The 140,023-nt window shown below is 52.3% G+C and overlaps 2 protein-coding genes across 7 annotated transcripts; one reads left to right on the top strand and one right to left on the bottom strand.

Annotated features, from left to right (window-relative positions):
* Window positions 1-20,834: 20,834 nt before the first annotated feature.
* On the top strand, window positions 20,835-95,831 carry PALD1 (phosphatase domain containing paladin 1). Of its 6 annotated transcripts, none has more exons than XM_032841206.1 (20): window positions 20,835-21,115; window positions 63,362-63,575; window positions 66,149-66,251; window positions 67,459-67,638; window positions 68,727-68,891; window positions 69,739-69,899; window positions 70,128-70,203; window positions 70,937-71,088; window positions 71,441-71,540; window positions 71,726-71,830; window positions 73,928-74,023; window positions 74,467-74,595; window positions 75,092-75,208; window positions 75,303-75,458; window positions 75,774-75,956; window positions 77,060-77,200; window positions 77,443-77,514; window positions 79,708-79,848; window positions 93,513-93,668; window positions 95,655-95,831. In XM_032841206.1, the coding sequence occupies exons 2-20, from the start codon at window positions 63,391-63,393 to the stop codon at window positions 95,805-95,807; spliced, it is 2,571 nt and encodes an 856-aa protein (XP_032697097.1). In that variant the 5' UTR covers window positions 20,835-21,115; window positions 63,362-63,390; the 3' UTR covers window positions 95,808-95,831. The 6 variants fall into 6 exon arrangements, with proteins under 6 accessions (XP_032697097.1, XP_032697090.1, XP_032697107.1 ...); XM_032841199.1 differs by lacking the exon at window positions 20,835-21,115 and adding an exon at window positions 26,843-26,861; XM_032841191.1 differs by lacking the exon at window positions 20,835-21,115 and adding an exon at window positions 26,990-27,258.
* A 19,238-nt stretch (window positions 95,832-115,069) lies between these two features.
* PRF1 (perforin 1) lies at window positions 115,070-119,646 on the bottom strand. The gene is made up of 3 exons (XM_032841179.1): window positions 119,517-119,646; window positions 117,478-118,054; window positions 115,070-116,327 (listed from the first exon to the last, which is right to left on the bottom strand). The coding sequence occupies exons 1-3, from the start codon at window positions 119,617-119,619 to the stop codon at window positions 115,199-115,201; spliced, it is 1,809 nt and encodes a 602-aa protein (XP_032697070.1). The 5' UTR covers window positions 119,620-119,646; the 3' UTR covers window positions 115,070-115,198.
* Window positions 119,647-140,023: the final 20,377 nt, after the last annotated feature.

The raw sequence follows: 140,023 nt of genomic DNA, 5'->3' as shown, positions 1-140,023 counted from the left end.
CCGCTCAGCCGGCAGACTGTTAGTTCCTTAAAGGGGGGACTGCCTTGTTCATCGTGCTTTCCCCACAGTACGCATTTGAGTTTGAACCCCCCAAATCTTAGCTGAGTCCATAAGTCAGTGAGTGGCACTGTGTCCGGACTGGCCTGGAGATAACTATCACCTTGAGTGTCTGTCAGACTATTGAGTCCTGAGTCCCAATCCAGACCTCTAGACTTAGAATTTGGAGAGAGGGCTTGGTTATCTCCATGTTTAACAAGCACCCCGTGGTCCCGACCAGACAACTTCGAGAACCTGGGCGGGGCTGGGGTTCTAGCTGTAGTTCAGACCTCCCCCCGCTCCCAGCATTCAGTTTTCTCATCTGTAAAACGTTATCGGAGATATTCCCTCCTTTCGTAGAGAATAAATGGAGCGAAGGGTAAAGTGTTTCACAAGTTCTGAAATCTGGTGTGTATGTAAAGCTTTCTGCATGTGGACATTATGGGTGGCCCATGGTTGTCGCTCAGCCTCCCCAGCCTGGGGGCTTGCTGGTTCAGGATGGTCAACCCCAGCCCTCAGACGATTATATAAATAAAAAACTGACAGGTCACTGAGAGTGCAGCGGGAGCCCTGACAAGGATGTGGGCACCGAGAATGGCAACACAGGGGCGGGGTGTAGAGCTTGACAGAGGTACAGGAGTCAGTCTCCCCCAAATTCGGATCTCCCCAAGTCCCACGTGCGCCAGAATCCTGGTGGTCTCTGTGGAAACAGGGACATTCAGCACAGAGCAGTCTGACCCCCCAAGATGGGGAAAGGAACAGCAAAGATAAATCTACTTCTAGTGGACCAGAAGCTTCTTGAAACGGAGGATAAAGTTTTATTCCTCCCATGTCCCTTGCACTGTGTGACGCCTGGAAGGTACGTAATCAATGTTTTAGCTAAGCTGAATGGTTGGGACGATAGCTAACCTTTCCTGAGTCCTTCATGCAACTGGCACTTTGCTCATCCTTGCAGCTGATTTTATCATCACACCCACTTCAGAGATGGGAAAACAGAGGCTCGGAAGAAACAAGGTGATTTGCTCAAGGCCGTAGGTTTACAGATGGGAGCGGCCAGCATGTGAAGGGGGCAGGTGTGCTTGGGACCCAAAGCTGTGCTTTGAGCTCTGTCGCTTCCCCATGGATGAGAAGGTGAATGTGTGGCTTGTACTAAGACTTAGAAACTCTCCATGCCTTGCCTCTCCCAGGGTCTGGGAGCTGCAGACAGAGCTCATTTCTGATGTGTATTGGCCCAGAACTACGCAGGGGCCTGGAAGTGCTCTCCGGCCAGCAAGAGCGACTGTCAAATCCCATCCATCACCGACCTTTCTGCAGCTCCCACACCTAGAAGAAATAGAATCTGTCGCCTCTGCGGGACAAAGGCTCATTGTCCTCCCGCTCATTTTTTAAGGGTGTTTGTTCACCCAGGATCTGTTTCCTGTAAGAAGGACTACAAGTTCCCTCTTCCCGGGTGGGGAATGACACCTTCTCGCCTCCCCTGCCCCAGACGGACTGACCAACAGATTACCTGACCTGGGAGATAACCTTTCAGGGCCCTCCCAGCTCGCTGGAGGGTCGGGGAGCAAAGTCCCCCGAAGTTCTTGAATGCTTTCCATCAGACAGTCGCAGACCCTCCCTTGATACAGGCAGAGGCGTGTAGCATGGTTAAATGGTTATATGCTGGAACCGTGAGCCCAGGCTGCCAGGAGGCAGGGTCAGGATCCTTCTATGTCCCTACCTGGGCGCGGCAGACCAGCCACTAACCATCTCGAAGCTTCTGCTCCTCAGTGGTAAAATGGGGGTAAAGGATAGGACCCCTGCGACAGGGATGTTGTAAGTAGGAAATGTGTGTAAAGCGCACAGTGCGCGTAGCATCGGGCCGGCTGTGTATTCACTCATGGAACAGACCCGCTTTTCTAGTGCCTACAGCCGGTTAACGGCAAGAGCTAGACTCCCGGGGGCAAGGCAGGAAGGCAGCTCCGGTCTGCACGTATTTAGGGAGCATCTCCTATATGCCAGTGTGACCTGGGCTGTCCCCACTTCCCCAGCGCCCCTCTGTTCTCCTTCTTCTATGGGCGTGTTTCCGTTGTATCCCGAGTGAACACCTACTCAGCTATCGAGACACAGCTTAAAGGACTCGTCACCAGCTCCCCCACAACTGGGCATGGCCTCTTCTAAGCACAGCATGACAGAGCCATCGTCCACACTGTCTTCTGTGAGCTCCCAAGAAGGAGAGATGGCTCCTGATCCATTTCTCCTGAAGCCCCAGCTCCTGGCTCATAACTGACTATCGCTTGCTGTGATCTTCAGCCTAGAGGAATCAGTCCAGTCCTAGAAATGGTAGAGGGGCGCCTGGGTGGCTCAGCTGGTGAAGAGTCTGCCTTCGCCTAGGGTCATGATCCCGGGGTCCTGGGATCGAATCATGCATCGGGCTCCCTGCTCAGCCGGGAGTCTGCTTCTCCCTTTCCCTCTGCTGCTCCCCCAGCTTGTGCTCTCTCATACTCTATCTCAAATGAATAAATAAAATCTTAAAAAGAAAGGAAGAAATGGGAGAGGTGGCTCTCAGCACAGGCTTCTGGCTTCTGTCTTCAGTATTTGCCCATCCTTTCTGTTGCCCACTCTGCTGATCTTGGAGGCCGACACCTGGAGCTGGGAGGTACCATCTAGATGCTTCTGCCGAGCACACCTGGCTCCCTGTGACCTGGAGAGAGAGACCCAGCCCTCCCCACTACGGTGCCTTTGTACTCCAAACATACTCAGCCCCATGGAAACACCTGCCCTTCCCCCAAAGTTCAAAGTTGCTCTTCCTCTGTCCAGGGTAATTCTGTCCCCTCTGCATTCACACAAAACACTCCTTTTTATTCCCATGTCCAACTCTAGGGTCTCCTCTTCCATAAAGCCTTCCTACATGGTCCCTCTCCCCCTGCATGCTCTGAACCAAGCCACTCTTTGTTGAGGGCTGAGGTCCTGCTGCCTGCCTTTGCCTTCGTCAGAGTGCTCAGTGGAGGGCTTGGCACTCTGTAAGGGGAGGGAGTAAACCATGCCTGCAGCCAGCCTTGGGTTGCAGCAGTGTTTTATGTTCCCCCAACAATGTTTTGGAAGGTTTTCATTTAAATCATCAACAGTAAAAATGTCTTAGATTTTGAATAAAATACCTCTGCATTTTAAGTAATCTCTACCCCCAACGTGGGGCTCGAACTCATGACCCTGAGATCAAGAATTGTGTGCTCTACCCACTGAGCTGGCCAGGTGCCCCTGAATAAAATGGTTTTATTTCGTCGTCTGAGAAATGGAAAGGTCTTGGTCCTCGTTTCAACATGGCAAATGTTCCCTTATGCGGAACGGTAGCTGTTTTCTTTGTGGCAGGCTCTGTTGTCCACAGCGTGCCTCGGTTCTCACCACTCCTTACCTGACTGCACCCATTTGCCCAGCCGCCTGAGACAAGTGAGTTTGAGATGCGTGCTGTGTGTTGGATGAGAGAGAGACACTCTGGAATCAGTGAGGAAACAGAGACTCAGGAGTGTCCTACTCCACGGGGACTAACCCACAGATTGTGGGGACCTGTTCCAGGTTGGATGAGCTATAAATAATCTATTATTAAATAAGTGCTTACCACAATGTGTTTGCATTATCTAATTTACCCTCCTACCCCTAGGAAGCAGACTGGGTATTTACTCCCATTTTACAGGTGATGAAACTGACTCAGAGCTTCCTCAAGGCAGAACCGCTAGCAAGTGGTCAAGCTGGGATGGACCCTCAGTTATTCTGACTTTGGAAGTGAGACCGACTACCACCGTGTCCCTACACAGTCACTTATTACCGCCTGAGCACAGAGAAGCCTTTCTCCACTTACCCCATCTCAGCGCGCCTTCTGGGCTCTATCACGTCACCATGTTCGTTTCTTCCCTGGTCAGAAATTCACCTGTTGTGCTTGGTCCTGTTCAGTTTTTGTCTCTCCGCCCCCCAGCCCCGGGCTTTAAGCCAGCTTCCCTGTCTGTTCAGTTCACCATGGAATCCCCGAGGTTTAGCACAGATCTGGACACATGCAAGTGTTCAGTACCTATTTATTGAGTGAATTGGTTTGACCCAGTCCCTGGACTGGGGGACACAGAGGTGAGAAGACAAGGAGAGGGAGATCCAGGGGCCGCCAAAAGGATGTAAGCACCACAGGTCACCAGTTTCCTCTGGTTTCAAGTTCTTCTACTTCCCTGTCCTGAGCACATGGCTGGCAGGTACACAGTAGATGCTCAGTAAATGGTTAGTACACCTGTCTTAGCATGCTGATGTCTTAACACCAGCAAGAGAATGCCTCCTGAGTGCTTCTGGCTCTGTGTGACCATGATTCATGTAAGGGAGCCATGTCTGCCACATTCTAGGAGCTCTGTGCCCTGAGCAGGGCTGCCGTCAGCCTTGGAGAGGGGGATTAACCTCAGATGGTACAGCCGGTAGGGGCCAGGCCTGTCTCACTTGGAGTCCGGTGCTCCCTCCGGTCAGGGCTCTCCTTCGCAACCCCTCCTGGTTAGAGCCCAGGCTCCACTTGTGCTTCCCACAGGGTCAGGAGGTGAAGGCTCAGCCTGCCCTGGGAAACAAACAAAGAGACCACCGGGAGAATCCCTCTCCTCCCACTGGGAACCTTCTCAGAGATTCTCACAGCCCCGCCAGCCACCTCCTGCTTCCCACCTCCCCATCTCCTTCCAGGGAGACTCTCTGGTGCTGAAGGTGGGCTGGGGCTTGATGATACAAGAGAGCCGGGGGTCGGAGAGCCTCCGTGTATGCGTGTGCGTGCGCGTGCGTGTGTGTGTGTGTGTGCATGTGTGCGTGCGTGGGGGGCAGGGAAAAGAATGAGAACTATGGGCAAACATTCGAAGGACAATAAGGAGAGCTTAGGGAGTGTCACCCCTGTGCCAGGTCCTGGCTATGCCGAAAGATTTACATGCACTGTGACTTGGTGTCTCCCAAAACTGTGTGACCACGGTAATCCCCAGGAGGCACTTCTTAAAGATAAAGGGAGCCCCCAAAGTCTGGGTGCACTTTTAGCGCCCTTTGAAATGTTAATAATATGGCAAGTACCAAGGATAGAAACTTACAAAAACCACCCTTTGACAGTACAATTATAGAAATTCCTTTTGTACTAGTTTGTGAATTTTTAATGGCATTTTTAATTAAAATTTTTTGTTCCAGTCGACCTTTGCTGTCTTCCAGAAATTATTAAATGAAAATTTCATTGTTTGAAATTCGAAACAACCCGAGCACCCACTAGTGGTTGATTGGACACACAGACTATAGTGTACCTGTACATGGGAACGCTGCTTGGCAATTAACTGTTGATAACACACAGCGAGGATGGACCTCAAGAAAATGATGCTGAGTTCAGGAAACCAGACAAAAGATAGGATATACCATATGATTCTATTCCTATCAAATATTAGAAAATGCAAACTAATGATTGCGGATAAACAGGGCAGGATGTAGCTCAGTGGTTGTGATGGAGGAGAGGGAAATGTTATAGTGGGGCACAAGGCGAGTTTTGGGGGTGATGAATACATTTATTGTCTTGGTTGTAGCAATGGCTGTATAGTATGTCAAAGCTTACCGAAACACACGCTTCAGGTATTCTGAATTATTATACCTAACTAAAGCTGTAACAATCGGGGCACCTGGCTGGCTCAGTTGGTAGAGTGTGGGACCCTTGATCTCAGGGTTGTAAATTCAAGTCCCACGTTAGGTAGTGAGACTACTTAAAAAAAATAAGATCTTAAAAAAAAAAAAAGAAAAGAAATTTGTCACAATGAATGTAACCATAATAAACCTTCAAAATATAAAAATCATCATTCGAAATCCACAAAACTAAATAAGCATAAAAGAAAATTAGAGGGGCGCCTGGGTGGCTCAGCTGGTTAAGAGTCCGAGTCTTGATTGCAGCTCAGGTCATGATCTTTGGGTTGTGGAATGGAGCCCTACATCGGGCTCCGAGCTCAGGGGTGAGTCTGCTTGAGATTCTCTCCATCTCCCTCTGCCCCTCCCTGCTCTCTCTAAAATAAATAAGTAATTCTTAAAAAAAAAAAAAAAAGACATTTAGATAATTAAGCTTCAGTGTTCTTTGTAAATTTGTAGCATTCTAGAAGAAGCATTTAAAAGCATTTAGCAAATAGAAGCCCATTTAATGGACTATACTTCAGCTAAAGCTTCAAAATGCACTAAAACTTGGAATACCAAAGCCTTCTAGGTCTGTTGGACTTACTGGAGGAGTCTTATTAAGTATGATGGAAAAGGGCATCATCTCTTTTTTTTCCTCTCTCTTCTGTCTTTCCATAAACCCACGACATAGCTGCTTTTCTCAGCTTTGTTCTACAGCTGAGGGGTTCGAGGCTCAGAGGGGCTGGGTGAATTGTCCCAGCTCACGCAGGCAGTTAAAAGCAGTGCTGGAGGGGCACCTGGGTGGCTCAGTCCTTAAGCTTCTGCCTTCGGCTCAGGTCATGATCCCAGGGTTCTGGGATCGAGCTTGGCATCAGGCTCTGTGCTCCACGGGAAGCCCACTTTCCCTCTCCCTCTCCCCCTGCTTGGGTTCCTGCTCTCTCTGTGTCAACTAAATCAATAAAATCTTAAAAAAAAAAAAAAAAAAGCAGTGCTGGAATAGGGGCCCCAGGCAGTCTGACTCCAAAGCCTGCACTTGGGGTAACTCAGGCAGGGTGAGGGGACCTGAATTTCCAAACTCTACCAAGCTCTGTGCTCTGTTAGCTCCTGACCACAAGGCTGGCAGGATCCCAGGCTGGTGCATTCCCCACCCACATCAAAGGGCCCCAGGCTTCAAAGGCAGGTTAAAGGGAGATGCACATAGCTGGCTGGATATGCAGGAAAGGCCCAGGAGAGCTAATACGATTACCAGAGACCCGATGGGGCAGGAAGAGTCTTGGATAATTCAGTGGAAGGACCTTGAATACGTTCTTGCCCACCCCCCACCCTCAGCATCTTTTATTCTGTGGCTGCGAACAGACACCATAGACCCCTGGGAGTTAGGCGGGGAGGTGAGAGCTGTTTGAAAAACATGTTGAAAACCAGTTGTTACCAGTTTTGTGCCAGGCATAGTGCTGAGTGCTTTGGACACAGGCCTCACGCCCAACTCCCTTCACAGTGTAGTCTATAGATAAACTTATTCCCATTTTACTGATGAGAAAGCTGAGGCTTGGATTGCTTAAATACTCGCGCAAGGTCACACTGGTACTAAGCAGTTGAGTCGGAATTGGGGCCAAGGTCTGTTTCGACTCTAACCCTCATACTCTATCCTATCATTTGGAAAAGGACAAACAGTTAAGACCCCTGGGTGTTCTTTTGGTCTTTTCTTCACTCTGGTGGGAGGGTGGCAGGCACAGGGGGTGGAGGCCCTGTGCCTCATTGCCTGCTTTCTACGTTCGCATCTTTGGGGGACAGGGACTGGGTAATCCAGTGCTGAGATCATGTCCCCTGGATTTGAGATGTTATAGATCTACAAAACCACCCCACGCTCCCACTTTATCCTGCAGCTTCCATATCCATCCCCCACGCCCCAGTCACTCCCCTGACAGCTGAGACTCAGAGCCAGGGGACCAGGGTTAGGAGGTGTGAGAAAGGCTACACTGGCTTCCCTGCAGGGAGACCCTGACCCAGCTCCTACTCCTGGCTGGAAGCACCCTTTCCCTCCCTTCTACCACCTCATCTCTTAGCTCCCCTTTTCCGTCCTTCCCATGGGCTGTACCCTCAGAACGAAACTAACAGGGCCCTGCCCTGCTGGGACATCCATCTTGCTCAGGTCAGGGGAGCCAGGAGCGGGGGACAGTATTGGTTTAAATTAGTACCAATTAGACTTGCAGTATGTTGGGGGGAGGTGAAGGGAGTTGGGACACCTAGGATCTCCTTTCAGTTCAATCCAGACCAGCATGTGACCTTGGCTAGGGCACATGGCCTCAGGGAGCCTGTTTCTGCATTTGGCATGGTTCCAGGGCCTTTACGTCATGCCCCCTATGACCTACCTCCTCTTGGACTATGAGTTTCCAGGGGACAGAAGTCGCCTTTTGACCCCTGCACTCAGTGCCCTGTGTACAGTAGTTGCTAATAAATGAGGCCCCAAAGGGTACTTTTCTTATCAGACAGCTTGCTTTCCCGCCGCAGGTTGGTTGCTGTCACAGGGGGTGGCCAAGGCCAAGGAAGGGAGCACCGGCTGGCCCAGTAGTCGAACCCGTGCCCTTCAGTGTGTGTGCCTGCCTCTGGTTCGCTTCCTTGTTTGTGGAGAAGGGTCTTAAAGGGATGTGAGGGGGCGGTGCCCAGTCCGCCTGGTGCGCCGGGCCCTGCCCTTGGCACAGCCTAGGCGTCTGGAGCCTGCAGACCCCGTGGGACCGAGCTGAGTGGGTACAGCGCCTCGCAGGCCCTGTCTCCGTGGGAAAGCAGGCAGAGTGGCCGCAGTGCACGGGGACAGGAAGCCTGAGGCAGCGGTGAGTGTCCCCGGGGCCGCCCCCTCCCTGGGCTGCCCCCACCCCAAGCCCTGGCCTGAGGGCGCTGTGGAGTCGCCCCAGTCCCGTCTGTGGCTCCCGTGTCCTGGCACCGTCCTGCGGGCATCTCTCCAGCCCTATGGGTCGCGCCACTACCACGGGGTCCTGGACTTGAGCCCTGCCAAAGGGGGCACTCCCAGGTGAGCCCCGAATGGGGCAGCAGGGTTGTCAGGGTTCCCTGGGGGCGGCTGGATGTGTCCCCCTTCCTCCTGCCCCATCCCCAGTGTGGGTCTCTGTCCAGTAGCCTAACTGTTGCCGGCTGGCCTCCAGTGGTGGCAGGTGCCTGCTCTGTAAACCAGGGGACCCGAGGATAAAGTCATAGTTCAGGGCCATCTGCAGAGCCCCCAGGAGGTACCAGGCTAGCTCTGGGAAAGGGATATGACAGGAGACATGGGTCACACACACATCGCCACCCCCGCTTTGTCCTCCTCAGTGTTTCCTGCCCCCAGGAGTTGCTGCCGTCCCTGGGTGCACTGAGAGCAGGGATCCCCACACCCCCCAGCCTCAGGGGTCCCGGGCTACACTAGCTGCCACCGCAGTATGCCACAGTGCACCCGGACCCGAGCCAGACCCGCGGGAGCACTGTGCACACTTGTCTCATTTGGTGCTCACAGCTCACAGAGTGGGCGCTGAGAGGTCCCATCACTTGCTTGAGGTCATGGCAACCACAGGTGGAGTTTCCCTGAAGCTAATGACGTGTAAGCTTCAGACGCTTCCAAGGCCCCCCACCCTATTGTGTATTAGTATGTTTGTATTTTCTTTTAACAGCTCCTTTCCTCAACAATATAAGGCTCAAGTCCCACAACAAGTCATTTCTCTGGGGTACTTTCTCTGTCTGCTGTCCTCTGCCACACTGCCCAGGGGTGTGTGTGTGCGTGTGTGTGTGTGTGTAGGCCTGGCAGGGAGAGAAGGGCACTCAGACTTGGTCAGTGGGCTCCCATGACCACATTCTTGTCTTCCCAGGACTCCCAACAGCCTGGCAAACCTCCTCCCCTGCCCCCATCACCCACCCCCTTTGTCTGCTATGGAAGGAGCCAGCTTGGGCAGAGCCCTCGAGTGACCTGGAGCCTCTCTATGGGCTCAATTTCCCTCATCCGAGGAAGGGGTGGTCATTATAGGAGGGACTGCTGAAACCAGGGGGAAGGGGATGGAGCAGAAGGGGCTCTGGAAAGCTGCTGGGTCCTACAGCCTGGCCAGTGTCCTCTATTTGCCTCCATGTCCCTAATCCCATCAGCACACCACCACGGTGCCCTGACACCCCAACTTTACAGCTGCTCACCCCAGTTCCCTTCCAGCTGCGGCATCTTCTCCTCCCAACCAAGTTGTTGATGAGTTCTGCTCCCCACAATCCTTGCCCCCCACCACCCAGGGTCACTCTTCACCCCTAAGAGTGCCTCCCGCTGTCCCCAACCACCTGGGTTGTGGGACCCTGCTGCCAAGTTGGTTCTAGGCCTACTTGACCTCACAACAGCCTTTGACACAGTTGAAACCCTTCCCTACCCCTTGGATTTCATCCCACTCAGCTTCCCTTCCACCTCCCTGAATGTTCCTGCTCAGTCCCTGTCCTCAGCCTCTTTCCTCTTCGCTTCCCCCCACCTCACCCCTACTCAGCTCTGATGGCTCTCCTGTCCTCCCACGATTCGCTTCTCCTGGAGACTTTAAACTCCACCTGATACCCGTGATGCCCTGCCTTTCTCTAGCCCAGACCACCCCTCGGAGCTCAGGACTCTGATCCACTGTCCATCTGCGCAGCTCCCCTGGGCTCCCTTGGGAGGATCTTGACCCCCACCCCACCCCATCCAAGATCGAGCTCTCTCTGTGTTCCTTACCTGCTGTTCCCACTTCACTCGAGCCCCTCTGTCGACCCAGTTACTCAACCCTGGTTCCCTCAACACCCCAACATCCAATTCAAAACCAGCCCCGTTGATTTTGCTTTCAAAATCATTCTCTAGAACCTGTCTGCTCCTCTCCATCTTCCCTGTCACCACCCTGGTCCCAGCCACTGCCATCTCTTGCCTGGGCAGTTGCAGTGGCTTCTTGCTGGTCTTCCCCCTCCTCCCCCTATAATCCAGTTCTCTGGGGAGCTGCTGTCAGATAGGACGGCAGCCCTTCCCTCGGAAGACCCTTCAGAGCCTTCCACTGCCTTTAGGATCAAATACGAGCTCCTGAAGCCCACCCCGCTCACCCCCCCACCCTGTCCCCTGTGGGCCCCACTGCTCTCTGGCTACACCAGCCTTCTCTCAGTTCCTGGGCTTTGACGAGCCTCTTCCCACCTCAGGGCCTTTGACCCTGCTGTCCCTCTGCCCAGAATGCCCTTTTCCCCATGCTGCCTGGCAGACACCTCTTCGACCTTCAAGTCTTTGCTTAAATATTACCTCCTTAGCAAGGCTTCCCCCTGCCATCCCGTCCAAAGACGACCCCCAGCCCCACACTCCCTCCAAACACCCTGTATTTTCCCTTCAGAGCACTTGTCAGCTCTAGTTTCGGCTTTGCTCCTGGGGCTCTTGGTTTAATCCGGCCTCCATTACCTGACTGTAAGCGCCCCCCAAGAGCTATTGATGTTACCCTCTGTGTTTTTCTGCATTTCCACACTTAGTACAGTGCTAAGCACACAGTGGGCCCCCAAGAACTCCATGGCCTGAGGGAGGGGAGGGGAGGCTGGCTGCCCAGGCTGTCCCATTGCCGTCTGGCCAGCAGGTGGCCTCCCAGGACAGAACTTCATCAGGCCTCCCATTTCTGGACTGCTCACCGTGTCCCAGGGCACCGCCCAGCTGGAGATCTAAAAGGCAGGTGTGGGAGGCAGTCTTCCCCCTACACTTCTTTGAAACTTGCATCTCCGCATCGTGGCTATATATATATATATTTTAAAGATTATTTATTTGAGAGAGAGAGAGAGAGAGAGAGAGTGGGGGGAGAGGGGCAGAGGGAGAGAGAGAGAATGTCAAGCAGACTCCGTGCTGAGCCAGGAGCCCCACATCAGCCCATCTCATGACCCTGAGATCATGACCCAAGCCGAGATCAAGACAGGGGCGCCCAACGTACTGAACCATCCAGGCACGCCCTCCCCCCGTTTTTAAGTATCGCATCGTGGTTATTTTGGCCCACATCTCCTGCAGAGGTCTAGATTGGCTCTAACCCATTTTCCCCCTTGGTGACAGTGCAGAGCTCCAGAACTAATGACTAGTGGAAACAAGGTGACTCGGTCCTGTGGCGAGGCCGTCCTCCTGGTGGTCAGTGCGAAGGCTTTGGAGCCCAGTTGCCTGGGTTCTCATCCTGGCCCTGTTGCTGACTCCTTGTGAGATCTGGGGCCAGTCACTTAACCAATCTGTGGCTGCTTTTCTGTAAAAGTGAGACTAGCACTTGCCTCCTCGGGTCACTATGACACCAGACTGAGGAAATCCGTGGAAAGTATTCAGAACGGGGCCTGGTGTGGAAGGAAGGCTCAGTGAAGGACAGCTCAATGGAACCATTCTTGACCCCCCGCCAGAAACCCCAATCGCAGGTGTGAGAGAGACTGCCCACAGTGCCACTGGGCAGCCTCCCATATGCGTGTGCATGGCGCACACATGCACACCAGGGAAAGTAGGGGAACAGCACGCAGCGCTCCTAGCCACAGCTCCGGCGGGCTGAGGTGCCCTCCGTGCCAGGACGGGGGAGCCCAGCAGATGCCCTGTCACCCTCCTGGCAATGTGTCCCCTGAGCTCGGGACCACTCGACAGGTTGCCACGGTAGCGGGTGGGTGAGGCCTGCAGGGGGACAGTGGCTGGCCTTGGCCGAGCTCTCTGGCTTTTTAGAAGGAGTAGGCTTCCTGCTGAAGCACAGGCCTTCCTGCTGCCCAGACGTTCAGCTGGCTCGGGCAGCTATGGCCATACTCAGAGCCCCCTCCAGGTTCCCTGCTCTGGAGTCTGGGAGGCTGAGCCAGCCCCAGGCACACGCTCCTTTGGCCCATTCCTCACCTTCTCCTAGAATGGTCTGGTACAGGCCTTTCTCCTCTGCCCCATGGTGAACCCCTCTGGAGTTTGGGTCATACCCAGCACACAGTGGCTGGTCTGGCATGTGTGTACGGTGGCTGAACACACAACAAAATGAATTCCTTCTCCCCACCTTGAAGAGAGTGACATTGTGAGGCATAATCTGACCTGCCCTAGAGATGGCCTGCTCGTCCCATGAAGACTTATTAAGTGGCTGCTACTGTACAGCCAGGCTTTGCTCTGCGTGGAGTCCAGATGCGAGCCCAGAGGGATGTGTCTCTGCTCTCATGGAGCTGACATCCTTGGGGGATGGGGGTGCGGGGAGACATAAACATCTGATGGTGATGGGGGCCGTGCCGGGAGTTATGCAGGGCTTGGCAACAGTGAGGGAATGAGCCGGGGCTTCAGGTAGGGCGGCAGGGAAGGCCACTCCAAGGAGGCCGCGTTTGAGCAAAGGTCTAAGCAGAAGGAAGGAAGAAGGCCTGGAGGAAGAGCATTCTAGGAAGAGGGACCAGCCAGTGCAAAGGCCCTGAGGAGGTCCTGTGGTTGGCCCATTGGCGGAACTCAAACAAGTTAGGCTGGAACTCCGTGGGTGTAGGGGCTGAGGGAGAGGACACAGTCCCAAGCTGATGGGCCTTTCTTTTTTTTTCCTTTTTAACATATAACGTGTTATTTGTTTCAAGCTGATGGGCTTTCACGGATGTGTGCCTCCATGTAGCCCCTACCTGGAGCAACATGTGGAACGTGCCCAGTGCCCCAGAAGGTTCCCTCAGGACCCCCCTCCCCAGTCAGTGTCACCCCTACCCCAGGGGTCACCACTCTCTGACCTTAGTGGTCACAGCCTAGTGTGGCCTGTCCTAGGACCTCGGTTCAGTGGAGGACATCTTCTGCCACCTTCTCATCTCTACCTGGCTTCTCTCGCTCATGGAGTCTGTGGGACTCACCCGGGATACTGTATGGGGAGTTTGTTCACTTTAGTTGCTGGGGGTGTTCCATTATGAGAGGACACCATGATTTGTCTACTCTCCCCTTGGTGGATATTTGAGTTGTTCCCCAACTTGCTCAGTTGGGGCTGGGACTGGGGGGCTGCTGGCCTTCATTGGCCCGACAGGCGTTCCGCGCTCCAGGGCTGCTACCAGGGAGAACGGAGGGGAAAGTGGTCCCCGCTCCCTTTAGGTTCTGTGTGGGGCTGTGTGGGTTCTTTGCTTCCCACACCCTAGTCTTGCCTCCTCAGAGCTGGACCTTGAGACCTTGGGGAGGCATTTGGTGTGGGTGTGGATGTGGTGACTGTTTTCTCCATTCTGTGGGTTGTCCTTCCTAAAAAGCTGTGGTAAAATACACATAATAAAACATGGATCATAATATAATATGGATCAACAGCGGCAGCAAGGACACCCACATTGTGCAACCATCACCGCCGTCCATCTCCAGAACTTTCTCATTATCCCCCAGTGGAACTCTCTACCCATTACACCCTGACTCTCGGAGCCTTTTGGAATAGTGGTTTTTGGGGAGGAGGCAGGAGGTGTCCCTCCCTGAGGAATCTGGGGGAAGCCGAGGGGAAGTGGGGGAAGGTGGAACAAAGGGAACTGTGGGCAACCAGGGCTCGTGAGTGGAACATTCCCCATGCTCACCTCCAAGACCTGCTGGGGTTTTCCAGACTCCCGGCACTGGGCTCTTTATTTCCTTCCTGCCCCCATCCTGGCTGCTCCCACTCTCCCCTCACTGGCATGGAGGGCGTTTTAACCCCTTTATTGCCTTGGGCCAGTGGCAGCTCAGCACTGCACCCTCCACAGGCTGGGAGGTGGCCGATGGCCCCACCAGGAGATTTGTCTAGAGGTTTCTAAATGTCGAACGTCAGCTAGGTGTGAGGTCAGAGCTGGGAGACCAGCTTCCTGGGGGGTAGGAGGCATGCTGAGTGGTGAGAGAAAGAGAGGTTTCATTCTCCTCTCAACCCCCTTGCGAAGGAGCCTCTTGGGGGAGTCCGAAGGTACAATAATTGTTAAGGTTCTGGTTCTGGAGGTTTCCACCAGCTTTGAAGGCCCTGGGGGTGTTAACAGCTGGAGACATCTGGGGCTGGGGGATGGGACGGGTGTTTCTCAAATATTGAAAGAAAGATGTGCTCAGTGCAACGTGATCTGGTCCTGCCACAGGGTGGGGGGGAAAAGGACTTGCTGAGGACTGAGGGGAGTGTCTGGGAAGTGGGTGTCAGTTTTGTGTTAGGAAAAAGAAGAAAGACCTCCTCATGCCAGTCACAGCTCAGCAGGGAAGGCTCCCTAGGGAGTGAGTTGGCTGTCCCTGGGAGGATTACAGCTGGGCGGCCGTTTACTGGCTGGACGCAGGGCACTGGAGTCAGAGAGGGCTGGGGGCCACTGGGTGAGTTCTTCAACCTCTCTGTGCCTCTGTTTCTTCATAAAATAGGGATAATAATGGGATAGACGTTCTAAAGTGAGGAATGAGGTTGTGGATGTGAAGCCTAACACGGTGTGGATCTAAGTACCCCGCAAAGGAGAGGGCGCTTGTGGGAGTATTCTTGGGTGAGGTGTGGGGTTCCATTAAGTCCTTGTCAAGGATCCTTCAACTCTGATGTTCCATGGAAGGGGAACCGCGGGGCTCATTCTGACAGAGTTCAGAGAAGTCTGAGTTTGTTGCCCACTGCCAGATGGGTAGCCTGTCTACTACCCGCCACAGATGGGGTGTGAGGAGCGTACCTCATGCTTCTGTGTAAGACAAGAATTGTTGAGTCCATTTGACAGATGAGGCCACAGAGGTCCCTTGAGTTGCCCAGTGTGGACATGGTGAGGCAGGTGCTGGGTTAGGAGTTTGGGTCTCAAGAAACCTGGTCAGGGCCCTGAACACCCGACCTGTCTGGGCAGGCCCCCTTGATTTTCCGCTGAGCTAGAGGGGTTGCCTGACTGTCTCTCTGGGAATAAGGCTGGGTGAGGGGCACCAGGCAAGGTTTTGAAGGAAGCTTCTTTCAGGAAGTTCTTGTCTTTGTCCCAGGAGGAGCCCCTGCCCAGGGCCTCTTGCAGACCTGCCGTCATGGACAGAGCATGGCAGGGTTTGGACTCAGGAGAGCCCTCCTCGGATGAGTGACATCACCATCTGAGCCTCCTTGCTTTGGGATGTGGGAGTGGCAGCTACGTCCTAGTTTGGTATGTACCAGTTTGGTATGTACCCAGTTTGGTACGTCCCAGCATGGTACATTTGAGAAAGCGCTTTGTATGAGACTCGAAAAGCATTTTCTTCCTTCCTTCCTTCCTTCCTTCCTTCCTTCCTTCCTTCCTTCCTTCCCTTTTCTTTCTTTCTTTCTTTCTTTCTTTCTTTCTTTCTTTCTTTCTTTTTTTTCTTTCTTTCTTTCTTTCTTTCTATTTTTAAATTTTTATTTATTTATTTATTTTTAAAGATTTTATTTATTTATTTATTTGACAGAGATCACAAGTAGGCAGAGAGGCAGGCAGAGAGAGAGAGAGGGAAGCAGGCTCCCCGCCGAGCAGGGAACCCGATGTGGGGCTCGATCCCAGGACCCTGGGATCATGACCTGAGCCGAAAGCAGAGGTTTTAACCCACTGAGCCACCCAGGTACCCTCTTTCTATTTTTTTAAGGGGTTTTATTCATTTATTTGACACACACACACACAGTAGGCAGAGAGGCAGGCAGACAGAGAGGAGGAAGCAGGCTCCCTGCTGAGCAGAGAGCCCGATGTGGGGCTCGATCCCAGGACCCTGAGATCATGACCTGAGCCGAAGGCAGAGGCTTAACCCACTGAGCCACCCAGGTGCCCCCCGAAAAGCATTTTCTAGACCTTGGGCCCAAGCTTGCTGCTCTGAGCTCCCTTCCAGAGAACTGGCTGCTCCCAGTGGCCACACCTTCGGGGTCCACTGCTGCATTCACATGCAGGCCACCATCTGCCAGGGTTGCTCCCAGACAGTGGCTGAGCCCAGGTGAGACACTGGCTGGGCCACTCTTGCCAGAAGCAGGACAGATTTACTGGGCAGGCTTTGCTCGGCCTGGCCACGATGCATTCAGGCCTGTGCCAGGTCTCGGGCTCTTCCTCGCAACCTCCCCTTCCCCACCGCTTTCACAGTGTCAGGCTTGGAGGGCGCTATGAATGCTCTCCCTCCTACTCCTGACTCTCCACGCAGTCTTTCACATGCATTCCCCCAGTAAGCCTCTGGCATGGCTAACTTTGCCTCACCGTCTGCTTTCCACTGTGTCATTTCTAATATCCGGTAAAATGTGGTACCTTCACTTTGGGTGGCAGGCCAGAGGGGACCTCAGATGTCTTACTTGGATTGCTGGAACGTGGGGGCTGCCAAGTGTTGTGGGTAGAGAAAGGTGAGCTCTGAAATCAGCCTGCCTGGTGAGGATCCCCACTCTGCCTCTTACCAGCTGTGTCCCCTAGGAAGGTTAGTTCACCTCCCGGAGCCTCAGTTTCATCTTTTGCTAAAGGAGATGACTCCTGCCTTGTAGGATAGAAGCAAGACTTCAGTGAGTGAATGCACATGAACTGTGACACAGAGGGAACGCTCAGTCTGTCCTTCCCCGTAGGAGGGAAGATGGTGAGAGGAGGGAGCAAGATGCCATCTCTGAATCTGCCGTGTCTGGCTCCAGGAAGTGCCCTGGATTTGGTGTGGGGTGGGGGCTGCAGGTGCCCCTCTGAGCCTTGGCCTGCATGCTTTTTTTTTTCTTTTAAGATTTTATTTATTTATTTATTTATTTAAAGATTTTATTTATCTATTTGACAGAGAGAGATCACAAGTAGGCAGAGAGGCAGGCAGAGAGAGAGAGAGAGAGGGAAGCAGGCTCCCTGCTGAGCAGAGAGCCTGATGCGGGACTCCATCCCAGGACCCTGAGATCATGACCTGAGCCGAAGGCAGCGGCTTAACCCACTGAGCCACCCAGGCGCCCAAGATTTTATTTATTTATTTGAGAGAGAGCAAGAGAGAGAGAGAGAGCACATGAGTAGAGGCAAAGGGAGAAGCAAACTCCCAGCTGAGCAGGGAGCCCGATGTGGGGCTCAATCCAAGAACCCTGAGATCATGACCTGAGCTGAAGGCAGACGCTTTACCAACTGAGCCCCCAAGGCGCCCCTGGCCAGTGCACTCTTAAGAGGAGTTGGCAGCCCCCTCCCCCCTGCACCCTATAAGCTGCAGGTGGGGGTGTTTCATCCATGCTGATGGGTGGGGGAGGCTGGAGTCTTAGCGTAAGGGCAGGCGGCCAGGAACTGGAATGGCTGATTGCAGCTGGAAGAGCGCCTCAGGGTTATTGGCCCTGTGGTTCCCCCAAATACCAGCACAAGTATAGCCTTCGAACCAGCCAGGGGGCTTTCCCAGTCTCCCGCCCTGGAGATCTGAGCTTACGAGGCCTTGAGTGGAGCCTAGGGGTCTGAGGCTGGAACTTTCTTGCTGGAGATTCAAATGCGCCCACAGGCAGGCCGGGGAACAGCTATCCAGTCCTGGCCCGAGGTCTCCCCCTGACTGCCAGGACCGTGAATGCCTGTCTCAGATCTCGCCACAATGCGGGGGCCTCTGGTTTCTGTGAACATGCGTGGTGTGCCTTTATGCTTCCAAGTTTGCTTTGGAGAGGAACAGCCCTTGACGAGCGGGCCTGTTTCGCTGTGGCTGTGAGCCGACCGGGTCCACTGCTGGGCACCTCCAAGACAGTAAAGAGTGAGTGGGGTGGTGTCTGTCCTTTCTGAGAGGCTTACTTCTAGGCCGTTAAGGACAAAGAAGGAGACTGGGTCAGGCAGTGAGTTCCTGTTCTCCAGTCAAGTGGAGGCAGAGACCACTACCTTTGGGGATTTCATACAGGGAATCCTTCCATGTCTGGCAAGGTGCACTGATTCCTTCCTCAGCCTTTGTTCCTTTCAGCTGCTTTTATGACGTCCATGCGATCCTGATGCAGGGGGGGTGTCGAGGGGTGGCCTTAAAATCCTCCAGCAAGAAAACTGAAAGAGAAAAAAAGACAATAGGAGATGAAGCGGGGACGGCCAAATTGTGATGGTTGTTCTAATCGAATGATGGGGACATAGAATCAAGCATACTCATTTGTTTTGGTACGTACACAAAATGTTCAAAATAAAAACTAAAAATGACTTAGTTATCCGAATGTGTCCTAGATGCATGGGGTAAAAAAGGACAGTGAGTAGAAGGCACGTCGGTTGACCTTCCTCGGGTCCCATTTCCCCTGCGAGGGCTGAGTCCCCTTTCCAGCATCTTCTGCAGCCAGCAGACACTGTGCATGGGTACACAATTCTATGAGCTCACTTTAAAAAAAATGTTTAAAAATAGATAGCATATCCATGTGGAACAAAATTCAAATGCACGAGAAGGTATGCAGCAAAACCTTCCCTTCCGTTGGAGGCTCTAGCCACCCAATTTTCTGGAGGCAACTAAAGTTACTGGTTTCTCAGGTGTCCTTCAGAGACATTCAATGTGTGTGTGTGTGTGTGTGTGTGTGTATGTGTGTGTGCGCGCGCGCACGCATGCGTGTGTGAGAGAGAGAGAAATATATATTTATATATATTCATATATATATTCAGATATGTATGTTCATATATATCCTATATATAGAGAGAACATATATAGAATATCTATGTATATATTGATATCTATAGATATATAGGTATATATAGATATATGTTATATGTTATCTTTTATCTATATATAGAAAAAATAGATATGTATTATTATATATTATTTATATTTATTTATATTTATGTATGTTCATACCCTTTTTGCAGCCCCTCAAGCGTTAAACATTGGAGAGTCTGTCCTGTACTTTCTTCCCCTGGTTCCATCCCATTGCCTCCCCTTGCTCCTGTCTTCACTCAGCTGCAGAGTTGAATGGATGATTTCCCTGAACCCACAGCACCTTCTCATCATTGAGACACGTGAAGCTTTTCTCTGGTGTTGTTCTCTTTGTTCTCTTTGGTTTCTTTTCCCTTCATCTCATTTCTTTTTCTCATAAGCACCCGGGGTAGTGTGTTTGACAAATGTTTTCACATAATGTACACATCCTCACTCTTGTGTTTTTCTGGGTATAAGTCTTGTTACTTTCCATCCATGGTATTATGTGGGCCGTTGTGCTCTGTTACTTTCTTTTTTCTTTTTAAAGATTTTTTAAAAAATTATTTATTTATTTGACAGAGATCACAAATAGGCAGAGAGGCAGGCAGAGAGAGAGAGGAGGAAGCAGGCTCCCTGCTGAGCAGAGAGCCCGATGCAGGGCTTGATCCCAGGACCCTGAGATCATGAGCTGAGCCAAAGGCAGAGGCTTTAACCCACTGAGCCACCCAGGTGCCCCTGAGCTCTGTTTCTTAGTTTATCCCAGAATATTGCATTTTCACACTCGCTCTGCACTTCCTTGTGTACCCCTGGATTGTTGGGTGCAACTTGCACAGGATTCCGTGGTTGAAATCCATGTGACTTACCCATTCCTCTGAGGCTGACTCCAGCCCCGCACCGTCACGGACAGCCCTGCCTTGACCGTCGTGTCCACGTCCACGTGTGGACCTTACTCCAGGCTCTAGGCATCCTTTCCCATCAGCCCACATACACCTACCTCATATTTTAAGACATCGGCATGGTAGTTCCTGTTTCTGGAAGCTGCAGTCTAGCTAGCCGTCAGCTCTCTGTCCACGGATGTTTTGTTTGTTCTCGTTCTTTCACCATGGCGAAGCACGCGCACCCCTGTCCATGTGTCCGTTTGTGCGTGTGTGCAAGTATAGGTGGAACTCCTGGAGGTGCAGCCACCGAAGCAGTCTGTATGGTTGTCATTTGGATAGATGTCATTGGAAGGTGTGAACAGTGCCCCTTCCCTACCCCACCCCCCACCGCCAGAAGCTGTCTTCTAGCACTAAGGTTCTTTGAGGCTCTGAGAGGGTAAGTGACCGGGCTGGGACGACACAGCTAGTGAGTACTGACGCTGAGACTAGAGCCCAGGAGGCTGAACCTGAGCTAGCGAACTTGCCAAGGCGTTCAGCTGGCTCCTGTGTGTCCCGAGCTGCTTGGAGCCTGAGACCTTCCCTGTAAGTCTGGGGGCCTCCGTCTCTCCTGGAAAGGGCCTGGTAAGCCAGCCCTGCCCACTGGCGTGCTGAAGGGGCAGCCCAGGAGCTTGCTGCTCGGAGGTCCTGGGAAGACGCTGCGTCGGGCCTCTGTAGCTCCCTTCACCCCCGCCCTGCCCCCCACCTCCCCTACGCATCTTCTTAAAGGACTCTGTCAGAGAGAGGCATCCTTGGGAACCCAAGTGACGTTGCTTGGAGACAACTGGGCAACAGATCTGGGTTATTTAAAGGAAAGAGAGGGAGGGAGGGAAGGGGTGACAGCCTGTTTATTCAGGAGTAGATGATCTCCTTGCCGCAGGGTTTGGCAGACCCCCTCTCACGCTCCCCCCACCTCCTGCCTCATTATTCCCGGTGTCCAGGGCCTGGGATTCTGCTGCGAGACCCACCACAAGGCCACTGGGAGCTCCTTCCTGATAGCAGTGGGGGCAGGGGTTTCCCTGAATGTTCTAGGGAGGCACCAAGCAAGCCTTGGCTAGGGAAGGCCTTGGAACAAGGCCTCGGAGGAATCTTCTGATGGCGACAGTAGCCACAACTGCTGGTAGGTACTGAGCTTCTTCTCCAACTACTCATTTTTAAGAGCTTTAAAAACCCTGTCAAGGTAGATGTGACTATTCCCATTTTATAGATGTGGAAACAGAGGCTCAGAGACTTCCCTGAGGTCACACAGCTAACAAGGGGCAGAAACTGAATTAAAAGTCAGGTCTGTCTGATGCCGAATTGCACACAGGAACGAATTGCTGTACGTGGCTGGAGTTGGCAGGGCCCTGGGAGGGCACTCATTGCACCCCGAGCTGACCTGGAAGGTCATGCTGAGTGCCCCGGTCCCTGCTCCCCCAGCACCCGGATCCCACGGCCTCCCGCAGGAAATACGGCACTGATGATCAATTTCCTTGTCTGCCTCTGCCACAGGTTGGTGAGCACCTAGGGCGGGTGGGATCCTGCTTATCTATGTGCCCCGAGCCCAGGGTCAGGCGTTCTTGTAGGTACTTAGAGAACATTGTCACACAGAGCTTGGATGCATGAGACAGGGTCCTCCCTATCACCTGCAGATCCCTAAGGACAGTGTCTTCCCCCAGAGCCGTCTCTGCCCTAGCTGGACAGACCTGGACCCTGCAGCATTCCCTGGGGCTGGTTTCCCATCTGCACCCTCTTGCTGTCTTGTGGGATCCAGCACCCGGGTTCGTGGGCAGGCGAGGTCTGATCAGCTGAGAGCACTTCAAAGCACAGGGTCTGGTGGTGAAAGCCGCTAGGTGTGGGGGCACGGGGTACCACGCCCTGGGTGGTCTGGGACGCCCCACCAGAAGACAGTTAGCTTTCCAGTGTTTAGCTTTTAGAGAGAGGATAGCTCAGACTGAGCCAGGCCGAGTTCTGGTAGGCAGGGTGGGAGTGGGGAGGCAGGGGCAGAATGCGGAAAGGCAGGTCCATACAGAAGTGTGGGTCCCGGGCTTGTGCTGTAGTTGTCATTGTCCCCTCATCCTCCTCTGGACCCCACGGCAATGCTGCATGCAGCTGATCACGACCTGCCTTCAAACCAGGCCTTGCTATTTCCTCTGATAATGGGGGTCACACAGGCCGCTCTGTGCAGGGCGGTGAATTCATTGCCCCACTTGAGGCCCACAGTCACCGGCTCAGGTAATTGTCACTGTTGTCCTTTAATAGACGGCCACCAGAGGCTCGGAGGCCTCCATCATTTCTAAGGCAGCCCTGCAGTACCCTCCTCTAGACCGATCTCTTGTGCTATTTTCTTCATAGTGTGAGTCCCTCCAGAATGATCTTTCTTCTTTTTTTGTTTACTTGTTCACGGTATCCCTCACCCTCATCTTACAGAAGTGTCAACCCCATGAAGGCAGGACCTTGTCTGCCTCTTTCCCTGCTCAGGGCCAACCACAGGGGTTGGCACAGAGAAGGTATATAGTAAATATTTGTTGACTGACTGACCGACCAACCAACTGAATGAATAAATGAATGAAATATTTGTTGAATGAACGAACCAGGATTCCTTCTCCCTTTTCTTTCTTCTTCTGATGGAGCACTCTTTCTGTCATTCTTGAGGAAAGTTCTGGAGACAGAATGAGCTTCCTCTCATATGTCCTGGGCAGTCTTCAGTTAGGCACTGAAGTCAGGGAGGGAGGAGAGGTCTTCCTGCCCTTGGGGACAGCATTTTCACACATAGGTCCCAGGTGAAATCAGTTTTGTGTACTGCAGTAAGAAAAACCAAAAGCCAAGTAAACAGGATAGACTAGACATCACACACAGAAGGTTAAGCATTTTGTTGTGACCCACACACGTTTTTATGGCTCTTGTGTAGGTGGTGGTCCCCAAGTAAAATGCATTTCTTTTTTTTTCTTCCAAGATTTTATTTAAATTCAAGTTAATTAACATATGTAAAATGTATTTCTTACTTCAAGTGTCGGTCACAAAAGTTGGAGCCCAGTGTGTGAATTTCAGTCATGGGAGATGTCATCCTTGAACCTGAAAGAGTACAAGCAACGAAATTAATGATCCTGCTGGTAACTATGATGTCAATTACTGAACACGGGTTCTGTGTCAGGTGGGGGTGCTTAGGTCCAGGGCCCTGCACAGAGGCGAAGGGGAAAGAGTCCAGAGCAGAGAGTGATCCTGTCAGCAGGGAAGACTGCCTGGAGGAGATGGAATGCGAACTCAGCCTTGAAGAACCCCTCTACCCTGGCAGGTTCAGGGCTGGGTCAGAGCGCAAACCGCGGGTGGCACTAATCGTAACGCTATCAAGAGGTGCCTTCGGTGAGCTCTGGCTGAGTACCAGGCACCCCCTCATTCCTCCAGACACTCCTGGGAGGCAGGAACCACTCACATCATTTTGCAAATGAAGACAATGAGACTTGAAAAATGTGGGGACTTTTAGGGTAGAGAACATTACGGAGGCTGGATACAGGGCACGTCTGCCCTGCTCGAAGACCAGGTCTGTAAGGCCTGGGCCGTACATGGAACGGGATTGAACAGAAGAGGGCTGCCACATCCTGGAGATGGGGCAGTGGGCCTAGAAGGCCAGACAGGTGCAGCAGGACCTCAGGCAGCCAGGGCAGGTGGAAATTGGACTATGCTGGGACTCAGACAGTAGATGTCTGATTACCTGAGCCTCAGAGGCCTCATGGCTCAGGGGGAAGACTGCAGGCTCTATGACACCCCCAGCCTCGCGGGCCCATGTAGGTCCCAGGTTGAGACCAAAGCAGTGCCCTGGGGAGCAAGGTTAGGTTGGCTTCCCACCCTGACTCTGTCCTTGCCTCAGCCCCACCCTCCTGTGGCCTGTGGTGGGCTTGAAAGGGAGTAAAGAGCAGAGCAGAGCAGAGAGAGGCCTGTTTCTCATCTTTCGTCTAGTCTCATCTTTGCTGGTTTGAACTCAGCTCCTCTGCCTCCCTGCAAGTCATTTGATCTTGTCAGGGAATAACTCTTGGCTTGAGAGTTCCCATGAGGGAACTGGGGTTCCCACAGCCTATGTTTCTGTGCAGGGACTGGACGTGGGAGCTCTCCTCCGACAGCACCAGCACCGGCTGGCTTGGGCAGAGGGACTTTGGAAGCTACAGACAGTTTTGGGAGTGTGAGTAGTGGGGTTACTGGCTGTTACTGGCTATTCTTTGTAGCTTTGGGCTGCGGTAGGTTGGTTTGTGTGTGTGCTACACATACTCACCTACACACACGTGCTCACTTGCATGTCCACACTCATGCCCATTGGACACTTGTGCACACATATACCCTTATTCACATCTCTGCAGACGTGAGCTTACACATGAACAACACAAGCACATACGTATGCACACACAAGTACACACACTTGTTACAGGGCTGTCAGTGGGGCCCTGGCATTCTTTAAGTCATGAGGTGATGTCTTAGGTGCTGGTGCGTGGGGAATGTGGGGTAGTCATAGCGCTGGGGGCGGGGTGTGCCAGCAGAGTGGGTGTAGGTCCTGAGCCCTTTAGTTTTTGAGGTCCTCTTCTAGGACCATTGATCCTTTCCCAGGGACTTTTGGGCTTCTGCTCTGAGCGTCTGGATCTCTCAGGAAGCTTCTGGGGCCTTTTGGGCTGAAAGAGTTGGCACAAAGGATTCTTCCCTCCTGCTTTGGGCTGGGAGAGAACAGAGTGTCTTCTCTAGTTCATACTTAGGGCTGCTCTATGTCCCTTCCTTCTTCTCTCCTTCAGTATTCAGCCCTCTCTTCCTCCCAGACCCAGGGTGGGACCTCTCTGGTCCTGAGCCTTTCTTGTGGCTGGGGGGGCCCCCAGCCTCATGACCAGCAGGGACTTGGCGGAACCTCAGGGGTTGGGGGTGGGCTAGTGAGACTGGGCACTGTGGTCCGGTGGACTCCCTGGTGTGACACTGAAACACCTTCAGGCCTCCAGCCCTTTCCTTCTGGGATCTACCAGCCGAGCCTCAGGGCTGTCTGTTGGAGCTAGAAGGGCTGCGATGGTTGGCTCTCCTGGGGACACCTCTGCCCTGGGGTTTTCTGCTTGATTCAACAAGAACACCTACTGTGTGCATGGTGGATACAAATGGAGGAGTTCGGCACTGCGCTGGGGACCAGTCAGAATTTTGTCTTCCGGGAGCTCAGTCTAGAGGAATAAACACAGACACAGCCCCCGGCCTCTGCTGGACAGTGAGGGAGGGTGAGCAGCATGTATGCACATTTGTGTATTTATGTGCACATGCATGCACGCGCATGCGTGTGTGTGTTTCTGTGTGCGCTTATGCTAGTGTGGGGGTAAGCACCCTTACTTTAGCCCCAGCCTCTAGGGACAAGTATCCAGGAACGCGGCACCCTCGGGATGGCAGGCAGGGGTATCAGGCATCAGTGGGGGATCGGGCAGCGGGTGGGGTGTTATGGGGTTGTGGCAAGAGGAGGAAGGAAAGGAATGGTGCCCAAGAATGGAGCGTACCATGTGCAACTTGCTAGCCCTAGACACTTCCTTGAAGGCAGACAGGCCTGCTTAGGGGGGAGGAACGTGGGGAAAAAGAGCTTATGTCACGTTTCCCACACCACATAGCCAGTAGACTGTGAGCCCATCTGAGCCTAGCTTGGACTCTCAAGGTGGTTAAGAGGCTTCTCTGGCCCCTCCTGGACTTCCTCTTCCCTTCTTTTGGCATATCTTGGGTGCAGCAGAGGCAGGCCTGCAGTGGAAGGCAAGTCTTCTCTGGGCCTCAGTTTCCCCATCCACTACAATAGGGGTGATATTAAGTCACAGTACTTATTTCATAAAATCATCTAGGTGAATGTAGCATTTGAAACCTGGGTGCTGGAGGCCGGATAAGAGAACCACAAACCACAACTACTCCTTTTGTTCTCATTCATTCCCAGGGCTGACCTGGGGGGCTGCGTGCCTCTCTTCCAGCCCAGCGCCCTCTGGCCTCACTCTGGAAAGAGGTGAGGGCAGCGCTGCGTTCGTCCTGGGTAGATCCGGCTCCCCCACCTCCTGCTCCTGTCCTGAGTGGGGGCCAGACAGATAGTGACAGGTGAGGAAGAAGGATTTCCCGAGTGTGGAGAGAGGGAGGAAGTGACTCACTAATCACAACAAATCCGATCTCCTGGAGGGAAGCCGCGGGGAGAGAGTGAACGCACGTGGGTGCCGGCGGAGGCGTGCCATCCACCGGCCTGCGTGGGCGGCTGGGGCGTGGGGAGTGAGAATCCGGCACCTAAGGGGCGGGGATAGTGGGAGTCACCGCCCCCCACTCATGGGGGTGGGGGCGGAGGGTCCCCTCCCCTTCCGAAGTTTCTGCCTCCCTCATCCCTTTAAGCCTCGGGTCTGAGGGGCGTCCAGGGCTTGGGAGAAGCCCACGGCTGAGCGGACAGTCTGCTCTACGGTCGCTGACACTGGAGTGGCTGAGGCCCGGACACGGCGATCGTCTCGCTCAGGTTCTCAGCACAGTGAGGCATTTATTCAGGCTCCCCGATGCTCATCGGAGTACCCCCGAGGCACGGGCGGCCGGGCTTTAAACAGCAGAGAAGGGCGAGGGAAGCTCCGGCCCGCCGATCGCCGGGGAGAGCTGGAGTCTGGGAGGGGGTGTGGCGCCGAGAGCATTCGCTTCTCTCTCCAGCCGGGGAGGCTGCATGGAGGGTTTGGGCATCTTCCAGCAGGAGCCGAACTAATGACAAGGGAAGAGGAACTGGCTTCTCATGCAGTCTCCCCCGCCCCAAACTTTTCCTCCCAGCGCGGGGTGGGCGGGCAGAGAGAGGAAGCGGGGCCGGAGAAGGTGGGGCCAGCCGTTCCCTCCCCGCCCCCGAGCCGCGGCTCTGGGATGCCAATCCCGACGCGGCTTGGGTGAGTGTGTCTTTAAATCCGAGCCCCCCGCCCCCGCGGCGGCTGGGGCGGGGGCTCGGGCTGGCTGGGGGCGGGAGCGGTGATTGGCGGCCGGGCCGGGTCCGCCTCTCGGCCGGGGGGCGCGGGGCGCGGGAAGCCGAGCTGCGCGCTGGGGTTGGGACGCGCATCTTCCAGCACCAGCGAGCGCGGGCTGAGGTTCTCTTGGCTTCTCCTCGTTGCGCCCGGCCTGCCCGCCTCCGGAGCCGCCTCTGCCCACGGATGGGCTGGGGAAGTTGGGAGGAGCGAGCCGGAGCCCGCGCGGGGCGCGCCCAGCCGCTGCCTGTCTTGGCGCCCGCAGTCTGGGCGCTGCGCACCAGCCACAGGAGCGCGGATGCTCCCCGGAGCCGCGGGCTGGCAGGTATCCACGCGTCCGGACCCGGGGTTGGCGATGGGAGGGCAGATCCGGAGTCCCCCGGGCACCCCCTTTCCTGGGGCGGCTCAGACCACCCACTCGCCATCCCCCGGCTGTGCACGCCTCCTGGGCTCCCGGAGAGGAGAGGCTCTGGGCTCCCATCCAAACCCGCACGGTATTGGTGCCTGGGAGAGAAGTGGGGACCTCAATAAAGAGTGGGCGGTTATTAGGTTGTTTGCCGGGCGCTGGGCTATCTCTCTCCTCCGCCAAGGTTTTCGCCCCTTTTGAGGGCAAGGCCTGGGGCACGGTGCCTGAGCGGCCTCACTGCGCAGTTGGGAGGAGGGAAGCAGGGAAGCCGACTTTCGATCCATGCATGGGGTCCCTGGACACATCTTTAAGTGGCTTGAGGCCCACGGAGCTGGTTAAAGTTATGAGGTCCCAGTGGGCTCAAGCTTTGATTCTGAGCCCCTCCCGCCCTGTCCCTCTGCAGGCCTGGGTCTCGGGGGAGAATCCCTTTTCATCTTCAGAGTTTTTTCCTGAAGAGTCAGTGACTTGTCAGCAGAGTGGGGTGTGGGAGAGCTGTTGCACCTGACTCAAAAGTGGCCAGCATGGTTGATACCTGTTCTTACCTCTTGGGGAATTGGAGATGGAAGAAAGTGTCCTGGCCTCAGGAAGCTTCTGGCACTCTTTACTCTCCCAACCAAAGGTCTAGGCACCCAGTCCTTGGCTTCCGCGTCCAGCGGCTGGACCCAGTGACCGAGCACCTCTTACATGCCAGGCCCCTGGCTCTGCTGGGGAGAATGGGAGTGTGGGAGGACTCAGGGTGCTGTCCTCAGGTGGCTCGGCCCTATGGGGAATGCAAGACAAACGGACAGAAAGTTTGCTGATACAGGCTTTCCATACCAGTCCCGGACTAATAATAGCGGAAATGCCAAGAGGCTCCGCATGATTAATTCCTACATAAGTGATGTAGGCTGCCATTGCTGGGGCGGGGGATGGGGTGGGTGCTGGGATCCCATTCTCAGGCAATCATATGCATATGTTTAAATCTGTTTAAAATGTTCTAGCACCATAGCCCTCTCCTCCCTGTTATCGTGCTCCTCGTGAGGACGTCTCCACCTCTGTGCACAGGTTGCAGAAAGGGGTTCCAGAGATTTCCTTGCCTCTATGTGTCCCCAGCCCCACTCTCAGGTTTTTTCCCGCTGGTAGATTTCTGAAGAAACCCTTTTGGTTTTTGGAGTTAGGCCAAGCATGGGACTCCCCCAGCTTCCCCGGGGCCTCTGAGGTTTGAGGTCTAGGTCTAGCCTTATGGGAGGGAGGCTCAGAGGCCGGGAGGGAGGAAGTCCACACTTCATTTCTGAAGAGCCTCTATTGCAGGGGGCTGTGGATGAGGTTGGAAGGCTGGAGGCCCTGAGCCAGGGTTTCCTGTGAGCACAGATAGGCTGTCTGTCTTTGCTGGCCATCAGGTATTGAAGTTGGGGTGATGGAGGCGTGGGGGGGTGGGTAGGACAGGGCTGGCTTGATGTGGGTGGTCCCAGGGCAGCGCTTACCTCACTCTGAGGTTCTGCTCTGTCTGGGGGCTCTGCCCCCTACCCCATCGTCCCTGGCAGGTTTCTGCTTTTCTGGATCGCTTTGCGGAGGTGGCATTGTGCGCATGGCTTTGAGCACTGTTCTGGGAGAGGGTGTTGCTCACCCCACGGCCCGTGGCTGGGATCGTGAGCACTTCTGTGAATACACCCACCCACCTCCAAGCCATCGGCACACACGGGTCACCCAGGCCCGGGTGGGGGACACTGGTGTGCCCAGAGATGTGAGTGTGCTTGGGTCTACAGCGATGTGGGCAGAGACTGAGGGGAAGCGGATGCAGATGTGAATGAAGACGGACACAGGAAGGTGACAGAGGTGGGCAAGCAACCTAGGGATACAGATGTGGGCCGGGGACATATAAACGTGGACCGCACATGGGCCACAGACACTGTGTAAGCAGATTAGGTCTCCCGGGGCAGGGGGCCCTGGAATCTTCCCACACGAGAGGCAGATGTATGATGGGTGGGCATATGGATGACGGGCACGGATGTGAGCTGACATTCAGACACTAGACATGGAGTCCCAAGGATGTGGCTTGAGTACCTGGCAGACTGGGAGTTGGCTGAGGGCTCCTGGGGAAATGGACACATATACCTGCTGAGTCACCCGACAAGAAGGCCCGGACAAGGACAGGTGGGTTCCGGGATGTAGCCTGAGGAGTGCACTGCTCGGTTATCCCTTTGATTCTGTGTGGCAGCAGGAAGTTGTCCCATTTCAGGTGGTAGTGGTGTAGGTGATCTGCGGTGTGGCTGTGTTTCTAGGTCTCCACTGGGGTTTGAAGCCCTCAAAGGGCTTGGTGTTCTCTCTTGTACTCTGAGAGTCATTTGACCTCCCCACTCCCTAGGTTACAGGGCTAGGTGCATGCCGTAAGCACCAGTAAGGGCTCCTTGAACCTTTAAATCTCATCTTCCTTGGGTTTCCAGAAGTTTCCTGAAGTGAGGCTGTGTGGTTTGTGTAGGGAAGAAACCTGGCTGGGGGCTCTTCTTTTGAGCCCATACCCGAGTGAGGGTCTCTGGCAGGGAAGGGACCATTTTTTTTTTTTTATTTTTTTAACTAATCTCTACACCCAACGTGGGACTCGAACTCAAGACACTCAGATTGAAAGTCATGGGCTGTACTGACTGAGCCAACGAGGTGCCCAGGAAGGGACCATTCTTATGGAAAAGAAAAGGCAGACGGTGTGGGGAAGTTGAGATGAGACTGTTGCCCTCAGGTGTTCCCTCCCCTCAGCCCTGGGCTTGGCCAGGGAAGGGGGCCCCCACTTTCTGGCTGTCATCACTTCTGTTCTGCCCAACCTGGAGACTGGGAGCCAGCATGACGTCTAGACCCAGTTTGAAACTAACTCACTGCACAGCCCTGGGCAAGTTACTTAATTTGTCTGAATTAATTTACCTTTAGCCCCAAACTCCTCATCTTTAAAATGGGGCCAGAGACCCCCTAGCCCTTGAGGGTGTTTTGAGGGTTAAATGGGAGAAAATCAGTAGAAGGCCTGTGGCCCAGGATATGGCACAGAGGGAGTACTGTCAGTGGAGCTTTGATTACGAGCCTTCCCCCATGGCCAGGACCCCCCAGAGCTGCGTTGGAAGCCAGGTGGCGGGCCGTGGGAAGCTGGGCAGGCAGGCACCCTTCACTGGAAAGCTGGGGGCTTTGTCCTCAACCCTTGCCCACCAGCCACTCCTCAGTCCCATGGACCGTCCACACGCAGGGTCAGGAAATGGCAGGCAGGGCGTATGGAGGCTTGGGCCTGCTGCCTGCCAGGCCTCTGGGAGGGCAGCCAGTGGTTTGCTAAGAATAGGCCCAGATCATGGGTCTGCCTCCCAGCGGGGAGCCGTGTGCCTCCCCGGTATGGGCCAAGGTGCTTGCCGGCCCTTTTATGTTTCTTGCAGCTGGCTCTCCCCACAGGAGCGGGCCTGGGAGCAGCAGCAGCCTCTTCTTGGGTTTTTGGCTGGGACATGGGGAAAGAGAAGGCCTGGGAAGCACTGACCATTCAAATCTCCAAGTTCCTCTTCCACTCAGAGATTGTCACCAGCTCCCTGATCATCTTCCTACCTGCCAGTGGATCTGCAGTGGCTAAGAACACAGGTTCTGGAACCATACCACTAGGGTGTGAATTTCGGGTCCCACACACATTAGCTGTGCGCCCCTGGCAGCTCACTTACTTTCTCTGTGCCTGATTTCCTTGTGTAGCAGGGTTAATGCTAGTAACTTGCTTAGAGGGATGTCACAAGGATGAAAGGAGGTGGTGCCTGGAGAGTCTGTGGGGTCACGTGCAGCTCCTAGTAAGTGCTCCATGAACATTGGGGGGCTACTGTGATTACCGTGATTACTGCTTTCTCCGCAGAGGGGGAGATGGGTGAGGCCAGTCTGGCTTGCACGGTGCCTCCTGGTCAGAAGGCACCAGTATGCAAGCTTCTCGATGGGGGTTCCTGGCCCTGGGTTCAGTATGAGGTACAGGGGACCACAGGTGAGAGAGACCCAGTCCCTGCTGGGTGATGGAGGCACATGCATACATTATACCATACCTGATGGGCACCTTCCCAGGGCCTGTACTAGCTGTGATGGGAGCTGGAGGGAGGGAATGACCTGCCTGGGGGTGGGGTGATGCATTAGGCGGGCTTCAAAGGATGGATAAGAGTTTGCAAAGGTGAGGGAAGGCTTCCCAAGCAGAAAAAGCAGCCTGTGCAGAGGGGTGACAGCTTGGTGTGTTTAGGAACGTGAGCAGATCCATGCGCCTGGGGAGGGGACCCACACTTAGCCTCTCGCCCTGTCACGAAAGCCCTTGTATGCTGGGACCTTCTGTCCCTCCCACTCTGGGCTCAGAGGCAGCCCTGGTTTCCCTGTTCGGACACAAGCTGGAGGCCCACCAGAATTCTGTGCCTCTCACTTCCCTTTTAGGAGTCATATTTGCTGTCCCCTCATTCTCCAGAGACCCTCCTGCCACTTAGAAATGCCTGCCAGCCCTCCCTGGGGGCCCTTGTTTTTGAGCTGGGGCTCCAGACTGCTCCTGCCCCAGGAACATGCCTATTTTTGCTCTTAGTTAAGATACCCGGGGGTTAATAGGTCCCCCGACTTGGGAATGAACTGAAGCCGTTGAAAACTCCTTAGCTTTTCCTAAGGATTAAATGTCTAATGGTGGAATTCTGGGACCTTGTTAACGTGTTCTGTATGTTTCCTCTAACTGGCGTATGGACTGGCTTTATCTCCGAGGGGTGCCCCTTCTTGGCTGGGGTCCTCCGACGAGTGAGACACAGGGCATCTGGGGTTACCTACATGCCCAAGGCAGGCATCAGGGAGCATCTGGGAACTGGGTGTGTCATGCTGACCCTGTGGGCTCCCAGGGAGGTAGGGCTTTTAGAAATTCCAGAAGGGAGGGTGTGGTGCTGGGAGCACTGTGGGTCCACCGTTCAGCCTCCCGCCCTCGCCCATGAGGAACAGCCCCATTGCCAAGAGTCTGGGTTGGCCCCATGCAGGAGGAGAGAGGTAGGTGACCTCGGGTGACCTTGGCCTTGCCAGCCTCGGCTGCCTGCTGAACCTCAGGGCCTGTCTGCCTGCAGGCTGTGTGGCCTCTGTCCAGTCCTTCCTCAGAGTGGAGGACAGGGACGCTTGGATGTTTTGAAGATTGTTGATGTTTAGAAAGCACAGAAGGGAGTTTCCCTCCTCTTTTCCTTTCTTTTCCCGGGAACTGTAGACCCCATGGCAACGTTAACCCTCTCCTGCCGGTCACAGAGTGATGGCTGGATGTGTCCCCTTTAACTGCTACCCTGTAGTTACTGAGTCCTTCCTCCTGGGGTCCCTGAAGTGGGTGCTGACCTGTTTAAGTCTCCAGGGCAGCCCTCCATTAGAGCCCCAGGGCCCTGGTTGGCAGGGCCTACAAGACCTCATCCAGGCTGGGTCTGATGCCGGCTCCTCCCCGCCCATATCCTGGCCCAGCAGTTCTTCAGCCTCAGTTTGACCCCCTGCTCCGTGGGTGTGTGCCTGCTGCCTTGCCTTTGGATGGAGCCTCATGGGCTGTAGAGGTCTCTGGCAGGGGCTGTGCCACTGGCTCACTCCAAGGCCTACTGGGAAGCTCTGGTTTCCAGATGCCTCAGAGAGAAGGGTCTTCCTTGGAGATCGGGCCCCCGAGGTGCAGAGTCCTTGAGGGAGCTGCGGTGCTACTCTCTACTGGGCCCTGAGCTGGGCCTGGGGTGGATAAGCCCTGGACTAGATTTCACAGCTGCCTTGGAGCCCAATTTCCCATCTGCAAAATGGGCATAATAATTTTTTCCCTCCCTCCCTCCCTAAAAAAAAAAAAAAATTTTTTTAATTGAGGTGATCTTCACTTGACATAAAGTTAATTATTTTCAAGTGTACATTTCAGTGAACTGTCCATTCACAGTGTCGTTTGATCACTGGCTCTGTCAGGTTCCAAAATGTATTCCTTAACCCAAAGGAAAACCTGGCCCCACGGAGCAGCTAATTCCCATTCTCCCATTCTCACCTCTGCCTTACTTTAAAAAATTAAAAAAAAAAAAAGATTTTATTTATTTATTTGAGAGAGAGAGTGTGTGTATTGGCGGGGGTAGGGCAGAGGGAGAGGAAGAACCAGGCTCCCCACAGAGCAAGGAACCCAATGCGGGGCTCGATCCCAGGACCCTGGGATCATAACCTGAGCCAAAGTCCGACGCTCAGACGACTGAGCCACCCAGGCGTCCCGAAAAAAGCCTTACGGAGGTGTATGTGCCACAAAGTTCATGGATTCTAAGTGCACAGCCGCATGAGTGCTGGTAACTGCTGGGAACGTGCAGCCAACACCTCAGTCAAGTCTGAGAGCCCTTCACCACTGGAGGGTTCCTCGAGCCGTGATGCAGCCAGACACCACTCCCACCCCTGGGCCTGGGCCCACTTAGGTTCTTTCTGTCCCTCTGGTTTTGCTTTTCTTAGATTGTCGCATAAATGGACTCAGAGCATGGCTCGTCTCCTGTCCGGCTTCCCTGCTCCACATGCCCTTGAGATGTGCCCACATTGCTGGACACTTCTGCCATGCCTTCCTTTTTGACTGCTGAGTAGTATTCCAGGCTGTGTGTGGGTGGGGTGAGGGGGACTGCTTATTGCTTATCAGGTTCCCAGGAGATGCCTGCCCACCCTGCTTTTGAAAATGTCAATGAAAAAAGAATATAAAGTAGTTATGTTCATGAAAGATTCAAGTAGTAGCTTCACCCAGAGAGTACGATGGGAATCTCCCCCGCCCCTCACCCCCGTCTTGTCTTCACTGGAGAGAACACCGCCCACAGTTTGCTGAGTATCCCTCAGCATTTCTTCTGTGCCTCTGGTGAATTTGTGTAGTTTTGATTTGGGGCTGTCAATTACACCGGGGCCATGGCCCTGGGGCTGCTTTTTCCCTTATTAGCCATTGGTCTTGGGGAGGGTCCCAGCACTGCCGCTGGAGCCATATCCTTGGGAGCCGCCGGGCCAGAGATGGGGTTTTGGGTCCAACAGGCAGGTGTCCGTCTCCCCCTGGCTCGGAGCTGGGGCTCTGCCAGGCTTTGGGGAGATAGAATGAAGGCTTCCTGGAGGTGGGCCATTCGGATCAGGTTTCTGGAGGAGGGAGGCACTGGAACACAAGAGATCAGACCATCCTCGGAGTGGGCGAGGGGATAGCTGGGCATCTGGGTGGATGTGCATTCCTGCTTCCGTCACTACTGCCTCCCACTGGCAGCCGACTGCAGGGGCTTCCTCTTCCGGGCTCCATAACATGGCGCTGGAAGGAATAGGCCCAGGAGCGGGGATTTCTTGGATGACCAAAGGCCGACCCTGGAGGCCTCCCTTCTCGTTGCAGTGAAATTGCACCTTGTCGAGGTGACAGGACCCCTGTCTTGGGTGTGCAGGTGGGGATGTCCGTGGCCCTCCTGAGGAAGAGGGCCCTCCTGGCTCAGGTTTGCACATGCCTGGCTCTACCTGACCCCAGCCGATGGGGTTACGGAGGCTCTGCATCTGTATTGTCATGCTTCTTTCCCTGACCATGGCCATGCACGTGTAAAGGATTCACATTCTGGGCATACTTACTAACATCGGTTGTTTTCATTGTTTTCAAGTGTTTCCTAGTGTAGTAATCAGAATAGTGTCTTACTGTTGTATGATGTGAGTTCTGTGAGATGGGAATCCTGAGTTGTGTTTCAGGATGAGCTTGTCTGTGGCTTTGGGTTTCCTGTGAGCCTCTTTCTTTGAGCCTTTGGGGACGGTTTAAGGGGAGGGAGAGGGGAGTGAGCCTAGGAAGGAAGCTAGCAACAGGTGGGTTTGCTGATTTCCCTGTGATTTCTCTAGCTTAGTGCTGCTCAAACCTGGGTAACATGTGGGCCCTTCCCCTTTTAAAAATAGTGAAAGTATTTGCCTTCAGCTCGGGTCATGATCTCAGGGTCCTGGGACTGAGTCCTGCGTCAGGCTCCCCGCTCAGTGGGGAGTTTGTTTCTCCCTCTCCCTTTACCCCCAGTTTGTGCTGTCTTGCTCTCTCTCTCAAATGAATAAATAAAATCTTAAAAAGAATACAAAATAAGAATAGTGTTTTGAGATGGAATTCATATGCCATACAGTTCACCAATTTAAAGCACACAATTCAGGGTGCCTCGATGGCTCAGTTGTTAAGCATCTGCCTCTGGCTCAGGTCATGATCCCAGGGTCCTGGGATCGAGTCCCACATTGGGATCCCTGCTCAGCAAGGAGTCTGCTCCTCCCTCTGCCTCTGCCTGCTTGTGCTTTCTCTCACGTTCTTTCAAATAAAATCTTTAAAAAAATAAAAAAAATCCAGCCAAATAAAACTGCCCTAAAACCTCACACCTCCTTCAAGCTTTTGCTCCTCCTTCAGCCAAACATTACAAAAGATTTGGTCTGTGCTCTGTCTTTATGTCTTTCGTTCTTATTTCCCTTTCTTTTTAAAGATCCTTCTTGGGGCGCCTGGGTGGCTCAGTCTTTAAGCATCTGCCTTCGGCTCAGGTCATGATCCCCGGGGTCCTGGGATCGAGCCTGGCCTGGGGATCCCTGCTCAGTGGGAAGCTTCTTCCTCTCCCACTCCCCCTGTGGAGTGTTCCCTCTCTTGCTGTCTCTCTTTCTGTCCAATAAATAAAATCTTAAAAAAAAAACAAAGCACATAATTTAATAGCTTTTAGTATATTTAAAGTCTTGCCTCTGTTTCCACTGTCTGATTACATTTTCATCAACCCCTAGAAGATACTCTGTATCTATTACTTGTCACTCCCTACCTCCAGCACACTGATCTACTTTCTGTATCTTTGGAGTTTCTTATTCAGGACATTTTGCATGGAATCATACAGGGTGTGGTTTTTTTTGTGGACTCCCTTTTGAAGTCTTTATTTATTTATTTATTTGTAGATCTTATCTATCTGTCTGAGACAGCGTGATAGCAAGCATGAGTGGGGGGAAGGGGCAGAGAGAGGGAGAAGTAGACTGCTGACCAGAGAGCCCAGTGTTGGGCACACAATGTGGGCACTCTCTTTTAAAAGAAAAGATGGGGGGTGCTTGGGTGGCTCAGTTGGTTAAGCCTCTGCCTTCAGCTCAGGTCATGACCCCAGGGTCCTGGGATCGAGTCCCTCATTGGCTTTCTGCTCAGTGGGGAGTCTGCTTCTCCCTTTCCCTCTCTGCTCTCTCTGTCTCGATCTCTCGCTCACTCTCAAATAAAACCTTTAAAAACGTAAGAGAATAAAAACCTTACTTGTTGATTTGTTTCCTTATTAGAATAATAACTTAAATGTGTACAAATACAAAACTAGATGTAAATGCCTCACATTTACATAGTTTCTCCATAACTGTGAAATAAACATGAAATCCCAATAAAACTAGAAAGCCAACCCATTGCAAAGGAACAACGTTAATGTATTGGAAGGATGTAAGCTGCGCCTAAATTGCCAGTATTGGGTTCATAGTAGAAGGCTGAGTCTCCTCTGTTTCCCCTGCCCCTGTCACCTGAACTTGCTGTACAGAGTGGCATTAATGATGTTGGCTAGTTGGCTGGTTTGAGGGCAATCCTGATCATTCCCATTAGAAAGCCCAGACTGCCAATGAGTAATCCCCAAATGTTTGTCTCAGTAGTGCACCACTTGGGATCTGGGAAGCTGACTTGTTTGATTGAAGATAAAGGCGAAATAGTGGTGTTTTTGAAATCTGCATATATTGGCTCGTAACCCCACTTCCTGTGGGAATCGGGCATTTGGCATAAACAGAGGTGGACTTTGCTCAGTTCACACAGATGCCGTCGACATGAACATGGTCCCTGCTCCCAAGAGGCAGGCCTTTGAACAGGCTGCCGTGGGCTCTGTATGGGGTGGCTCAGTTCTCTACCCCACCCCCCTGCCTGAACCACCCCCTTTGTTTGTACCCTGTGCAATGATGAGATTTGGCCTTTAAAAAAAAAAAAGAAAATCGATTATAAGCATGGGCCGACTTCAGCACCAAATTGCACAGTGGTGCTTGCTAATGAGGTCATTGAGATGACCCAAGGGGTGCGCGCATTACTTTTTTTTTTTTTTTAGCAAATTGAGGTGAAATTCACATGACACATAATTAACTGTTTCAAAGTGCCCGGTTAATTTAGCGGTATTAAGTACATTCACAGCCTTGTGCAACTAACCATCACCTCCATGTCATTCCAAAACATTTCTTAAAATTTTATTTTATTGTGGTGAGAATATTTAACATGTGATCCACCTTCTTAATAAAATTTTAAGCGTACAATACCCAATGACTATAGACATGTTGTTGAGCAGATCTCTAGAATGCTTTCATATTGTTACACTGAAACTTCATGCCACAGGATTACTAGCCCCCATTTCCCCTCCCTCTGGCCCCTGGCAGCCACCATTCCACTCTGTGAGTGGATGAATTAGACCACTTTAGTTACCTCATGTAAATGGAATCTATAGTATCTGTCTTCCTGCGACTGGCTTATTTTACTTAGCATAACGTCCTCAAGGCTCATCTATGCTGTGGCAATATTGCAGAATTCCCTTCTTTCTTACGACTGAACGCTATTCTGTTGTACGTCTAGACCGCATCTTCTTTTTTTTTTTTTTTAAGATGTTATTTATTTATTTGACAGAGAGAGAGATCACAAGTAGGCAGAGAGAGGGGGGAAGCAGGCTCCCCACCAAGCAGAGAGTCTGATGTGGGGCTTGATCCCTCGACCCTGAGACCATGACCTGAGCCGAAGGCAGAGGCTTAATCCACTGAGCCACCCAGGTGCCTCTAGACCGCATCTTCTTTATCCATTCATCTGGCAGTGGGGATTCGGGCTGCTTTCTCCTCTTGGCCACAGCGAACACGAGTGTGCTAATATTAACATCTCTTTGGGATCCTGATTTTAAGTCTTTGGGGTAAATATCCCTAGAAGGGCGATTGCGGGATCCTATGGTAATACTATTTTAAACTTTTTGAGGAACTTTGGTACTATTTCCTAGAGCATTTGCACCATTTTACGTTCCTGCCAGTGGCGTGCAAGGATTCCCTTTTCTCGACAGCCTTGCTAACACATTTTTTTTTTTTTTAATAGCTGAATAAGAAAACCATTGCACAGAGAGACCTCATTTTGTTTATCTGTATGTCAGCTCAGGAACACTTGGAGTGTTTCCACCCTTAGGCTCTTGTGAGTGGTGCTGCTGTGAACACGGGTGTCCAAGCATTTGTTCGAATACCTACTTCTCTTGGGTATCTATCTAGGAATGGCATTTCTGGGTCACATGGTAACCTCGCATTCAACTTTTTGGGTTTGATATTTTGCAGTTAGATAGTGGTGATGGTTGTACAGCATTGGGAATCTCTGAAATGCTGCTGAATTATACTTTAAAAGGGTGAATATTATGGTACGTGGATTAAATCTCAATTAAAAAAAAAAAAGAGGGGCGCCTGGGTGGCTCAGTGGGTTAAGCCTCTGCCTTCGGCTCAGGTCATGATCTCAGGGTCCTGGGATCGAGCCCCGCATTAGGCTCTCTGCTCAGTGGGGAGCCTCCTTCCCCCTCTCTCTGCCTGCCTCTCTGCCTTGTGATCTCTCTCTCTCTCTGTCAAATAAATAAATAAATAATCTTTTAAAAAAGAAAAAAAGAAAAAGAGGGCTCTTGGACCCCAGAGCAGACATCCTTGGAGTCTGGATTGAGCCGTACTGTCAGCACTGGAAAAGCCACTGTCCCGCATTGCCTCGTGGAGTCCTATGGACTTCCTGAGTGGTGGGGATGCTGGGCCTCCGCCCTGTGGTCCTTGTTTGGTGTGGTAGGTAGGAGCTATAGGAACCAAATGGGCCAGCTTCCTGCCCGCCCACCTCCTGGGCTCATTCAGTGGCTTTCTGGCTTCTAAATGGCAGGTGTTCATTGTAGAACCCAGTTTCCTCCGTTTCCCCACCAGCGAGCAGCCAGCCTTGGCTGTGGCCCGGACTTGGTGGGCAGAGACGCCTGTAGACGCGCCCCACTGACTTCTCTGGATCCGCTTTGTCCCTCTCTACCTTTTACACAGCTCATCGCAGGGGGCTTGTGACACGTTTGTCCTTCTTTGCAGGCCTCCAAGGCCTGCTGCTTGCTTCTGAGGTTGCAGCGGGGTGAGGGACGACCACACCGGGGCTCTCCTGGCTGTCCAGGCCTCACTGCACACTTGCCTCCCCAGTCTGTCTCGTCTCAGTTGGTTCGGCCAGAGTCATCCATGGTTCCTCTCGTTCTCTCCCGCTTCTGGAACCACATATGAGCAGACCCTGTGGGCCTCACCCTCACAGCAGATCCGGGGTGAACCCTTTTCCCCTCACCTTCCCCACACCACTGCCCTGGCCCCCAGTGGCACTGGGACTCCCACGGGAGACTCCACACAGGTCTGTGGGCTTCGTTTCCCCCTCATTCCCCAACGCAGCAGCCAGGGTGACCGTGTTAGAATGTGAATGTCAGATCAAGGCATTTCTGTGCCCCAGGGCCCCAGTGGTGCCCCACTGACTCACAGTGAGGGCCAGTATCCTTACCATACCCTCTAGGATACCCACGTCTAATACCCACCACCTTGCTCACACTGAGCTATCCACACTGCCTCAGGGCTCCTTCAGCACACTGGGAATACCTCACCTCAGGGCCTTTGCATGGCTGTCACCTAGATCTGGGATGCTTTTCCTCCAGAGAGCCACACAGCTTGCCCTGTTGTTTCCTTCAGATCTTTACTCAAATGTGAAGCCTCTCTTAGATACCCTGTCTAAAATTTCATGCCTCAGCTCCATATCACTATCACCTCCCCATACATTTTACTAATTTATGGAGCGTATTTCTGTGGCTCCAGCTAGCGTGTATAAGGTGGGATTTTTGTCCTATGTTGTCAGCTCCTAGAACAAGTCCTCCCACCTAGTAGGTGCCCCGGGAACATTCATAGAATGCATGCATGAAGAGGGAATGAATCGGCCCACTTTATAGACGAGGAAGCTGAGTCACAGGTTGACCTGAACCTAGTCTCTTGACTCCCACCCAGTTCACTACTCTTGTGCTGAGCCGTGATTTCTATCTCCTTCTCTCTCTGTCCCTGCTTCCAGGGAATGCCATGCTCTACTTATGGGTTTGAATCTTCAGACCTCCCCTTAGGAAGTTCACCTAGTCAGTACGGTAATAACAAGAGACAGGTGTATCTCCTTGCATTTGTGCAGAAATGATGGTAACAGGCTGTCCCCGTTTGTTGAGTGCCCACTCTGTACAAGGTGCTGGGTGGGGTAGCAGATTAGATGAATTTATTTCTCAGTTAAATCTCACAGCATCCTGAGGGGAGGAACTGTCATTGACCCCGCTCTACAGACAAGGAAGTGGAGAGATTCCATATGGGGCAGAGAGGACAAAGATCAGTAATTTCTTGAACCAGTGAAGATGCGAGGGAACTGGCCCTCTTAAGCAATGCTGGTTGCTGGGCAAAATGCTACTGCCTTTTGGCAAAGTAAGATGGCAGAACCTACCATAGTTTTAAATGCACATGCCTTTGTATCTCAGCAGTGTGAGTTTTGGTAGCCTGCTCTGAAGATGGAAACTGTCAGGATGGAAGGCTGTGTGCAATGGGATTTTGCGGCAGGGTGCTGGAGACCACACTGTCTCCTTTCAGTTCTGTGTTCTTCCCTACCCCAGGGCATTTGCACGTGCCATTCCCTCTGCCTGCATGCTTTCTCACATGGCTGAAACCTTCTGTCTTCAGATATCAGCATAGACCTTCTGTGACCATGGTCCTTTCCCTACCTCCCTCATTTTCTCTCTGAGTTTCTCAGTCCCTTGGAGCCCACATTCCAATGTGTACAATGTGTCATTATTATATTTCTTTGTTGACTCCCTTGTCCCTCCGTCTCTCTCTCTCTCTCTCTCTCTCTCACTCTCTTTTCTCTCTCTTGTTGGAATGTCTGTTCCACAGAGGGGCAAGACTGTTTCCCTCTGGTTGACATGGTCAGTCCTTAATAGCTGTTAGTTGGATGAGTAGTACCTCAATGAAATGACCTGCCATCAGTAAACAGATGGGGTGGGGGGTCTGTGTCTGAACAGGAGGGGTGTTTGTGTTGTCTAGTTAAGGGAAAAAAACTCTTGCTGGAGAAGGAATTTCTTTCTTTCTTTCTTTCTTTTTTAAAAAGATTTTATTTACTTGATAGTGAGAGATGCAGAGAGAGAGGGAACACAAGCAGGGGTAGTGGGAGAGTGAGAAGCAGACTCCCTGCTGAGCAGGGAGCTCGATGCAGGGCTCGATCCCAGGATCCAGGGATCATGACCTGAGCTGAAGGCAGACGCTTAACGAATGAGCCACCCAGGCGCCTCAAGAGGGAAGTTTTTAAGAGGTGGGCTCCGAGTATGGTGGGAAGGACATAAACCTTTTCTTTATACACCTTCATCTCATTTGGACTGTAGGTACAAATACTTATGTAATAAAAAAATCTGGCCAACAATGACAAGAAATCAATAAAGGGAAAAAAATGGACCCAGTCAGAGGGAGCATCAGGATTTGAACCCTGGTCCTTCTGGCTCGCAGCCTACGTTCTCACCACACCCAGTCCTTTCCAATGCAGACTCCTAGCAGAGCCTCACGGCGGTCCTCAGAGGAAGACAGAGCAGGAGCTCTTGGCTCTTTGTCTTTTATTCTGTGAACTGAGGTCTCATTTACAGACAGTAAAGCAGGGGACAGTCTGAGGGATTGCTGCACACATCTCACCCAGACCAAGCAGAGAACATTTTCAGGGCCCTGGAAGGTTCCCTGGGGCCTCTTCCGGCCCGTTACCTGGCCCCTATTCTCAGGCGCCCGTGCTTTGGAGTGCCTTCCCCAGGGGTTAGTCCCTGCTCTTGAACTTTTTGTAAATTCGGTGTGAATGGAATTATAGCACAGGAGCTGTTTCTCTGGATTCTTCTGGCTTCTTTCAGCATCAATGGTTAGGGTCATCTGTGAGGCCACAGGCCTTAGCGGGCTCTTCCTTTTCATTGCTCTGTAGCATTCCATTATAGCAGTGTGCCACCATGCATCGGTTTCTCCCTATGGATGGACTTGGGGCTTGTTTCCAGCTTTTGGTGACGGTGAGACAAGCTGCTGAACACTCCTGCTTGTCTTTTGGTGGACACACGCACCTACTACTGTAGGATGCCCACCCGCTGGGTGGTGGGATAGAAGGCTCATTTTACCAAGAAAGAAGCTAAGGAGTCTTCAGAAGACCCAGGAGGGAAAATGACTTGCCCAAGGTCACACAGTGACTCATGGGGGAGCTCAGCCAATCTAGCCCATCTCTGGCCCTCTCCCCCACTTCCTACCCACCTCCCCCTCCCACAATGTGGCCTGCTTCTCACCCTAGCCCTTTGGGTAGGGTGGTCAGGCAGAGGTCAGGGGGCATAAGGAGGGCCGTATTTTCAGGTCTCCTTACCCTGGGCAGTGCCACTGAGCAGTTCTTGCTTGCATACCTCCTTCTCCGTCCCTGGCCCTGGGCACGGTGGGCAGGCCGCAGTTGGCCTTCCTTGGTGGTAGGTGCTGGGTCTGATGGGGAGCCGTTGTTATTTATTGGCTGTTGGGGCCTGGGCTGGCCAGGCACAGACTAGGACTGGCGTGTGAGGGCTGCCCTGGGGCCTTAGCCTGGGAGTGTGTGTATGTGTGCGTGCATGCGTGGGCACGAGGTGTGAGTGTCCTGCGTCTCTCATGCTCGCTGTGCTCCCGGTGGGTGCAGGAGGGTGGGGCTGCCTGGCTCAGACCCCTTGTTGTGCTGGAAGGAGCCTGGCAGAGTGGCTCGTTCTGAGTTGGTGTCCCCCTACTCCCCACCCCGGCTCTGGGGCTGCCTCCTCCCAGCCCGGCCGGGCCCAGTCTGCCTCTTTCCTTGGCACCCACCACCCAGGTCTCCGACGGGGGAGGCCGTGCCTTCAGCAATTTCCATGCCCATTCCGCCTCTTGGCCCGGAACTATCCAAAGGCAGGGACAAAAATTAATATGGGCATCCAAAACCACTTTTTTTTGAATGAACCTTTTTTAAAAAAATTGAGATTAATTATACATACCATAAAATGTACCTGTTTAACCATTTTTAGTTGTACAGGTCGCTAGCGTGACGTACATTCACACTGTTGTGTAACCATCGCCAACATGTCCAGAGCTTTCTCCTCTTCTGAAACCGAAGATTATGCCCATTGAACACTAACCCCACATCACCCTCCCTCCCCCGGCCCCTGGCAGCCATCCTCCTTCCTGTCTCTGTGACTTTGACTACTCTAGGTCCCTCATGTCAGTGGAATCATACAGTGTTTGTCCTTTCGTGTCTGGCTCATTTAAACATTTAGCCTAATACCTTCAAGGTTCATCTATGTTGTAGCTTTTGTCAGAATTTCATTCCTTTTTTGAAGTTGTAATTGTTCCTTTGAGCTTATTTTATTTTTAATTTATTTTATTTTATTTGTTAAAAAATAATTTATTTGAGTGAGAGAGATCATGAGCTTCAGGGAGGGGCAGAGAGAGAGAGAGGGAGAAGCAGACTCCCTGCTGAGCAGGGAGCCTGATGTGGGACTCGATCCCAGAACCCTGGGATCATGACCTGAGCTGAAGGCAGACAGTTAACGTACTGAGCCACCCAGGCGCCCCTGAGATTATTTTAAAAGTACCTCGGATCTTCAGGATTGAGTGAGGGTGTTAACTTGATGGTGGAGGTAGGAATAGAGAACGTTTATTCACATTTACTAGGAGAACAGTCCTTTCCCCGTGTTGTCTCATGTAATCCTCACCACATCCTTATGAAGTAGGTTCCAATATTATCCTCATTTTACAGATAAAGGGATTCGGCTCAGAGAAGTTCAGTGACTAGACCAAGGTCACACAGCAAGTCATCGGTCCGCCAGGATTGGCCGCCAGTCTGTGCTGCACAGTCCGTGCTCCTCAGTCTCACCCCCACTTGCAGTGTCCAGGCCAGGCTCAGAATTTTTCCTTGAAACCTTGTCTGTCACCTCTCCCCAGCTGAGTGTGGAGCTGATCGGTGCCGGCTGGTGCCGAGGAGACAGTGGCAGGCAGCCCCTCCTCCCTGGCTGGGTCCCCGTTCCTGTGCCCCAGCTTCTGTTGAAAGCCCCCTTATGAAGCAGCCTTCCTGGGCTTGGCAGTGATCTTCAGGGATGGGGTCCTCAGTGCCCCCAGCCCATGGCTGGCAGAGGCCGCTGGGTCCAGGGTGGCTGACGGCAGGATGTCACTCTTGGCAGAACTTTCCCTGAACAAACAGCTACCAGGAGCTTCTGGATCAAGAGGATAGATAAACAGGAAGAGGGAGAAACTTCAAAATATTTTTCTTCCCCTGCTGTGCCCTGGTGTTTTCTCCCTGCCCTTCCCTTGGTCACCCGAGGTTTGAGGTGGTGGATTTCTTCCTTGGCCAGAAGCTGCCCAGAGGCCTGGAGAGTCACAGCAGGCATGTTTGAGGTTTTAGGGTTTCAAGTTTAGTTTTGCCTGATGGGCTGGGATCAGCCTGGGTGTCCAGTGTGTACCTTGGCACTCTTGGTACTACGGATTTCTTTCCTTCTCTGTTACAGAGAAACCCAAAGTAGTTGGAGATGCTGGGTGGTGGTGGTGGTGGGGGTGAGGTCTCCTGAGCTTTGGGCCCCAGAGTCTTTGATCAAGTGGTCCCTCCATGTGTTGCCTCTTCCATGCAGCCCTCTTTGGTTAACACAGGGCATCATCATATAGCTCTGCTATTGCTGCAGTCTATGCAATAGTCACCCCACAAAGCAACATCCTGACTCTTTGGCACAGTTCCCGAGGCAGCTGGGGTTCAGCCCAACCCCACCCTGTCCTGTATTCTGGCCTCACAAGTACCTTACTACTTCTAGAAGCCTCTGTACAGTGCCATGCATTTCTTTCTCCATGCTGTATCCTCCATGCGGGATGCCTTTCTTGTCTGTCAAATGTTCCTCCTCTTTTAAGGCCCAGTTCAGTGGTCTCCTCTTCCAGGAAGCCTCCCCTGAGTTCCTGACCCTGAATTACCATTTGTGCAGCTCAGTGTAGAGGAAAAGGTCCTGGAGTCCTTGTCTTGTGGTCAGCCCTCTGAGCCTCGGTTTACTTATCTGTGGATTGGGGATAATAGGAGTGGGGAGAGGAGAAAGCCCTGGCTTTTGTGGAGTTGGCTAGAGCCCAGGGGAGAATGGCCCTCTCAGGGTTAACTCCCAGCCATGCTAGGGACGGAAGCAAGGGCGACAGAGTGTGAAATGAAGTCACTTCCCTGCTGGGGGGTCTGCCATGTGCCTGGCCTTCTGCAATAAATCCTGTTTCCTCCTTTGGCCTCCCTGTGCCCACCCACTCCTGGCTCCCATGACCCTGAAGGTCCCCAGCAGGTGGGGCTCCCTGTGGAATGTTGGCCTGTCCTTCATCCGGTGAGGTCACTTCCTGTCTGGATCAGCCGCCCACCTTTCCTGCCTTGGCCTTCCACGTGGAGGTTTCATGGGGATGATGGGTGTGGGTTCCAAGGGAGGCTACCTGAGGTCAAGTCCAGTGTCCAGCCTGCACTGTAGGCTGGGAGCACGGATGGCCAGAAGGGCTCTGTGTGTGTCCCTGGGGCTGTCACTCGGCCTCCTGGGCCCCCATTTCTTCCTCTGTGGAACCTGGGGGAGCCTGTATATTTCATACACTCTGGGCACTGACTAGGTCAGACCAGGGCATCCATGACCTTGTTTAACCCTTTCTCCGCCACAGGGAAACTGAAGCCCAGGAGCTAACCCAGGCCTCTGTTTGTGGAGGGCAGGGCTGGGGTCTAACCAAGTCTTGCTAATTCTGAGATCCTAATGATTTCCACGGGAAGGTGTTTAGCTTTCCATCACTGGCAACTCAGGAACACCCCGTCCTCTGAACTTTTCCTGTGGGGTCAGGCGCTCTTTGGGCCATAAGGTGGTTAAAGAACCAGGGTTATTGCTGGGAGCGGCCATACTGTGTGGTTTGTGGTTTTACCCTCTGTTTTCTATCAATAGTTTATGTTCATGACAGAAACGTCAGAGAGGGGCTCTGGGGTGGCGCATTGGGTTAAGCGTCCGACTCTTGGTCTCGGCTCAAGTCATGATCTCAGGGTCTCGGGATCGGGTCCTGTGTCCGGCTCCCTGCTCAATAGGTAGTCTGCTTGACTCTCTCTCTCTCTCTCTGTCCCTCCCCATCAGGGTGTGTGCCTGCTCTCTCTCTCTCTCTCAAATAAATAAATCTTAAAAAAAAAGAAACATCAGAGAACACAAAGATATGCAGGAAGATTAGAAGAGCCATCTGTGACCCCACTTTCCAGTGATAACAACACTTCACCATGCATGTTTTGAGATTTATTCTTCCAGAAGCTTTTCCTATGTGTACGTATGTGTGGGCCCATGTGTATATATACTGTGTCTTTTTTGGGTAACTAAACACAATAGATATTTTCCTATATGAGTCGATAAACTGTTACTTCTTGCTTTTGAAACTTTTAAGTTGGAGTTTTATGGGGTTGGGGGGGCAGAAAAGCAGGCACATCACAGGTATACACCCCGATGATTGATTATACAAAATGAGCACAGCCTTCACGGCCTCCCCCAGGCCAAGGAACAGAAGGGTTCCAGCACCCCAGATCCCTGCACTCGTCGCTGTCCCCTCCTTCCTGCTCCAAATGGGATGTCTTGTCGGACTTCCACCACCACGGATTAGTTTGGCCTGTGTTTGAGTTTTAGAGGAACGGAATCAGACAGAGTGTGTTTCTGTTGGCTTCTTTCCATCCATGTTCTGTTAAGTGACAGTCATCTGACACTCTGACCATTTTAATGATCGCGCGATGACGTCCGCCACACAGTGGACTTTGACCACGTTTGATGTAAAAGATGTTTTCAGGCTTTGGCTAAACTAAGCTAAGCTATGTCGAACATTTTTGCGGCCATATCTCTGATGATTTCCTTTGAATCAACTGATAGGAAAACTGTGGGATCAAAGGGTTGCGTGTTGTTAAGGTATTTAAGAATTATTGCCAGATTGGCCTCTAGGGAGTTATGCAAGGTGCATCCTGCCAGGTGTTTTGGGGGGAGCCTGTCCCTGGCACCCACGTGGACTCTGGGTGTTTTCATGCTCTTGTATCTGTGACGCCATGAGAGGCAAGGTGGGGGCATTTCATACTTTCCAGTTTTTATTTTATTTTTTTTTAGATTTTTAAAAAAATTCATTGGACAGAGAGAGACACAGCAAGAGAGGAAACACAAGCAGGGGGTGTGGGAGAGCAGAGAGCCCGATGTGGGGCTTGATCCCAGGGTCCTGGGATCATGACATGAGCCAAAGGCAGACACCGAATGACTGAACCACCCAGGTACCCCACTTCCCAGTTTTTAAAATACAAGTTAGGTTGAGTGTCTTTTTCTCACATTTATTGTCCATTTGTATTTCTTAGTTGGGTTTTTTGGGTTTTTTTGGGTCTGTTATACTCTCAAGGTATACTTGTTTTTCTGCTTGAAAAGAGCTGTATTGAATATGATTAATAATAACAAAAATATCAAAAATATCTTCATCCGGTTTACCATTTGCCTTTTAGCTGTGTGTGTGTGTGTGTGTGTGTGTGTGTGTGTGTGTGTGTGTGTGTTGGTTAAATGCTGACCATTTTTTGGTAGTCTGATCTACTGATGTTGAACTGTATGTCTTCCTAGCATTTTGTATAGAAAGTTCTTTTCTGCCTCGAATTCTCTTCTGTCACTAATGTGGTGTCCTTTCTAGTATGTCATTGTTCATCCTTTGGTACTCCCTTCAGGAGCATGATGTTAGAGGAGGATGATATGCCCTTGGAAGCTCTCTGCCACCCGCGTGCCCTTGGGCGGTTACCCAGACTCTCTGTACCTCACGATCTGTACCTGCAAGGTGGGACAGATGCTAGTACATGTTAACCAAGGGTTTGTGGTGTTAAATCACAGCTATTTGCAAACTTTTTAGCTTCAGACCTCCTTCTTTTACACTCTTAAAAATTAAAGACTCCAAAGAACTTCTGTTTATGTGGGTTGTGTATATAAATTGATATTTACTATATGAGAAATTAAAACTGAATATATTTAAAAACATACATGTATAAGTTTATTTAAAAAATAATAACAAACCCATTATATGTTAACACAGATAAGGTGTTTTTTATTTTTTTTCCCCTGAAACCTGAACTGTGTTTTCCAAAACAAAATACAACGCGAAGAGTGACATTGTATTGCAGTTTGTAAATCACTTTAAAGATTAAAAAAATTGGGACGCCTGGGTGGCTCTGTTGGTTAAGCCACTGCCTTCGGCTCAGGTCATGATCCCAGGGTCCTGGGATTGAGTCCTACATCAGGCTCCTTGTTCAGCGGGGAGCCTGCTTCTCTCTCTGCCTCTGCCTGCCTCTCTGCCTGCTTGTGTTCTCCCTCCCTCTCTCTCTCTGTCTGACAAATAAATAAATAAAATCTTTAAAAAAAAGATTAAAAAAATTTTTTTAAGTAATTTGTACACTTAACATGGGGCTCAAACTCATAACTCCGAGATCAAGGGTCGCATCCTCTACTGACTGAGCCAGCCAGACCCCCTCTGCAGATCACTTTCTTGTCTGGTTTAGTAACAGACATGGATTCTCATATCTGCTCCTGTATTCAGCTCTTGTGATATGTTGTTTTGATTGAAATGTTTGAAGAAAATCTAGCCTCACACAGATAAGTGGTTGGAAAAGGGAAAGATATTTTATTAGCCTCTGGCTATTTTCTTCTGAGACCCCATTAAAATTCAACATGTGATAGTTTCTTAAAGGTCATTTGAAATATAGAATCTGCAACCCTGTTAATGAATTTTTCATATTTTGTTATGCTAAGAGCCATTGGATTATCTTGCAGATGGATTTTTGACACAAGTATGATTGTGTCACATCACATATTGGTCATTGGGAAAATAGTGGCTCACGGGGTTATACAGATCTTCTCGATGTGGACACATTTCATTTCAGTGACGTCCACAAATTATGTATGTTAGTATCATCCCCTGTAGCATTGCAAAGTCTTTGTGTTTTGGGATGCTGTCAGACTCATGATGGCTGATGCAAGTTTTCCAAAATTCAGTTGTTTCCCTTAAAGCTCCAACTTGATCCTTGGCAACAATGATCCTTGAAAGGGCAGGCTCACTTTGCTCAGTTTTGAGACAGTCTTTGCCAGATACCCAATTGTGAGTAGCCGGCGTTTGTCTGTCTGTTGGCCGTTCTTTCTGTGAACGCAGAGGCTGGTTAGGCTGACCGCTCAGACAGGCTCGCAGGTGCCTCTCCCCCAGACACCCATCGTGTCCCCGCAGCAGCCCAGGTACACGCTCTGTCATCACACAGAATAGTAAACAGTTGTATATGTACTTAAGCCCTGGGCTTCAGTGAAATTAGTTTTACTGCTTCATTAAAGACTTTAAAAAAAATATTTTATTTTTAAGTAAACTCTACACCCAGCGTGGGAATCGAACCCATAACTCCAAGATCAAGAGTTGCGTGCTCCATTCATTCACTGAGCCAGCCAGGTCATCAATGACCTTCTTAGGTGACATGGGCATATTTTGTCACTGTGAGTGACGGGTGGCCTGGTTGGGGGCCAGCACTGTCCCTCCTGCTGAGTCTCACCCTTGGCTTCTGCACCATCAGCGTCCTCACTCATGGTGAGAAGGCGATGGTACTTGGTACTGTCCTGAGACTAGTCTTGACCTTGCGGGCACCCGGAAGGCACTGGGGACTCGGGCTCTCCAGAGCATGCGGTGGGAGCTGTGGGTAAGGTGGCAAGGGAATGGCCTCCGTGCAGGGCCTGGGCTTCTCTTGGGCTTCAGGCCGTCTTGCCCGCTGCCACAGTTACCCTCCCCCCGCTAACAATCCGCAGAGCGCACCTTGGGGTGGGGGGTGGGGATGTAAGCCACTGGGTGTAGTTCATCACTTGTGATTTCACATCCTGCTGAAGCTGCTGATGTTCAGTCCTTGGGAGTGGGTGAGGAGTCCAGGGGACGCTTAGGTGCCCCCTTCTTCTTGTTCCTCTGGGAGGCAAGGAGAGCGTGAGTCAACAGGAGAGACGCAGGGGTCTCAGCCGGGCAGTTCTCCTGCAGGGGTGGGGTCTGTTTCTCAGAAGGGCTCTCAGAGTCACCCTCCCCCCTTCCTGGCCTGAAGGGGCCCCCACAGCCTCTGGCCTTCATGTCCCTTCCTCATTAACCTTCTCTGCCATGTGGGACGCAGGAGTCCCCGTCCTTCCCCAGGCCCCATTTTCTTATGCTGGTTCAAACAGGCATGCATTTACAGAGCGCCTGCTGTGTGCTGGGCCCTGGGCTAAAACCCACCTGTGCTGTCTCATTTGTGCTCACAACATGCCTCCTACGGAGCTGATCTTTCTTTGTTGTTCTTTAGAAATCTGTCCAGTTTTGTTCATTTAAGTGGCTGCTTTGTGCCAGGCACTAGAGTACTGTTGAAGGCCAGCCCCGTCCCTGGCCTGGTGGGCTCCTGGAGGCCACGGCCATGTGGGACATGGCTTGGGGGACATGAAGGAGGGTCCCTGGATCAGGGGCTGGGGGTCAGCTAGGCAGGGGGAACAGGTGGGGCAGGAAGCTACGGCGTGAATGAGCATGAGGCAAGTGCGTAGCTTTCAACCTCGTTTGCCCCTCAGCCCAACCCGCTGGTGTGTGTGCCATCGCTCGGAGGATAAGCGGGTGGCATTGGCGTCTTGGAGAGCTGGCCTCGCCATGGGTTATAGTACGAATTTCCAAGGGCATAGTTTCTACCTTACGTAGATTCTAGAAGACCCCGGCCCAACCCCCACTCCAATAGGATGCACCTCGGCTTTCTTATTAGTTTTGATTTTGTTAATTATTTGCAAAGCCCCGTTGACATGTCTGTGCGAGGGACTGTAAGAATATCACTTTGGCTAGAGTTTGGAGAACAAGGCTGGGAGCTGGGAGCACGAGGCTGGAAGGGGAGGCTGCGTCTGCCTGGTGGAAGTTGTTGATTGCTGTGTAGTTCCTCCTCGAGTCTGAACTGAAGTTTTGTAGGCTGATCTGTCTCCTCTGCTTGGCGTGCTTCCTACTGTGGGGCAGGAGAGCTCCTCCTGGTCATGGTCTTTCCCAGCCCTGGATGGACGTGCTTGGGGAGGCAGGTGGGCAGGCGAGGGATCAGAGACGCCCCAGGGCCTCACCCTGCTGTCCACTGTCTCTGTGACTGTGGCTGGTTGTCTGGCCTACTCTGGACCTCAGTGTCCTCTTCTATAAAATGAGAGGAACAGAATGGGGACTTGAAGGTGCGTCTGACTCTGACTCTGAGATCCGTGTTGGTGTACAAGGTGGATTTACACTGTGTGTGTTTGTGTGTGTGTGTGTTAGGAGCGACAAGGCCCCTGCCCTCAGTGCAGACCTGAGGGTTTTGCCCTCCCCTCCCCTGCCCCCAGCTGTCCCCAGCCCCACGCTAGGGGACCCTGCAGCATGGTGACTTCCGTCATGTTTGTTCTGCCGCCCAGGCAGATGTTTCCGGCAGCTGGCCACTCACCCTCCTGCCCTATTTTTAGCTCCATTGTTACCCGCCCCAGGCATCTGGCTGCCTGAGGTGCACATGACAGGCTGTGGCCCTGGAAGGGGTCCTCTTCTCTGGGTCAAGCTTGTTCCCTGCCTTCCAAGCCCTGCCTTCCAAGGGGTCCCTGGTTTAAGTTTCCCATTGTCTCCTGGGAAAGTGAGGGTGGCATCAGGCGAAATGGGAGAGGGTGGGAGGATGATTCGGTGAAAAGAGCCCCAGCTGTGGAACCAGAGGCCTGGTTCTGTTGTTCCGTCCTGTAGTGAATCTGAGGCCTCAGTATTCCCATCTGCTGAATGGCACAGTGGCCGGCACATCTGCCTTTCTCAGAGGATTGTTCTGAAGCGGAAATGAGGTTGTGAATGTGAAATTTATTTAGGAAAATGGTCTTTGGAACCAACAGCTGTGGTGGGTTCGGCTTTGTAGGGGCCCTGGAGGAGCACTGGATCCAGAGCGGGGAGATGGGGCATGTGTTTACTAGACACCAGGGCGGGAAGCTCAGCCTGGGTCACATGGGACTCAGGCTGCACTCTGGAAGGAAGAGGGGGCATTGCCACCGGGCGTTGGTGGAAGACGTAAGGGGATGTGGGTGCAGATGTCTGAGGACAGGTGCGTGGGGGCAGGGAAGGGCTGGATGTGTCCTGGGAGGCCCAAGAGGGAGGGGGCTTGGAGCATCTCTGGCCTGTAGGTCTGGAGCTCTTCCTCCCTAGAGAAGCTGAGTGGTGGGGCTGGGGACGGGAGGTTCTGTATCGCCCTTCCTGAGCTGGCCGCTAGCTTAGCGGGTGTATTGCACAGTGAGCTGTGTTGCACACTGGACTTTCATCAAGGACTGAAAGGGCTCAGCTGCTGAAAGCTGGAAAGCCTTCCATCCCGCCCAGCCCCCTCACTTTGCAGATGGCAATGAAATGTGGCCCAGAGAGGGCTGTGCTTAACTTGAGACCTCTTGGAAAGTCCGGGCTGGAGAGGAACGTCTCCTGGGACTTTTGCTGCCCTATACCATAGAGACCGGGGTTTGCCAGGAAGGTTGGGGATGTGGAGGGTAATAGGGGGTGCTGAGGGTGGGAAGGGAGGGGTCTTGAATGCTGGGCAAGAGAGTCTAGACTGAAAGCCACAGAAGTAGAAGGATGGGGACAGACCCCAGAATTGGGTCATGGATTTTCACAGTTCCTTAAAAGCAGGCCTCAGGCCCCCATGATATTACTGGAGGTCAGAAGTGGGGGTCCATCCTGAGGTCTCACTGGCCCCTTGGGGCCCAGTCCCTGGAAGTGGCCAGGCAAGTATCAGCAGGCCCAGAGACCTGGGTGGGGTCTCAGGAAACTCTAGATTTCTACTGACCCTGAGATGCCCAGATGGCCAGCTGCTCGGAGCTCAGCCGGTGAGCATGTCCTCCTTAACCCTGTTCTCCCCAGGGTCTTTCCCACTGGGGTTTTGCCTCTCCTTTCCCCCAACCCCCGGTGCATGGAACCTGGACACGGACGGTGCCTCAGTCTCTTCCAGGAGCAGGATGACTGCCCTCCCAGAGCCTACTGGGTCCCCCCATAGGGAGTATGACATCCCCCTCCTCTCACTCCTTCCTGAAAAATCCAACAGGCAGGGCCCTCCCATCCAGATAACACCTTCCTGTTTTCCAGAACAGCCCAGGAGGGCCACAGAGAGACTGCAGATGGAGAGACACCTGTAGCCTCTCTCTGCCTTTTCAGAGTAATGGTGGCCAAGCCTCCATCTATAGCATGGAACAAATATTTAGCTGCTTGGAACTTTCCAGATCTCTGTGGCTGACTTGGGGAGAGCTGCTGCCCCGCACTGTCTGGCAGTCATTGGTGCTCTGATGGTCTTTCGTGTGTGTCTCCTCAGCGACCCTGTGGGCCCTGGTGGCCAGAGACAATGTCTTCTGTATCCTGTAAACCCCCATGCCCCAGCACTGGCTGGGTTCACAGGATCTTGGTGTTGCTCTACCTGACTGTTACAAGCCAGGAAACTTGACATTCTCCTGTGAGAGGGGAAAGAAGTACGTTCTGTCTTGTTGCGTGTGGCGTGTGGTCACTGAGGGTCAAACCTAAAAATACTGGAGCACATTAGTCAGGATTAGGTTTGGCTGCGAGTAACAGGACAAGCCACATAACAGTGGTTTACACAAGATGGAAGTTTATTTCTATGTCCTGTCCAAACCCAGAGCTTTGCAGCCCACGCCTGGGGTGGCAGTTCCAGGCCGTGGATTCCTTGGGAAACTTGACTGCTCCCATTCCGAGGGCGTGGCTTCACGTGCTCATGGTTCAAGATGGCTGGGAAATGTCAGGCATCGCATCTGTGTTCCAGACAGCAGGATGGAGGAAGAGAGGAAAAGGGGCCCTAGGGAAGATTCTGGAACTTGCCGCATGACACGGCCTCTAGTGTTCCATTAACTGGGACTGGTCATGGGTACCTGAAGGGGACATGGGGAGTGGGCTTCTGCCCATCATCTGGCTTGTTTAATGGGTGGAGGCATTGTGGGCATTTTGGTCAAACCTGAGGATGCCCCCAGGCTGAGAAGTGGGATCAGGACTTCTGGGGCTGTGGAGTCTCCCCCAGGGACATTCCCCACAGGGAGGTCAGTCTTGGGACCAGAAAGCCTCATGCTCCAGGGCCAGCAAGAGGGAGTAGAAATGCTCTCTGGGGGTCAGAGGCAGCCCAGTGGCAACGGTCAGAACAAAGGATGTGGGCCAGCCTCTCCTGAGGGGGTCAGAGTCTGTCCGGGAAGTGTGGCCTGTGTCTGGGCTACTGGGACCCGAGGGAGAGGACAAGCTCCCTCACAGGTTGGTGGCCAGGAGGCCAGGGGACTCACAGACTTGGACTCATGGAGGGGCTGCGGGAGCTGTGACAGAGGTGGACGGGATGCCACGAACGCAGGGCTGCCCCAGGGAGCAGGCTGGGAGGTCAGGGAGGGCTCCAGGGCCCTATACCTGCACCCCACTTCAAGAGAAACCAGAGATCTACACTTCTGTTCAAAACCCCTTGATTTCCAAGTACTAGCAGCTAATTAGAGTGGAAAATTGCAAACCCGCAGGGATCAAGCCAGTGGCACACAGGACCGCTTTCTGCCTGCGGACAACGACCTCTACCCTCTAGACCAGATGCTTCCTGAGTCTTCAAGGGGGAGGACTTGGGGGGATGTGTGGAAGACTCGTTTCTTGTGAGACAGCTTGACTTTTAAAAAATGTCATTAAAAAAATGTTTTCATCCCCAGTTTTGTATTTGGAAAACTTTTAAGCCTACAAAAGGGAGGACAGTACTGTTAGTGAGTTAGTGTCTGTCCTCGCCGTGGCTGATGTTTGCTCTGTTTGCTTGCGCTCTCTGTCTCTGTCTCTCTGTCTCTCAGCCACCTAAAAGTGACAGACACCAAGGTGCTTCATCTCTGGACCCTTCAGCCTGGGTCTCCCAGGAGCACAATATCCACAATATCATCACACCCAATATTTATTCCAACACGCCATCCATATTCCAAAATTTCCCATTTGTCCGCAGAATGTTCCTTATAATCTTTCCCCCTTCTCTAATCCAGGTTCCTGTAGAGACAGAGCTTTATGTCAGGCAGAGCTGACCTACAGGGGAGGTTCAGAGGTGGGAGGGCTCCCCAGGCTAAGAGGCAGGAGGCTAGGGGTGCCAGAAAGGACCCTTTTCCTTCCCGAGGGTCCCAGATTCCTCAGAGCTGACGTTCTCCGTCCGCCGGCTGTTAGGGGAGCCGGGAGGGAGGCTAGCCCTCCCCCTGCAGTGTCTCTCAGCTTGGGCGCTCCCTCGGCAGTGGGACCTGCTGTCACTTGCGGGTCTCCCACTGGCTACAGCTCCTCAGCTACCCAGTCACTCTACCCAGTCTGCCCACTCCTGGCTCCAAGCCCACCCCATACTGTCATCTCAGGGGGTGACAAGGATGACTCCTCCCTGCCGGAACTGGGACCCTCGAAGGCTAGCCCGGAACTCCGGGCCCATCTCGTGGCGGCCGTCCACCTGCTGCATACTGGGGAATGTTTCCAAACATTCTTCCACCTCTGGTTTTAACTTGTAGATCTTTTTTTTTTTTTTTTCTTTTTCCAGTTTAGAAAAAAGTGGAAACATTTCAGAAACATACAGTGTAGCAGATGAGGGAGGTCTCCTGCCATCCCAGACCCCTGGTAGCTTTGCTTTATATGCTGATCTGCTGGTTTTCAAAAGAAGGAGGCTGAGGGCTGGAGGTGGTGGAGGGTTAGGTCTGGGTGACGCTCAGAGACGTGAGGCCATGTGCCACACAGCCGAAGCCATGTGACTCTGCCTCCCCTGAGCTGCGGAGCCTGGGGAAATTCCTGTTGTTGTCCTGCTTCCCTGCGACCTCTTCTGTAAAGTGGGGGAGTCACAAACTCTCTGTCTCACCTGGTTTTGAGGTGGTTGACATTAGCAAAGCCAAAAAACTCACAAAGATATGAAAAATCCCACCAGGCTGTATGAGTGCCGTGATTATTATGAGAACGTGGATGGCAAGGGGCAGAGGCCACTGGAGGTGGCGGGGGGACAAAGACACAGAGCTGGGGGAGCACAGTAGGGGCTGCAGGGGCACCCATGTGAGGAGCCGTGACCTTTGTCCCACTCTGAACCATTACAAATAATTATACTTTAATTCCACGTTCCCAAAGTAATCCTGTTCGTCCTCGGAAATTGAGAAGGGATGGATAAGCCAAAGGAAAGTAGATAACGTCACTTGGTGCCCCACTCAGGAGTAAGTAAACATCCTTCCTATCTTTTGTGCCTCCTTGTTGTGGGGTGCCGCCCTTGTTCCCATCAGCACAGCCAGGGAGGGTGGGGAGATAACGAGATGGAGCCGATTTGTTCCGTCATTATGTGTGCAGCCCCTCCCCTGAGTCAGGCAGCGGACGGAGCCAGGAAGGACGCAGGATGGCCCCTGCCAGGAAGAGCGTGCTGTGGAAGGGAATGGAGTGTTCCATCTTGCAATGATCACAATGGGCTGCGGGTGTTGAGAGGTGGGGTGGAGGGGTGGGTGGTGGGTGTGTCATCAGGGAGGGCTTCCTGGAGGCACTGGGCTTTAACCTCAAGGGGTGGGTGGAATGTGGGAGGGTGGGGGGAGGAGGGCAGTCCAGGTAAGAGCAGGATGGTGTGGGAGCGGCTTCTTCCTCATGCTCTTGAGAAGGACTGAGACCGGCTCCTTGGTGCCAGCTGCCCGTTCCTCCGAAGCCTAGAAGCTTCAGGTGCCTGAGGCTGGTCATATGCTCATCTCATAAATATTTCCTGAGCATCTGCCGGGCGCTGTCCTGGTGCTGGGGCCACGATGTGGACCAGTCAGGCACTGTCCCGGCTTGGAGAGGGACGGGAGGAGGCTGAGGGGTTCCCATAACCCTATCAGTGAGGCAACTGGGAAATAAAAGGGCTTGTGGATGGACAGAGACTGGTGTGGGGTGCTGTGGGCAGACAGCGTCCCCAGAGGCTCAGAGAGGCCTTCCTGAGGAGGGACATTTGAGCCACGAGCACAGGAACGGGCGGCCATGTGAACAAGCTGAAGAACGTTCCAGGCAGAGGGTGCTAGGTGTGCAGCCCTCATGAGGAGGAGTGGGCTGGGGGTGCTGGAAGAAGGAGGGGCCTGTGGCCAGGACCAGCGGTGAGTGAGGTCAGAGGGGCAGGGCCTCCTCAGCAGGGGACGGGGTTGAATGTCCCCATGTGACCTGATTCAGGGTTTTACAGGATCCTCTGGCTGCTGCACGGAGGATGGATTGTTGGGGGACAGGAGTGGAGGACAGGAGCTGGTGGTCTGGACCGGGTGGTGGCAGAGGTGGGAGGGAGTGGGAGGGGGCAAACCTGTTCTTCTGTGGGGAGAGTCCCAGAGTGGGCAGAGGACTTGCCCAAGGTCATGCAGAGCAGGGCTCTCTGGGTTCGTGGTGATGTCCAGGAGCAGATGGGAACCTCCCTAAGTGAGCTGCTGGATCGAATGGAAGGGGAAGTTAGACCTGTGTGTTATACCCGCTCTGCCCTGTCACTGGCTTGGGATGGGAGCCAGTGGACCGCTGAGCCCACCGATTCCTCCCAACCATTCCTTTCATAGGCCTTGTCTGTGTGAGGCCCCTGGCCCCATGAGGGAGGTTCAGATCCAGCCGTGGCCAGGAGGGGATGGGGGAAGGGGTGGTGGGGAGAGAAGTGCATGAGGTTGGGGCCCTCGGGAGGGGAAAGGGACTGTAGACTCCCCCCGCCCCCCAAATGCAGGGTGACCACACACCCTGATTTGGCTAGTTACACACTCATGCATTATCTGCTCAACACCATCTCCCTGTGCTCCTGACACAGTCTTCCCCTTTGCTCAGGCTGGAGGGAGCCATGGCTCAGCCAGGGAGCCTGGGCACGGGAGACAGGAGCTCTGGCTTTCGGTTCTGTCCTTGTGACTTGGAGCACCCCGAGTTCCCTCACTGGGCCTTTGTTTCTTCATCTGTGGAGAGAGAGGGTTGGATGAGCTGACCTCTGGGGGCATAGCCTGCTCTGAAGCTGCTTTTGGGAGCCTTTGGTGACAGCTGGCTGTGTGGTTCTGGGAGTCACATCTTTCCTTGAGGTGGGATTAGGGATTCTGTAAGAGGGTCTGGGTCCATCCCAGTAGGCAGGGAGGGAGGACAGAGGAACGGGCTGGGGTCAGTAGCTGACGTGCAGCTTTCCACTTCAGTACTGAGAGCCAAACTCTGCTTTGGAAAAGCCTGCAGGGTTTGCCAAACCTGGAGGTCATGGCTGCTGCATTGGGACAGGGACAAAGAAGGTGAGGACTTGTGAGCTTTGGGTTGCAGATGGGGAAACTGAGACCAGTTCAGTTCTACCGAGAACCAAATGAAAAGGAACACTCATGTTGGTGTTTTGGGCTGAGGCCTGAAAAGTCTGCACTTGAACCTCTTGCCTGGCCTCCCTGCTTCAGCACTTCCTTGGCTTGAATGCTGCCATTGACGAGAAGCTCATCACTCTGCAGCCTGGGCATTTGTACTGTAACATCAGGCAGTCAGTTGATGAGCTGGAGCTCATGTTCCAGCTCCTAACATTGAGTTGTTCCTGGGAAAACAAGGTCACCTCTCTGCCACGGATTCCAGAGGGCGGTTTCTTTTCTCTCTGGAATGACTGCGTGTGGAGGCAGGCAGATGCATGTCCTCGTGGAGGAATTCCTCAGACACCGTGAGAGCTGTGGTCCAGATGATTCTGTGGCTTCTTAGTCGCTGAGGGCTTCTGTGGGTGAAAGGGGGCCTGGAGTCCTCAATCCCACTGTGGGGAATTGTGCACCTCTCTCCCTCTCTGGGAGGCTGTGTCTGGGGTGCTTTGGCAGAGAATGGAGTGGATGAGTGGGGCTCCAAGAGAGAGGGAGGGAGGGTGTGGGGCATGCTCCAGCTCTCAGGGTCAGCTGTGAGGAGGCAGGAAGGCAAACTGGGAGGAGTGGCTGACAACTGCTGCTGTCTGCCATTCTCCTCCGAAAATGGACACAGTAAGGCCAGGACCTTTGGGCTTGTTGGTTGCCACCTGCTCTGTCGGTGCTTTGAAGTGTTAACAAGCAGATGCAAAGGAGAAGGTGAAAGGGGACCTATGTTTGATGGAGAATATCCTTTTTTTTTTTTTAATATTTATTTTATTTGGGGTGCCTGGGTGGCTCAGTGGGTTAAGCGTCTGCCTTTGGCTCAGGTCATGATCTCAGGGTCTTGGGATCGAGTTCTGCATCGGGCTCTCTGCTCAGCAGGGAGCCTGCTTCCCCTCTCTCTCTGCCTGCCTCTCTGCCTGCCTACTTGTGATCTCTCTCTGTCAAATAAATAAATAAAAAATCTTTAAAAAAAGATTTATTTTATTTATTTGAGAGCGAGAGAGAGAGAGAGAGAGCATGAGCAGGAGGAGGGACAGAGGGAGAGGGAGAAGCAGGCTCCCTGCTGAGCAGGGAGCCCGACGCAGGACTCAGTCCCAGGACCCTGAGACCATGACCTGAGCCGAAGGCAGACGCTTAACCCACTGAGCCACCCAGGCACCCCTGGCAGAGAATATTCTTCCTTCAAATTAGGGTTTTCTTTCTTTCTTTCTTTCTTTCTTTCTTTCTTTGGCCAAGAGCCCCTCTAGCAAGCTGGCAGAAACTCATGGACCCCCTTTCCAGAATGTTTTCAAGTGCACAGACTGTATGGGCTTATAGAGGAAGTAAGTTGTAGTCAGAGAGCTATGGAAACACTAGAAAACAAATCAGTGATGTAGTAATACACGCCATCCATTATTTTGTGAACTAGATCACTGATAAAGTAAACTAAGGTTAACTTTTATTTTGTGAAGACACATCCGTGACCAGGCTGTTGTCGCTCAGCTTGGGTGGGGACGTTAAGCTAGAGTGTGCCTTTGATGGGCACACATCTGCGTGGCAGACACCCAAGTCAGTGTGATTGTCCTTTCGGTCTCAGGCGTTGAGAACCTGTTTGCAGATGGCACGGCTGCATCTTTTGGGCTTGCTGGGCATGGTGAGGATAGGTTTCATTCTGGGGTCCTCGGGAATCACCTGCTCGTAAAGTCACTTGTGAGAACCTGGGGGCTTAAGACTACCAGGCACACATTTGCCCAGAGTTGGCGAGTCAAGGCACTCCAGCGCCTGTGGGCGGGGCCCCGGGTCCCTGTGGCTTTAAAGGAGGGATGATCGTGCGCCGAGTTTCCAGACACCTGCACTGTGCGGTGGGGTATAAACTGCCCATGAGTTCCATGGCAACCATGTCCCAGGCTCTGTCACACAGTGGGGACAGCAGCCTTCACTCCTGATCGGATGAAGTTCTGGACTAGCATAATTGTTTATAAACCATCCAGGCTCCATGGAGTGGGTCTTTCAGTCCACCCACACCCTGTCCCGCCCTCTGTTCTCCCCCCAGGCAAAAGTATGAGCACTAGGGACCTCACTAACACACCCCCTGCCTTGCTGACCCCCTTCTCTGGTAGTGGGCAGTTGTGGCATGACCACTAGGACCACCAGTCATAGGAGCTAAATCCGTTTGGATCGGGAAAAGGCTTTTGGACCATGCCATCCCTGCTGTCGTTTTAGGGCTGGGGACATGGGGAAGTTACTTGGGGCCCTGCAGCCTAGGACCAGCAGGAGGAGGCCCCTGGGCTGGTGAGGCTCACTCCAGGCAGGGTGGAGAGAGGTTTCAGGAGGAGTTTTGCAGAGTGGGAGGCCTGGAGATCGGGGGCTTCACCCTCCTCTAGACGGTTTGGAAGCCAGTCAACTTTCAAAGGGTATTGTCCGTCCCCCAGCCCTGGAGTCTAAAGCTGTGCACATGGATATTGTCTCCCAGCGGCTCTGACAGGGCTCCAGCTGGAGCCTGTTGTCACTTCTGGAGCCCATGAGAAAGGGGGGTGGTGGCTGGAGCTGGAGCTGTGGGGGTGTCAGCCACAGCTTGGCCCAGAACGGGCAGCTGTGGGCACCTGCTGCCTCCTATAGGCCCTTCCCATGTCCTGTCCCTCATGCCCTTGTCTGCGACAGCTTCCCGTGCTCCTGTTCCTGGGGGAGACTCTTCCCAGCCATGCCTTCTCGGCCCAGGCTGCTGAGAAGGTCTGGAGAACTTCAGTGAGCGGCGTTGCCAAAGCAAGTGAAGTGGAAAGAACTTTCTGGCTCTCCTTTCGGTGGGCTGGGGCCCACTGTGGAGCCTCTCTTGCTCTCTGAGCAGCCTGTGCTTCTGTTTAGGAACAGAGAGGCTCATTCCGTCCATCTTTGGCAGAGACAGAGAGAGAGGGAAAGTGGGAGGGGGAAATCGGGCGGGGTGTGGTGGGGCTCTTACAAACACAAGGTGTGTGTGTTGACAGCCATGTTGCATGGCTGCTGGGAGTTTTCAAGGATGACAAGGCAGGGCCGGAGGGAGAGAGGGAGCCCTTTCCAGGCTGGAGAGGGACAGGACAGTTGGTGGTCTGGGAAGGTTTGAGGATGGGTGGATGAGTCTAGTCACTGTCTAGGCGGCTCTGGGGAGGGGGAGCCTGAGTGTTCAGGGCTTGGGGACGCTCAGCCTTCCCGCTGACCCACTGAGCCCCTGCCTCCGCCACCCACTTCCCCGAGGTGCTGCTGCTGGTTTCCAGAGGCCGGGGTGGGGGGAAACGTGGCTGGCTCCAGCAGACTGTCTGTACCATGTGGAGCAGCTCATCCGGGCTGAGGGGCTGACTGTGGGTGAGGGAGTCTGGAGTCTAGGGACCGCTCCCCGCACCCTCCAGCAGCTCCTCGCCCATCTCTGGCCATTTCCCCAGACATTCTCTGATTTGTTCTCAGTATGCTTTAACTTTATTACCTAGTGTTCAGAGGAGAAAAAGCAAAAGGAGATGATACAAATGAACTCTCATCCCACTTGGTGATAACTTACATGAGCATCTTGACGTGTACCTGCCGGGGTTTTCTGCTGATACATTTTCATGAAGTGAAACGGGATAGCAGCCTATCCTTGCCTTACAACCTGTTCCTTCTGTGCCTGCATCCTCGATGCCTTTCCAGTCCATCAGTGTGATATTTTCAATGGCTGTTGAACCTTTCACCTTCGAGATGCCTCTACTTTATTCAGCAGAGCTGCTGTTGTTGGATGGAGGGGGTTCCCGGGGTTTGGCCATTGTAAGTGACACTTCCAGGAGCAACACATCCTGGAAGCCTGGTTTTTGCGGACATCCTTAAGTATTTCTCTGAGAGATCCCCTCCCCCCCACCCAGGGAATCACTGCATCCAGCAGGGCGCCCAGCCTGTCTCGTGGGCGTGCAGGGTGGAAGCTTTGGCTGTGATGGTGATACTGACGATGGCGTCAAGTTCAGGGGCCTGGCACTTTTACTGAACCCTGGGGTGTCCCCAGCCTCACTTTGTGATATTCATGATTAAACTGTCCTCCTGCATCCTGTTTGCATCCACATTCTCTCCCCCTCTTTTTTAAAGATCTATTTATTTTAGAGAGTGCACACGAGCGAGGGAACGAGCGAGAGCACGAGCAGGGGCAGAGGCAGAGGGAGAGGAGAGAGAATCTCAAGCAGACTCCCCGTTGAACACATAGCCCGACACTGGGTTCCATCTCATGACCCTGAGATCATGACCTGAGCCGAAATCGAGGTGGACTCTTAATGGACTGAGTGCCCCACCCCCCCGCCCATCTGCATTCTTCAGAGCCAAGCCTGACTTTCCTCTGCACCTGCCCCTGGTCTTCCCACTTCTCCCCACTCTGGGAGCCTGGCCTCCATGTGGCCTGACCCAGTCACTTAGAGCCCTAGGTTGTGACCTGGTGTGGAAGGTTAATTAACCCCTTCCTGACAGTCATCTTTTCGCCAGAGGAGTATAACCATAAGGGGTCAGGGACTGTGTCTTTATGTCCCTTTATGTCCATTACCCTCCCAGACCAGTAGTCAAGGGACAGGTACACAGTAGGCACTCAGTGAACAGGTGGGAGACAGCACACCTACCTTCTGTTTCCAGCTACAGGCTGAGTTGTCTGTTTCTGGGCCTCAGACTTGGCATCTGGGCAGTGGGGGTAGAGGTGGGCTAGGTCCCGGCCTGCCGTGAATTTTCTCACCCCTTCTGCCGCCACATGCCTTCTCATCCTGCAGGTCTGGGCTCCTGAGGCTGCCAGCGGACTATGGGCACCACGGCCAGCACAGCCCAGCAGACAGTTTCGGCGGGCGCCCCCTTTGAGGGTCTCCAGGGCGGCGGCACAATGGACGGTCAGCATTCGCTCAGTGTCCACTCCTTCCAGACCACGGGCGTGCACAACAGTAAGGCCAAGTCCATCATCCCCAACAAAGTGGCCCCTGTCGTGATCACGTGAGTGGAGGCGGGATGGGGGTATGTGTGACTGTATCCCTGGAAGACATGGTTGGGGCAGATGCCCAGAGGAGTGGTGGCATAGAGCACTTAGTCTACAAACTGCTTTCACAGATGAAGATACTGAGGCCGAGAGAGGTTAAGCAGTTTGTCTGGAGTAACACAGCAATCAAGTGGCTGAATGGGTCTCTGTTGTGGGTCTCTTAGCTCATGGCCACAGGGCAAGGAAGCATAGAGAAGGAGGAGTGGCTGGCGGGGGGACACCTTTTTGAAAATCATTTTTGGCCGAATATTTTCAAAGGGAGCTTACAGACTGAGATGAATAAAATTTAGATTTTTATTTTTCACACCTAGTAATTATGGTTCGAAACTGGGGTTAATACCCGGTTGTGAAAGAGCTGTGGGCTCAAAAAGCTGGAAGCTCTTGGTCACTTCTCTTAATTAGGTCCTTGAGGGGTTTTCCTGGAGGAGGCCGAGAGTGGGTTCTGGTACCATATTTTGAGACATAAGGATACACCACGTGCATCCAGAGGAAGAGGATCCAGAAGGGGGCTCTGCGACCCTGTCTGCCCAGTGGTGTCAGTGAAGGAGTGGGTGCTGGGAGCCAGAGGCCAGGAGGACAAGAGAGGCATGGGCTCTGTCTCCTGGTGAATTGGGAAGCCTCGGCTTCTGTCGAATCTGCCTCTGGGCCCCTCCAGCATGCGAGATATAGGACATAGTGAGCTAAGAACGAACTATGTTCCACACATAGAAGTTTGGCAGAGACCTAGTAGGTGGGACTTTCTGTGTAAGGAGACCTAAGGGGTGGGAATAGTAAATTGGCCTGCTGGCTTTGGGCCCTGACAGGAAAATTAGGATCCCAATCCACTACTGTGCTTGCGATAAGGGGAAGAGAAGAGACATTACAGACAAGAGACTTGATACGTAGTCTCTCTGCCGGAGATGACACATGGAGGTTTGGCCCTTGAGGGCCGTGTTGGAGACACATGTCCTGGGCCTTGCTCTGTGACCTCGGGAAAATCCTTTTCCCTCTCTGGGTCTTGTTTTTCTTATCCGATCCCATGGGGATGACGAGCAAAATACTTAACGAAGTGGTGTGGCTCAGAACAGTCTTGGGCCTGCCAGAGTGGGACTGTGTGCGCCTCCTGGATCCAGCATGAGCCCAGCACCCCTGGGGTTATAGCGTGTTTAGGGGGAAGGGACCTTAAAGATCACCCAACACAGGGCCTGGCAAACTATATCCTGTGGGCCAAATGCCACCTAGCGTCTGTTTTTGTAAATAAAATTTTATTGGAACACTATCACTCCTATTCATTTACATACTGTCCATGGACGCTTAACACTCGAATAGCAGAGTTGTAGTTGCAACAGAAACTATGGCTCGCAAGTCAAAATTATTTACTGTCCAGTTCTTGATATAAAAGGTTTGCTGACTCCTGATCTAATATGTTTTAGAGCAGGTGTGAAAACTGGATCTAAATACATAAACCAGGCTTCTGGAGGTAGAGGGATTTGTCCACCACGTGGTGAGATGGATGCCGAGCTGGGAGCAGGACCCTAAGTCTCTCGACTCCTCGAATAGTGCTCCCCTGACCCACTCGGTCCCCTGCCCTGCCTTTTCTGGACGCAGTTCTTTAGTAAAGAGGAGCAGTGTCTTATTCACTGTTACAACCAGCACGGAAGCTTCTTGTGTCTTGAGCAGACAGATCCATCCCAGCAGAAATCTGGTTTTATACCCGTGGGTTTTGCTTGAAACGGTCCCATGTAGAGGTAGCTCTGTGACTGGTAAAAATGATTGTTTTAATAAACCCTTATTGTGCCCAAGGCTCTTGGCTGAGCACTTCCATTCAGCGGTGACTTGAGTTCTCACAGCGGCCCCAGAAGGTGAGAGTTACTGGAAAGGGAGCCACAGAGAGAGTGAGTAACTCCAAAACCACAACGTTGCTGAGTGAGGGAGCTGGGTTCATGCCCAGGTCATGCAATCCCAAAGCCTGTGTCCTGAGCTCCCTCACTGTGCCATGGGGTTGTTCTCAGAGACAATCTGATGGAAGGGTCCCCAGGGACCCAAGCAACCCTTGAATGGGAGGCCTTAAATAAGACTGGAGCTTCTCTCTGCACGAGAGTCCAGGACGCACGCCAGGCTGGAAATGGCCGCTCTGGGATCAGCCAGACCCCTTCTCTCTTGTTTCCCCACCATCATCAGCACCTACTTCTCGCCATCACCTCTGAAGAGAAAGTAGAAGGCACCCACCTTCCCTTTAAGGGAATGGCCAGAATTTGTTTGCATTACCACCTCTCCTCATATCCCATTGGTCGAAGCTTAATCACATGACCATCCTATAGCTCCAAAGGAGGCTGGGAAATGTAGTTCTCTGCCAAATAATGGCCCAGTCAGAATTCCACGGTTCTGTTGCTGAGGAAGAAGGGGAGAGTAGATACTGGGGACAGCAGGCTGTCTCTGGCACAGGTGGGTAGCTGCGTGGGTAGGCTGGCCCTGTTGTGGGGTCTGGTGAGGGTGGAGGCTACCTTGATCGCAAAGGTTTCCTGACTTGGGCTCCATTCTGCCCTGACAGGTACAACTGCAAGGAGGAGTTCCAGATCCATGATGAACTGCTCAAGGCCCATTACACGCTGGGCCGGCTCTCAGACGCCACCCCTGAGCACTACCTGGTGCAGGTGAGGGCAGCCTGGCCCCTCCCTCCCTCTTGAGCCTCCCTCAGCCCCCTCTGGTCCTCCTTCCTCACGGGGTCCCTCCTCCTACTTTCCCCACGGACTCCTTCTCTGCTTCATGTCCTCACCCTGTCCTCTGGGGTCCTCACCCACTTCCTCTCACCCCCTGGTCTCCTGGGGCCACACCCCCTGCCCTGTGGAGATCCCTGCTCGTCTCTTCTGGCAGGTCCCTTCCTGGCCCCAGCCTGCACACACCCTACCTTCGGAGCAGGAGGGAGAACAGAGTCAGGGGGGATCCCGAGCTGGGGGAATCGTCAGTCTGTTCTCCACATTCCAGAACTTCTCTGGCTTAGCCGTCTTTCCCTTCCCATATCCTCTAGAAAGCCCCACACGCCCAGGTGACTTTCATTTTTCTTGTTCCCTGCTATAGCCCCTGGCCCTAGAACAGTGCTCAGGCACCGTGCAGGTGCTCAGTAGATAGTAAATGGATAATCATGCTGATTAAACCGTGTTTGTTGAAAGAGTAGCTGGGATTTCCTGGTGTCTGGAAGAGCTGGTTCCATTTCTAATCTGTCAGGCAATGTGTGGGTCCTGTCGGAGGGGCACGGCCAGATGATGTCCGAGCTCCGTTGTGCCCAGGAATGAACTCACCCGGTGCCTCTTGCTCTCACCCTTCTTTGCCCTCATTGCATCCATTCATCCCCAGCTGCAGGGGAGAGAGCCCTGTCCGTCCTCAGAGCTTCAGGACCTCAGGAAGGGCCTAGTGCACTTTTCCTCTAGCTGACTCCTGGGGCCCCGGCTGTGACTCCCTGCTTGAGCCCCTGCTCCAAGTCCTTCCTCAGGCCAAGGGAGACATTTGGCTTTTCCTGGAGAGCTTCGGGCCCTACCCTAAAGCCAAATCCTGCCCCTGGAGTGTCTCTCTGTGCTCTTTCCTTAAGGCCTGGCTCCAATGCCGCCTCCTCCATGAAACTTTCTATGATTCCTCATCAGGAGGAGTTGTTTTTCCCTTTCCCATGCTAAAAGACACCCTCCTTGGGATCACAGATGGCCACATATTTTGTTTGTTTTTTCTAAAAACCTGCAGACAACTTGAAGACCCTGTCCCCTGCCCCTTCTCTCTGCTCCCTGTCCTCTGGGGCCTGGGACAGAGCTCCACCAATAGAAGATGTGCCTGAGCCATCTGAGTAACCCCCTGTGGCTCTTCCCCTGCCAGGGACGCTACTTCCTGGTGCGGGATATTGCTGAGAAGATGGATGTCCTGGGCACTGCACGGAGCTGTGGGGCCCCCAACTTCCGGCAAGTGCGGGGTGGGCTCACCGTGTTTGGCATGGGACAGCCCAGCCTCTCTGGATTCAGGCGGGTCCTCCAGAAACTCCAGAAGGATGGACACAAGGTAAATGGGGCTGCTTCTGGACAGAGTCTTGCCCCCAACATCTTCCAAAGGGGCTCCTGGGAGGGGCCTGGACCCATGATGGGGAGGGTGGCTAGGGACCCAGACCAGGCTCTGCTAGGCCTTGAATGCCATGGTGATCACTATGGTCAGCATGGTTGGGAAATTCTGGGTCAATATTTATTGCCTTGTCATGTGTGGACCTGGGGGCCCTGAGGTCAGAATACCCTTATACACCCCACGTTGAGAACCTTGGAGAATGAGAAAGGTGACAGGGTGATAAGAGGGTCCAGGTCATAACAAGAGAGGCACAGCTTGGTGACCACAGTGGACACAGGTCCTTCTATGAAGGCAGGGCAGTTACTCCCATTTCATAGAGGAGGAAATCGAGGCCCAGAGAGGATGAGTGCTGCAGCTTAGGAGTGGTGTCCTGAGACCCAAACCAGCCATCTGGATTCTAAATGACTCCTCTTTCCTGCCTGATGCTGAGGCGGGGTTTTGCGTGCCTGAGGGTCCCCTGTGATTTCAGGCTCCGTGTGGGCAGCCCGTGTCTGGTGTGACCAGGGTTTAGCCGGAGAATCCCCGAGTGAACCAGAGTGGGATGGGCTGTTAGCTCTGGGCAGATCCTGTCCTGTTCCCCAGGAAAGGGTCTGCCCACCTCTCTCTCCTCTGTGCAAGGTGCTCAGTGAATGAATGATTGAACGGTGGTGACGGGCATTCATTTCTCCCCCCAGTGTTCATCAGGCGCTTGATTTATCTGCCATTTCGTGCTCCGAAGAGTGGGGAAGTGAAAATGATCAGGATACGGTTCTCCCTGTAAGGAACCTATCATCCACAAAGGGAGACGTATTCACTGATCATGTGAGGATGAAGCAGGAATTCACACCAGGAGCTTCAGGCAAAGGGCTGTGGGCCCTGAGAAGAGGGACAGTCAGGAGCAGGCGACACTGGGACTGAGCAGGCACAGGGTGGGGGTGACAGGCGCTCAAAGAGGAGGGACCAGTCTGTGCAAAGGCACAGAGGTGCGGCAGAAGGCCGGGCCCCCGTGCTGGGTAGCGGTGACACTCTCTTCCTCCTTTGGCCCCTGGCAGGAGTGCGTGGTCTTCTGTGTGCGGGAGGAGCCCGTGCTGTTTCTGCGGGCTGATGACGACTTCATGCCCTACACACCTCGAGATAAGCAGAATCTTCGTGAGAACCTCCAGGGCCTGGGACCTGGGATCCAGGCAGAGAGCTTAGAGCTGGCCATCCGGAAAGAGGTGAGGGTCCCTGGTGTGGGTGGAGGGCCCTCTCCCTGGCAGGCTGTGGGCATCTGTGTTGGGACCCTGCCTCCCAGCCCCACTTTGCTCTCACCGGCCCATGCTCACCCACTCTTTGGCCCTGCTCTGGCGAGTCACTGGCCGCAGGGCCTGCTTACAGGCAGCCGGAGGAGGGACGTTTCCTATTCCCGGCTCCCTTTGCATCTGCCCCTTTTCCACCCCGCGCACCTCCTCCAGGCTCAGCACCCGTATTTAGCAGGGGCCTGGTGGCGTGGAAGGAGCATTAGACTAGGAGCCCCAGCATGGAGGGTCAGCCCTCCGGGAGCTGTGAGGCCCAGGTGAGTCACTTCTCTCGATGGGCCTCTGGCTGTCTCTGAGGTGCCCCTGTTCTCCTGCACAACCTGGAGGCCTATCAAGGATTTTGATGCGGAGGTGTGTGCCTGGAGTCGGTGGCTACAGTGGCCCCAGAGGCTCCCACGGGCACGAACCCGTGGTCTCCCATCTCCCTCTGGGGGCCTCATCTCCTCTGGCACCCGGCTGACTGAGCTTCCCCTGTCCTTGATTCTGATGGCTTAGCTGATTCCTGCTGCCTACAGGACACGGCAGGGCACTTGCTCCCTGGCCCCAGCGAGGGCCATGTCATCTTGTGCACAGGTTGCTGCCCTCGGGCCACTGGCCACCACCGTCCCATCAGGCCTCCCAGGTCGCAGAGCACCTGGTTCCCCCTGGAGGAAGAGCAGCCTGTCCGTGGCCTCTGTGCGGTCTCCTCGCTCTAGAGCTCGGCCAGGAAGGCCAGGAGGGGCCTGCAGGTCCGTCATGGCCCTCTGGCCCCCACTCCGCCACACAGATCCACGACTTCGCCCAGCTGAGCGAGAACACATACCACGTCTACCACAACATCGAGGACCTGCTGGGGGAGCCCCACGCTGTGACCATCCGGGGTGAGGACGATGTGCACGTGACCGAGGAGGTGTACAAGCGGCCCCTCTTCCTGCAGCCTGCCTACAGGTACCGAGTGACAGGCCTCCCCGATGTCAGCAGAAGGTTCGGGCCGCACGGATGACTGCGTGCTGGGCAGTGGAGCTCCCTGGCCCTGCTTCCCAGCTGTGGCCTCGCTTTCACTGTCTGTAGGCTGGGCCGAGTTCCCCACAGCCATCTCTCCCATAGGAATGCAGGGGTGGGGGGATGCCTGGGCTGTGTGGCCTATCTGACGGGTCTCTCCCCGTCACCTGGCAGGTACCACCGCCTGCCCCTGCCAGAGCAAGGGGCCCCCCTGGAAGCCCAGTTTGATGCCTTTGTGAATGTTCTCCGGGTAAGTCAGGGCAGGAGGGGGCAGGGGGTGGTGGGAGCACAGAGTAGGAACAGGAGCCTGGAGAATGGGTCTGGGTCTAGGCCCTGTCTCCATTGTGATGCTCAGGGCGAGTGTGGCCTCTGGCTTTCCTCAGAGGAAGGCTTCCTTCTGTGTCGTGTAGGAGGTGGAATGTGTGTGTGGGGGTGTGTGTGTGTGTGGCTGTGTATATTTGTGCATTCTCTAATGACAGAGCCCAGCACTGACAGTCTGAAGGCCTGGACGCTGGACAGACTCAGTTGCTAACTTGGCTGTGTGATCTTGGACAAATCACCTGACTTCTCTGGACATCAAGTTACTGGGGCTCAGAGATTCTCATCTGTGGCCTCTTGAGCTGGTGTTTCCTGAGTACTGGTGTTGTTTCTTTCCCAGCCCCTGCGGGAGGCCACCTTATTTAATTTGCATCTCATGGGGATGTCAAATATAGGCCTGTCACCTCTGAGCAGTCTCACTCCCAGGCCCAGCTGGCTGAGCTCCCCCAGGGCCGGGGCAGTAGGCAGGGCCATACTCCTCGGGGCAGGTGGAACAGATTAGGCTTAGAAGTTTTCCAGAAGAGGCTGAACCCCCTGTCTAGGCACCCCTTGCCAAAGACTGTGGGGGCACAGATGGGCCGATGTCATGACCCCCTCTCCCCGGACTTGGTCCTGGCAGAAGGTTTCCAGGTCATGCTGTTGCTGACGGTCGTGGTCTTTCCCAGGAAACCCCCAGCCTGCTGCCGCTCCGTGATGCCCATGGGCCTCCCCCTGCTCTCCTCTTCAGCTGTCAGACAGGCGTGGGCAGGACCAACCTGGGAATGACCCTGGGGTCCCTCGTCCTGTTTCATCACAGTGGGGCTGCCTCGAGGCCAGAGTGAGTGTCCCAGGGCGCCGCAGGGATGAGGAGAGGAGGGCACAGGGTTGCCAGAGTGCTGGGGCCACGTCAGAAGCCCAGGGCCAAAGCCGGAGGTGGGGAACGTGGGGATCATTTCCTGGGTTGTCACAGACTTGCTGAGTAATGTGGAAAAAGTCGTTTGACCTTTCTGGGCCTCAGTTTTCCCACTGGGGAAAATACCCCTTGCTTCCCCCAGCCTGAATGGGAAGGAAGACTTGGAACCTGTAGTCCAGGGCCCCTCAGCGGCCATGTGAATGGAAGCGTCAAGAGCGGGAGCGGGGGTAGAAGATTTTGGAGGTACCGCCTCTGCTACTGACCCCTTCCTCGTTAGGGCTGCCCCCCTGCAGGCCAAGCCGCTGCCCCTGGGGCAGCTGCAGCTGATCCAGAGCTTTCTCCATGTGGTGCCTCAGGGGAGGAAGATGGTGGACGAGGTGAGCTGGGGGCTGGGGCCGTGGAGGGGTGGGCCCTTCTCCGCTGGTGGGGTCTCTTCCTCCCCTGCACTGCCCCCTTCTTGGCAAACCATTCTTTCCCTTTCTCTCCCCTTCCATCTCTGCTGTCTTTCTCCGGCCCCGCTGCCCACCTACCACCCCCTCCCTGCTCCGGTCGCGGGCCCCAGGTGGACAGAGCCATCGCCGCCTGTGCCGAGCTGCACGACCTGAAGGAGGTGGTCTTGGGACACCAGAGGAAGCTGGAAGGCGCCCGGCCCGAGAGCCCAGCCCAGGTGAGGCCTGGAGAGGGCCTGCTTTTGCCCGAGTCCCGTGACCTCATTTTGTGAAACCTGTGAACCGGCTTCTTTGCGACTGACTTTTCCTGGTGGCTGCTTCTCCCAGAGAAGAGAGGCGCTCAGAGGAAGGGCGGATGGAGTAGCTGGGCCGGCAGGAAGGACGGACAAGGAAGAGGGGAAGTTTACTTTCCCTGGCCAGGTCCCCTCGCTGCAGAATAAACAGGACGGAGGAAGGGGCCGCTGGCGGGGGTGCCGGCAGCCTCTGGAGCCAGACACTTCCCAGTCTGCTCCTGGGTCCCCCCGCCAGTCAGTCCCTTGCTGTTTCCTTGGGTAGGCTGGAGTTTGGTCCAGCCTGCTGCTTTTGGAAGAGCGATCGGCTCTGGGCTATCTCAGCAGCTCTGTCCCTCCCTCTGGGGAGAAGCCGTTGTCTTGACAGTGTTTGTGCACAGCACGTGGAAGGAATCTAAGGCCTGCGGAGACTTTCTTCTTTGACACTTTAAAAAATATCTTTCGGAAACAATAGTAGAGTATGGAAAATCGAGAAATTGGAGCAGGCAGAAAGTCACCCATCATGCCAGCACGGCTGCTGGGAGCATTTCAGGCCACTTTCCTCCCCATGTGCTTTGTTTGTGACATTCTTGGTTTGGTTCGGATGCCTCCCGGATGCATTTATGCCTGCTTGTAGCCCTTCTCAGCCCCCCATGCCATCCCTCCTTTCGTCATTGTGGTTCTTGCCGGCTGTGTGACTTCAGCCATCCTTGGCCAGCTAGGTTAAGAGCGTGGCCTCTGGCCTGACCATGTGGGGTCCGGTCCTGGCTCTGCCATTACAGGTGTGTGGACGTGGGCCGGTGCCTCAGTTTCCCCGCTTGTAAAAAGGGAGCCATGAATGATAACCACCCTATAGAGTTGTTACCAGCTGAGATAAGCTGAGATAAGAGCCATGACGCCCTTAGAAGGGAGCCTTTCGCAGAGCATGCGTCCCTGGGATGTCGCTGTCATGATTTACTAACCATGCCCCTCTGGTTGGACTGTTGAGTTGTTTCCAGTTCCTCGCCAGTGTAAATTCTTTTGCAACAAGATAACTTCACGAAAATGAAGCTGTTGTGTATTTAGGATTTTTTTCCCCTTAGTCTAGATTAGAGGTTAGCAAATGGTGACCTAGGGGCCAAATCCAACCCGCTACCTCGTTTTCGTGAATAAGTTTTATTGGAACATGGACTTGTCCATTCAGTTCCACACTGTCTGTGGCTCTTTCATGCTGCCAAGATGGGCAGGTAAAGCAGAGACCCTAGAATATTTACTGCCTTTCATCAAAGTAGATGTTTGCCGACCTCTGGCCTAGATTCCCAAAGATGGGGTTCAGTGTAATCAAAGGGCATGACCTTTCTTGTGGGCCTCTCTCAATCTCACTTGCCCTCCAGAAGGTGGTACTGACCCAGCCGGTGAACTCTGAGATCCTAAGGTGGATAGAGGGACTTTGGGATTCTCTGTGACAGCTCATTACCCCCGGCCCAGGTTGGGCTGTGGTTACGACCTTTGGGGATCCAACTCTCCTTGCCATCAGTGGCATGATTGAGCAAGTCAGCTTATTTCTCAGAACCTCTGTAAAGTAAGGGAAAAAATTGTGGCTCCCTTGGAGCACTGTTATGAGGGTCTTTTTGTTTTCTTGGGGAGTGGGTCAGCATTCTTAAGGGAGGGCCTCTGGCTTAGAGAAGGGTGTTTCTATCCTTGCTTCCTCAACATGATTGGGCACGGCCCTGCATGTGCATGGCTTGGTGCAAAGATGGTGTGGGGGGAAGGGAGGGTCCCAGCCTGTCTCTGCGCACAGAACGGTAGGCTAGGTGGTCCCTGTGTTGACAGCTGGGGTAGTCACCAAGAGCTTCCCCTGGGCCACAGACTAATTGCAGCAAATGGGAGAGTGTTAGATGCTTGGAAGAATTTCCAGCCAGGCAGAACTGTGTTATAAAGGGAGGGGTAGATTGTGTCCTGGGGATTTCTGAGGCTTAACTCCTGCCCTTCGAGGGATGGGGACAGGGTGGCCCCAGGAGCCCTGTTTTTACCACCTGGCCCCCCTTCCGGGTCACCTTCTCTCAGGAAAGTTGCAGCCAGCACGGTGTCCGGCAGAGGGCGCTGCAGAGCCTGGAGCGATACTTCTACCTGATCCTGTTTAACTACTATCTCCATGAGCAGGTGGGCAGGGGGATCAGCGGACCCACAACCCCTCTTCCTGGGGTCCCTCCAGCCCTGTCCCCTACAGAAACTGGCATGGGGTTGTTGAGGACCCCTGTGGAGCTGGGGAAGGGAATGGGGACATATTCATTGGTCCCAGAGGAAGGTGGGTGTGGGAGGCCTGGAGAGACCCTGATAGAGTGGTCGTCCCAGAGCAGGTCAGGCAAGGGGAGGGCCCACCTCTCTCTGTCCTGGGCCCCAGTCTCTGTACCCTTAGCCAGGGCATCGGGGCCTGGAAGGATCTTGCTTTGGACCTTCTGGTCCTCTTGCAGCCCCTCCTCCCTGCCCTGGACCACGATGGATGTCTCTTAGGGCTCTGCCCCCTCCCCCCACAGGGTCAGCTGGGAGAGTTTGGGATGGCCTCGTGCCCCTGAACTCCCATCTCTCTCTGCCTCGGGCTGCAGTACCCGCTGGCCTTTGCCCTCAGTTTCAGCCGCTGGCTATGTGCCCACCCCGAGCTGTACCGCCTGCCTGTGACCCTGAGCTCAGCAGGGCCTGTGGCCCCTGGGGACCTCATTACTATGGGCTCTCTGGTGAGTGTGGCTGGCTGGCTGGGGCAGTGGGAATGGGTGCGGGCTGTCCCCGGGGCTGGTGGGCCCTTGATTCCTGATGGCTTGGATTGAACATCGCCCTCCTTCCCAGGAGACAAAGAGGCGATGGCCTTTGGGGCGGCAGACTTCCTGTGAGTGATGTGGGGTTGATCTCAGGCCCCAAGAAGCGTTTGCAGCTTTGGCCACAGCTGTTTTTCCCTCTCATCATTCTCGAACCCACGTGCTGCAGGAGAGGAGGCAGGAGGCTTGGTTTGGATGTCTTTGCCACCAGCCTCTCATCGTAGAGCCTTACGGTCCTCCTCTGGAGGGTGGGCACTATCGTCTTTCTCCCTGCCGGGGTGGTGATGAAGTGCCCAGTGTGCAAACGGGCTTCGTGGACTGTAAAGTGCTGGTGTCTGCCCTCCCCTGCCCCGCCTTGGGCCAGGCTCTGAAGCTCAGTCAGCTGCTGGGGGTCCCAGGCTTGCTGCTCTCCCCACAGGGGGCAGACGACCTCATCTCCCCAGACGCTCTCAGCACCGTCAGAGAGATGGACGTGGCCAACTTCCGCCGGGTACCCCGCATGCCCATCTATGGCATGGCGCAGCCCAGCGCCAAGGTGACCACCCCAGGGGCCCCAGGTCCACTCGTGGGGTCAAGGGGGGTAATGGTTGAGCCCTTTCACTGATGGCCCACTGATGGTTTCCCCCCAGGCCCTGGGGAGCATCCTGGCCTACCTAGCCGATGCCAAGAGGAAGCTCCGGCATGTCGTGTGGGTCAACCTGAGGGAGGAGGCTGTGCTGGAGTGTGACGGGCACACCCACAGCCTGCGGTGGCCTGGGCCCCCCATGGCCTCCGAACAGCTTGAGGTGAGGCCCTCCTGCCCTCTGCACACCCCCGCCTTGGAGGCCTTCTGGGAAATTGGCCCTGGAGAATCTTCAGAAGGTCCCAGGCTCCTCTTGTAAATGGAGAAACTGAGGCCCCAGGAGGAGCAGACTCAGGGAGTGGCTGATTCGGGACTCCCACTTTGGTCATCTCCCTGGCTCTGGGTCTGGCTCTGACCCCTGAGGCTCAGGAAGGGGCAGGGGTCCACTCGAAAGCCAGGACCTGTCCTGGCCATGGCAGGCTCTGGCCTTCCGGAGGCTGCCTCAGTGGCTTGAGCCCTCTGTCCCATCTTCCTCTAGAACTTGGAGTCCCAGCTGAAGGCCCACCTGAGTATGCCTCTCCCAGGCCCGGGGGGTCCAGCGACCCGCAGGTTCCAGACATGCCGCACCTCGCAGGAGGTCTTTGCCCAGCACCGTGGGGCCTACCCCGGCCTCACTTACCACCGCATCCCCCTGCCGGACTTCTGCGCCCCCTGCGAGCAGGTGAGGGGGCTGTGTGGGCTGGGCCTCTGGGGAGCCAGAGCAGGCCCTCTCCCACCCCTGCTCTGGCCTGGGCCATGACTGTGGGCACAGATCCCCCGAGGGACTGAGAGCTTGTTCCACGAGCCTCCAGTGGCTTACTCACTCCTTTCCAAGGTTCGAGTCTGGGGGCGTGTATGCATGTCTGTGTTTATTCTGTGTCTCAGGTGTGTGTGTGTGTGGGAAGTGTATCCACGGTGTCTGTAGCGAATGTGCGTCTGTGGGGGAAGTGTGTTTGGAGTGTATGTGGGTGTCCTGTGGAGTGAGTACATGTATGTGGTGGGTGGGTTGGTCTGGAATCCGACGGACATCTTGTCTTTCCTGTGTCAGGCGTCTCTGGGGAACTGTGTGGTGTGGTGTGTGTGTAGTGGGGTTGTGGGGTGCTTGTGTGTGTCCAAGGTTGTTTGTGTGCTGTGTGTGCGATCTCTGTAGGATTATGTCGTTGTGTAGTGTGTGTTTTAAGGTCCGTGGGTACGTCTGTGGTGTGTGTGGCCAGCCCTTACTGCATGCGGGTTGCTGTGACACATCCGTTGTTCGGGTGGTGTGTCTGTGCGGGGTATGGTTCCGGGCTGGGTGCGTGTGGGGACAGCTGACCGCAGCCTGGAATGGGTGGCCTCCGGGGCTGGTAGGTCCTGCCTCTGTGGGTCTGGTTGCCTGTTGTTTGTCGCCCCCTGGTGGACCCATGCTGCAGGGATGGGCTGAGGTTGGACCCCTGCCCTCAGGCTGGGACCTGGGTGGGGTCCCTCTCAGTCAAGCAGTGGGGCTGGGGGGTCCCTGCACAGCCCTGGGGGATGGAGCACGTGGGCGTGACATACACATCTTTTGTGTCCTGCCTGGTGGAGGGTGTCTGTGCGTGTGGGGGGGGGGGGGGGGGGGGGGGGGCTGGGGGGAGAGGGGGTGACACGCCTGGGGCAAGGGCTGGGGGTGGCTGTTTATAAGCATGCCTTCTTGTACCTGGCTGTCCCACGATGGCTGCTTTGGGATTGCCTCTTGGAGGGGTGGGCCATGTCTGGAGTCTGCTTCCTACAGCACCGGCTGCCTGACTCGGACCCTGGTCTCCCACGCAGGATTTCGACCGGCTGCTCGAAGTTGTACGGGCTGCCCTTGCAAAGGACCCAGGCACTGGCTTCGTGTTCAGCTGCCTCAGTGGCCAGGGCCGGACCACAACTGCCATGGTGGTGGCTGTGCTCGCCTTCTGGCACATCCAGGTACGTGTGGCTTGTCCTGTCCTGCCTGCACAGGGCAGGGTGCTACTTGGCCCCTGGGACCCTGGCTGTGGCAGGAGCATGTTGGGGACAGGGAGGGTGCACGGCATGGTCCCAGAGCCTGTCCCATCAGTCCTGGGCAGAGGGCTTTGGGGCTGGCAGACCCCTGGCAAGGGGTTCCTCATGTTGGGGAGGGAGCCACCTGGACGGACATGCTCCCTGTCCCAGCAGCTGTCCTCCCTCAGGGCTTCCCCGAGGTGGGCGAGGAGGAGCTCGTGAGTGTGCCTGATGCCAAGTTCACCAAGGGCGAGTTTGAGGTGAGCACACCCCACAGGGCCCCGTGGGGACCCCTGGGTGAGGGGAGAGGGCTGACAGTTCTGGGGGATCTTCAGAGCTCCTCTTAATTATATCACCTTCTCCCATGTCATCATCTCTGTGCTCCCCTGCTCCCATTTCACAGATGAGAAAACCAGAGCACAGGTCAGCTTGGGCTCTTGAAGAAGAGGGGGCTAGACTGATTCCCCCTCGCCACTTGGCCCTGCCACTGGGCTGCTCTGTGCCCTAGGGGAGGCCTTGGCCACATTTTGTCTGGATGGCACTGACGACTGCCTCACAGGCTCTGGGGCCCCAGCTGTGGCTGGTAACCTTGATGCTGGGCCGTGGCCTGTCCTACCTCACCCCTGTTTCAGTCCAGGGCACTGGGTGGACAACTGCTCACATTTCTGATTTAGTCACCCCTGTATTGTGCACCTGCCACGTGTCATCACCGCAGACACCCTGCAAGCAGGCAGCGGGGACCCTATCTTATGGGGGTGCTCAGAGCTGGCACGGGTCTCTCTGGTGTTGGTGCTGTGGCCATCTGGCTACACAACATTCCCTGCCTCTTCATCTGGCCACACAGCATTCCCCTCCCCCACTGTCCCTGCTGTCTGTCACCGTGGCCTTTGCGTGCTCCCTCAAACTTGCCAAACTCCCTCAGCTTCTCGGCCTTTGCGTCTGCTCATTCCTCTCCTGAAACTCCCCTCTTCCTTCTCACTGATTCGTTATTAGATTTTTTTTTTCACTGTGGTAAAATGTACATACCATATAATTGACCATTTTAAGTGTCTTTAAGCGTATAGCTCTGTGGCACTGAGTACATTCACTTTGTCGTGCAACCATTATCACCATCCATCTCCAGAACTTTCTCTTCATCGCAAACCGACCATACCCATGAAACAGGAACTCCCCATTGCTCCCTCTGCAGCTGCTAGTGACTATTGTTCTACTTTGTGTCTCTGTGGATTTGACTGTTCCCCATGCCTCATTCAAGTAACATCACCCAGTATTTGTCCCTTTGTGTCTGGTCTATGTCATTTAGCATCATGTCCTCCATGTTGAGTGTCTTTTCGCTTTCACTCCTTTTCAAGGCTGAGTAGTATTCCCTTGTATGTATGGACCACGTTTTGTTTACCCACTCATCTGGCGGTGGACACTTGTGTTATTGTCACCCTCTGGCGACTGTGAGTCATGCTCCTGTGAACATGGAAGCCCAAATACCTGTCTGGATATCTGTTTGCAGTTTCAGAGGTGGAATTGCTGGATTGTACAGTAACCTGCTTGATTTTTAAACAGCGGCCATATGGTCGTTTGTGGCAGTGGCGCCATTTTACGTACCCACCAGCAAAGCACAAGAGGTTGAGTTTCTCCATGTTTTTCCCAACATTTGTTGTCTTCTGTTCTGATAGTAGCTGTCCTGGTGGATGTGAGGTGATACCTCGTGGTTTTGAGTTGTATTTCCCTGTTGATGAGTGATGCTGAGCATCTTTCCAGATGCTCATTGGCTGCCTGCATGTCTTCTGTGAGGAAATGTCTGTTCACGTTCTTTGCCCATTTCTGATTTGGTTTGTTTTGTTGCTGAGTTACAGAAATTTTAAATATATTCTGGATATCAATCCCTCAGTAGGTACACGATTTGCAAATATTTCCTTTCATTCTGTCAGTTGCCTTTTTATGGGGTTGATGGTGTCCTTTCTTTGGTTGCCTGTACGTCTGATGGCCTGTCCAAGAAGTCACTGCCACATGTGATGTCATGGAGTTTTTCTCTGCATTTGTTTCTGCCAGTTCTATGGTTTTAGCCCTGGTTTAGGTCTTTGATCCATCTTAAGTTAAATCTGTATGTGAGGGGTGCCTGGGGGCTCAGTGGGTTAAAGCCTCTGCCTTCGGATCGGGTCATGATACCAGGGTCCTGCGATCGAGCCCCGCATTGGGCTCTCTGCTCAGCAGGGAGCCTGCTTCCCTCTCTCTCTGCCTGCCTCTCTGCCTACTTGTGATCTCTGTCAAATAAATAAATAAAATCTTTTTAAAAAATTGTTTAAAAAAATCGGCATGTGAATATCCATTTTTCTCAGCACCACTTGTGGAGTGGGCCTTGAGGGGGCCCTTTGTGTGGGGTGAGCCTGTTGCTGGGGCTGGAGGCCCCACCTACCTCCCCCCCTCCCTTAGTTTTCTCTGTGCTCTCCTGGCCCCAGGTGGTGATGAAGGTGGTGCAGCTGCTGCCTGACGGGCACCGCGTGAAGAAGGAGGTAGATGCAGCCCTGGACACGGTCAGTGAGACCATGACGCCCATGCACTATCACCTGCGGGAAATCATCATCTGCACCTACCGCCAGGTGAGCCTCGCCCTGACCCAGGTGTCCTACCCCCAGTGCGCAGCGAGCTTGGGGCTGACTGGACGTGAGGCAGCTAGGGCTCCCGTGGGACCCTCATCAGTTCTGTTACTCCTTCACCTTCTGGAAGTGACCTGTGAAATGGAAACACGCCTGGCCCCGGCTCACCCTGGCGTGATTCAGGGAGTTCTTGGTGAGGTATGTGTGTGTCAGGGATGATCAGAGCGTTTGACACCTGTGGCAGCCCTGGAACTGGTCAGGGATCTGGCCAGTCAGAACCAGCACCCCATCCTGACCCCTGTGGTGCCAGGTGTTAACCCTTCAGGTTCTGGGTCGTGGGGGGTGCTGAGGGTCCCAGGCAGGAGTCAGGTAGCTAGATGGGGCCACTCCAGGGCTTGGCACGTGGCCATCTAACGACCGGCAGGGCACCCGTTCAGTGTTTCAACGGCTGTTGCCGAGTGACTGCTCAGGACCTATGTATGTCTGCACTACCCAGGAGCTGGGGCTGGCTCCCAGATTGACCTCCTCCGTTAAAAATTGTGTTTGGGTGACTCATTAAATGATAGCAATGAAAATGTTTCCATAAATTTACAAACCTTCTGTAAAAGCCCAGAGTTTCAGCCTATTTAGAAAAAAGTGTGTCGTTCCCTTGGCTATCAGTGGGGCTCTGTCATACACAGCTCTCCTGGCTCAGTCAGATGATTTCACGTTACCTTCTGGTAACCATGTTCACCCACTCCCATTCCAGAGGTCAGGCTTCTGCTGACCTCAGCAGTGGGAGGATAGGGATCCCTGAACCCCATGCAGGGCTCCCTGGTGCAGGGGTGATGGGGTGGGGTGGGGGTAGAACGGAAGGAAGATATAGAGTCATTCCCCAATATGGCCGCTAGGTGGCCTTAGTAAGCTGAGCCTGGGTCAAATTCTCAAAGAGGCTGAAGAGCGGAAGGCCTTCATTCTCTTATCTGGTCCTTTTCACGCCGGTGACACACTTGTTTCACACGGGAGCTTTAAAACATTCCCGTGCCCGAGTTCCATCCATAAAGTCTAACTTACTAGGTCTCCTTGGGGGGCCAGGGTGTGGGTGTTTTTTGTACAGTTCCTAGGTGATTGTAATGCATAGTCAAGGTTGAGAACCATCTCATCTAAGCGGGAGTCCCCGGCTGCGGTGAGTTTCAAGATCACTTGGGGCGCCTGTTCTGGGCTGGGCTCCAGTTCTGAGTTTCTGATTCCGTAGGTCTGTAAAGCTCTTAGATGATGCTATGCTCCTGGTTGGGGGCCCCTTCTGGGGGATTTGCTGCAGCCAAGTCTCACCCTTTTGCTGTCTTCTAAATGACAGCTTTATGGAGATAGAATTCACGTACCATACAAAACAATTATTTAAAGTATAATTCCCCGGTTTTTTAGTACATTCTGAGAGCTATGTAGCCATCATCACAGCCAGATACAGAACATTTTCATCGCCCCATTTCATCCTCCCCCAACCTTAGGCAGCCGTGAATCTACTTTCTGCCTCTATGGATTTGCCTATCCTGGACATTTCATAAAAATTGAATCACGCACCATGTGGTCCTCATGACCAGCTTCTTTCACTTAGCACAATGTGTTCAAGTTTCATCTGTGTTCTAACCAGGATCATGACTTCATTCCTTTTTGTGACTAATATTCTATTGTATGGATATATCACATTCTGTTTTTGGTGTCATGCCTAATCTAAGCTCATGAGAATTCATCTCTAAGAGGTAAGTAGTTTTCTTCTAAGAGTTTTGTAGTTGTAGCTCTTACATTTAGTCTTTGATTCATCTTGAGTTAATTTTTATATATGGTGTGAGGTAGAGATCCAACTTCATTCTCTTGTATGTAGATATCCAGTTGTCCTCGCACATGTGTTGAAAAGACAGTTCTTTCCCCCACTGAATTATTTTGACACCTCTAAAAAAAATCCATTGACTGTAAATATGAGGGCTTATTTCTGAGCTTTTAATCCTGTTCCATTGATCTGTTTGTGTGTTCTATGCCAGTACTATACTGTCTTGATTACCATAGTATTGTAGTAAATTTTGAAATTAGGAAATGAATTCTTCAAGTATGACTTCTTTTTCAGAACTATTTTGGCTATTCTGGGTCCCTTGTATTTCCATATGAATAGGAATTAGGATTAGGATTAGCTTGCTAATTTCTGAACACCAAAAAAAAGCCAATTGAGATTTTGATAGGGATTTCGATGCAGATCAATTTGGGGAGTATTGCCATCTTAACAATAGTTCTTCTTTTGATGCATGAACATGAAATGTCTTTCCATTCACATAGGGTTTCTTTGCTTTTTTACAAGATATTTTATAGTTCCAGAGTGTGAGTTTTACACTTCTTATATTAAATTGATTCATAAGTAACTTACTGCTTTTGTGCTATTGTAAATGGAGTTAATTTCTCAATTTCATTTTTTAGTTTGTTCATGGTTACTATATAGAGATACAATTGACATTTGTATATTGATCTTCTATCTTGCAGCCTTACTGAACTAATTCATTAGTTTTCATACCTAGTGAATTTTTTAGGATTTTCTATTTAAAAGATCATGTCATATGCAAATAGAGATAGTTTTGCTTCTTCCTTTCTAATTTGGGTACCTTTTATTTAATTTTCTTGCTTAATTGCCCTGGCTAGATCCTCCAGTGGAATGTTAAGCAAAGTTAGCTAGCAGAGACAACCCCCCTCTAGTTCCTGATCTTAGGGGGAAAGCTTTCAGCCTTTCACATTAAATCTGATTTTAACTGCTTTTTCTTTTCTTTCTTTCTTTTTTTTAATTTAAGATTTTATTTATTTATTTGGCAGACAGAGATCACAAGTAGGCAGAGAAGCAGGCAGAGAGAGAGAAGGAAGCAGGCTCCCTGCTGAGCAGAGAACCAGATGCGGGGCTCGATCCCAGGACCCTGGGATCATGACCTGAGCCGAAGGCAGAGGCTTTAACCCACTGAGTCACCCAGGTGCCCTAACTGACTTTTTCATAGATACTCTTTGTCAGCTTGAGAAAGTTCCCTTCCATTTTTAGTTTATTGAGTCTGTTTTTTTCTTTTAATGAGGAGATGTTTACTGTTGTTAAATGCTTTTCCATATCTGTTGAGATGATTATCAAGGTTTCTGCCCTTTATTCTATTGATATAGTATGTTATTTTAATTGAACTTTAGGTGTTAAACCAACCTTGCATTCTGGGATAAATCCTACTCAGTCATGGTGTGTATCTTTTTATGTTGTTAGATTTGGTTTGTTGAGGATTTTTGTGTCAGATTCCTAAGAGATCTCGGTCTCTTTTGTCTTTGTTCAGTTTGGCATTAGGGTCCTGCTAGCCTCACAGAATGTGACTGTCTCAATTTTGCAGATGAGACCGAAACCTCAAGAAGGGAGAGGCCATCATACGTGCATTAGTCAGCTCGGGCTGCCACAATAAAATACCACAACCACATGGCTTAAACAACAGAAATTTATTTTCTCACATTGCAGAGACTGGAAATTCCAAGATGAAGCTTCTGACCGATTTGTTTCCAGAGAGCACTCTCACCATACTTGTGCACGGCGACCTTCTCTCTGTGTCCTCCCACGGCCTTTCCTGGCTGCCTGGATAGGGACAGATGGTGGGATGGGAGAGAGAGAGGGAAGGAGCTGTCTGATATCTTTTCTTATAAGGACACTAATCTTAGAGATCCTAGAACAAAGAAAGAGCTAAAAGCAGCCTCAATCCCAGTAGCTGGGATTCATGAGGCCAGTTTAAAACAGGGAAGGACCTTTCTAGGATTGCCAGTATGTAACCTTGGTAAATGTGTCCATTTTAAAGAAAGGAGAGATGGAAGGAAAGAAAGAAGCAACAATTTAAAAACCTAACTACCATATACACGGTTGACATTTCATTAAAAAAAGCATATTTTAGTACCAGAAAGGTAGAATGGACGTGATCTGGGAGTAGAATAGACATGATCTCAGAGTAGAGTCCTTGAACAGATTTATGTTTCTAAGTTCCTGTAGACCCGTGCAACTGGTTATGGATCACAGCTTTTGGTGACCAGGCCCCTATATCCTTTAGATAAAAAAGGCAGAATGTCTTTCCTCCAAGGTCACCCTGCACTTGACTTGGCCTGGCTAGACCCAACGAATATGTCCTGCTAAGGTCAGGATGGCCTGAGCTGCCCCAGCTGCCTTGAGATTAGAAGGGGCCTCTGGCTTGCTCTGTGCATGCCTCTGTGTGGACTCTGGAATGGCTGGATTGTTCTGGGCTGACGGGCAGAAGGAATGTGGGTGTGGGAGTTGGAGGAGCCTGGGTTTCGATAGCCATCTTCATCCTCTCTGACCGCCTGTGTTCCCACCTGACAGGCAGGACCGATACTGCTTCCTGGCAGGGCTGTGTGTGAAAAGGACACAAGGGACCAGAAGTACAGGGCTGACACACAATAAGTGTTCGACTAATGGGAGGGCTCTGAGGATCCCTGTAGGGCCAGAGTGTCCTGTGATGTCCTGTGATGTCCTGTAGCTTCAGAATCCCCACAGAGATCCTCAGGTTTCAGCGCTAAAGAACTTACGGAGCATTTGTCCCCTCTGCTGACAGATGAGCTAGAGAGCGGTTTTCTAGGGTTACATGTGCGTTGCTCTCAGAGCGGGGCTGAGAGGCGAAGAGCCTCGCTCCCAGACCCCAAGCCTCTAAAAGTTACTCCAAACCGCCCCAGCCCTGGTTCATGTTTAGATTTTCTCAGTGGTCTCCCAGAGTCTTTTTGCGGTTGGATCAGGATCCAGATCAGAACCACAGATCACATGTGGCTGATGTGGCCCGTGGAGCCCAGGGCTGCTCTTCTCCCTCTCCTTCCCCTGAAGTGTAACCCCAGAGGGAAACGGGTTGCTTATTAGACACCTGTGGTCTGGACCTGGCTGGTCGCACCCCGAGCTCTAACTAATCACGGGTGATGCCATGGGCTTCCACAGGGGTACAGAAGGCCCTGTGGTGTCTCTTGGGACCAGGCAACTGCTGGAGGTCGTCACCTGGATTCTTTATTTCACTGAGGGTTTGCAAAATGCTGATACGCTGGCACTCTCAGTCCCCCTCTGTTAGCTAACTCAATCATTCCAGAAAGATACTCCCCACCAAGGTGTGGCAGAGGCAGAAAGGCAGGGCCCAAGCTTGGTTTTTCACTGGACTTGCTCGTGTTAAAGGAGGTTTGCAAGGTGTGCTTCTCTAAAGCCGAGGGGAAGGATGTTGGGTTCGGGGAGCCTCTGTTCTTCCAGACTCGGACTTGGAGCCTGTGATGTGGGTCTGGGTGACTGGGGTGGTCTGGGAGAAGGAAGATGGAGGGGCTCCTGAGGGGAGGCTGGGAGTTGCCAGAGGCCAGGGCTGGAGGCCAGGAGACCCAGCCTCCACATGTCCCCACTCAGAAACAGTGTGGGAGGTGCCCCCACGAGGCTCACTGAGCATCTGGCTCAGTGCTCACTTGTATCTGTGCCTGAGGAAGGGGAGGCTGTACCTCAAGGCCATGTGTGCCTTTGAGGAAGGGAGGCCGTGGGCTTGCCCAGGAACCCATAGCTGGTGGATGGCAGGAGGAGAGCAAGACCCCAGACCTGGACTTCCAGGTTGGGCCCTCTCCGCCCTGCTGCCCAAATTGGAGGAGAGTTTCAGCTCCTTCCCACCTCAAGCCCTGCTGCTTCCGGGGTTGGGGGAAGCAGAACTAGAAGCCATAATCCGTGCTCTTGGCCTGAGGTGGCCAGAGAACAAGAGCACATCGCAGACTTGGGTAATAAACACAGAGGGAGGGATGGGACTACAGCTGCACACACATTTTCCACAGAGACAGGCCTTCCCTTGTATGACAGTCTTGCCCCCACTCTCTGCCTAGGCTCATCCCTGGCAGCCCAGCAATGTGTCCTCCACTCTCTAGAGTGCAGTGAGACTGGGCCGGGGCCTAATCTGCCTTATGTGTGTGACGGGGCCAGAATGCTCAGGGCATTTTAAAAACCACCTCAAAAAGAAAAAAGAAAGAAAGCTCTTTGAACTAAGCCACTCTGTGAGGTGGCGATAGAGGTGACAAGGCTGGGTCCCAGCCCACAGTGGGGACACCATCTGGTGAATTAGTTGTTTCCTGCTGGGCCTAGAAAGGGAAAAATATTTGTGACAGAAACTCAGGTCAGGGATCCTGGAGGAATTCCTGCTAGAATCATTAATGCCAGCGGCCTTTTCCTTAGCTTTGGCTGGTGACATTTGGCTGGTGACTGTTTTGAACAGTCTAATGTGTCTCCCTTCTGTCCCTTCAGAAGGAGTTTGAAGAAAAACTGAGATAAAAGTAGCCACACAGAGAGGAGTAAAATGTCCTTTGGTCTTGAAGTGAGATTTCGTCTATAAATCTCTAACTTTGAACAGTGCTTTTTGAGTTTTCTAAGAACTTACTCTTTTGTCTCCCTTGGTCCTCGGGGTGGCTGGTAAGGAGGTGATGGTAGGTTTTACTAGACCATTTTCCTGAGGAGGACACTGAGGCCTAACGACACCATGATCAGCTCGAAGCAGGACCAGAACCCATCTCCCAACACCTCAGCCCGTGTTCCTTCCCTCCCCGACAGCCATGACCCAGGGGGCAGTCTTATTGTGGTGGAAAAAGGAAGGGGCCAGTGAGGGAGCCACCAGGGCCTACCACACGCGCTGCCCTGGGTTGGTGCCGAGTTGCCAAAACGTCAGAGGTTTAGCTGGGTGCCCGCACAGACAAAGGGTGTTATCTTCAGATGACTTTCAGCCAAAGTCGTTCCCTGAAGACCTCATTCCAGTAGGCAGTGTGTCTCCAGGGCCTGGGCTGTGCAATTAGAGCGGCCTTGGAATGCTGTAAGCTGTCACAGAAAATATGATGGAGGGAAGAGTTGCTCGGGTGGACGAGCGGCTGCTCGAATGGTGTGTCCGTGTAGGGCACGTGTTCTCAGACCGGAGACCTCTCTTGCTTTCCCCTCCTTCCCATGGTCTGGCTGAGCCCGGAACGATCTTCCCCCTCCAGGGTGACCTCCTGCTTTAACCCTGCCACAGCCATGCCCTGTCCACCTGCCCTGAGCCAGGCTTGGCCCTAAGTGTGCCCCTGGAGGCTTGGAGCTCTCTGTGGTTCGGGAAGGGGTCTCCGTCTCAGCCCATACATACACTCCCCAAGGAGACCCGCCTTTGTGCTCACTGCTGCCCCTGTTAGCCTTCTGGTTGTCCCCCTGGGGGTGCTTCTTTCTGCTGCTCATCTCTCTTCTGCTGGGCCAGGGCTCATCTCTGACCCCTTGACCCCCAGACCCCGCCTGGGGCAAGTAGGGCTCCACAGATGTCTGGCCAGTGAGCAGACCAGTGAGCCGAAGGCTGAGTAAGTCACGGTGTGATTAAATAGGAAAACTGACTCCTACCCTTCCTTGTACTTTTTTGTTCTTTGTCCACATTGTGGGTCTGCCAGGAGAGGGCGCTCTTCTCTAGCCACCCAAAATGCTGAGTCTGGGTGGGAAGCCCCGAGTTCTGGCCAGGGCTCTGCTAGGAGCTCCCCGCACAGCCCTGGGTGGATTGCTTTGGCCTGTCTGGGCCTTTCCTTTCCCATCTGTCACCTGGGGTCACTGTTGCTTCTCCAGCTGCCTATAAGGGTGGCAGCAAGCACAGCTTGTTTCCAAGGTCAAGTGAGAGTGGGGTGTGTAGGGTGCAGTGGCAGGGGGGGCTGGGACACCTGGCCAGCTCACTAGCTTACGTACAGGGCAGTGGACTCCCGAGGGCCGTCTTGGCACCGCATCCCAGAGCCTGGCCTAGGAGTAAATGACGTTTGTGGAATGAAGGGCGCACAGAGAAGCCTGTGTTGCCAGGTTTAGTCCCTTCCTGCTTTGAAAGTACTGAATAAAATGTGTTCTTTGGGGGCGCCTGGTTGGCTCACTTGATTAAGCATCTGCCTTCGGCTCAGGTCATGACCCCAGGGTCCTGGGATCGAGCCCCACATCAGGCTCCTTGCTCAGTGGGGAGCCTGCTTCTCCCTCTGTCTCTCCCCCGCTTGTGCTCTCTCTCATGCTCATGCGCACTCTCTCTCTCAAGTAAATAAATAAATCTTTAAAAAAATGTTTTGTTTTGTTTGGAAAACTGGCTACTTGTCTATAGGCCAAGGGCCATTTTCTCTCTTTTGGAGACGAGGTGTAGAAAGCATCCTTGTGCTCGAGGCCCTGGGACAGGCCCGAGGATGGAGTTTGCAGGGACTCCTAGAAAGCCTCTGGAAGCGGGTGGCACTGATTGCTTGAGAGCCAGTGTCTGACAGGGAGAGGGTGGCACTGGGCTTTGAGAAGGATGGGGGTTGGTGCTCTGGGACCTCGCCCCTTAGAGACTAGCCGTCTTCAAGGGCTGCCTGCCGCCTGCCCGGCTGGACAGCAGAGGCCACCAGGCCATCCATGCTCATTGCTATGGGTGCGTCAGGGAAAGGGCAGCAGGTGGACTCCAGGAACAAAGGTGTCTTCCGGTTGGGACTGACTCAGGCCCTGAGCCTGGCCTCGCTTGCCCTTCTTGTTTCTCTCCTTGGGCTCTGGTTTTCCCATGGCCTGGGCTGCGTCCAGCCCTCCATGCGATCGGCAGGTCAGCTCATCTCTTTGACCTCGGCTGCCCCTTCTGGAAAGCAGAAGGGTTGATGTAGGTAAGCCCGGGCTGTCTGGCAGGGCTTGATAAAAATGGGAGATCAAAGTATTCAGCAGACAATTCTGGTAGGTCTCCTGAGTGCCAGGCACTGTGCTAGTTCTGGAGATGCCTTGTGAACAGCCCAGGGAAGTTCCTGCCTGTGTGGAACCCACACTCCAGGGAGGGAGATACATGAGGAACAAGACACAAGTCAAAGTCACGTTGTGTCCGGTTGGGATGCGTCTGTGAGGTTAAGGGGATTGCAGTTTTACGTGGGGTCTGGGTCAGGAAGGGGCTTGATGAAAAGGTGCCGTTTGAACACAGACCTGAGGGGGTGAGGGAGATCCATGCCGACATCTGGACAGAGGGATAGGGCAGGTGCAAAGGGCCTGAGGTGGGGGCTTCCTGGTATGTTTGAGGAGCAGGATAGGAGGTCAGAGGTTACAGGGGCAGGGGGCAGGCAGAATGGGGCCTGGTCTGGGATTGCACAGACAATTACATAGATGTCGGCTTCTACTCTGAGCACCAGTGGGGGCTTGTGGAGCGGGTTGAGCAGAGGAGCAAATGTAAGGTTCTACCCGGCTTACTCTGGGGCTGTGTTGGGAATAGTCTGTAGCAGTGGGGTGAGGGGGACCAGGAAGGCCAGTCAGGGACTGTCACTGAGGTGACCCGGCTTGGGCTGAGGTGATAAAGAGGCGAGCAGCAGCTGGGAGTGTTCAACGCAGTTGACGAGATGCCCTGACTGGTTGGCTGAGGGGCTGAGAAAGGGCGAAGTTAGGGCGGAAGACCAGGGTTTGGCCTGAGCAGCGGGAAGAATGGACGTTAAGATGGGCAGACCGTCCAGCAGGTTTTGGGAAAGCTCAGGAGGTTCACCTGGGACATGTTTTGTGAGTGTGAGAAATTGGTTTGATATCTACCTAGAGCTCTTCAGCGTGGCGGTGTGCTCGAAGTCTCCATTCAGCCCGGAGTCTGGGTTCCCGGAGGCAGAGGTGCACGTGTAGGGTCCCCAGTGTCCTGTCTGAACTCTAGGTTCCAGAGGGCACTGGAAACATGAGAGTGGCTGAGCTGGCCTGGGGAGTCTGTGCTTATCCACCAGCTGGGTGCCTGCTGTGTGCCTGGTCTGTGTCCTGACACTGGCATTCGGGGTGTTGGGAAGGACGGAAGTTGTAAACCTCATTATAATCTGATGCCTGTCCCCAGGATTGTTTTCAAGACTGATCATTCCTTGGGGAGCAGAGGAGACCGAGAAGAGGCTGGAGCACTCAGAGTGGGCTTCAGGAGAGCCGGGGCTTGGCCTAGGCCTGGAGCGCTGAGTGGAGCAAGGCCAGGCCTGGTGGAAGGGAAGGGCTTTCCAGGCAGAGGGAAGGCAGGGGATCAAGATACAGAAGCAAGAGTGAGGCGGGGCGTGGTTGAGCTTGATGCCCACAGGGCCCAGAGGGGTCAGAGAGCTGGGCATTTGGAATTTGTGTCCCAGCTGGGAACTCTGACGTTGGGCACTTACTTAACCTTGCCCAGCCTCATCTGCAAAATGGGTGTCCCTCTAGGGGATCTAACACTCCATTCTGGGTGTGACAGGCTCAGCCTGGCACGTGGCATGCTGTAGACCCTTGACACACCTGGGGAGGGGGATCAGCCCTGCCTCAGTGGGTCTCTTCCACATGGCCCAGCAAAGGGCAAGAGCTTCAAGAGAGCCACGACTGTAGACGCTGGGCCTACGTGGATGCCGGCCGACCGCAGTCCCGAGAGAGCCGAAACGCCCAGCACCCTTGGCCACCTTTCCTGAGCCCCTTCTATTTTAGGGCTCGGTCCCAATGGATGCGGAAGCCTTGTCCAGCGCCACCACAGCTAATGACAGCCTGGCCTACCAGGCCATTTAAAAACAGTTCTGCTATTTTTATCAACAGGAGGAGGTTGGCCTATCCTTGTCCCCAGACAGTGCCCACATCGGGTTTTAAGGAATTTTAAGGAAATCGGGCGTTGATAGGAAGATGGGTCATTGTCTCAAATCACAGACTATGATTGCGCTCAGGAAGTGCCCACAGAACCTTCTGGGGGGTGTCAGGTGTCACCTTTACTTACCGTCTGAATTTAGAGATAATTCTACCCTACCTTGCCGGTAGGGCTCAGAGTCATCCAGCCTCTCCACCCTGAGTTTTGCTCAGAGGCGGCCCTCTCTGGTGTATCTGGGAGCAGCTGGCCCCTGTCCCCATGGGAGTGAGGGCTTGGGAAAGACAGGTCTGGGTGCCTGTGCCCATGGGCCAGCCCTGGAGCCGTGGGCTTCTCATGCCCATGGGATGTTTCCTTAGTGCTAATTGAAAGTAGTTTCAAACGGGTCCTGTCTTGTGGAATTCCGTTTTTTTTCCTTCCTTCAATAAACTGCAGGGATGGAGATGGGGAAGGCAGCAGGAAGGATGGGGCGGTGAGTGGCCTGTGCTGGACAGAAAGGCCCTCCTTAGGGAGAGTGGGGTGGTGGTGGATTGGCCATACTTTGTCTCTAGGTAAATTTTGTTTTGGGGGGGTCCACTACCTAATTCCTAAACAAAATTGCTTTTTTTTTTTGAGCACCTGGTGGGTTGATCTTTAAAACAAGAGGCACTCTGCCCTACCCTGCTGCGGTCATCTCCGGCAGCAGCCCTGGGGCCATTTCCACCCTCACCCTCTCCAGAAGTCCTCCATGGCCCCTTTGTCTGTAGGATCAGGGCCTGGCTGGCCTTCCACATCCTATTCTTGTCTCGCCTCATTGCTTTTTCTCTGTGCCCCCTCCCCTGTCAGTCTGCCTTGGACACCCCTCACTCTCTGGCCCCTTCCTCCTCTTTTTTTTTTTTTTTTTTTTTAAAGATTTTATTTATTCATTTGACAGACAGAAATCACAAGTAGGCAGAGAGGCAGGCAGAGAGAGAGGGAGAAGCAGGCTTCCCGCTGAGCAGAGAGCCCGATGCGGAGCTCGATCCCAGGACAGTGAGATCATGACCTGAGCCGAAGGCAGAGGCCTAACCGACTGAGCCACCCAGGTGCCCCCCCCTTCCTCCTCTTAGGGCACCTTTCGGCCTGCCCCTTTTCCTAACCCACCTCAGATACCACCGCCTCCTTGACGCCCTCCCTGTTCCGGCTCCCCTCCCTGTCTCAGTCCCCTGACCCAGCTGCTCTGGTTGCCCTGGGACTGTCCTCAGCCACCCAGCCAGCCCCCGAGGGTCGCTGCAGGAATCCTCGTGTAGCTGCTCTCTCTCCTGTTCCATGGCTTGCTGTGGCTACTCATGGTTTAAGCGTGCTTCCTGTTACCTTGCACATCTGAGCAGTCCTACCTCCAGAAACCTGGGAGCTGAGAGTTCACATGGCAGGACTGGTCCCAGAGCTGTGTCTCGCAGAGAGCCAGAGCAGTGGCTGTGGGCCCTTTTCCCCTCCAGGGCCCCCTCCACTGCCCACCTCCCACCTCTTCCCTGTCCCCAGTGCCCCAGAGCTCCTTCTTACTATGTCCTTGCTCCACCCTGAGGGAGGCTGTTACCTGAGGCAGAAGTGAGAGGTGGGGAACCACAGGCCCCGCAGACGGCCCCACTCCAGCTCCGGGTTCTTGAGGCTGTGGGTCTCGTCATGTCTGGGGCAGGGTCCCCCCGCCGCCAAAGCCTTCCTGCAGCTGGGCTGAGGTGTGCCTGCGCTGGAAGGCTTCTGGCAACGGGCCTGCTGTGGGGAGGCGGCCCTTCCTGGTTCCTGGGTCTCTGGTTTCTAGTTCCTTGCTGTGCCCTTGAGGAGGCTCCTGGCACCTGAGGAAACAGCCCCCAGGCTAGCCTTCCTGGAGCACAGGGAGCTGCGGTGGGTGGATGGAGGCCTGGAGGGTGTGGGGTGGGGTGTGGTGTTCCCTCTCCTGGGCTCCCCCTAGTCTAGGGCGGGCTGCACGTCTGTGGTGGGACAAAGGAGCACCTCAGGCATGGCGGCAGGGACACCGTGCCATGGGGACGCCGACTCTGTATGCCTTGGGGTGCCACTGATGCCCACACCGAGGAAGCCTCCAGAGCACCCCACTTAAGTTCTTAAGTTCCCTTTCTCCTGAGCACAAGCCTCCTGGGAGTCTTCTGATCAGAGGTCACTCCTGCCCCTACACCTTCAGTGACTCCCCTGAGCTAAAGCCATGGGGCTCTATCCCGTCTGCAGAGTTCCCCGGGAGCTTCTCAGGACGCTGACCTGTACCCTGTGTCTCGCAGGCTCTCCTCTGACGGGTCTGAGCTGGGGCCCCGGTGACTGCATGCCAGGGTGGGGAGCTGGGCTAGAGTAGAGCGCGGGCTTCCACACTCGGCTGCCAGCCCAGTTCCCCGTCTTGTCCCTTCACACCCTCATTCCAGCCAGGCCAGCGCCTTCTGGGTCCCGCCTGCTGGGTGCTGTCTGTGCACCATCTGCACCGCCCCACAGGCTGCTTGCTCTCTCCACCCCGACCCCAGCTGGCCTGCACTGCCCAGCCACATCCCATGCTCTCTCCCTAGTCATGTGGCGGTCCCCTCTCTCCTGGCATGTCGCCTGATGCCGTCCTAGAGGGGGCTGGGGATGGCTTGTTAAAAACACTGATGCCCCCTGACCTAACACACACCTCTTTCTTCCCTCAGCCGCCTTATCTTTGGTTACTCCCCAGCCCTGGTGGCCTTTCTAGGATCTATTCCATCCTTGGGGAGGGTAGGGCCAGGGCCAGGGGGCTTGGATTCACCCCGCTTCTGCCCCTGATCCTGAGCCATTTGAGAAACGAGCAAGAAAGTCCATTAAGGACCTGTCGGGGCCGAGGCCAAGGCGGGGGCCGCCCTCCCAGGCAGAGACACACGCACTAGCCTGGGAGCCATGGGAGGCCGTAGAGCTCAGGCCCCTCAGCCTTGCTTTCCTTTGGCCTCCCTGGAACCTGAGCTGGGACCATGCCCTGGGCCTCCCTGTCCGAGTACCTTCCTCCTGTCTAGTCCCGGAGCTATGTCTCTGTGAGTGTGTGTGTGTGTGTGTGTGTGTGTATCCGTGCGTGGGGTGTGACGATGGGCCCCGTGGCGACTCCCACTCACTGCCCTCGTCCTCCAGGCAAAAGCGGCCAAGTTGGAGCCGGAGGCCGGGCGGCTGCAGCTGCGGAGCCTACAGTTCCTAGAACGTTACGTGTACCTGGTGCTCTTCAATGCTTACCTCCACCTGGAGAAGCCCGACTCCTGGCAGAGGCCCTTCGGCTCCTGGATGCGGCAGGTGAGAGGCTGCCCTGCGCCGCCCCCGCCGGCCCCGATGTCATTTGGCTCCGCGGGAAGCTTCCATGATACGGGACCGTGTCTCTATCATCAGCACTGGGCGTCCAGGCTGGTCTCTGCTTGTGGCAGAGGCCACGACGTGGGAGGCGTCGGAAGCGGGAATCAGTGTTGGGGGAGATGAGGGACACGGGTAAGAGTACAGGGCAATGTGCCCGGCCCTGCCCTGCTCTGGCATCCCAGAGCTGAAGTGACCTGGGTGCTTCGTGCCTGCTCTCTTGTTCATGCCGCCCTGGGCTCCGCGAAGGGCAGGACGGCATGGTGGCCCCCTTCTGGCCCTGATCTGGGACAGGTGGGCCCTTCCCTCTAGCTGTCCTTGGCACAAAGGTGGGATTGCCTCAGTGCTGTCCCTGCCACTTGAGAATGCCGTGGTGGGGATTCCATGAAATAGATCAGGTGCTGTGTGCCAGGCCCCGTGTCAGGTCTGCCTTTCGTGGTGGCTATGTTCTCCCGTGGCACAGAGGAGGAGACTGAGCACAGACAGGGGAAGTACTCATTCACGGTCAGCGGGTGGGGCCGCTTGGCTGGCTCCAGAGCCCATAGTGTCTGGCCCGAGACACCACCCTCTCGTTGCACCTCCACCGTCCCTCTCTCTGCTTGGCCTCCCGGATCCTCTAGATTTTCCTCGGCTTGGCTGGTTTTAGGGGCAGAGTAGAGCTCCTGCCTTGGCACCTCTAGGTCTGGAGAAAGGCCTCCATCCTCTGCCTGGCACAGTGGCCTGTAATTGTCTCTCCACCGGGATACTGGCCTCTCCTGGCCTTGCCAGCCTGTCCTGATGACTCTCATCTGGACTGGAGACTGGACTTAGCTTCCATGGGGCAGGTGGGCAGGAGAATGGGTGGCGACCCCGGCCAGAGTGGACATAGGAAGAGCACTGAGGCTTAGGCAGGTGTGCAGCTGGGGTCAGAGCTGCCAGGGAATAGAGGTGGGGGGCCACGGCTGGGCCTGGCAGCTGCTGGGGCCTTGTGCTGAAGACAGCTTTAAGGGTGGTCCTTGGGAGGATGAGTGTTGAGTCAGGGGACCCAAGTCCACACTGGGGCCATCCTCTTGAGCAGGCCTGGACTTGGCTTCCTCTTTGGACCCCTGGGTCGTGGGGGACTTCGGACACTTCTGCTTGGGTTCTGCTTGGGGAGTGGACATGGGGGGAACCAGGGGCTGGGCAGGAGCTTGGTCCCCTCCCCAGCTGAACCTAGGTGCTGTGTGTTGGGGGCTGTCAAGGAAGGAGAGAGTCTGGGAATGGGGGCTCCAGCCTCAGTCCCTCCCTTCTGGGGATGCATGGAGGGCCGGGTGAAGGTTGCCTCAGGGACTCTGGTCCGAGTGGAGCCTGTATCCTCCCCATCTCCTAGGATGGTGGGGGGCTGGTCATTTAATGGTTTGCCTGGGCCGCTGGGCCATGGGCCTGCATGGAGCATGTCCAGGAAGGCCCCTGCCTGCCCACCTGAGGGGAGGCCTGGGGTAGGCCTGACTGGTCCACATCTGGAACACACAGTCCCGGGGCTCCGGCTGGCTCCCGTGCCCACACTGCTTTCTCCAGCCCTCCGTGGGGAGCCCGGCTATAATGCCCTGAGCAGCCGGGCCCGTGACCCCGAGCGTCTCAGTGGGCACATCAGGGCCGCATGGGCACAGGATACTTGGCTTCCTGCGCTGCTGTCCTCCGCCTTGCTATCTGCTGGGTACTTTCTGTGCTTCCGGATCCCCCGGCATCGTCCTGGGTGGTAGAGGATGAGGAAGCTGAAGCTCGTGGTAGTCAAAACAAAAGCTTGGTCAGGGCCTGAGCTGGTGGAAGGCAGCGCTGGGCCCCAGCCTCACCTGTGTGATCTGGAGCCCAGCAGGGGGAGGGGCGGGGGGGGGGAGGGCGTGGTGACGTGGAGGGGGCGGGGTGACCCTCTCTCCCTGGGACTACCGCCCCCAGCTCTGCTGTCTTCCCCAGGTGGCATCGAAGGCGGGAGTCTACGAGATCCTCAACCAGCTGGGCTTCCCCGAGCTTGAGAGCTCGTGGGACCAGCCCTTCTCCAGGCTTCGCTGCCGGTGGCAGGAGCAGAGCCGCAGCCCCGAGCCCTCCACCCCTGGGGACTTCCTGTAAGATGTGCCCCCCCATCCTTGCCCACCCCCCACCCCCCCCACGGCTTCATGCAGGCTGGGGGTGCTCCAGGTGCTCTCCACGGGGAGTGCTCTCAAGGAATCCATGCCCCAGCTTCCCGGAGACACTGGGGCAGGGTTGGGACCCTTTTTCAAAAAGAACTTTTTATAGGACAAATAGTGCACAGTTATGCTTGTGAACAGCAGGCGCGTGCGCCTTGCAGACTGCAGACGGCTTCCGAGGAGCTCAGTCCCCAAGTAGCCGAGCAAAGCTCCTCGCCATGGCCACTTGTGCGCCCTCCTCTCTCACCCCACAGTGGTCCCAACAGCCTGGGGTGCTGGGCTGCTTTTCCTCTCTTGCTGCCCTCCCTGCTTGGCTCCTGGTCCCCCGGGAGTGGACAGGGCTCTGGTGGACTTGTTACCTTAAGGCAGCTTCCCACCCAGTATCCTTGCCTCTCGTGCCCCATCTCTAGCCTGGAGACCTCAAGAGCGAGACCCCATGGCCTGCTGGGTCTGGCAGAGGCTCTGCCTCTCCTTCCTTCCCCGCCCCGTCCCCTGGGGCTGGCTGGACTGTGGAGGTCCTCCAGCTGGAAGGGCAGAGTCCCTCTCAGGAGGCAGGAGCTTCTAAAAGGTGGTTGCAGCTCTATAAAAGAGGCCTGCCCTGCTTTCCAGGGAGCCAGGGTAGGTAGTGCTGAGGAAGCCCAAGCTCCCAGCTGGGGCTCCCTCTCACTTCTTCCCTGCCCTGGCTGCCCAGATGGCCCCAGATCCCCTCCAGCTGCAGCAGGAGCCCCGAGGATGGCTGGGTGGCCCCGAGTGAATAGCGGAGTATTCGAGTAGGCTGAAGGGTGTTCCAGGCCATCCCAGCTGAGGACCCCTGAGATTTCCCTCCAGAGGGAGCAGAGGGGCCGAGGGTTGGGGAGCAGGAGGCCTTGGGAGCAGCCGTCCCCACGGTGGGAAGGCTTCGAGGAGCGGTTGGCCCTGTGGACGTGAGTCGTGCGGCTCTTCATCTGGGGACCACTGTCTGCTGACGCCCTGGGTCTGGTGGTGCGGAGGCTGCCCCTTAGGCCTGGCTCATGGCAGCCTGGGAGCCCTCCTTGGTTGAACGCATGCACTTCTGCAGAAAAACAGCAGAGGCATCTCTGGTCCTGGGAGGAGAGGCCAGAGTTGTTCACATCCACCTAGTAGTGGAAAATATTTGGCCATTTTGGCTGAAATCTTTTGCAAAACTACTGTATGTCTGTTCATTACCTTTTCAGATTTGTTTTTTTGTTTTTAGTTTTGCATGTATTAAAAAGTTTTCATTTCTTTGCAGACAAGGTCTAGATGAGGGGTCACAGATCAGGCTGAACTGGGAGGGATCCTCTGTGTTCTCACGGTTGGCCCTGACATTCAGCTGTGCTGGGACCACAGGCTGGTCACTTTGCCTCTCTGCCTCAGTTTCCCCATTTGTAAAATGGGAGAATAATACTTGCCTACCTACCTCACAGGGGTGTTGTGAGGACTCATTTGTGACTTTTTTTTTTTTTTTTGTACAGAGCTTTTGAGCATTAAAAATGGCTAGATGTGAATTGTGCCTGCCTGCTGATATGTTCATAGTATGTTCTAGAACGGATGCGAGCTGTGGTCCTGGCTCCTTCAGAGTAATGGTGGGGGGGCAGGGTGAGTTGAAAGCACTGACTCTCTGAGAAGGTAGGTTTGTCCAGACATCCCTCTCGTTCCTTCACTTTCTTCATGTGTGACTCTCTCACTCTGGATGCCTGGAGCTGCCATGCTGAGCCCCTCCTTGAAGAACATGGTAAAATAGGCAAATTCATGCTAAAGTGTGAAGGACTGTTGTGTTTGGACATGGAGCAAAATGGAATTTCAGGGGCTATGATGGAGGATGGACCTCAGCCTCTCCTCCCTCCTCTCACTTCTGTAGGCTTTGGTTGGCCCCTTCCAGCCCCTAAATACTTGGACACAACGGCATTGAGAGGTTGGCGTGTAAAGAGGTAGTGAGGAGTGTGAGGCAGAGGGCAGAGATCCCAGATCTCCCAGCATTAGGGGAATGAGACCTTCTGGGTTATATTTCAGAGGTCAGCTGGAGGTGGTCAGAATGGAACCCAGAGCCCCATGGGTTAAGGGTGATGATCTGCCCAGCCTTGGGGGAAGGTCTCCTGGGGTTATTGCCCCGCTGGGCAGAGTCCAAGAGGCTCCCTCGGCCTTCTGAATGTGAATGCAGAGACATGCGTCGTCGTGGTGTGTGTGTGTCCCCTCCGGCTCCCTGGGCCATCCCACCTGTGGGAGGGCATCGGACCGTTACGTGAAGGGTACCAGCTCCCATGTCAGGAGCCCCTCTAGGGCAAGACACCCAAAGACTGTTCAATAAGTGAAGACACGTGAAACCTTTGAACAGCCCCTGATGCATCATCGTAAGTATGCGGTCAGTTTTAGCCAACTTGGCAGAATCAGTCCTTTTGGGGTGCTCAGGAGCAGTCTCCTCACTTATCCCGTGTGTGGTCATCACTCTGGGGGCTTCCCTGTACCTTCCAGAACTTTAGATATCACAGAGCTCTGACCCGCTCAAGCGCCCAGGCTGGGAGGTGTCACTGGGGACAGGGCCTGGGGTCTGTGTTTACTTGCAGTCGAGGAGCCCGACGAGGTCTCTTGGGTGAGCTGCCACACTCCCCTCCTGCTACTCCCAGGGCTTGGCACCTAGGCCAGCTGCCTCCATGTGCCTGGCTCCCACGCCCTTACCCTGGGTTCTATCGCACGGGCTCCTGGGCCTTATGGGGGTCCTGCCACACCAGTTTGCTCCTGTGTACAGACCAGATGGGCCTTCGCTGGGACCCTGCCTGCCTTAGGGATGCATCCGTGGGTGCTAATGAGCACTTGCCGGCTTCTGTGTCTAAGGGTGGGTGTGGAAAGTGAAGATGCCTGTATGGGGGCTGTGGGCAGCAAGTCAACAGTCACACACAGGGCTGTGACAGGGACAGCCCCACCTTCCAGAGCCTGTGGTATTTCCAGGAAGAGAATGAACGAGTCATTTGCACTGGGGATGGCGAAGACTGGGATGCCGCGGGCTGCCTGTAGATAGGAGCAGTGAGGTCAGGTACAACGTCCAGAGTTCTGCCTGGGGCCCCGGCTTCCATTGCTCCCTTCTGATGGAGCTTCTAGAATAAGGAAACACTGAGGGTGTGGACCCTGGGGGCATGGACCCCAGAGACACGCTGGGCCCAGAGTCAGGCCCCCTCACCCTAGGACCCCCAGGACTCAAATGATCTGAGTTATTTCTGACCCTACTTACCCTCCCAGCCTTGACCAGACTCAAGAATTGGCCATAGTCTGTGGAAGGGGGACCCCCAGAGTGCCTTTGGCTTCTCTGCTCATCCCAAGAACCAGTCTAGGATGAACTGGAAAAATGGCACCCGCCCAGATGTTGCCTGACAGATCTCCCTTGCCGTGTCCAGTCCGGGGCCCCCCAGCTTCCCTGCAGGCTCAGCCCTGTTAGGTGGCTACCTTGGTTTTACCTTGAGAAAGGCCGTTTATCTTTCATTCCCATAAGTAAGGCATGAACAGCAGCTCACTAGGAAAATTCAACCAGTATCTTCATCCCCCTAGCTTACCACCCCCCTGCCGGTGGCTAAAGAAGGCAACTGGCGCTGTCCCTGGCTGTGGCATCCCCCGCCCCTGTGTCTGGCCATAGCAGAGACACACAGCCATCTCTGCTCTGGCATCAAGAGTGATTTCAGCATGTGTACCCTGGCCTTTGAGATCTCGGGTGACTCACCTTGTCTTTCCTAGTCTCCAGTTCCTCAGCTGTAAAGGAGATTAAAATACTTGCTTTGTCCGGAAAGATCAAAGTGAATGTAGGGCGTCCTAGTGCCTTGTCTTAACACTCCGCAGGAATTCCTGCAGGAATCATCTTTGTTCGAATGAGTTTGTTATTCTAAGACCCTGAGCAAAGGAGTCCGGCCGAGGTGGTGACAGGGACAGTGGCGGAGGTGGTGACCTGGAAGTCAGGGAAGCTTGAGCCAGTAGGCGAGTGATGGCAGGGAGTCAGAGGCTAGTGGGTGCCTCCAGCTGTCTGGGAGGCAGAGCTCCGTCTGTGTGTCCTTCCCTCATGGAGGAGTCCGTCAAGGGGATGCAGGGATGCCCCGGTGTCTCATGCAGCTCTTCTCTTAGGAAGGCCCTGCGGACTTCTCTCTGGTTAGAACAGGTGCGGGGCCCCGGGAAGGGCAGACTTGGCCATGTCCTACAGGAAGCCAGCAGCGGGGAGCTCTGGGGGAGCTGACTGGAGAGTGTTTCTTAAGTTTGTTGTGGTTGGATTAGGGCAGACAACCCAGCTTCCAGAATATTTCCCTGTCTCTGGGTGGCCCAGGAGAGAGCAACATTGGGCCAGGAAGCTCCAGGGGCCATTAGAGCTAGGCAGTTTCTGCCCACTGCAATGTCTCTCCCAACTGGCCGCCTAGCTTGGGTCTTCTGCAGTGCTCAGCCCTATAGCTCCTGGCCATGAGGGGACCCTTTCTTCCCTCTCTCCTTCCCCAGCTGTCAGACCCTCCTAGCCTTCTGCTGCCTCCCCTTCATCCTTCATGGTGGGGGGGTTCCCCAAATAAACCTCTCATACATCTAAACCCATCTTGGTGTCCATCACTCTGAGGACCTGAACAGCACCCCCTCCCTCTTGTCTTGGCCTCTCTGAGCAGCTACTTTGTCTGCTTCATGGGGAAGGTCAACCTTCTCTGGCACTGCTCGGGGAACATGACCTCCTGTTTCCTTCTTCATCTGTTCTTCATTGCCCTGCCGTCCCGTCTCCAGGGAGGGGCCGCTGGTCCTGCAGGTGGGGACCAGGACACCGTTGCTCAGGCTTCCCTGTGGCTAGAGGGATGGAGAAGAGAGGAGGACAGAAGGAGTTGATACCCCCAGATCTGCATATGGCGGTGCAAGCCTCTGATTATTTTCTAAATAAAGGGAATGCTCATTTTAGCGGTTTTGGAGCCGCACCTCCAGTGTGTGCTTCAGAAACGTCTTCCTTGCCCTTCCGAAGAGTAAGTGTACTCTTCCCCTTGCCAGCACCGCCTGTTACTTTTTTTTTTTTTAAGATTTTATTTATTTATTTGACAGAGATCACAAGCGGGCAGAGAGGCAGGCAGAGAGAGGGGGAAGCAGGCTCCCTGCTGAGCAGAGAGCCTGATGCGAGGCTCGATCCCAGGACCCTGGATTTTCTCTTATGAATTATCTGTGTGTCCTTTGTTGACATCTTTAGGGTGTTTGTCTTTCCCTTCTTGGTTTGTAAAGATGGCAATGCTTCTTTTCCCATGTATGTTGCGTTATTTAGCTTGAAAATGTCATCAGACACACACGTTCCCTTAGAGCCTGTCCTCTCTGTCCTTCTGTGCCCTCAGTCCACACTGTAGCCAAATGGTTCTCAGATCACTGACCCGTGCTTCTTTTGTTATGTTCTGTAGGAGAGTACTTACTTTGTCAGGCACAATATTTGGCTTTGTTTATAGTCCTCATCTCATTCAGCACTCCAGCAATACCACAAGATAGTAGTGCTCCCCCCATTTTGCAGGCAGGGACACTGAGGCCCGGAGAGTGTGTGATTCCAGGCCCTCACTCAATTCAGAGGCGAGTGTTAGAGCCAACAATGTCGGGATTCTCTTTGCTACTGGAATCCTCTTTGGCATTTTCAAGGATTGGAATCTTTCTGGAAAACTGCCCTAGCTCTTCGTGCTTGGGTGGTGGAGGGATTGAGGGGGACAGAATTTCTTTGAAAACCCTCCCTCAAGGTCTTGTGGGTCTCGGACTCGATGCTGTTCAAACCCCTACATGCTTTCTAGAGGTTCCCCTCAACACCCACAAGAAATGCTTGTTTCCTATGAGTCATAGTGACAGATTTCTAAGACTTGAGCCTTTTAACTTTGACTTCAAACCTCCTCTTAGTGGATTCTTTCTTTTTCTTACCATCTGCTCACGTCACCCAGGCACAAAGCCTATGGGACAGCACGTCTACGCTCTCCCAGAGTAACTGTCATTCTTGTCGTTCTTTCCTTGAACTAAGTGAGGCCATCTTCTGGGCTGAATGAAACCCCAGTGGTTTATAACAATACACGCTTTCCCCTTCCCACTCTGACATTTGAGGTCCCCAGTCTTTTAAACTTTTGCCAATCTGATATGGAAAAAAAAAGTAGTCTTATTTTTATCTTAATATGACTTTTCTAATTACTTCTGAGATGGAACATTTTTCATGTGTTTATTGACCCTTTGGATTTATTCTCCTATGGGTTTTTCTACCACGTGGCCTTTCTTACATTAATAGGCATAAATGTTTCATACAATCTGTTTAATTCTTAGATAGGTAGCTAGATATACAACCAATTCTTTCACTCAGTCTCCCTGGTCTTAGAACCATTTTATTTTATTTTATTTACTTTAAAAGTATTTTATTTACTTATTTGAGAGTGAGAGAGAGAGAGAGGGAGAGAGCACATTTGAAATGTATGAGATTTCCAGTTTATTCTTTTCTGGGTTGAATGAGCCTCATCTCTCCGAAGATCTTCTTATTTGAGTGCTGGTTTGGTTAGCTCTTTTGGTTAGTTCTTTAGTGAGCGGAGTACTTGTCTTTCATGTTGTTGGTTTTCCTCTGTGGCTGGTGAATTTCGGTTGTGCACTCATCTTTTTTTTTTTTTTTTTAAAGATCATTTATTTATTTATTTATTTGACAGAGAGATAGAGGAAGAGCACAAGTAGGCAGAGCAACAGGCAGAGGGAGAGGGAGAATCAGGCTCCCTTCTGAGCAGGGAGCCCGATGCGGGACTTGATCCTAGGACCCTGGGATTGTGACCCGAGCAGAAAGCAACTGCTTAGCCACTGAGCCGCCTAGGCGCCCTGGTTGTGCACTCATCTTTGTCTTGAGATTTCAGACTGACCTCTTTGTAAGATCTGTGCCTACTGAGCCCAGCCTGGGCCGGCAGCTCCAGGGGAGGGAGGGGCTGTGCTGATGCCCGCGTGGGCCAGTGGCTGCCCTGCTGGTAGGGGTGCCCCTTGTGTGAGGTGTGTATCTGGCCCAGGCTGCTGCCGGAAGTGCCCCACTCCCTGCTGCTACCTAGGGCCCCCTCCACTGCTACCTTGACTTGACCCAGTCCACTTAGGGGGCCCAGGGAGAGTCAGACTCTCCAGCTGCCTCTATTAGAATGCTCCAAGCCACGCCACGATGGGGGCCCAGGCTTCATCCTCCTCTCTGGCTTGGCATCTCTGAGCCGGAAGCTTCCTTACAGGGGGTTCCTCCTCTCCCAGAGGTGTTCACCTGCGCGGCGTGTGGGCTGCCGTCCCCCCACCTGGCCCATCCTACCGGTCTTCTGTTTTTCAGGGACTCCTCACAGTTTCTGACCTCTTCTTCAGAACTGGCACAGAATTTTAAAACTGTACACTTCTTATGGTATTTTTAAGGACTTTGGGTTGGAAAAGGGAGATAAGAGCGTATCTTCAACCTTAATTTTTAAGATTTTTAAAAATTTATTTGGAGGTGGGAGTACAAGTAGTGGAAAAGACAGAGGGAGAGGAGGAAACAGGCTTCCCGCTGAGCAAGGAGCCCGATTGGGGGCTCGATCCCAGGACACTGAGATCATGACCTGAGCCGAAGACAGATGCTCAATCGCTCAATTGACAGAGCCACCCAGACGCCCCATCTTAATTTTCAAATACAAATAGTTTATGCTGTGTGCTGGGCCCTGTGGTAGTCAGGGTCCCGGCAGAGAAAGAATGACAGGCTTAGCTCGGATCGTGATGACAGCTGAACGCAAGGACCATTTGCAGAGGCATGGGCGGGGTGGAGGGGGCCAGCTGGGACTGGTGAGGTCCCCAGGAGCTAGTGTAGGGGCGAATGATCAGGTCCCCAGGGGATGCTGATCAAGGGCAGCACAGCATTCCGCGGAGCACGTGTCTTCAGGGGATGCTGGGGACCATCGCCAGGAACTGAGTTGTTGGGGAACAACCATGGCCCGAGCAGGGCTAGTGGAGGTAGGGGAGCGATCTCTCTCTCCTCATCCGCTGATCTGTCAGTGCCTCCCTCTGACCGGAAAAGTTCCCAGCACCATGGTCTGGGGGACCAGGGTCCAGACACGGGGAGTGGGGAGACAGAGGAGCAGAGAACAACCAGCACAGCCTCTTCCAGCCCCTGGGTGGGCACCATCCCTCCAGAGATGCCACTGGTATTTTGATCAGGATGGCGTTCAAAGTATAGCTTGCTCGGGGCAACATAGACATTTTAACGACGTTTATTCTTCCGATCCATGAGCATGGAATGTTTTTCCATCTTTTTGTGTCTTCTTCAATTTCTTTCACGAATGTTCTGTGGTTCCTCGAGTACAGATCCTTTACCTCTGGTTAGGTTTATTCCAAGGTATCTTATGGGTTTTGGTGCTATTGTAAGTGGAATGGATTCCCTAATTTCTCTTTCTGCAGTTACGTTGTTAGTGTATAAGAAAGCAACTGGTTTCTGTGCATTGATTTTGTATCTTGCCACATTACTGACTTGCTATATGAGTTCTAGTGATTTGGGGGTGGTGTCTTTTGCGTTTTCCATAGGAAGTATCATGTCCTCTGAGAAGAGAGAGACACAGATTTTTCTAAGGAAGGTTTGCTGAGGAGGAAAGTAGGCCCCTTGGGAGCGAGTCTCTGGGAGGAGTGGGGAGGGGAAAGGAGAGCCATGGGCGGTGGACCTGGGTCCTTATGTGTCCATAAGTGGGGGGACTCTCCATGAGTGAGTCCTGAGCCAGTGGTTACTATTGGGCACGAATATGTACCTGATACATTGCTCCAATGGCCCCGGTCTCTGTTTGTGCATCTCTAAAATAGAGCAGACGACGTGCCCCTGCCCCAGATACCCTCTTTGAGCTCGGGCTAGACTCCCCAGCTGTCTGTGGAATCAGCAGCAGGACAGGCCTCCACCCATGAGCAGGGCCCCTTTCCGAAGCTGCTGTACCTGCCACGTTTGTCGCTGCTCCCCGGCGAGGTCCTTTCCTGCAGAAGCACGCGTGTGAGTGAGCTGTCAGTCTGGCCAGGGGATGCAGGAGGTGCTGGGTGCTTGCTGGAGAAGCCTGCTGCCCGAGTCACTTAGCAAGTCAGGACAGAGCCCACCACACACACCTGGTCTGGGAGGGCTTGGGGATGTTCTTCACTCCCGATGCTACCGATAAGGGCCCTTTGGTCCAGTTTTGTTGGTACAACAAAGACAATAAACAAACAAATGTTTTTTAGAAATAGTCGGGGGGAGGGCACGCCTGGGTGGCTCAGTCATTAAGCGCCTGTCTTCGGCTCAGGTCATGATCCTGGGGACCTGGGATCGAGCCCCACATTGGGCTCCCTGCTTGTCGGGAAACCTGCTTCTCCCTCTGCCACTCCCTCTGCTTGTGTTCCCTCTTCCGCTGTGTTTCTCTCTGTCAAATAAATAAATAAAATCTGAAAAAAAAGAAAAGAAATAGTTGGGGGACATAATTAGGAAAGAAACGACCAGATTGTCTATATCACTGAACCGTTTCAAGGAAAGCCCTTGTGTTATTTTCAGATAGGCTACGGATGCTAACCAAGACTGAGCTGCTGTGTGTGCCCAGGCTGGGGTCCCTGCGGCTTCTGCTTCTCCAGTGGGTACCAGATGGAAGTCAAAAGTCGTTGCTCAGAGTTTATAAGCTAATTTGCACGGTTTGCTTAATAAGCACATTTGCCCAGTTTAAATGGTTTCCAAAGGACTTGAAAGCACTTTGGGTTCTTAACAAAATCATAGAATTCCCTGCCATCTCATTTGCCCTGTGAATTGGTTCTGCAAACCATGTTTTTGAAATCACGATCAGATGTTTATGTTTAGACTGCTGGCTCCAGTTAAAGAGAGGCTTTTCGACTTCTCTGCCCAGCATTGCTCTGTTGGGGGTGGGAAGGGGGGTTCTGGCCAGACTGGAGCCCTGTCCCTGGGGCCCTCCCCCTGAGCTGCCTCCAGCGACTGGCTGCTCCCTTTACAGTCTACTCTGGGGGAGGGGGCGGCCTTCTGAAAGGAAGGGAGTGGACTTCCTGGGCCAGTCTTCGAGGCCTCAAACTAGCCCTCTTCTTGTCCTGCCTGCGGGGTCCTGGCCTACTGGCTGAGGAGGTTAGAGAGGGAGAGAAGGAGAGTCCGCATGCCCCAGCACTGTGCCCCACCCACACAGACGCTCAGCAAATGCGTGTTTCCTGCTTTTCCTTCAAGCTTCCCAGAATTCCCAATCCAGGCTTCCCTACCCTCTTCCGGTCCAGAGGGTATGGCTCAGTGTGTGCCCCTAGTTCCAGCCCCTGGGGAGCGCTGTGCAGCCTGTGGGACTCACTTCCAAATGCCAAGGAGAGCAGAGGGTGTGGCGAGGGTCTCAGAGAACCTTGCAATGCAGAACTGACCAGGGCAGAGGGAGCCAGAGGGAAAGGGGGGATCTCCCCATGGGAGGAAAGGAGAGATTTAGGGGGATGGGTACCACCTCAGGTCTGGGTCTGCGGCAGCCAAGGGGCTTGTACCCAGGGAAGGCAGACTGGGAGGGGAGGCCTGGGGGCCGGTGCAGGACGTGTACTCTGGACCACTGGTAGCCCAGCCCCTGGTTCGAATCTTACCCTTCCCAACATTGTGGACAAGTTACCACACCTTCCTTAGCCTCAGTTTCCTTATCTGTGACGTGGGGCTCCTGGGAAAGCAAAACTAAATAATGCATGCTTACAGGGGCCTGCCCCATCGTGGGCGCTTGAGTCGTGGTGGATGAAGGTGAAAACAAACAGAAACCCCTAGAGTCCCAGACTTACCCTGGGGTTTACTAGGTGTTTGCACCCCTGGTGCCCCTATGCCTAAGGCCAGGGACAGCTTGGCTGGCTCTGGGGGGTCCCTTTCTCCAAGTATATCAGTTTCCCACACCATTGCTGGGCAGTGGGGAGCCTGCTTCTCCACCAGGGGAAGCCCCAGCAGGCGAAGATGGAGGAAGGCTCGGCTTTCTCTCCAACCAGCCCAGCCACAGCATTCCTTACCTGCTTTCTCAGGAGCTGGGCTCCAGGGCTCCTGTCTCAGCCACCCCTGGCTTGTAGTCCTTTAGGGGCAGAGATGCACGTCAACACGTGTCCACTCCCTAGTGTTTATTGAGTAACTACTATGTGCCAGGTGCATATGAGGGGCTATGAAACCAGTTAGGATAAGACAGAGCGACTTGGCACAGTAGGCCAGGGAATCTCGCCACCGAGGAACGGGTGCTCACCCACCCAGCTTTCTGCCCCTGCCCCTGTCCAGTGGGGCCCCATGCTCTGTAGGGCGAAGGCAGAGTGGTGGGCAGAGCTGGGCCTGGAAAAGCTTGGTGTGGCCATGGTCCTGCCATGAGTGTGAGGATGGTCTCCCCATGGCTGGACAGTGGAGCTGGCTCTTTGCTCAAGTCCTGGTTTGAACAAAGGAAGGTCAAAGACGACGGCAAAGAAGCTAGTGGCACGCTGTGGAGACAATTTGGCAACCATGTGACAACCATAGGACCCAGCAATTCCACTCCTCAGTAAACATCAAAAGAAGTGAAAACAGGGACTCAAACAGATACTTGCACCCCAACGTCATAGCAGCGTTGTTCACAGCAGTCAAAAAGCGGAAATGACCCAAGTGTCTGTGGACAGACAGCCGGATAAACAAAGTGAGATGCACATAGGATGGAAAATTGTTCAGCTGCAAAAGGAGCTACAAGAGGTGTCCGACAGGCACCGTAATATGGATGGATGTGGGAAACACTGCGCTTAGCGAGAGAAGCCAGGCACAGAGGACAAACTGTACAATCCCATTTGCGGGAGGCACCCAGAACAGGCAAATTCACAGTCAGAAAATTGAGTAGGGGTTACAGAGGCTGGGGGGAGGGCAGAAGGGGAGTTACTGCTCCCTGGGCACCGAGTTTTTGTTGGAGATACTGGAAAAGTTCCAAGCATAAATAGGAGTGAGGCTTATGGACACTGGGAATGTATTTAAAGCCACGGAACTGGGGCACCTGGGTGGCTCAGTGGGTTAAGTCTCTGCCTAGGGTTCAGGTCATGATCCCAGGGTCCTGGGATGGAGCCCTGGGTTGGGCTCTCTGCTCAGCAGGGAGCCTGCTTCTCCCTCTCCCTCTGCCCCCTCCCCCAGCTCGTGTGTGTGTGTGTGTGTGTGTGTGTGCGCGCGCGCCCTTTCTCTTTCTCCTGTTTCTCTCTCAAATAACTAAAGAAATAACATCTTTATAAAAAATAAATAAAGCCACAGAACTATGCACTTACAAATGGTTAAAGTGTTAATACTATGCTACGTATATTTTATGACCTTTCTAAAGAGCCAGCGGCAGCATAGAGAGATTCCTCCCCCTGTGAGGACCACCCCCAACGTGGGTCCCCTTCAGCCTCTCGAGGCATGGAGATGGTCCTGAAGACTAGGAGGGGGCCGTAGTGCAGACTGTGCTCTCGGCATCTCAGGAGTCGGATAGGGGCATGAGCGGAGGAGGTCTGGATCGGAGTGGGGGAGGGCCCTCAGCTTTCTGGGAGATGTCATTTCTAAAATGGGAGTAAGTCCACCCCCCACCTGGGTTGCTGGCAGATTAAATGCACCAACACATGTCTGGTCCTTTGGACACTGCAGTAAGTGGCCCAGAAATGTTGTCTGTTAGCATTTCATTTGTGGCATTGGTGGGGGAAAAGAATGGAGGAGGGGAGGCAAGGAGAGGCAGCGAGTCTCTCAATGCCTCCGGCTGGGAAAATGCTTCGCAGAGTGAAATCACACCCAGTCCCCCATTCCCGCAGGAGAGGGGTAGGAGTGGATGGCACGATGTCCCGATGTCCCCGCTGTCTCACTGCCTTGGGCAAAGGTCCTCTGTCCTACAGGGGCTGATTACTGCGAATACGGACAAAAGTTTGGGGGGCAAAGACGTGTCCCGGGGTTGTGGGGGAGGTCAGTCTCATGGCAGGATGGTTGAGTCTCACGGGGAGTCTGGGTTTCCCAGGGGGAAAAGCCGGTGTCCTGCCAGCGAGCTGACGTCACTGCCTTTTTAAGAGGAAGCTGGGAACCAGCTGTTGTGCAGATTCACTGTGAGCCAGATGTGCCGTGGGAGCCCCGTGGCACATAGATTCCGACACAACCCGCAAAACACTAGCAGCTGCTGTGAGTCTGGCCGGCCAGGCTGTGTGTCTGGGCCTTTAGAAAGAGGAAGGCAAGCCAGGTGGGGTTCCTTACGAGCATGGGGAGGTGCTTGTGCTCAAGGGGCACTCCCTGGGCACTGGAGGTGTTGGGCCCATCCGGCCACGCCCACTGAAGGCCAGGGCCCAGCCCCTTCCAGCTGGAAAGCGGGGCAGAAATCAGGGTTCTAGTCCCTGTTTTGTAGCTAGGAACCATGGGATCCCGCAGGGGAGGGGGTTGCGTGATTGCAGTGAACTACGGAGAGCTCACTGAGGTTGAGACTCGATCTTGGCTCAAAATCAAGGTTCATACGATACGTCTCTGGCTAGTCTGGGTAAATGTGTGGCCAGGCTCAATTCATTTGTGGCCTGGCTTGGCTGGCAGTCCGTGGCTCTCAAGGGTCCTGTCTGTCATAGGGGTTGATTGCTTCTCTGTGGGTGACACTAACCCTAACCACCTGGTGAGAATCTCAGCGGCGCCAGACCCATTCCCCACCCCATCCTGCATGGCATGAGGCTGGGCAGCTGCTCAGTCTGGTCCTGCCTGTGTGTGTGTGTGTGTGTGTGTGTGTGTGTGTGTGTGTGTGTGTGTCCTCGGGCTACGGAAGCCTTAGCTGGAAAAGGCCTCATCAGGCAGCAGGGTTGGGGCATGGGGAGGGATCCCCAGAGCACGTTAAGGGGGCGGGCCTGCCCTCCTAGGGTCACAACTTTCCTAGGCCAAGTGGATACCTGTTGAGCCCAGAGGAAGAGCTGTCCCCCAGTTGGAACTGCCTCATTTGTGCCTGAGCCATTGATAAGTGAGAGGTCGGGACCATCCTTCCCTGTCCCCATCCACGAAAGGCTCCCATTTCTATTGACAGTAATAGAGAGGCAGCGGCCGGGCCAGCCCTTCCACCCAGCCCTGTGTGCTCCCTCTGTGGCACTCTCCCAGAGGGAGGTGTGAGGGACAGCTGTGACCGGCACTGGAGTCAGCCTGGTGGTCTTTCTGCCCAACCCAGTGGCGGACAGGACCAGAGATTTAGATACACAGAGGCCCTGATCTGCTGGTAGGGCTGCACTCTCTGAGAAGGCAGGTTCCTGTGTCACCTGATGGCTCGAGGTGAGAGCCCATCACAGACAGAACAGCTACCTCTCAAGGTAAGGAGCCCCCTGCCTGTGGGAGAGTTGGGGAACAGGCTGGAAAGAGTCTTCGGTGGGTTCCATTCATTCATTTATCCATTACCCCTCTAATCACTCATCCAGCGTTTTTCTTTCTTTCTTTTTTTAAAGATTTTATTTATTTATTTGAGAGAAAGAGAGAGACAGAGAAATGGAGCACAGGCAGGTGGAGGGGCAGAGGGAGAGGGAGAAGCAAACTCCCCATTGACCAGGGAGCTGGATGACATGGGACTTGATTCCAGGACCCTGGGACCATGACCCGAGCTGAAGGCAGGTGCTCAACCGACTGAGCCACCCTGCTGCCCCCCATCCAATATTTTTCAAGCAGCGAACTTATGCCAGGGGCTGGACTATTGATTCCACTCTAAGACAGAAGTGGCCCTTGGCCTGACAGTGGGTCGTGAGCTCGACTGGGAAACCAAGGAAGGCTTCCTGGAGGAAGCTGTCTTGGAAACTGAGGCCTGAAGGCTGAGGAGGACTTAGAGTGGTGGAGAAAAGTTGCAGAAAGAAGAGGCGACATGTGGGAAGGGCAAGAGAGACTGTGACCAGCAGAGGAGCCAGTAAGCTCGGTGAGGCAGGGTTTGGTGAGGTGCAGAGCTGAGTGCGAGGTCAACACATGGGTCACATTAGGGGGTCTGAGCATTATCCCAGAAGCCACAAGAAACCAGTAAAGAGTTTTAAGCAATGACATAGTCAGTTGTGCGTCTTAGCTGATTTCTCCAGAAATAAAGCTTGAGACAGGGGTTCACAAGCAGGTAGTTTTTGTGGGGCTTGTTTCCAGAAAACACCAGTAGGGGCATGAGGGAATGAGACCAGAAAGGAGGCCAGCCAAGAGAGCACGTGTGGTCAAGCAAGTCACTCCTATGGGCACGTGAACTTCACCCTGCTGGGGAACCCTGGGTGTCAGGGTTGAATATATATGTCCGAGTTATTCCCCCGATGGGAGGGATCTGGAGGGTTTAGGCGCCACCCGCCTCCCTTCGGCCATTGGGTGAAGGCTGTCCAGGATGGGTGGGGCATGGACACTACGGCCTGGCTCTCCTGGCTTCCCGTGGGGGCAGGCAGAGCAGGCCTAGTTCAGGTCCCCAGGCAGTGATGTGGGGGCCGGCTCGGAGTGGGCCAAGGGAAGATGGGCTGGAGAGGCACAGAGAAGCAGGTGCCCAGGGATCCAAGAAGAGCCCACGGGAAGACATGTCTGGGAGATGTTGCTGTCCCAGGGAGGCTGTGGTTATGAGCAGAAGGGGACAGATTTGGGGTACGGAAATGCCCGGGCTGGATGACAGATGTAGGGGAATCAGGAGCACCGTGGAGAGCATGCAGAGCCCCCCCAAAGCTACAAGGACCTCTTTGCTCCCCAGAGAGCTCTCCCTGCTCCCACACTGCCTGTTCTCCAGCAGGTCCCCCTCTGCAGCCTCTGGGACAGCGGGGCCACACCCCAGGGATCGCTCAGTGTGTTTGAAGGCAGATGAAGGTGCGTGAAAAGGAACTGCGCAGTGCTGGCCCCAGGTCTGAGGAGAGAGCATCTGGACCTAGGACAGTGGTGAGAGAAAGGCAGTGCAGCCGAGACTCCCCCATCCTGAATGTCCGCCCCCCAACCTTATTCCCAGGGGGAGGCCGCCAGAGGGCAGGTGCTTATAACCATCTGTTCAAGGATGGAAGCTGTGAACTGTCCCAGTCATTCTGTGTTCCGTGCACCTGGGAAGGGGGTGGGCTGCTGGGGATAAGTGAGCAGTGCTTCTAAGGACAGATGGGGGTGGGAGGACGGTTGGGAAAGGGGACAGAGTGTTGAAGTAGGGAGGGAGAAGGTGGGACGGTGTCATCAAGCCAGGGATTTTATTTGCCGGAAAGAGAAGGCAAGTCTGGATCAAATCAGTCAAAAAAGAATGTAGCTCTAACCAGGGACCAATAGGAGGGGCCATACTGGCACCCAGCTCCCTCCAGGCTGAGCTGTAACTCTGAGGTACCAGTATTGTGTTCTTTGCTGGCTCTGGGGGCCCCCCATGGCAACTTGCTGAATGGCGGGCCACTGTCCCTTCCCTGTCTCACTCGTCCTCTCCCCTGGTGGGCTTTCTGGGATTGCCTTTCACATAAATCACCTGTCCTTGAACCTTGGGCTCACCTCTGCTCCGGAACAGACCCCATACCGAGGGCAGGTGCCTCCCGTGGATAGAGCCCGGCACATGTCCTTTCCTAGTCTCAGGGAAGGATGGGGAAGCAAGAGTCAGGGCATTTTCAGCTGCTGGGGTGGGGGGGATGGGGGTATGTAGCTCTGCTTTCCACTGGGACTCAGGTGGTGTTGTCATGGCACCCCATCATTCCTTTGGGGCTGTTATAACAAAATACCACAGACTGGGTGGCTTACACACCGGAGAAATACATTCCTCTCAGTTTTGGAGGCAGGAAGTCCCAGGTAAAGGTGTCGGTGGATTCAGGGGCCCGTTTTCTGTTTGTAGAGCGCACCTTCCCGTGGGTCCTCCTATGGTGGGAGGGGCCTGGGATCTGTCTGGGGCCTCTTGCATGACAGGGCTAATCCCGCTCACGAGCCCTCCCACATCACCCCCTCCTAAGGCAATCGCCTTGGGGGTTACGATCCCTGCCTATGAATTTTGAGGGGACACAAACATCCAGGCCATATCAGAAGCCAATGGTGTATTCAAATTGTAATAATTTGGGGAAGGGTTGTTTATAAAGGGCCTGTGTGCAAAGGTGTGGGGGGGCTATGGAGAAACACAAGGGGAACGCGGTAACTCGGGATCAGTACAGTGAAGCTGCTACCGTCCAGGGGTCTGAAGGGTTGAGAGAGGGGACAGTTGCCCGGAGAGAGACAGGCAGAGGCCCCCTGGGGAGGAGCGGTGACCCAGCTAGACACGGCCACCTCACTGAGAGACCAGAGGGGAGCAAACGCTCTTATCTCTGAAACTGCCCCCCACCCCCATCTCCTGCCCCCTGACAGAGGGGGGCAGACAGGTCAGCACCCCAGGCCAGAGCAGGGTGAGGATGGAACCTGAGGAGGGCCACTGGAGGCGATCTGGCCCAGGAGGGAGCTCCCCGAGCAAACAAGGGGCCTCGGGCTGACAGTCTTCCAATGTCTGTGTGGGGTGGAAGGGAAAATGTCACACTGGGTCTCGACTTAGGGCTGAGGGCGAACTGCCCGTCAGCAGCGTTGGCCCGTTCCTCCTCCTCCTTGACCATCCCACGCCTTTTCATCCAAGGGCCCTTTTCTCTGGAATCCTGTTGGTCTCTCCAGCTCTGGGGCTTGGAGCGGCGTGCCCAGGACTCCGAAACCTGGCTCTGCCAGAAACTTCTGCAACCACAGTTACATCCTCTGGGTCCCAGCTTCCCTAGGTGGAGCACCAGGTGGGATAACAAGATGACTTTCAGTACCTTTTAGGGAGCACTGACCTTCTAGAAAGCCTTGTGGCCCCCTTCCAAACAGTCCCGAGAAGGGAGAAAAATGAAGAGTATCCTTTTGGGGAAACCAAGGCCCAGGGAACAAGGCGGTTGCTGGAGGTCACTGATCGTGTGGGCCCTTAAACAAGGGTCCCCTCTTTGGTCAGAGTGGCCCCCCGAGCCAGGCCTGCTTTCCCAGAGGGGTATGGCCCACACCCATGTTTATTTTCAATTAGTGCAGCAGCCAGCGTGACCTTTCAAGAATTTTCTTGTGCTCTTGTTTGTGCCCATGGCTGTGAAGGGAAAGGTGTAAGAACATTGGCTTCAACCGGCCTTTTAGTCCCTCCTGTCCCTCCTGTCCCCCCACCTCCGCCCCACCTTGGGGATTTGGTGTCAGTGTAATATGACTCCTGGGCTTTGAGAGTATGGATCCACACAAACCTCCAAGGCCTTAATATGCAGGGACTTTCAAAGGGAGTCAGGAAGCCAGGCCAGCAACTCTGAGCCCCTCTGACTTGGCAACCCCTCACCAATCCTGCCAGTTGGAGGAGGCTGCCTGGGTCTTGCTGCCCGCCCCCGTGGGCCTGTGTCCCAAACATACGAAACAAGGACCATTTCATTTGACCACAGAACCCAAAGCCAGGAAGCCTCAGACACCCCCTTGTTGGAGCCACTGCCTTCCCTCCTCCAACTGTGGGGGACAGGGGAGAGCCCTTCAGCATGTCGCATGGGTTCTGTTGAAATGACAGCTTCCCAGCCGTTGGCTGTGGATCGATTATGGCCTGTGCACACCTTCTCTTTGACTTGCACATAGGTTTATTTTTACAAAGTGAACTGCCTTGCCAACAATTAGAGAAGTTAATTTGGGGTTTCTAGCTACTTCCAGAAATTCTGAGCCCCGCCAGCCCTCCTGCCAGGGAATGCTTGGCAGGAGCAGAGCTGCAGCCCCCCTCTCCGCCGCTCCCCCTCATTACGCGCCCTTCAGCTCCCCATAGTCCTCACCATTCCCTGTGGCCACATGGCTGGGAGCTGAAAGTCTGTTACCTTTGGTCCCCTCAAGAGCACCCGCATTGGTGCTCCTGGGTGTTGAATCAAGAGTTACGAGGAAAGTAAAATATTTTGGGTCCCCACGTTTCCAACGAAAGTAGAAAGCCAGTTTGTTGATTCCTGGCCCACTCCGGGGTGAGCCGTGGGTCCTACTGGGTAGGGTTGCTGATGTAGATGTCAGTCTCTAGGGCGGTGTTTGGTCCCGGCCCTCTCCACGGCCACAACCACCACCATGACGGTCACCATCACACACAGCCCACGTATCAGTCCTCTGTCAGGCTGGGCACCCACGAGGCCGATCCAGACAGTCCCTGATTTGGCTGAGGGGCAAAGCTGGGCAAAGAAGAGAGCAAGCAGAGCAGCTGGGACAGGCAGGGTTGGACTCAATGGGGTGAAGAAGTCCCTGTACTGGTAAAGGCTGCAAGGAAAGCCGCTTGTTTCCAGGGCTCGAGAGTATCAGAGAGCTACGGCAGTTTGGACAGCAGTCCCAGGGCTGGCCTATAAATTCAGCTACTTCATTGGGAAAAAAAAAAAAAAAAGAAAGCCTCAGTTTTCCATCTGTCTAATGGGGATATGAAGATAGGCCCTGGGTCCCTCTGTGAGAACCCCATTCATTCCGGGTTCCCTAGTCCTCTCGAGCAAGGCCCACCGCGCTTACCACACTGGCCCGCTCCGGTTCCCCGGAGGCACCCCCAGAAGGCCGTGGGGGGCGTACTGCAGGCAGGTGGCCCCCTCCAGGTGAGGCAAGCACTTGGCGTGGTAGGAGAACCTCAGGCGGCCGTGGTTCAGGTTGCACTTCACCTCGTGTGAGCCAGACTGTGCTTTCTGGTCACAGGTGCCAAGGAGGTTGTCATCCCAGCCATGGTCTTCGTCCCACACCTGCACCCTCAGGGGCCCCCCCGTGGACAGGAGCACGTCCCCAAAGTCCAGCCGCACAGCCCACTTGGGGTGGTTGCTGTTCCACACCGTGCTGGTTCTCAGCTCCTGGCCTCCGAAGAAGACCTTCAGGTAGGCGTCCGTGGCTGTGATGTAGTCTCCCCACAGGCCCGTCGCCTGGAAGTTCATCACCTCCAAGTGGGCCAGGCCCCTCTGCCGGGGACAGCAGTCCTGGTTGGTGACCGCTGAGCTGTGGCACACACACTGGCATGGGTTGTGGGGGCTCTTGTGCTGCCCCGGGGGGCAGGGCCTTCCGCAGTCCTTCCACCGGGCCTTGTCCATCACGTACTTGCTCACGGCCTTCCTCAGCGCCTCCCGCCTCGGGTCCTGGCTCTCCACCAGCACGTGCAGAGGCTCCAAGGTGTAGTCCACCAGGCCGGGCCTGTCCAGCAGGGAGTTCATCCAGGCGGAGAACTGCTCCGGCCTGGCCCCGTCCCCAAATAGCAGGTCGCCCACCGCGGTGTGGTGACCACCGACTATCTGGGAAAAGCGTTCCCGGTAGGACTGGTGGAAGGAGTCCTCCATCTTGTGCTGCTTCTTCTTCTCCTCACACGCCTTGAATTTTGAGGAAAGGCTAGCTTGGCTGTTGATGCTGACCTGGGCCTCGACGTTCAGGCAGTCCTCTACCTCGTTGGCCGTGAGCCCGTTCAGGGCCAGCTCACAGGTGCGCAGGGCAGTGAGGGCCGAGACCCGGCCGCCCAGCTCCATGGACCGGATGAAGTGGGTGCCGTAGTTGGAGATGAGCCTGACGTACTCGGCCTCTGTAGAGGTGTTGAAGTCGGGGGGCAGGTCGCTGAGGGCCTTCTGGAAGTTGGGGTGGAGTGGGGGAGAGTGTACCACATGAAAACTGAAAGGGGAGAGAAACATCAGATGGGCCGGCCGTGGTTGGTTTTCCTCATTCAGCCTATCCCTCAGGGTTGACCAAGGTCACATGTAAGTGATAGAGAACTTGAACCCAGGTGGCCTGGCTCCAAGCCCAAAGCTCTGACCTGCTGGGGAAACCCATTCTGTCTGTTGCTCCTTGGTGAACTAAGCATGATGAATTTCTGCTTTTCCTTTGCAAAGTATTTTCTTTTCTTCCTTCCTTCCTTCCTTCCCATTCTCCTTCCCTCCCTCCCTCCTTCCTTCCTTCTTTCCTCTCTCTCTCTCTTTCTTTTAAAGATTTTATTTATTTATTTGACAGAGAGAGAGAGAGAGAGTGAAAGAGGGAACACAAGCAGGGGGAGTAGGAGAGAGAGAAGCAGGCTTTCTACTTAGCAGTGACCCTGATGCAGGGCTCGATCCCAGGACCCTGGGATCATGACCTGAGCTGAAGGCAGACACTTAATGACTGAGCCACCCAGGGGCCCATCCTTTTTATTTTCTAATTATAAAAGTGATGATACAACATAGATAGTGACCATCTTGCTTTGGAACCCAGTCCCGTGGCCTTGTCTGTCTGTCTCCTAGATTGGGCTCCTGACAGCTCTGGCCACAAGGCAGGAAGCACCCTGTCTCACTGAGGGGGATGTCAGGGTGGGTGACTTGGGTCCTCCGTGGAGACCATGTGTTTCTGGGGTGTGGGACTCAGGTCCCTGAGGAGAGGGGGTGTGGCTGCTGCTATCTAGCTCTGTAGCCCTAATTCCCAGCACAGAGCCTGCTACATGACGGACATGATCGTGGTCGGATGTGTGAACGAGGCCCAGTGATGGGAAGTCTCCTACCCATAGGACAGGGGGACTGGGCACTCAGTAGATCGAAATGGCACCATGTCAGGGTTCTCAGCACAGCCTTGCTCATTTTTCCTCCACCTGTTCTCTCCTGGGGCTCTTCCTTTTCAGGGACCCCTGGGAGGAGGCCTGAGGGCACCATACCACCCAGCCTGTGAGAACCAGTGTTGTGTATCCTCCTGGTGGACTCAGCCTCCAAGTCCCTGCCCTGCCATCTCAGTGTTCCTGACCACGCCAAGTTTCCCAGCCCTTTTTCTGAGCTCCTCCACTCCGACCCGCGGTGCTCACCTGTAGAAGCGACACTCCACCAAGTCAGTGCTGAAGCTGTACTGGTCCTGGTGGGTTTTTTGGGCAGCGAAGTTGGCCATCTTGGAGTGCGAGCCAGCCATGGTCACATGCACCTCGGCGCTGGGTTTGGGAGACACATCCAGTCCCACCTGCCAGTCGTTGCGGATGTGGCTGGCTGCCTCCCTGGCCACGCCCTCAGTGGAGGTGGCCTTGGCCCTGACCACTTGGCGCTGGCAGCCTGAGCCCTGGGCGCGCCAGTGGGTCAGTGCCAGGGGCAGACGCTGGAGGGCGCCCTCCTGCAGGGCGTTCTGGCAGAGGGTGCAGGTGCCGTCCGGCCGCAGGTAGCTCTCTATGTCCACAGGGAAGGAGCCCGAGCGCTTGAGGCTGGTCACGTCCACGCCCTCCCCTGCTAGTGCTGCGCCAGGCACGAACCCTTGGTTGTGCCGGCACTCATTGCGGGTGCCTGTGTGGCAGGGGGCTGGGGTGGGCGTGGGCAGCAGCAGCAGCAGGAGGCCCAGGAGGAACAGGTGGGCACCCATGGAGCTGCGGAGGCACGGGGGCGTTTGGGCTCCGGAAGCTGTGGGCAGAGGCACGGAGGATGAACCACTGTGGCATACGGAATAGAGAGGCAATGAGATGTGCCGTCAGTCTCTGAAAGTCAGAGCGGCAGTGGCCTTTACAAATCCGGCCCATCCCCCCACCTGTACAAATGGGCCCAAGGATGGGAAGTGACTCACCCAGGGTCACACAGCCAGGAGGAGCCCCTTGCTAGGATTTCACTATTTGTTTGTTTGTTTACTTATTTTTTAAAGATTTTATTTATTTATTTGACAGAGAGAAACACAGCGAGAGAGGGAACACAAGCAGGGCGGGTGGGAGAGTGAGAAGCAGGCTTCCCGCTGAGCAAGGAGCCCAGTGCAGGCTTGATCCCAGGACCCTGGGATCAAGACCTGAGCTGAAGGCAGATGCTTAATGACTGAGCCACCCAGGTGCCCCTAAGGTTTCATTATTTAAGGCCTAATGGGGATCCAGACTGATGGCTTTGAACCCAGGACCATGGCTGCTACTGGTGGGGAAGGGGCTCTGCATACAGAAGAGGAGGCAGAGTGCACATAGAGCAGATTTGGGGAGGGGTCTGGGACTCTAGAGAAGCCTGGATTCTAGGGAATTATCATTTTGGGCCTCAGAACAAGCCAGGCTTTTCCCACCCCACCTCTCTCATTCTGTATCTGTCTGGCCACCTCCCATGAAGCCCTTAGCAGACTTGGGAAAGAAATAACGTATGCCCTTATGGTCCCCACCTTCCCGTTGGGCCCGCTCTCTGAGCCCCATGAGAGAACAGCCCAAATTCCAAACTCGAAGCTGCGCACTTGCCTCTGCCCTTACACGCTGTGTGGGGAGGGCTTTCGGTCCCCGCTCGGGATTTCCCACACCTGCTCTGCCATCCTCGCCGTGCTCTGCAGAATTCCAGCAGCGCCATGAGCTACTTGTTGCCTACCGTTGGGCAGCCATGGGCTAGAAATTTCTTTCCTATTTTGAGGTGGCTTCAAAACAGGGACCTGTTTAGAATCCGGAGTCTCCACACTCTCCCCCTATCCGAAGGGGACTTCTTGGAGTCTTGTCCCTTCCAGCATCTGCCAGCGGCCACAGCCTCTCTGGAGAAAAGCCCGTGGGTCCTCCTACTCGGGAGGCCAGCACAGCTGATAACATTAAACCACAGAGCTCCATCTCTATCCTGGGCCTCATTAGGCTCCCTGAGCTCCCAAGGAGCCCATTTCCAGTTTTCTTAACGCTTTCCCTGTCAGCATCTGAAGGGGCCTTACAGACGATGCCCTATAAGGTTTCCCCTTTCTCTATGAGGACGTTGAGGCCCAGAGCGGGCATGAGGCCACCCGGTGAGTCAGTGACAGAGCATTCTCACAGGTCACAGCACTTCCTGTTCCGTCCGGCTCTTCCCTGGATGGAGCAGCCCCGCTCCCAGGCCTTCCTTTCCCCACCCAGGGGCTCACAGCCTCCCTGACGCCGGCCTTCCTCCCTACCTGGAGTCCTGTGCGCAGACCCTCTACACAGACATTCTCTCCCCACAGGAGACGCTCCTGAAATGGTGCTGTCAGCCCCCAGCAGGCTCACCACACAGCTCATCACCCCGGCCACTGTTCACATCACTTCTGCTTCCTGTCCCGCCCCTCCAGCTGTGGTCATGGGTCCCCTCGGCTCTCCCCCTCCCACCAGCACCCATCCTGTCCTCACCTCCTCATCCGGGCCTTCTGACAGCTCTCCAGGAAGCAAAGCTGTGAGGGCCAGCGTCTCATCCCCCAGCAGAGGTACCTGGGGCGCGGGGGCCCAGGCTGAGAGGTGAGGCTTGGTGTGGAGCACACCCAGGGGCCTGGGGACTTTGGGATTCAACTCTGGGGTTGAGGAGCGGGCCAGCAAGGGGAATCCCCCTGCTTCTGATCTACAGCGTCACGTGTTTGAGACCTAAGAGTGGGCACAGCATAGGAGCTCACCACAGGGACTCTGGCTGTGTGACCTGGCAAGCTTCTTTAGCCTCTCTGGGCCTCAGTTTCCTCAGTTAAAAAGGGGGATAATAATAGTTGGACCCTACAGGTTGTGAAGAACGGGAGAGTCACTATGTGTGAAGTGCTTAGAACAGTGTCTGGTTCTCAGCACATGTGAACTCCCATGACCATTCCCCCCTCTCCCCAGGCAGTGGGGAGAAATTACCCTCCTGGCCCTCTCCCTACCCACACCTGCTTCCCAACACGGCCCAGGCTCTAGACCCCAAACGACATACCCCAGGACACACTTACCTGTTCCCCCTTTTGTGAGGAGAACCAGCAGCCACACTGGTCCCCAGCCCCCCCGCCCCAACCCTGGCCTGAGGTCGCAGCCACGGAGTGAGTGGGTGGACAAAATGGGAGAGAGATGTGGGTGGGACCAGAGGCCTAGGGTCTTCATCCTTTGTCTTACCTGAGGTCAGGGTGGGGTGAGGTTTCCATGGGTTGAGTGACTCATGGGGTGACTTCTGGGGGCCAAAATCACACTGGTTTGAGGTGAGGACAGCTGGGTAAGTGGGGGCTGTTTTCAAGAGTTCATACTCCAACTGGTGTACGTGACGGGAACAAATAGCCACAGGCCCCAGACCACGTGTGACACCATGGGATGGCTCATCCCTTGAGTCTGTGTCCCCCCCGTGAGGGCCTTGCTGTTACGGGAACAGGGGCTTAGGCTGCCTTCTGGGAAGCTGGATGCAATCTTCTCCCCACGGTGCCACCACCCGCCTCACCGCTTCTATATGTCTGTGCCTAGTTTTGTCACATGGGCATAAACAAGAGTTGGGTCATTGTTTGGATGGTAGCATGATGATGTATATTAAGATCTTTGGAACTTTCCAGAGACTGTTACCAGGTAAGTGCTCTGTGTGCATTCGTATTTCTGGAGTGGCATTCAGAGAAATTTGTTTAATTTTTACAAGATTTACAAGGGAACCCGATTAAAATAGGTCAATACATCTCAACACCAGCTTTTCGAAACGAAACTCAGTTTAAACAGGGAGGAAAAGGCCCTACATGTCCAATAGTGTTGGTACCATCGCATGAATAAAATTACATCTCTGCGTTTAAGGAGAGGGTAGGGACACGCCGTGTTCCCTTCAGGAACAGAAAACATATTTAGAATCTAGTCTGATTCAAAACGTATCTGTTGAATGCCCATGTTACTGCTGCTGTCACCTTTAAACATAAAAATCACCTGTAAATAACTAAAAGGAAAAAAGAGGTCAGGTGGCCGAGGCTGTGAGTTTAGTTCTGGAGGAAGGGACAGGTGAGGGAGAGGGAACAGGCTGTAGACTCAGCTTGTGGGAAACTTACTGAGTTTGAACCATTCCCAGGCTAGTTTGCTCATTCCTAACATCCAACAGAGGACTTTGGGACTTCTAACAGTCCTTGGATTCTTTTTTTTTTTTTTAAATATTTATTTATTTATTTATTTATTTATTTATTTATTTGACAGAGATCACAAGTAGGCAGAGAGGCAGACAGAAAGAGAATGGGGCGGGGGGAGGTGGAAGCAGGCTCCTTGCTGAGCAGAGAGCCTGATGTGGGGCTCAATCCCAGGACCCTGGGGTCATGACCTGAGCCGAAGGCAGAGGCTTTAACCCATTGAGCCACCCAGGTGCCCCAGTCCTTGGATTCTTGAGGAAATGTGCATTTAACACTTTCCAAGTGTCATGTGAAGTCGCTACCGTCCAAGGGATCCTGGGGGTGGGGGATGTGACCCATTAAAGAGCGAGGATGTCATCGAGGTCTACGACGACCTTTTTTGACCCTTGTGCCTGTGATAGCTGTTCTCTCCGGGTGACATTTCGCACTTCAGAAGAGAGTTACACACACCTTTTCGTCTGAGATGTAAGTTTTCACAGTGTGTTCAATTGCCAGATGCCCCCTATATGGTTTATGAGTAGTCACTTTGTTGAAATAGAACTCACATATAATTCACGCATTGGAAGCATACAATTCAGGGATGCCTGGGTGACTCTGTCAGTTAAGCGTCTGCCTTTGGCTCAGGTCAGGATCCCAGGGTCCTGGGATCGAGACCCGCATTGGGCTCCCTGCTCAGCAGGAGTCTGCTTCTTCCTTGGCCTCTCCCCCTGCATTTAGTGTCTCTCTCGCTCACTCTCTCTCTCAAAAAAATTAGAGTGTACAGTTCAGTGGTTTTTAGTAAATTCACAGAGTTGCGTACCCACCATCATGATCAATTTTCAAATGTGTTCATCACTCTGAAAAAGAAAGCCCATATCCATCAGTGGTCACTGTTCTTTTCACTAGACACTGATCTACTTTCCGTCTCTATGGATGGAAGACAGAAAGTGGAGGACATTTCGTATCAATGGAGTCATGCAAGAGGTGTGACCTATGTGGCTAGCTTATTTCATGTAACATCATATTTTCAAGGTTTATCCAAGTTGTACCCTGTACCAGTCCTTTGTTCCTTTTCCTGGCTGGAGCACAGTCCCTTGTATGGAGTCACCACATTTTTTTCATTCATTCATTGTGGCCATTGAGTTGTTTCCACTTTGGGGCTTTTAGGAGTAATGCTGCTATGAACATTTGTGTACAAGTTTTTGTGTGGACCTGGGTTTTCATTTCTCTTGGATATATATCTAATCGTGGAATTGCTGGGTCATAGGGTAACTCTACATTTAACTTTCCAGGAATTGTTTTCCTATGGGGTGGCACCATTTTACTTTCCCACCAGCAGTGTAGGAGGGTTCTAACTTCTCCACATTGTTGTTGTTATTGGATGTTTTAATTACAGCCATTCTCATGGATGTGAAGTGGTATCTCAGGGTGATTTTGATTTGGATTTCCCCATTGGCTAAGGATAGTGAGCTTCGTCTCATTTGCTTATAGGTCATTTGTGTATGTTCTTTGGAGAAATGTCAGTTCAAGTCCTTTGCTAATTTTTGAATTGGGTTATTTGTCTTTTTGTTGTTGATTTGTAATAGCTCTTTATATATTTTGGATTTGAGACCCTTTTCAGATAGATGACTTACAAACATTTTCTCCTATTCTGGGTTATCTTTTCACTTTTTTCTTTTTTAAGATTTTTATTTATTTATTTGAGAGAGGGACAGTGAGAGAGAGCATGAGAGGGGGAAGGTCAGAGGGAGAGGCAGACTCCCCGTGGAGCTGGGAGCCTGATGAGGGACTCAATCCCAAAATCCCTGGATCATGACCTGAGCTGAAGGCAGTTGCTTAACCAACTGAGCCACCCAGGTGTCCATGTTTTCACTTCTTAAGGTTGTCCTTGGAAGCCCAAAACGTTTTAAACTTTAATGTAGTCCAAAGTATTTGTTTGTCACTTTGTTGCTTATATATATTTTAATGTCATACTTGAGAGGTCTTTGCCTAACCCAAGATCATGAACATTTACTCCTGTACTTTCTTCTAAGAGTCTCCTAGTTCTATCTCTTACATTTAGGTATGCTCCACCTAGAGTTAATTTTTGTGTTCGGAAAGGGGTCCAACTTCAGTCTTTGGCATGTGGATATGGTTTTGATGTCTGTTTTCCTAAGGTTACTGCATATTTACCCTTGACAGAAAAGCTCCAAGGATACTCCACACAGTACGCATGAAGAAACTCTGGGTCCTGATTTCATCTGCTTACATAAACTCTCCCTACTCTATGTGCTACGCATTTGAACCATAATCAGAGAGGTGCTTCAACAAAACAGACCTGTAGATTGCAATTGTGTCTATTTTGAAAATACCTAAGACAGTCACAGTAGCATTCCCTTTATCCTGTGATTTTTCTTGGTTCTCTCTTCCTCTGGGGTTCTTCATGGAAAGACCCAGGGAGTCTTTCCTTTTTTTCCATTCTATGGGACGCCGGCACCCAGTTTTTATACTCAGATTTTTAACACTGAACCTATATCTTCGGCAGTGATGGCTCTATTCAGATTTTCTGGCCTTTTTTTTTTTTTCTGGTATCAGTTTTGGCAAGTTACATTTTTCTAGGAAAATTTCCAATCTGCCTGAAATTTCACTGTTGCGACCATGAAGTTATGTATAGCAGTCTCTCTTTCTCTCTCTCCTGCTCTTAGAAAAAATATCTTTCTGAATCCATTAGCAATGCCCTCTTTTTGATCACAGGTTTTTATCATTGTTTCTCTCCTTTTTTTTTAGATCAGTCTCACTAAAGATTTTTCTATTTTTAATTTTTTTTCAAAGAACCTGTTCTTGGCTTTATTAGTCCTTTCTACTGAATCATTATTTCCTATTTGATCAATTTCATTCTTACCTTTTCATTTCCTTCCCTTTTCCCATATTCTTTGGGCTCCTATTGTACTTCTACTAACTTTTTATTTTTAATTTTTTAAAAAATTTTATATATTTGTTTGACAGACAGATCACAAGTAGGAGGAGAGGCAGGCAGAGAGAGAGGAGGAAGCAGGTCCCTGCTGAGCAGAGAGCCCGATGTGGGGCTTGATCCCAGGACCTTGGGATCATGACCCGAGCCGAAGACAGAGGCTTTAACCCACTGAGCCACCCTGGCGCCCCTCTACTAACTTTTTAATAAAAGATTTTATTTATCTATTTTAGAGACAGCGTGAGCAGGGGAAGGGGCAGGGGGAGAGAAAGTCTAAAGAAGACTCCATGTTGAGCATGGAGGCCCACACGGGGCTCGATCCCAAGACCGTGAGATCATGACCCGAACGGAAGCCAAGGGCCACCCAGGCGCCCCTTACTAACTTCTTAAGTTAAGCCCTTAGCTCGTTAATTTTCATTTCCCTTCCTTTTTCTTTTTTTTTTTTTAAGATTTTATTTATTTACTTGTCAGAGAGAGCACGAGCGCACACAGGCAGACAGAGTGGCAGGCAGAGGCAGAGGGAGAAGCAGGTTCCCTGCCGAGCAAGGAGCCCTATGGGGTGACTTGATTCCAGGATGCTGGGATTGTGACCTGAGCCGAAGGCAGCCACTTAACCAACTGAGCCACCCAGGTGTCCCTCCCTTCCTTTTTAATGTAAACACTTAAGGCTCTACATTGCCCTAAAAATCTTTTAAACTGCCTCTCTATAGTTTTGGTAGGAAGTCTTTCTTCATTACTCCCTGGTTTCTTAACACTTTCCAAATGTCCTGATGATTTTTTCTTTAACCTGTGAATTATTTAAAAGGATACTTTTTACATTTTCAAGAAAATGGGGTTTTAAATACCATCACTTGGCTAGTGATTTCTAATATAGTCACACTATAGCAGGACATGTCTGGATGAAAGCCATTCTTCGATGCTAGTTGAAATTTTCTCTGTGGTTTACTAAATGATTTCATAAATGTTCCTGTGTATGTGAGAAGAATACTTGTTGGCTGATTTTTTTTTTTTTTGATACAAGGTACTCTGTTCAAACCTACAGTCTCGTGATATATTAACTACTAAGGAAATCATGTTAAAGTCTCACACTGGGAAGACAGATTGTTCAAGACCTATAGATTTTCTCCTGCAATGAGAGTTCTGTCAACTTTGGCTTTGTATGTTTAAGGCTATTTTGTTAAACAAGTTAAGCATCACTTTGTCTTCCTGGTGAATTAAATTCTTTAAATCTTCCCAAAGGATGCTTCTCCCCACAAAGATCAATTTAGTCTGACATTAACCCCACAAAGATCAATTTAGTCTGATATTAATAAAGCTATTCCAATTTTCTTTTTTAATATAATTATTTTTGATTGTGGTAAAATACACATAATGTGAGGTTTACCATCTAGACCATTGTCTGTCTGCCAACCTTCTTTTGATTATTCCTCACGGGAGATCTTCCATCTTCCTTTTAAATTCCCTTTGTTTTTATGTTACAGGTGGGTCTCTGTTAAACATAGTGCATTGAGTTTTGTGATGTCTCCCAGTCTGGGTAGCTGACAGTGTATCTCCGAATTAGGTCCATTTACATTTACTGTTCTGTGAGAGTTTATTTCTACTGGGATGTGTTTGATCAATTTCCTGCTTTCCATGCTTTCTCCCCTCTTTTCCTGCCTTTTTCTTCTAAGATTTTATCTATGTATTGAGAGAGAGCATGCAAAAGCAGGGGAGAGTGGCAGAGGGAGAGGGCGAAGCAGGCTCCCCGCTGAGCGGGGGGACCCATGCGGGGCTTGATCCCAGGACTCTGGGATCATGACCTGAGCTGAAGGCAGACGCTGAACCGACTGAGGGCCACCCAGGTGCCCCTTCTCCTGCCTTCTTTTAGATTGACCAAACTTTTAAAAAGTCACATTCTTTTCTCTGTGCTGGTTGACTCTCAGAGCCTTTCTGATTCTTCAATGGTTGCCCATGAAAACACTACCATGCGTTTGTAGCAAGGTTGAAGTTTTCTTGTTGTTCTCCCTTCTAGGGATTTCCTGACCTTAGAATGCCTTCAACTAAAATCACCCTTTCTCATCCTCAGGGGTATTGTCATCTGGGACTTTTGTTCGCTCTTCCTTTTCCTGTACGGACTTAGTCACGGGTGCCATCCTGGATGCCGTCAACATTTGCTTATATTTATTCACACATTTGTCGATTTCTTTGCTCCTTAGTCTTTCATCTCTGAGCTTCCTGGGATTGTTTTTTTTTTTTTTTTCCCCCTTTAAAGTGCTACGCACTAGAAGTGCCTCTGGCAGCACCCACTCTCAGTTTCTGTTTGCTTGAAACGTCTTTATTGGTTTTGAATCATAATTTAAGCGAGTTGACACTTTGAAGTCCCTGATGGTTGACACCTCTCGGCATTTTGAGGTCATTTCGCTGTTCCTGGCTTTTGTCGTGGCTGTTGTTTACCTGTTATTCTGTGTAGCAAATTCATCTATGGGTGGGGGGGAGGAAGGACCGTTTCTAAAATCTTCTCATTTTTGATTTTTTGAAAGCTTACTACACAGTATGGATCTAGATATGACTTTCTTCCTAATTTATCCCCTTCGAGGTTTGTTCTTCCTAAATCTGAGGACTCACATCTTTCCTCGTTCTGGGAAGCATCTTTCTAGATGCATATCCCGTCGCCCTGGCTCTCTCTAGTTTTGCCTTGTGGTCCGCCCGGCAGGAATGCAACAAGACCCCCTCACTCTCTCCTCCTTATCTGTTATGCTCTTTTTCTTGCTTCCTACTTTTGGTATGTCTCTATGGTGTGCTCCTTGGTTTTTCTCCACTTCTTTGTTCCAGTTCCCTAATGCTTGTTTTCTCTGTGTTGAATCTGTGATTTAATCCATCCATGGAGTTTTTAGATGAGCTCAAGCATCTAATAAGATGCAAACATCCAAACAATGTAAAAACATATTTAGTAAATAACTTCCTTCCTGGGGCACCTGGGTGGCTCAGTGGGTTAAGCTTCTGCCTTTGGCTCAGGTCATGATCTCAGGGTCCTGGGATTGAGCCCTGCATTGGGCGCTCTGCTCAGCAGGGAGCCTGCTTCCCTGCCCGCCCCCCCCACCCACCCTGTCTGTCTCTCTGCCTACTTGTGATCTTTCTCTCTGTCAAATAAATAAATAAAATCTTAAAAAAAAAATAACCTCCCTCCTGTCCCCTTCCAACCTACCTCCACAGGCACCACTTTTTCTTTTTCTTTTTTAGTTTCTTTGGTGTCTTCTAAGAGTTATTCCCCCCATAAAAATATAAGTAAATACTAGTAAAAATATTTTATTTTCTCCCTTCCTTATATAAAAGGAAGAATGTTATACATCTTGCTTTGTGCTTTATTTTGTTTTAATATGGTATACTTTGGAGATCTTTCCTTATCAAAATTAGGGAGTTTCCTCATTCTCTTATTTTTTAAGTGGTTGCGTAGTACTTCTTTCTTTCTTTTTTTTTTAATTAACATATAATGTGTTATTTGTTTCAGGGGTACAGGTCTGTGATTCATCAGTCTAGTGTTTCGTTCACAGAAGAAACATAATGTATTTGACCAGTCTCCCACTGACGACCCTTTGAGTTATTTACAGTCTTTTGCTCTTAAAAACAATGTTGCAGTTGAATAACTCATACATAAGGCATTTGCTGGATCAGGACATTATGAATGTTCAATTTTGTTGTGCATAAGGCATATAAAAGTTCACACACACAGGGCACTTGGGTGGCTCAGTTGGTTAAGCGTCTGACTCTTGATCTCAGCTCAGGTCTTGATCTCAGGGTCATGAGTTCAAGCCCCACGTTGAGCTGCATGCTGGTTGCAAAGCCTACATAAAAATATATACTCACACACACAATTTACATATATATATACAAATAGAGATGCGTATCTATACATACTTTATACATACACCTATATAGTGTAAATATACACACATATCGAAGAGTGTCTCTGTCCATACACACACACAAAACAAACACTCTCTATGGGGCTGGCATTCAGTTTTCACTCTACCAGCAGTTCATGAGTGAGTTGGTTTTCCCTCCATCTTACCTACAGAATGTGTGGTCTTCTAGATTTTTCTTCAGTTAATTTTGACTTACAGTGATGTATTTTTTATTCATAAGATCTCTGTTTCACTCAGTTCCACATTGGTGACTCTGTTTTCATTCTGTTCTCAATTCTGTGATTGTATGTCGTGATTATACTCTTTAAAAAGTTTTAAAACATTCAAACACACTTATTGAAAATTTTACATCTAACCATGCCAATATCCAAAGACTTTGGTGCATCCGATTTTTATCTTGTTGTATCAGTGGACTCTGCTCTCCTAGTGGTTTGTATCCCTGGGTGTTTTGCCTGGAGTTTGGGCTGCGTGCTCCTGTGTGGCTGCTCTTTATCTGTCGGAATCCTGCAAAGCCCGGGCTAAGAATATTCTTTTAAATCAGGTTTGGACTTGCTTTTTGAGACACCTCCCAGCTTTCTCCACCAACCTATTTATGTTTATTTGTTGGCGTGGCATAGTTTGTCCTATACCAGCAGTGTAAATTTGAGCCACAAATGTAGGAAAGGGAGGTCTGTGGTTATTAGAGTTTAAGAGAGTCTCTGTCCTTCTACTCAGATTTGTGACTGACACAAATAAATGTCTTTCTTGATTCCTTTTCCTAGTAAATAGATCTTTTTTTCTAGTCTACGCTTTCATTGACATTATTAGCCCATGGAGAATTTATTTAAGTTTTATGTGGGGTGATCTCAGCTCCCATTGCCCTCCCCCTTCCCCAAGACATTATTGCCTTTTCCTTCTGTGGTCATTATAACCCGGGATCTGGTTTCCCTGGGTTGGCGTGTGCCTCAGGATATCTATGACTGGTCGGCCTACTTTTCTCTCTAGTTCTTATTTCTTCAGTTTTTGACCCCTTGGGATAGTTCTTACTTATTTTCAATTTCATCTGTGCTTTTGGATATGTGTCATACTTACCTCAGCCTTTCTAGGTGTTTCTGCAGTAGGGTAGATTTTAGGAAGAATTATTCTCTAATATTTGATCTCACAAAATATTATTTATTCAATAAATATTTCATTCAATAATCTTGAATGAAATAAATGTTTATTAATCACCTACTATGTGCTAGACAAACTATTCTATTCTATTTCATTCCAAAATATTCAGAACACTGGTAAGTATAGCAACTACCAGTAAATTCACACACCATTAGATGAAGGGGAAATTTCTTCCCATTTTAACAAAGAAGTCTTTAACCCATGGTGGATGATGGCTATGATCCACGTATTGGTTACATGCTGACATTAAAAAAAAAAAAGATTTACTTTTATTTGAGAGAGAGGGAGTGAAAGAGAATGTGTGAGCAATTTTATTTTATTTTATTTTCATTTAGATGGGGAGAAGGGCAGAGGAAGAGAATCTCAAGCAGATTCTCCACTGAGCACGGAGCCCCATGCTGGGCTCCATATTACAATCCTGAGATCAATACCAGAGTCAAAAACAAAGGTTGATTGCTTAAGTGACTGTGCCACCCAGGCACCCTGACAACATTTTTATGTGAGATTGACCCTACTTAAGTGGCACTAAGAGGGCATTGGTCATTCTCTTGGTTTGCAGTGTATCCCACCACATTAATCTCTATTGACTAATAGAACAAGACTCTAGATTACTAATGTACATGTCATGGAAATGAGTAGTAGGAGTCAAATCTCTTGCTTTTTAAAAATCAATTAAAATAATGAGGTTGCTATAAGGGGAACCTACTGTGGAAATCTCCCAGTGCCCGCATTCTGGGAAAGACATCAAGCTCCTCCCTCCTCCTGTCCATTCTGTATTTCTCTTTCAGATGACATTGCCTTCCTCTCCTTTTCTTTCTCTGCTCCATTCTTCCCTTTTACCAGGCTGCCTTCTTGGCTTACCCATCAGCTTCAACGGTCCCATCATGGTTGTTGAAAAATGGCAGTGCAGCCTTTCCAATGGGCTCCTATTGCTTACCCTCATGACTTTGTATGGCAGAGACTTTTTAGCTTACAAAGACCTTCACATGCATTATTTTGTCTATGCCTAACAATGTTGTGATATGATCAGAATGTTGTTACCCCTGAAACACACCCCTGATTATTTTTTAAATGAAAAAAAACAGAGAACCCACAAGAAGGGGTACTTGCCCAACATTACATAGCCAACAAGTGGCAGAGGAGGGACCAAACCCTGGTTTTCTGGCTCAAGGCCAGTGCTTTCTAAGGAGCCCAGCTCACATACAGCTGCCTAGTAAATCCACATCCAAATGAAATTCCAACGTCTGGAAAAATTGGTTTTCTAACTCATCAGCGAGCATTCAATTTTCTGATATTTCTATTAAAGAACAGTTGGTCTGGGATTTCTCTGTGAGAGTGGTGGCCTCAGATAACAGAGCTCAGAAAGCTGGTGTGACTTCCGTGAATGTTCTCAAGGCTGTGCCTGGCCATGTCTGGGAGTTTTGCGATGAGTTATTAGTGGCCAAGGGTTTGTGAAAACATAAACATCTCACTGAGTTCAAACCTGAATGGAAAAAAGAAAAAAAAAGAAATTCTGAGTAAGAGTCTGACTAATGACTTTTTGGAAGAAATTGAGCAGTGTCTGAGACTTTTCCATCTGACTTTCAGCTAGAAAAGTTTCTTCCTAAAACCCCACAGCCCTGTGCATTTACGCAGCACAATGTACAATGCACATTCACCTACTGTGGTCAACGATGAAGTCTTTGCTGAGCACCTACTGTGTGCCAGGTAAATTGATGATTTACAAAGGCATATAAGCCAGGACTCCATCCTTAATGGAGACTACAATCCATAAAGTTGTAACACCGTGATCATCTTATTGTCTTGGGCATCAGAAAGTCTGGTCAAAACACCTGCTTTAGCACAACCAACAATCAACCTTGGGATAAGTACCTAATCTCTTTCAACCCCTGTGTCCATATATGTAAAAAAAGGCCAATAATTTATCTACCCAATTAGGCCTATAATCAGGGTTTTGCTGTGGTGATTAAGAGGTATTACATGTGGTGTCAAATAAAAAATCTAAATGAAAGTTAGGGGATTGGCATAAAATCTTAGACGAGGTTTGGGATGTGTGGCTTAGAAATGAGGAGCTGCTGTGGTCCAGAGTGGGGGCAGGGTCCAGATAACCCACTCCTATAACCAGAATAGGATGCTCTGGAAGGATTGACAGGTGACCGGGATTGTGCAGAAGTTTTTCAGAGAAAGGAATAGTAGGAGCAGAGGCATGGAAGCAAGAAAGAGAGTGTGTTTAGGGGTAGGTGTGTTTAGGGGTAGGACTAGTATGTATGGTGCAAGGGGGTAGGCATTAATAATTGTAACTATTATAAATACCTATGTCTAATACCATCTGCCAGGCACCCTGGGGAGTGCTTTACAATCATGATGTAAATTAGTCCTCCCAAAAGCACATGCCATGCCCTCTATGAAATGTTGAAACTCATCAGCCAAATATCTCTTCTAAACAAAGCCCTACACTGAGGGGAAATAGCTGGAAGTAAACAATAAGAGCAGAGCCAAGTAGGGAGAAGATCCAGATAAAGTAGGAGACCCCAGTTTCTGTGAACACCTGCATGTACAATGCGCGCGCACACACACACACGCGCGCACACACACACACACACACACACACAGTAGGGGAGAGTAACAAAGGAAACAGTTCTCAAGCTCCTCTGAAACCCGTATCAAAGACTTTTTCAGTACAACAGAAGATGGAGCCCTAGAGTCATGAATCTTGGCCAAGAAATCCTCTCCCATTCTCCCCACTTAAGAGTACAAGGAAGCCTATCTCACTTAAACATGAGCAACAGAACAGGATTGCAGAGAAGGAACCCAGCTCCATTCAGAGTTCTTATAAGAAAAGAGATGATGAGCATAATAACAGGCCATCAGATCATGATGGCCCCTAGAAAGATTTGCTCACAAAACAAATGAAATTTTTAATTTAATATTTCAAAATGAGCTAAAAGAATTTTTTTAATGATGGAAACTATGAAATCAAAGCTTAACTCAGGATTATAAAAATTCATAAATGAGGTGATTGAACAAAAAGAAGACTTGAAAAGAGCTCACATATAATTAAGAAAGACAATCTTTCTTTTCTAAAAAGAAAAACCATTTCAGAAATGAAAAAAAATTAGAGTAAATACAGGAGTGAAAAAATAACACAAATAATATCATAAGAGAAGTAGCTGAAAAGGAGGAAAATTAAAAAGCAATAAAAATAAACTGGGAAGTGAAAAAGAAAAGATATGGGAGAAAGTGATAGATATGGAAGACAGAGAAGATCCAACCTCCATGTAAAAGAGAACCTAAAGAAGAAAACTGAAGAAGTGGGACAGAATAAATACACAATCACAGTGAAAAACTTTACCCTCCGTCTCTCTGTGACTGATGAAGTAAGTAGACAATAAAATCGGTATTGATATAGAAGATTTGTACAGCACGATTGCTAAGCATGACCTATTGAGGTGTATAGAGCATTGCATCCATGTGCTAAAGAAATACATCTTCTTTTCCAGTGCACATTAAGTATTTCTCTAAATTGGCCATATAATGGGCCTTAAAATAAGTCTAGAAAATGAATTCAATTTTAAAAGGTTGAAATTTTATAGTCATTATTCTATGACTCAGTGGATTAAGCTAGAATCAATTCTATGAACAAAAAACAAAAGAAAATTCCCAAATGTTTGGGAATTAAATTCTTTTAAAATAACACCAACTCAAGGAATAAATTGAAAAATACTTTCAACTGGATGATAATAATAACAGGACATACCAAAATACATGGGATGAAGTTAACATCATGCTTAGAGGAAAATTTATAGCCATAAATGCATACATCATAAAAGGAGAGAAATATTTACTATCAATAATCAAAATAACCATTTCCAGGTGTTAAAAAAGACAACAGATTAAATCCAAACAGTGTGAGAAGGAAATAATGAAGAGAAGAAATTAATGAAACTGAAAGAAAATATACAATAAGAAAACCAATAGTCATAGCTTGGTTTTTATTTTTATTTATTTTTATTTTTTATTTATTTTATTTTTTTTTATAGCTTGGCTTTTAAAATGATAAATAAAATTTATGAACCCTTAGCAAGACTAATATAGACAAAGAGAGGGAAAAGGCACAACTCGACAACATCAGGATTGAAAAAGTGCTATGGGTACAGAGCCTACATACATTAAAACAATCATAAGTTATTATGAATAATTGTATACCAATAAATTTGACAATATAAATAAAATCAATACATTTCCTTAAAGTAATAGCTTACCAAAATTAACATGGAAAGAAATAAAATGTCTGAATAATCCCAAACCTAGAAAAAAAGTTTTTCCTTTTATTGTTGTTGTTGTATAAAATATTGTCTTTATATAGAAATCAACTGTTTTATTCCAGGTCATTGTCTCCAATGTTATGCCTTCCTGAGAGATTTTAAAGAATAATTTGGATTATAAATCAATTTAACTCTACATAACAGCTGTAAATCTGTTTTTGATTTTTTTCTTAAATTAAGATATACAAACCATAAAAGTCACTTTTTTAAAGTGTAAAATTTAGTAGTCTTAAGTACATGCACTATGTTGTGCGACCATCACCGCTATCTTGTGTCAGAACATTTTCATTACCCCAAAAAGAAACTTCATATCCATTAACAGTGACTCCCCATTCTCTCCTCCCTTCTCTGTGCCAGTCCCTGGCAACAACTGATCCACTTTCCCTCTCTATGGGTTTGCCTATTCTGGAAATTTCATGCAAATGGAATCATATGACAAGTATATGTATTCTTGTGTGTCCCGGGACATTTAATTAGCACAGGCTTTCAAAGTTTGTCCATGCAGTAACACTTATTAGTACTGTAATCTTTTTATATCTAAATAATATTCCACTGTATAGTTATACCACATTTTGTTCATTTAATTGTCAGTTGATCAATTGTTTCCACTTTTTGACTACTATGAACAATGGAGCTATCAGCATTCCTGTACAAGTTTTTGTGTGGATCTACATTTTCACTCCTTGTGGGTGTGGAATTGCTGGGTCATATGGTAACTCCAGGTTTAACTTTTTGAGGAATTGCCCAACTATTTTCCAAAGTAGTTGCACCATTTTACATTCCCGCCAACACTATATGAATGTTCCAATTTCTCTACAATCTAGTCAACATTTGTAGTCATTTGTCATTTTGGTTATACCATCCTAGTGCATGTGAAATGGCCTCTCATCGTGGTTTTGATTTGCATTTTCCTAAGGTCTAATGATGTTGAACATCTTTTCATGTGATTATTGGTCATTGTGTATACTTTCTTTGGAAAAATGTCTATTCAAGTACTTTGCCTCTTTAAAAAGTAAGTTATTTTTCTTATTGTTGGGTTGTGAAAGTTGTTTATATATTCTGGATAATAGACCCATTTTAGGTATATGAAAGGCACTTCTTGCAATTTAATACTCATTCATTTTTATTTTTTAGATTTTATTTATTTATTTGACAGACAGAGATCACAAATATGCAGAGAGGCAGGCAGAGAGAGGGAGAAGCAGGCTCTCTGCCGAGCAGAGAGTCTGATGCGGGGCTCGATCCCAGGACCCTGAGATCATGACCTGAGCTGAAGGCAGAGGCTTTAACCCACTGGGCCACCCAGGCGCCCCTTTAATACCCATTCATGATAAAAACTCTTAATAATCTAAAAATAGATGAGATATACACCTATCATCATACTTAATGGTGACATAGTAAAAGCTTTTCCTTGGAAAATGGGAACAAGACAAGTGTGTTTCCTTTCACCAATTTTGTTCAGCATTATATTGGAGGTTGTAGTTAGTACAGTAAGCAAGAAAAGGAAATAAAGGCCTATGGTTGGAAAGAAAGAAAAAATTATCACTTTATGAAAATGATGTATTGAGTACATTGAATATTGAAAAGAATCTAATCATAAAATATTGGATTAACAATAAATTAGCAATATCCCTGGATTCCAAGTCAGTGTACCTGAAATGATTATAAAATAAATTTAAAAAAAATGATTCAATTTAACATAACATCATAGTACATCAAATTCCTAGGAAAAAGTTTAATGAAGTACAAAAATCTTCAGAAACGGTACTGAGGTAAATAATGTAATGGAGGGATATACCATGTTTATGAATTAGAAGAGTCAAGGTTGTAGAGGAGTCATTGCTTCCCAGTTTGATCTATGGATAAAATGCAATTCTACAAAATCCTGTTTTTGTTTTTGTTTTTTTAAATCACAAGTAGACAGAGAGGCAGGCAGAGAGAGAGAGAGAGAGAGAGGGAAGCAGGCTCCCTCCTGAGCAGAGAGCCTGATGTGGGACTCGATCCCAGGACCCTGAGATCATGACCTGAGCCGAAGGCAGCGGCTTAACCCACTGAGCCACCCAGGCGCCCCCCAAATCCCGTTTTAATATGGAAATTTATGGGCCAATTCTAAAATCTATATGGAAATGCAAAAGGCCAAGGAGAGTCAACAATATATAGAGGAAGAACAAAGCTGGAATGGAAAACTTTTACCACCAAATATAAAGTCTTACTGTAAAGCTATAGTAATGGAGTCAATAAGATGTTGTCATACATACAGAAAAATAGACCAATGGACAGAACAAGGTCCAGAAACAGACACACATATATGATCACCAGTTTCTGAGAAATGTGTCACTGAAATACAGTGAAAGAATGTTTTTCTCAATAAATGATATATGAAATTTGAATACCCATGTAGGAAAGACATGCATGTTGAATCTTACTGTACGTCATGTAAAAATAAATTCTAGATGTAGGTAGAATTAAATGAAAAAAATAGTAAAGCTTCAAAAAGACAACATAAGATATTATCTGTAAGACTTTGGTGAGGGAAAGATTTATTAAATAAGATTTAAAAAGGTTTACTAAAGGAAAAATGGATAAATTAGAGTTTATGAAAATGAAGAATTTCTGTTCATGAAGAGATATGAAGAGAGTAAAGAGCAAGAGACAGTAAAGCAAGAGAAATCCTTTTTTTTTTTTTTTTAAGTAGGTTCCAAGCCCAGCATGGAGTCCAACATGGGGCTTGAATTCACAACCCTGAGATCAAGACCTGAGCTGAAATCAAGAGTCAGACACTCAACCAACTGAGCCACCCAGGTGCCACAGAAGAAACCTCTATTTTTTTTTTTTAAAGATTTTATTTATTTATTTGAGAGAGAGAATGAGAGAGAGAGAGAGAGAGAGAGCATGAGAAGAGGGAGGGTCAGAGGGAGAAGCAGACTCCCCACCAAGCAGGGAGCCTGGTGCAGGACTCAATCCCAGGACTCCAGGATATGACCTGAGCTGAAGGCAGTTGCTTAACCAACTGAGCCACCCAGGCGCCCCAGAAGAAACCATTTTTAATAGGTCCAACAAAGGATTAAAATTCAGAATATAAGTAAGCTTCTACAAATCCATAAGAAAAAGGCAGATGACCCATGGTCAAACCATTTAGATGACTATTTAGAAGGATCTTTTAAAGATTAACATACATATATCCCATGGTGAGGTAATCCCGATCCTGGGAACATACTCCCCAGAAACGATTGCTCTGTCCAACCAAAGCTGCGTACAAGAATGGTCATAGCAATGCTATTTTTAACAGTCCAGATGGAAACCACTCCAGTGTCTACTAATAATAGGATGGCTGAATGAATGGTAGTATGTGGAATTCTACACAGCAACAAAATGGAGCCAGCAACCAATATAGGAAACACTGATGGGTGACTCGTGCATGTAAAATGTTGAGTGAAGGAAACCAGACACAACAGAATATGAACTGTACGATTCCATGTATATCAAGTTTAAAATAGGGAAAACTAATCTCCCGTGGCAGAGGTCAGAATGGTGGTGATTTTGTGAAGGGTTAAGGAGGGGAAGACTACAGGGGGGTCATCTGGGGAGCTCATGGTGCTTTATTGCTTGGTCTGGGAAGTACTTACATGAGGTAAGGGTATATATTTCTCTCTCTTTTTTAAAATATTTTATTTATTTATTTGACAGACAGAGATCACAAGTAGGCAGAGAGGCAGGCAGAGAGAGAGAAAGAAGCAGGCTTCCCACTGAGCAGAGAGCCTGATGTGGGGCTCGATCCCAGGACTCTGGAATCATGACCTGAGCCTAAGGCAGAGGCTTAACCCACTGAGCCACCCAGGCGCCCCAGGGGTATATATTTCTCATATTTCTTGAGCCTGTGCTCTTTGTGCACTTTTCAGTATACATATATTACCCTTCAAAAAGAAATTTACGTTCTTTAAAGAGATCTTATATTTTAGAGATACACACTGAACACTTTGTAATTTTCCTCAGTATAATCCAGCGAGGATGGAGTGTGTGTGTGTGTGTGTGTGTGTGTGTGTGTGTGAGTGGGGAGTGTATAAATGAAGGAGATTAGCGACAAGTTAATTATTAAAGATGGTTTATGGGTACGCGAAGGTTTATTATACTCTTTGCTTTTGTATATAATTGAAAATTTTCATGCCCCAAAGTTAAAAGATAAAAGCAAAAAGCCCCAAACACCAGGGTTTGGCAAGGGACAAGATGGAGGTGTAATTTGCATATCCATCTGCCTTGGAGAGGAGGGGAAGTCCCTGGAAGTGCCCTTGACGGAAGGACCCAGGATCCTACTGGGAGAATGAATGTGTTTTGAGGATGAGTTAAGTCCCTGTCACACAGGGGCTGGGGAGTTACGGACAGAAGGGGTTGAAAATCAATCCTGTCCAGTAAGACAGCGAATTGCCCAGGAGTGAGAGAACTCTCTCTGAAGACAAGACCTCAGCTGCTAGGAGTCCATGTTGTTTTCATTCCAGCAACGAGCCTCTCTTCCGACTGCGCTCGCCCCAGAGTCAGCCCAGCAACCCCCGTGGCTTCCGCTGCCACCCAGAGGCTGATGATTCTCAGATCTCTCCTCGCCCAGGAATGCCAGGCATGGGTGCTCACTGCCTGCCGGGCGTGGGCCCCCCTTGGTTGTCCCAGAAACTTCAAACTCACTTTCCTGAGTTTGTTCCGAAGGAGCTCTTCCCCCTCCCTCCTGATCTTCCCTTCTCCATTTCAGGGGATGCTTCCCACCCGCCCCCAGTCACTGGGGTCATCTTTATGTGCTCCCCCTTCTCCTCCTAGCCTCTCCCCCGACTGCTGGGGACTGTCTAGCAGATTCGCCTAGCTTCTTCTCAGAGAGGCTGCCCTTTCCTAACCTGTGGCCAGCATCCTGGGCCAGACCCGCCCCATCTCTCCCATGGCCTGCCACACAGCCCCTGTCCAACCACTGTCCATGCCTAAGTGATAAATGTCCAATTTGCGAAGGGCGCCAATTAGGAGCTATGCATCTAGAAGGTACGGAATCATGGGGGCCAGGGAGCCGGGAGTGAGGGGAGGCTGCCTACTGTAGATATTGGGGGATGAAAGGTCAGATTAAAAACTACTGTCCTGAGCATCTAACAGGGACAGACATGGCATTAAGCACTCAGTCTGCCCCCGCCAGCCATCCATCAGGCCTCTCCCTTGTGCCTGACAGCCTATAGATGTGAGACACCACCAAGTTTGTGTTGAAGTTGTACTGGTCCTGGCATGTCTTCAGGGCCTCAAGGTTGGCTGCCTGGGAGTGGGGCCAGCTATGGCCAGGGTCCCATGGAGCCTGGGCACCTGGGCTGTGTCCAGCTGGGCCTGCCAATCATTATGGATGCTTGCAGCCAAATCCTGGGCCACTTCCTCACGACAGCTGGGTGTGGCCCTGGCCAGGTAATGCTGGCAGCTGGGGAGGGCCAGGGGCAGGTGCTGAAGGGCACCTTGTTCCAAAGGGTTGTAGCAGAGGACACAGGGGACATCAGGGTGCTGGAAGCACCGTGTGTCCCCCGGGAAGGAGCCCAAACACTGGTGGCTGGTCACATCCTTGCTCTCCCCCACCAGGGAGTAGGGCAGGCTGCAGGAGGCCAATGTCTAGGAGAAGCATGGATCTGCAGAGATGGGGGTGCGGGGAGCGGGGAACACTAGCACGTGGAAAGTGGAGCCTGTAAAGGGAGCGGAAGGGACAGATCTCTATAGCTTCTCCCTCTCGACCTCCCCACTGCTGACTGGGCCACATGGGCCCTCCTAGTGCACGGGGAGGTCTCCTAGACAGTGGTGGAGCTAGGGTGGGGTGCAGAGCAGGAGCAGAGAATGGCTCCATTGAGGCCACCCAGGGGTGCTCTGGAAGGGAATACGCCCCATCTGAAGCCAGTGGGTCGGGTCACAAGTGCGTGACCCACCATCCCAGTGTGCCCAGGACAGGGAATGGCAGTGCCCAAACCGGAGAAGCTGGGCCAACCAGGACGAGCTGGTGACCCCCGCCACGCACCCAGACTGCGCTTACCCCGAGCTGTGAGCAGTCGGCCCGAGGCCCTCTAGGTCCTGCCAAGCCAAAGGTGGCCCCTGCCCCTGGGGGGACCTAGGGCGCTCTGCAGGCTGGGTTCCAGTTCCGGACCCATGGAACCATGGCCCAGAGCCTTTTCTCAACTCTTTAAATAGGACGGACCCCCACTTGCCCGGCAGATCATATGCGGTCATGGTGAGTGTGAGAGTGCGGTAGGGGCCTCCATCAGACGGCTGCGCATGTTGTGGTCATCTCACTCCGGTGAT

Source organism: Lontra canadensis, unplaced genomic scaffold (genome assembly GCF_010015895.1).
Source record: "Lontra canadensis isolate GAN:19392208 unplaced genomic scaffold, GSC_riverotter_1.0 scaffold3, whole genome shotgun sequence".
NCBI classification, from domain to species: Eukaryota; Metazoa; Chordata; class Mammalia; order Carnivora; family Mustelidae; genus Lontra; species Lontra canadensis.
The sequence above is the reverse complement of the archived record's forward strand: the minus strand, read 5'-3'. Positions and strand labels throughout refer to the sequence as shown.

Excerpts from the sequence above, each read along its gene's own strand:
- PRF1 (XM_032841179.1), bottom strand. The coding sequence starts at position 119,619 with ATGAGCTGTGTGGTGAGCCTGCTGGGGGCTGACAGCACCATTTCAGGA. Across the intron at positions 118,055-119,516 it reads GTCTGCGCACAGGACTCCAG|CTTCCGGAGCCCAAACGCCC; the intron begins GTAGGGAGGAAG and ends CTCTGCCCACAG. Across the intron at positions 116,328-117,477 it reads GTGGAGTGTCGCTTCTACAG|TTTTCATGTGGTACACTCTC; the intron begins GTGAGCACCGCG and ends CTCCCCTTTCAG.
- PALD1 (XM_032841206.1), top strand. The coding sequence starts at position 63,391 with ATGGGCACCACGGCCAGCACAGCCCAGCAGACAGTTTCGGCGGGCGCC. Across the intron at positions 69,900-70,127 it reads TTCCTGCAGCCTGCCTACAG|GTACCACCGCCTGCCCCTGC; the intron begins GTACCGAGTGAC and ends GTCACCTGGCAG. Across the intron at positions 71,089-71,440 it reads GGGGCTGCCTCGAGGCCAGA|GGCTGCCCCCCTGCAGGCCA; the intron begins GTGAGTGTCCCA and ends CTTCCTCGTTAG.